The sequence below is a fragment of the Schistocerca nitens genome, chromosome 2 (genome assembly GCF_023898315.1).
Source record: "Schistocerca nitens isolate TAMUIC-IGC-003100 chromosome 2, iqSchNite1.1, whole genome shotgun sequence".
Lineage (NCBI taxonomy): Eukaryota > Metazoa > Arthropoda > Insecta > Orthoptera > Acrididae > Schistocerca > Schistocerca nitens.
Window position 1 is genome coordinate 1033206349 of NC_064615.1, and position 144179 is coordinate 1033350527.

The 144179-nt window shown below is 42.4% G+C and overlaps 1 protein-coding gene across 1 annotated transcript; it reads left to right on the forward strand.

Annotated features, from left to right (window-relative positions):
* The first annotated feature begins 45999 nt into the window (after positions 1 to 45999).
* Positions 46000 to 104267, forward strand: LOC126235512 (uncharacterized). The gene is made up of 11 exons (XM_049944230.1): positions 46000 to 46027; positions 58689 to 58790; positions 64287 to 64415; positions 74969 to 75119; positions 80814 to 80989; positions 81084 to 81210; positions 86161 to 87238; positions 88618 to 90658; positions 95769 to 95916; positions 96007 to 96097; positions 101160 to 104267. Exons 1-11 carry the CDS (start codon positions 46000 to 46002, stop codon positions 101325 to 101327), a joined length of 4239 nt encoding a protein of 1412 aa, XP_049800187.1. The 3' UTR covers positions 101328 to 104267.
* Positions 104268 to 144179: the final 39912 nt, after the last annotated feature.

Here is a 144179-nt window from a genome sequence, read left to right on the forward strand (position 1 = left end):
AGTCTACTTATGAACGATATTAAGCAAGGACAAATGCAAAATAATGGGGCTGAAATGCATTTATTAACCAATATACGGTAAGGGGCTTGAACACAACCACACAATGCGAGCAGTTGCTCATTTCGGTACAGATTCTAAATAGCACGTGGAGCCAAAAATGCCAGAGGGAATAAGGGCAGACGGTTTAGCTCTTTCCATCCACAGGTACTTTAACGGTAAAATTAACCTAACCAAAAAACTACAGCACACACCTCAACCTTTTGACCTTACCAGACAATAAGTTCATGATACTTAGAAGATGTACGCACTGGTAGTGCAGACGGAGCAAATTTTTTCTAGAAAAAGGTAAACTGACAATAAAAAGCTCTAGAGATAAATAAACACAGAAAGTGCACGCACCAGTGATGCGAGTGTAATCAAGTCCTTTCGGATTAAGTTTCACGGAGAATGAGTAAGAGTTTTAAATATATTTACAAGAAAAAACTCATGCAGTAGTAGTGCAGGTAAAGGCAATTTTTTGCACCTTAAAGGAAACTGACAACGACAAATTTTGGAAATACCACACTTAGAAAAGTGCACTCACTAACAGTGCACGTGACGCAAATCCCTTATGATTAGCACTTATAATAGAGTCAGTGCGTCAATTGGGCAGGTTCTTGTTACTGGGATGCTGATCCACGTAAAAGGCATGGGCCAAATAATAGGCAGCAGAATAAACCAGTATAGCTTAGGGCAAGAGCACCAAACCCAACTCAGTACCGCCGGCCGCGGTGGTCTAGCGGTTCTAGGCGCTCAGTCCGGAACGGCGCGACTGCTACGGTCGCAGGTTCGAATCCTGCCTCGGGCATGGATGTGTGTGATGTCCTTAGGTTAGTTAGGTTTAAGTAGTTCTACGTTCTAGGGGACTGATGACCATAGATGTTAAGTCCCATAGTGCTCAGAGCCATTTGAGCCCAACTCAGTACCAGAAGCACACAGGTTGTCGCGAACCTCGGCGAAAAGTTGACTGCATCATGCTCAGTGTTATCTCTGCGTCAGGCCCGGGAGGATCGGGCGCGTCCACCAAGCAAGGCAGCATGAAGAAAGGCTTGTTGAGATCCTGACTGGCTCTCGACCGCACGTACAGAGGTAAGCGGCGGTTCACCTGTGAACGCTCCTCGTAGTAAATACGCGCCATCCAAATTCAGCGAGCGGACATCAACGCCTAGTGACCCCAAGCCGTGATCCACAGAGACCCGTTCCGAGACGACCAAACCCCAGCAAAGAGGCCTCACGTATGAACTGTGCATGTGCTTAAATCCCGCTCGAGACGACGTAATGGCGCCATAACTCGAGATACCAGAGAAGCCGTAGTCTTGACTACGAAACCCAAAGAGGTTCATGTATCGATATGAGCGCTCGCTAATTTAGTGCGGCTGGTATCAAATAACTGAGCAAATTAAAATGAAACTTATTGTCGCCTCAGAGGAGTTACGTGGAATCAATAATTTAATTGAAATAATATGACACGTATATTTACGAGGTGTGATCAAAAATTTGGTGAGTGCAATTTTTTTTTTAGCTTCAACTGCAGCTGTCACAACCATTTGGTGTAATTTGTCCGACGGCCAGATCCACTGAGACAGGCAGCGTGTCCGTCGCGCACCATGGATTTCAAACAACTAGTCCTGTTTCAAGTTGCAAAAAAGTATCAAAGGCACTCATGAAATGTTGAAACTGGTGGAAGGTCATAATTTTGCAAGTGGTATGAGGGATTTAAAAGACGAAATGAGTCGTCAGAAGATGAGCAACTTTCGGAGCGCGTATTAACCTCAAAAACAGGAGGAAACGTGCAAAAAGAGGCAAAAATTGTTGATTCAAAGGGGAACAACGGTAACTACCGAATTTTGAAAGGGCGTACTGCAATGTCTGTGAAATGATGTGCAAAGAAAGAGATCGGAAAACAGGCCATTCGCTTCCTTCGTCATCATATCTGAGTGCAGTGCCACACGTTCGATTTTGATTCGCAATATTTTGGCCTGAGAAAATATTGCCTTCTGTCCGCATCCACCTTACTCGCCAGACGTTGGACTTCTGGCCTTTCCCAAAAATTAAAAGCGTGGTAAAAAGAAACGTTTTCACATTATTTCTGACATTAAGAGGTCCACGACAGAGCACCTGAACGCGCTCCCAAATGAAATCTTCCAGAGATGGAATGGATTAAACGTTAGGATAGACACATTTCCAGCCAAGGAACGTACTTTGATGGAGACTAAATCAAGTTCCGTTTACGCTTATTAACTTATTTTTAATAAAATTATTCACAGGATTTTTTGATCACATCTTGCACGTTATGAGACGAAGATACTCCACTAAACAAGAGTATCTCAGTTACCAATTTCGTGCATAGAACTGATTTATATGCCGGAAAATAAGCAGATGATTGGTATTTGCACAAAATCTTGTTACACGATACGAAAAGTAACAGTCGTGATATGTGTTCTCGCTTTTTTTTTCGTTGAATGTGTTGCTACAGGATTTTAGCAGAGTACTTATCTTTTTTGATACATTCAAAGCTACATTACAACTATACACATTGGCAGTAGTGAACTGAAAATACTTATTGTTTCCTGCAAAGACCAATAAATTTAAAAATCTGAATAGTGTTTGGTTACTGCTGCTCTTGTAATACATGTAAAAAATCTTGGTGTTCCACAGTTTATAACGCAGAAGTTCATTATGCAGTGTTTTAAATTCCCGCTTAAGGTCCCATAAATGATGCACAAGTTCAGTTTGGAGAAGGATAGGGAAGGAAATCGGCAGCACCTTTTTTTAAAGGAACCATCTCAGCGTATGCCTTATGCGATTTAGGGAAACATTGGGAAACCTTGATGTGCGGATGGAGATTTGATTTGGATTGGATTGGTTAGGGGAAGAGACCAAAGAGCGAGGTCGTCGGTCTCATTGGATTAGGGAAGGACAGGGAAGGAAGTCGGCCGTGCCCTTTCAAAGGAACCATCCCGGCATTTGCCTGGAGCGATTTAGGGAAATCACGGAAAACCTAAATCAGGATGGCCGGTCGCGGGATTGAACCGTCGTCCTCCCGAATGCGAGTCCAGTGTGCTAACCACTGCACCACCTGGCTCGGTTGGAGATTTGAATCCTGTGGAATAAACTTGCATTGTGCAAAACCACTAATCGACCTAATTCTGTATTGTATTGATTTCCCCAAGAAAGGAACATTAATAGCGATATGAGAGAATGTGCACGAAGTGGTTTAGAGTGAAACGATTACATAAAAGTAATCGCAAGAAAGGCCGATGACTGAGATTCATTGCAAGAATCCTGAAAAAGTGTATTCCACCCACGACAAAGTTAGGCTGCAAAACCTTTGTTCGACTGGTACTTAGGTACAGCTCGCCGGTATGGGACTCTTAAACAGACATAACTGGTGGATAAAACAGAGAAGATCCAAAGAAGAGCAGCGCGTTTCGTCACAGGTTCCTTTAGTAAGAGCGAAAGCATCACAGGAATGCACATCTCAATTCCAGCGGCAAACGCTACAAAAGAGGCATTGTGCATCACAGAGTATTTTATTTGTAAAGGTCCCTCTTGACTACATAAATTGTACAGTTCAGTATTACAGGTTTTGGCCATTGCCATCTTCCGATATGTTGCAAGAAGAAAATTAGTCGTGTAACAGCCTAAGTTTAATTAGCTGAAGAAGTTTTTGTTTTCCCATGGCTGAACTTGTGGAATAAGGCCCAATGTCCTCGCCGCTGGCGGTCGGCGCACGCGACCGCACGTCAAGCTGCTGGGCGCGCGACTCTGCTCATGCCAGCAGTTTCTGAATACATCAAAATAAGCGTTAAATTTAAACTCATTCTGTTCATTCATCAATGAATTTTGATCCAGCAATGAACGTAATTTTCTATTTCTTCCATAGGTTCAATAATTGTCCTTTCGGCGGCCTATACAACACTTTCGTATTTTCCTCTATATATCCTGGCACATCCTTTTGTCCGCAGCTCGTGGTCGTGCGGTAGCGTTCTCGCTTCCCACGCCCGGGTTCCCGGGTTCGATTCCCGGCGGGGTCAGGGATTTTCTCTGCCTCGTGATGACTGGGTGTTGTGTGATGTCCTTAGGTTGGCTGGCTCTGAGCACTATGGGACTTAACTTCTAAGGTCATCAGTCCCCTAGAACTTAGAACTACTTAAACCGAACTAACCTAAGGACATCACACACATCCATGCCCGAGGCAGGATTCGAACCTGCGACCGTAGCGGCCACGCGGTTCCAGACTGTAGCGCCTTTAACCGCTTGCCCACACTGGCCGGCTCCTTAGGTTAGTTAGGTTTAAGTAGTTCTAAGTTCTAGGTGACTGATGACTATAGATGTTAAGTCCCATAGTGCTCAGAACCTTCACATCTTTTTCTGCATACAAATGTGTACCGAATGTCCTCTTATTTTGGCTATATGTGTGTTCTATAAAACGAGTCTTGAAATTGCTTCCCGTCTGTCTAAGATTCAACTTATCACAGTCTTGGCAGTAGCTGCTGTAGACACCAGATTCTAAATATTTGTTGTTTTTAATGCCAAGTTCGTTGCGTAGTATAGAAGCAACAGAATTTTTTGTGTGACATCCTAATTTTTACCATCGCTTTTCTGAAATCTTGTGCAGTTTTATCAGAAAATGCACCATTCTATGACATAGCAACAAACCTTTTGTCCTCTGGGTGTACTGTCTTCTTCCTGTCACGCATTTTTGTCTTTAGCTTCATTAAATTATTTGTATGTAGACTGAAACGGAGAGTGTAAATTTGTACCAAGGCTGGGAATCAAACGAGTCTCCTGATTCTTAGGCAAGTGCGTTAGCCCACCTTGGGACAGCGTTTTACGCAACTGCATGGATTACCCTGGCACTCCTCCCTGCTCGATCCAAATTCTCATTGCCATCCCAGTCTACTTTAAATCCCCACTTACACACAAACGTAATTGCCAAGCCTCTCAATGTTCTGCAATGGCACCTCTGCAGCGAACGTGCCAACAGCTATGCCAAGGTGCAAAAAATGGTTCAAATGGCTCTGAGCACTATGGGACTCAACTGCTGTGGTCATCAGTCCCCTAGAACTTAGAACTACTTAAACCTAACTAACCTAAGGACATCACACACATCCATGCCCGAGGCAGGATTCGAACCTGCGACCGTAGCAGTCGCACGGTTCCGGACTGCGCGCCTAGAACCGCGAGACCACCGCGGCCGGCTGCCAAGGTGCTTTAGTGGCTAAAGCATCTGGCTAGAGTGCAGGAGACCCGGGTTCGATTCCCGGCCGTGGTACAAATCTTCAATCTAATTTTAGTCTATAAACATAAAAATCGTATCTGTATGAGACCAGTAAAGTTTATGAAACCGTGTTATTTCATTAATTATATACCTAGTTCTTGAGGAAGATTAAATCACTGGAATTTAGTATTGGGTTTGCAACTCGCGAGAAGCCTTGTTTGAGTCCAGATGATCACCCCGATATCCAGGCAGTCACGGGATGTAAACCAACCGTGAGATGTACGAATTATTGACTGAGTCGGATAATACAAATCGTTTCGAACAGAAGTGGCCGTTGTTGACGTTGAAGATTCTGGAGCAACGTACACATTCCAAATTACGAAGGCTATTCAGAAAGTAAGTCCCATCGGTCCTGAAATCACTTGTAGTACATGCACAACTGTACTGAAAGGGTTCACAGTACGATGCGTTTCCCTTAGTCACGACTGTACCTGTTTACTGTAACATTACCGCATGTCTCCGATAATGACCATTGGAGGCCAAGTGCAGTAATATTGTGGTCGGTTCAACAGTCGGCCGGCCGGAGTGGCCGAGCGGTTCTAGGCGCTATAGTCTGGAACCGCGCGACTGCTACGGTCGCGAGTTCGAATCCTGCCTCGGACATGGATGTGTGTGATGTCCTTAGGTTAGTTAGGTTTAAGTAGTTCTAAGTTCTAGGGGACTGATGACCTCAGAAGTTAAGTCGCATAGTGCTCAGAGCCATTTTTTTTTCAACAGTCCGCTGCGGCGTCATAACAAATCCAGAGACTTCACACATCATATGGCCAAACACGACTGCCCCTTTTTGCTACTCTGTCACGTCCTTACATTTACTCACTTTTAAGTTCAAAGTCTGCTTGAAACTGTACCAGAAGGTAATATGGAGTGAGGACTGGGTGTTAGAAAGGCGGACTGATACTTTAAAATTTTCATTATAACTAAACATTCACCAATGATTACAAATTATTAAATCATTGACCACATTCTTGCTTTTTGGGTACACCTTCTGTGGATTATATGTCCGAGTGTATACTGAGTAAAGAACATTCAATTTAATAATTCACGCTAACTCGCAGCTAAATAGAAGTACTTCCTTTTAATATTGTGATTTACTTTAAATTACCTAACCAAATAACCACAAAAGCTTCGTGACCGTTTACAAAATTAAAATTCACTTGAAACTACTTGACCAGAAAGACTTTAAAACCGTAATAAATACTTTCACAATTTGTATAATACAATCAATTTTCGAGTAGCCATTAAATAGTAATTAAATACATTTTTTTTACGATTTATGCCCATTGGTCGTACACCAAGCAATGAAATCATGTCACGTAGTGTCACAGTGAAGTAGCATTAATAACCGTTAATGATAGATCAAGTTACTAACATATTACAGGGATTAGTTCAAATGGCTCTGAGCACTACGGGACTTAACATCTGAGGTCAGCAGTCCCTTAGAATGTAGAACTACTTAAACTTAACTAACCGTAGCGGTCGCGCTGTTCCAGACTGAAGCGCCTAGAACCGCTCGGCCACATCGGCCGGCCAAGGATTAGTTAATTATTTTTGACCGCTACTTGTTTGACAACCTAGGCGCCCCGGTAGCTTCGGCCTCGCTACGTAACCAACCGCCTCGCGACTTACAGCGGTAGTATTGAGAATGAGGGGTCCGAGTGGGCCATCGTTCAATGGGGGATGCCCCGGGGATCAGTGCTGGGGCCACTCCAGTCCCTTATTTATATAAATGATATTCTCTCTTGTATTACAGATGATTCTAAAATATTTATGTTTGCTGATGACACTAACTTGGTAGTAAAAGACGTAGTGTGCAACATTGGCACTGTTACAAATAATACAGTTCAAGACGTAAGTTCATGGTTTGTAGAAAATAAAATAAAGCTAAATCAGAGTAATATTCAATTTTTACAGTGTATAACACACAATTCAGCAAAACCCGACGTTTTACTTTTACAGAATAGGCATATAATTAGTGAACTAAACAGTGCAAATTTGTAGGTGTCCAGATAGATAGTAAACTTTCATGGAAAGCCCACGTTCAGGAGTTCCTGTCAGATATTTCTTTAAGATCTTGATTTGCCGTGTCTATTTAAACTGTAGCAGCCTCAGATGAAGAGTTTTTACGGGTATACTTAGCTAAGGCTACAGTGGATCCCGTTTTTTTATGCCTACACCACTTGCCTGAACGAAGACTGGATTGACTTGTCATCTCTTGATATTTTATGGAAAAACATTGCCCACATGTAGGTTATTTTCTTTGCTTCTTAAGGCTTGACCACAGTATTCTGATAGTTCGTTGTTGGCGTTGTCTTGCAGTCAGACAGAGGTGTCTTCAACATACCTTCTTCCTCCGCTATGCCAACAATATCGGATGCACAACTGTTATGCCAGTGCTACCAACTGATGCAGCAAGATTTCCGCTAGAATTTAAAATTCAGGGGTCTCCAAACTACGGCAAACCGGCCCGCGTTACCTGGCCGGACATCCTCGGTATCCGGCCCGCCAAATATTTGAGGTGGTACCTATACTGCCAACAATTGAGTTTCGAGGCCTATCGCGACCAATACACCGCGACATTGTCGGACACAATCACACAACAGAACTATCTAATATATGCTCTGGCTCTGCTACTCGCTACAAGACTACAAAACTAAACTTATTGTTGCGCCGCTTGAAATAACAATGCGTTGACATTCTCTACCTCTACGTCTTGCAGTAATAGTGTTTCTAACAATGATGTTGAGATTTCGTTAACTTTGCAGGACGCTTTCGTGAAGCATGTGCAGTGACATACTTTTTTGTCGGTGAAATTCGCCAGAATAAAATACGCCAGAATTTCGGTCAGGTACGTCCACCAATCAAAATTATGTAATTAAATAAAAATCGTAGTTCGTTTCAGTGTTAGCTATTCCCACAACCTTAGATTTTTGCGATTTCATTTTTCCTTTAGCCTTACATTACGGTGATCAAGGACTGCTTGGTGCTTTAATCCCACTAGGCAGATCTTGGCCCTTATGACTTCGAGGAGTCAATGTGGCCCGCAGACTAAGAAGTTTGGTGACCCCTGATTTAAATCATACAATAGCCTTTTGGACGTATGGTTCTTGAAATTCTCGTTTTTAAACAAGCAGTGTTTAATGAAATGCTAAGAACGGACTTTGCAGCTAATTGTATTAAATATACTTACAGACAACCAAATTCGTACACCAGTTAAATCAACAAATTTTGAAAAATCTTGCTGCATAAAGAAACAAAAAATTAAAGTTTTTCGACAGGATGGATATTTATACATCCCTTAAACAATGTTGCAGAGTGATTTTATGGACTGTCATCTTCTTCGACAGAACACTCGTATGGTGTAGGTGGGTGAGGTAAGTATAGGAGAGGAACGCGAACAAAGGGGAAGATACAGCAGGAGACGAAGGAAGGCCTTGGCTTCCGTTAGGAAAAAGGAGACGTATGGCAGTACCGGGGCGTCAAGAAGGGAAGCAAATTACAATGTACGTTGACGTGATGACGAGACACTTAATGTATCGGCCTTGTAGAGCGAGCGGCGGTAAAATGGTCACGGGCTGCGCGGTGCTCCGCCCCCCCCGCCCCCCCCCCCCTCCACCGCAGCCCCCAGCACCGTGCAGCAGGACAGCGCAGCACAGCACAACACGGCACGGGACAGGACAGGACAGGAGGGGAGGGCAGCCTAGTTTACGAGGCCGGCGGCGTTCCCAGGGCCCGGGCGTGGGCGACTGCAGTCGTGCCGACCCGGACGCGATCCCTGACCCTCGGCGCGGCGCGCCCACTCCCACGCGGGCCTTATACGGCGCGTGCGCGGCCCACGCGTGCCGGCGCTGCGTGACGCGTCCTCCTCCCGTACGTCCGCTTCTCCTCCCGGGCTGCTGTAAACTGCGGGGCTCGATACTAGTGACCGGGCAGCCAGTAAGGACTGAATGTCAGCCGATACCTTAAACGCGGCACTTTATGATCACTCGTGATCGAGACCGAAAAAGGAAGAACTGGATTTCGAGTCCCTCCGGTGACGTGGTCTTTGGAGACAGAGCACAAGGCCCTCTGCGATGCGTGTCTAGTACAGGGTTATCCAAAAAGATGTATGTAAATTAATTAATTTTTATATAATGAAATTTAAATTTGATATAATAGTCTGTATACACATGGAAGAAGCAGACTTTGTAGCTAAAAACGCAGGTTTCTAATGTTCATTCTGCTCCGTGCTTGACGCATGACATACAACCAAGTAGTAGGTAACCCACACAGTCGATGCTTTGTTAAGTTGTTAGGCGTAAAGTCAAGCATATGCACGCTACTCGGGAACGCGAGAGCAGAGAGGGCTGTGAAGAAGACGTCAGCCAATTGCTATGTAAGAGAACATAAGCGTCCCCTCCCCGCCACCCCCCCCCCCCTCTCATCAGAGGTTCGAGTCCTCCTTGGGGCGTGGGTGTGTGTGTTGTTAGTTCAAGTTAGCTTAAGTTGTGTGTAAGCCTAGGGACCGATGACCTTCGCAGTTTGCTCCCATAGAAACTTACCACAAATTTCCAGAAAATAAGCGCCTCGCCCGAATGGCCGCTGCCCAGTTCTACAACAGCGTTAAGTTTAGCAACTAGGTCAGAAGCGAACAACACTCGCTGCTTTGCTTGTGCATTCTATTTAGCTCAAACTTGGATTTGTTATACTGATGATAATGTTTATTTTGTATGTCGCCCTTTGCTTGAGACACCTCTGTATTTCTCAAGCCGGCCGAGTGGTTCTAGGCGCTACAGTCTGGAACCGTGCGACCGCTACGGTCGCAGGTTCGAATCCTGCCTCGGTCATGGATGTGTGTGATGTCTTTAGATTAGTTAGGTTGAAGTAGTTCTAAGTTCTAGGGGACTGATGACCTAAGAAGTTAAGTCCCATAGTGCTCAGAGCCATGTGAACCATTTTATATTTCTCAAAGTTAAGTATTTTTGTAATAAAACTCATTAATACGAGCCACGCGAGGTAGCCCTGCGGTATGAGGCGCCTCATCACGGTCTGTGCGGCTCCCTCCGTCGGAGGTTCTAGTCCTCCCTCGGGCATGGGTGTGTGTGTGTGTGTGTGTGTGTTTGTGAGTGGGACTGTCCATAGCGTAAGTTAGTTTAAGTTAGATTAAGTAGTCTGTAGGCTTAGGGGCCTATGACCTAAGTAGTTTGGTCTCATTAGACCTTACCATAAATTTCCAAATTTTCATTAATACGATTTTCTTGAATTGTTGTATACCGATCCGAGACAGCAGGTTTCATAGACACTCCATCTTTAGCGACTAGGCAGGATTCAACACAAGTCTACGATGGGAAAGGGAAACCATATACAGCTACTGGACAACCTACGTCCTGTATATCAGTTTATTTTTCTTTTTTTTGTGGGAGGGGGGGGGGAGGTTATCAGTCTTCTGAGTGCTATGATGCGGTCCGAAACGAGTTCCTCTCCTGTGCCAATAGCTTTATCTCAGAGTAATACTTGTAACCTACGTCCTCAATTATTTTCTGGATGTATTCCAATCTCTGTATCCCTCTACAATTTTTGCCCTCTATAGCTCCCTCCAGAACCATGGAAGTCATTCCGTGATGTCGTGACAGGTGTCCATACATATTATAAAAATTAGTGTGTGTGAGTGTGTGTGTGTTCCATATATCTTCCTAAGCCACTGATCCGATTTCAGCGAGATTTGGTACACATATCCCTTACTGTCTGAAAGTATTTCTGTGGTGTTAAGAACAACCTACCTGTCATAGTTCAGGATATATGACATCATAAAAATGACGTGTGAAAAACTGCCGCATCGTGCATGACGTTTAAATTTATTACTTCTTTGCTACTAACTCTATTCGCGACGCATTTTGCAGACAGTATCAACATGTTCCGCTGAATGTACATAGAAAATTAAATCATTGTATGACACTAATATGAGGAGGAATTTTGCCATAAACGCTGAGATGCGTGAAAAATGTACATGGTGCATTAAGTTCCAGTATTATATTTATTCTTTCCTACCAACAACACTCGTACAGTCGAGTCAATTTGAGGATATCCCTGGGCCTAGTAACGCTTTTGACAGCTTTCAATTGCGAAGCGCAAACAGCTGTGGGCGAAAACAATAGCTGTCTTTAGAGCTATGAAGAGGCGTTCTAATAGCGACTTTTACAAAATCACGTAGTACACACGCACGGCAGCTGCGCACAGAGTATCGAAACTGTCGGGATCACCTCTTACCGAGTGGACTGCATCATTTCAAAAGTGTTTCCACGAATACAAGGAAATGACGATTTTTTTCGTTATATCACTACACTATTTTGGTTTTGGTTTTTAATATAAAATTCACAAAATGAATACACGGGCAATTCCGGGTTTGTCGGCTAGTAATGAATAATGAATGGTAGTAAATTCATATTCGTAGAAAACATGAGCTTAATGCGATGAAACAGATCTGACGGTAGTCATTATGAAGCGAAAGTGATAGTCTGACAACAATTGTTCGTGAGCATGACTGGGATTTTAAAAAGACTCAAGATATACTTCCTGGAGTACGCAAAAATGGTTCAAATGGCTCTAAGCACTATGGGACTTAACATCTGAGGTCATCAGTCCCCTACAACTTAGAACTACTTAAACCCATCACACACATCCACGCCCGAGGCGGGATTCGAACCTGCGACCGTAGCAGCAGCGCTGTTCCGGACTGAAGCGCTTTCTATTCGTGTCTATGTAGAAGCTTGTATAACTGTAGAAAGTGCTTAAACCAACAGCTTGTGCTCTTCCTACTTGCTGGTTCAACGCAAAGCCGAACTGGAGGAAAATGCCCTCCGCACTGAAACTGAGTACGTTATCTTACATGGTATCCATCATATCCCGAATTCACACGAACTGGCTATTGGCGCGAGCACTCTAGTGGTGGTAACTAAAATTTTGGGCGATGTTCTTTTTAACAGCCTGTAGATTATTTACGTCCTCTTTATATTTCACGAAATAAAATTCGTTTAATGAGGATCATCGTTTTGAATGAACCTGTAATTTTACCAGTGCACTACCTTGCTAAATAAACCGAAACAGATCTTACACAAGAAGATTCTGGAAAGAGTAAGTGAAGCGTCCTACGTCATCTCAGATCGTGACCTACTCAGTCTCACTACATTGCCCCGATTCTGGGCTACTGGTTTGCGGCAGACGAATCCACGCCCTGGGAAAAGGATCGCATGGTCTCTTCCCCTGAGCGGCTCTGGATCTAAATGCTAGTCCAGCACCACAGAACAGCCATTTAAAAGTAATCTTAATTAGTAACGGTTTTTTAGCTAATAAAACCTGTGAGCGTTACCCACTTGTCAACACAATAAACATCGTTGAATCTTATGCCACATTCCAATAACATTAAGTTTACTGCACACACGGAAACATCGCCACTCTGAAACAACACCTTAGTATATTCCTTATTATACTTACTAAATAATTATCTCCTAACCAAGGGAGAAACAGTAGGAAGTAGGGTTGATAAATGTAAATCGATTTCATAGTTATGAATTATTTATTCAAGTTCAAAACCAACATTGAATCTCGTTGCAATGTGACTGTTGAAATACAAAAATGCAGAAAACTGACATGAAATACTGAGGTTAATTATGTGGGACTTCGGGCTGGCATTGTTAGAAAGACTGAAAGAAGAACAACGTCAGAGTTCCTCATCTGAGCACCTAGCGTTCACAAATTGACAAGAGAAATAACCGTATTAACTCCACATCCAAATGCGCAAGTAACCAGTTAAATGCGAATTACCAGGTACGTACCCTGAAATGTGAAACCAGCACCTCATGCTATAGCAGTAGAGCGAAATTACATGCTCAATCCACCTAGTCAGCACGGGACGACAGCCAGGAAGTGAATGATCGCAATGCCAGGAAGCAAATGATACCAGAATGAGATTTTCAGTCTACAGCGGAGTGTGCCCTGATATGAAACTTCCTGGCAGATTAAAACTTTGTGCCTCAGCGAGACTCGAACTCGGGACATTTGCCTTTCGTGGTCAAGTTCTCTACCTTCTGAGCTATCCAAGCACGCCTAAAGACCTGTCCTCACAGGTTCAATCCTGCCAGTACCTCGTCTCCTACCTTCCAGTCTTCACATAAGCTCTTCTGCGAATCTTGCAGAACTAGCACTCCTGGAAGAAAGGATATTGCGGAGGCATTGCTTAGCCACAGCCTGGGGGATGTTTCCAGAATGAGATTTTTCACTCTGCAGTGGAGTGTGCGCTGATATGAAACTTCCTGGCAAACAAAGGCCCCGAGTTCTAGTCTCGGTCCGGCACACAGTTTTAATCTTCCAGGAAGTTTCATATCAGCGCACACTCCGCTGTAGGGTGAAAATCTCTTTCTGGAAACATGCCCCTGGTTGTGGCTAAGCCATGTCTCTGCAATATCCTTTCTTCAGGAATGCTAGTTCTGCAAGGTGGCAGAAGAAATTTGGAAATTTGTGGTAAGGTCTTGTGGGACCTAACTGCTGAGGTCATCGGTGCCTAAGCTTACACACTACTTAATCTAACTTAAACTAACTTACGCTAAGGACAACACACACACCCATGCCCGAGGAAGGACTCGAACCTCCGATGGGGGGAACTTCGTGAGTCGTGACAAGGCGCCCCAGACCACTCGGCTACGCAGCGCGGCTTCGCGGAAGAGCTTCTGTGAAGTTTGGAAGGTAGGAGACGAGGTACTGGCAGAACTGAAGCTGTGAGGGCGGGTCGTGAGTCGTGCCTGGGTAGCTCAAATGGTAGAGCACTTGCCCACGAAAGGCAAAGGTCACAAGTTCGGGTCTCGGTCCGGCACACTATTTTAATTTGCCACGAAGTTTCAAGCAAATGGTAGTTGACACCGGACGACTTCCAGAGAACGAATTATAGTTGACACGGGGCGATTCCCAGGCTAAGAATGATCAGAATGTCAGGAAGGTGAATGATAAGAATGCAAAGTTATCTGCGCTAAACCCCAAGTCCGTTGGAGTGGCGACAGCAATACTTCTAGCCAATGTGACGGAACGAAATTGCCTCGAAGCATGAACACAGAGAAGTTTCCCCTCATGGCATACAAATGCACGTAAACAATTTACTGGGTGGGTACCGAGTTTGGACGGTGTTTTACTGTTGGTTGACAAAGCATACACCGTGATTAGAACGGCAAGCAGTACACAGGTTCGAACGTTCAGAAATACTGTTAAGACGATACGAAATTTCTCACGTTTCATGGGAATGGAAAGGCAGAATTCTTGTTGACATCCATACCGAATAGATACTTGTTACATCTCAAGTGTGCACTCCGGGGTTAAGGCAACCTTGTGGCTGCACGTGAAGATTTAACCCTCGGTAATCGCAAATTCAGAATACACCGAGTAGACCCTGGGAACCATCGTAGAATACCACGCAACTTCAACAGAGTCTTCTTGCTGCTACTCTGTAGTAGACACTGCATGTTCCAGAAACACCAGCTTCGCATGAGAACCTTTCAGTCACCACCCAACAGTCAGTATAGCCCGCCCGCATTTACCTCTGTATTAAAAGACAATGTTCCGACTGACTGACTGAATCAAATGGCTCATCGTCGCTGAGCTCATATCGCTAATGATAGAAACTTGAAATTTGGAGAGGGTGTTTATCTTATACTATAGGCATTGTTTAAGAAGGCAGTGTTCGAAAGTCCACTCCTAAGCGGGTGAAACAGGGGAGGAAAGGCGCTGTTAAGACAATAACTACGAAAATAGTTGTTTGGTTCCACAGTCACAAATAAAAAGGAATCGTGTTTCAGTACTTTTGGAAATACAATCATTAATGGGGTTAAACAGTGGGTGAAAGTTATTTTTTAAAAATAAATCATTGTTAAAGAACTAGTAGCGCATTTTTAAAGTTACGTCTATGAAATCTGATATTCGGTTTCTCGTTTAGAAATAAAAAAAATACGTGTTTCAGTGTTTTTGGAAATTCTATCCCCTAAGGTAGTGAAATGGGGGGGGGGGGGAGGGATGAAAAATTTTATGGAATTATTTCATTATGAAAGCATTTTTGAAACTAAATCTATGGAAACTAGTATTTCACTTGTCGATAAGATATAAAGGAGTATGCGTTAGGGGGATGGAAGTGTCTCTGGAAATATAAGCGCAAGAACGTAAAAGACATGATTAACAAAAACCTAGGACTCAGAAGTATGTTCAGAATATACCAGTTTAGGTGTTGCAATTTGCGAACGACATAAAAATTCGATTAAAGGATAACAAATAATCTATGCAAACCATAGAGTCTACGCGAGCGAAACAGTAGACGATAAGCTAGATATGAGTCGTTGGTAGCCACTTATACAGCGAAAGTTGTGGTATTAGGAGTCTTTACCTGTTCCTGTAGAACATAACAGGGACGACTGATCATGTGGCTGCCATCTGGAGTTTCCAATCTAAGCTGCCTCGTTCTGGTGAGTGGTATACCATTTCCTCTGCACCAGATGTTATGTTATAGGCTCGACAACTAGGCAGGATACACCATTAGCAGGTGAGATTGTCATTTGTTTGGAGAGACCGTATATTCAAATTACCTCCCTTCACATTAATGATGTGCTACTTAAATACGTACCCGGTAAAATTATCAAAATATTTACAATATTTATAAACATATGTTGGAGAAGTAAATACAACTCTTTCAGTTTATAACATGTGTTTTCTGAACCTTTGATAGAAGTCGTAAAAAATATACATGAAGAGTAACATAATGCAGTGGCTTGCTGAAGTAATCAAAATAGAATCATCCTAGGTTTAAGACAAGATTGTAGTTCATAACATTCGCATTTTAATACCTACATAAACGAAAACCGATGATTTTTTACAACGATCGGGAATTATTTCTAAGCGTGGAAATAATCTACAAAGAGCATCGCTACATAGAATTCGTGCTTCATAAATCTTGCAGACATCTCATAACGAAACAAATGTGCTGACATTCTGTGAGAAAACAAAATTAGGACGAAGCATGCACAGGAAGACGAAATTGATTGTCGACATAAAACAGAGAACCGCTACTTAATGAATGGTACTATCAGACGAACCATACAAAGAAAAGTAAGGAAAGAGATATTTCTGAAATGGGAAGAATGCAGAGAAATAAAAGGAAAATTTGTAATTATCCATAGAACGGAAGAAGTATAATAGTGAGTTCATTAGGGGTTTTAGAAAAAAAAGACAAAAAAACAAAAAAAACTGTATGATGTGGTGATTAAATGGCCAGCCAATTAGGTTAAGGGAATAAGTAATGGGGTAAATACCGAGGAAGGAAAGGGGGAGAGACAGAGAGGAGAGAGAGAGAGAGAGAGAGAGAGAGAGAGAGAGAGAGAGAGAGAGAGAAAGGGAGTGTGAAAGAGAACTAACCGTATTAAGAGCTAAATGAACTTTCGCTTTCCCACTCTTCGTACTCGGAAGGTGTTACTAAACTCTCTTCAAATGAGGCGATCACCTTTGTGCACGCCGGCTCGGAAAACAGCAACGTGCAACGCCCAGTTTGTTCCTTTGTGGTTATTCAGATGCTACAGGAAGCTCGTCCCTCACATAAATTGTGCAGCAGTTGTCCATTTGCGCAGAAACGCTATCCAGTAAATTGTCGGCGGAAATGATTTGATTTTTTGGAAACTGGAGCTTTGCCGGGCCAGGAAGGCTCTGGTGATCAGCCAAGCCATCCAGCTGGAGCAGCTCGCGAATGGAGGGGGCTTACCACGGCGCGGTCGTTGTCTCTTCGTGCATTATGGATCGCGTTAGCCGTGCTGGCCGAGGCGATTACCAGGTCTTGCTCGTATCGTGACTCCGCGAGCACCCGCGTTAGCTCTGTCTCTCTGAATACTGCATCGACTTCATTTACCGAAGAACCTCAACATGTTCGCGTGACCTTTTCTTTCGGCCTGTAATTCACTTTACCGTGAAGGGAAGGAATTTGGAGTTTTCATATTTTCGTCTGTTACGATTTTACGTCTCATCTATTCGTTTGCTGCTATGTTTGTTTTACGAAAAGAGAACCCATATTAGCCTAATTTACTTACTATCTAACTGTTATGAAAGAGTTTCTTATTTGTGCTCGTCTTTTTTAATGAATTAAAAGAAGAGTTTTGTGCTTTCATTTTAATGTAATTTCTCTGGACTTAAGTTATAATTTTTTGTCTTATTACGAATTCTTCTGTTTACTATTGAAATTCTGAAATTCATGTACAGGTACAAGGTGACATATATGTATTGCGTATAGCTTCATCACATCGAAACACATATTATTTTGCTGGTAAGTTTAAATCCGGTAAAACATGGACCATATGAGTGACGAGAATCGCTCTGCGTGACCAAAGTGCAACACTTCCACAAATTTCTGTATATTTCAATTCAGGGCCATCAACAAGGGTCAGCGTACGAAACATCGTCGATATGGGTTTTTGGAGCCGAAGGCCCACTCGGGTACCGTTGATGACTGCACGACACAAATATTTACGCTCGTCTGGGCCAGTCAGTATCGACATTCGACTGTTGATGACTAGAAACATGTTGCGTGTTCGGACGAGTCTCATGCGGATGGACATGTACGGGTATGGAGACAACCTCATGAATCCATAGACCCTGCATGTCAGCAGGGGACTGCTCCATCTGGTGGAGGCTGTGTAGTGGTGTGGGGCGTGTGCAGTTGGAGTGATACGGGACCCCTGAGAAGTCTAGATACGACTCTGACAGGGGACACGTACGGAAGCATCCTGTCTGATCACCGGCATCCATTGATGTCCATATTGGATTCCTAGGGACAATTCCAGCAAGACACTGCAACACCTCACACGTCCAGAATTGCTACAGTGTGGCTCCAGGAACACTCCACTGTGTTTAAACACTTCCGCTGGCCACGAAACTCCCCAGAAATGGGCATTACTGAGCATATCTGGGATGCGTTGCAACGTGTTCTTCAGAAGAGATCTCCACCCCCTCGCCTCTTATGGATTTATGGACAGTTCCCTCCAGCACTACTTCAGACATTTGTTGAGTCCATGCCACGTAGTGTTGCGGCAGTTCTGCGTACTCGCACGGGCACCACGTGATATTCGGCAGGTGTACCAGTTTCTTTGGCTCTTCACTTTAGATTAATAGTAAATAGAAAATAGATGAAAGTCACGAGTACTAACCAAAATAAGATTAGCGTTAAAACATAACAACAAAATCATTAAACATGAAGTGAAGGAATCCTGCCATCTTACAAGCAAAATAGCACATGACAGACAGACCAAGGAGAAAGTAAAAAACCGACTAGCGTACGCAAAAAGGGCTTTCTCAGCCAAAAGAAGTCTGCTAGAATCAAATATAAACCTTAATTTCAGGAATAAAATTCTGCGAACTTAATTTGAAGCACAGGATTATGTGAAAGTGAATCGTGGACTGGTAAAACTGGAAAAGAAGAGGAACGAAGCCTTTGCGATTTGATGACAAGAAATGATTTTTGGAATGAAGTGGTATGACAAGAATTGAAGAGGATCAACGAGGAAAGGAACGTATAGAGAACAATGACAAAAAGGAGAGACAGGATGAAAGGACTTACGTTAAGGGAACAGGGAAGTCATGGTATTTGAGGGAACCGTGGAAGGTGGAAACTATAGGTGAAAACGGAATTTGGTAAATAGTTCTGGACGTTGAATGCAAGCGCTACTAAGGGATGAAGAGCTTGGCATCGGACACGAAGACGTGACGAACTGCATCAAACTAGTCAGAAAACAGAAAATAAAGACAAAGACCTGCTTTAAAATGACTGAGAATAGATATTGGCCAAACAGAGAGGGTAAAAAAATTCAAATGTCTAGGGGAGATAATCCAAGAAAATGCTTTGGCAAAATGCTTTGCGATAGAGGAAAGGTTGCAAAAATGGGGAGAGCGTATTGCATCACCAAAGACCTCTACAATAAAAGTGCCCATACGGAAATGAAAAAATAAGGATTAAAACACTGCAGTGAAGCCAGAATGCTTATATGCAAGCGAATGCCTGGCATTAAACGACAATTTAGATACAAAACAGAAGTACTAGAAAGGCGAATTATAAGAAAGATATTAAGAGCACAAAACATAGCAGAACGTTGGAAGTTACGAAGTAGTGCTGAAATGTACAAAATATAGAAAATATTTCATATGTAATGAGAAAAAGAAGTTCACGTTTCTTAGACATTTATTTAGAATGCAAGACACTAGATTAATTATTAAGATTTTTATTTTTTTGTGGGGTAAGGAGACCACTACAAGTTGTGTCAACGAATTAAAAAAGGGCTGAGAAAGAAACAATATAAAAACAACAGATATAAACAACAGAGAAGACTTTCGGCAAAAGGTTTTGAAAATAGAAGAATTTCAATGCAGGGTAGCTAAAAAGACTGCTTCAGAATGGTCTGAAGACAGAAAGAAGAAACACAGTGAACAGATGAAAGCATAGTGACAGAAAAGAAAAGAAAAAAGAACGAAGAGCTGAAACTGCAACGAGGTCCTCAGAGGGCCTATTCTCAGAAAATAAAAAAAAAGACGAAGAGGGCGACGATACACCAGCTTTCGTTCCGATGACGGCGGACGCACATCGTATGGACTTATGATCAAAAATAAAACAAATAAAAAACAGAATCAAGAATTTTAGCAGATATCGTAATACTTAGAACCTTAAAGACAATGTAAAGAAATATTACTAGCTCAGAAAGTAGGACTGAATCCTCAAAAATACGATTTATTCAGTCCTAAAAAGTGTATGCATATGTTAGTTACTCGAAATCTAAAGATTAAATGTGAAAATTATGAAATATCGCAAGGTCGTAGAGATCTGGAGGACTGATAAGGAATGTAAGACTAACGTCAGGCTGTAAGCGTGGGCATAAGGACTTCGGTACATGGGGAAGACACAGAAGCAAGTAGAAAACTCAGCTGTAAATGATACTCGGAACAGGTTGACGGGCTTTATGCTTGAAGCATTTAACATGAAGTGAGAGTGCAGTCTTGACCTCACCGGCAACCAGGGCCGGTAACATCTGTCGTGCAGCGGTAATGTGTCCCGTGGGATTTTTAGTTATTTGTGGGGTAAGAAGTCCACTACAAGTTGTGTCGACGAATTAAAAAAGGGTTGAGAAAGAAACAATATAAAAACAAAAGACATAAACAACAGAGAAGACTTTTGGGAAAAGGTTTTGAAAGTGGAAGGATTTCAAGGCAGGGTAGCTAAAAAGACTGCTTCAGAATGGTCTGAAGACAGAAAGAAGAAACACAGTGAACAGATGAAAGCGTAGTGGGAGAAAAGAAAAGAACAAAGAACGAAGAACCCTAACGGCAACGAGGTCCTCATAGGGCCTATTCGAAAAATAAAAACGTTCGACGGCGGACGCACCATCGTACGCCCTTATGATCAAAAATAAAACAAATGAAAAACACAATCAAGAATTTTAGCAGATAACGTAATATTTAGAACCTTAAAGGCAATGTAAAGGAAAGTGTTGTTACTAGCTCAGAAAGTAGGACTGAATCCTCAAAAATACGGTTTATTCAGTCCTAACAAGCGTATGCATACGTTAGTCACTCGAAATCTACAGATTAAATGTGACAATTATGAAATATCGCAAGGTCGTAGAGATCTGGAGGACAGATGAGGAATGTACGACCAACGTCAGGCTGCAAGCGTGGGCCTAAGGACTTCGGCACACGGGGAAGACACAGTACCAAGTAGAAAACTCAGCTGTAAATGAAACTCGCAACAGGTTGACGGGCTTTATGCTTGAAGCATTTAATATGCAGTGAGAGTGCAGTCATGACTTCGTTGGCAACACTGCGGCCTCACCGGCAACCAGGGCCGGTAACATCTGTCGTGCAGCGGTAATGTGTCCCGTGGGACGGGGCGGGCGCGGCCGTTCCTCTGGGGGATTCCCCCGTCTGTATGATAATTAAGCAGTCCCAGGGGAGCCGACCGGCCGGCCGCTGAGCTGATCCGGAGCTGCTCTATCGGTCGGCGCAGGCGGTCCGCGCACTTGCCAAAACACACGCACACTTCACGGCGTGACGGAGAGGACCACACGTGCCAACTGCACGGCCGTCGCAACTGAAATAATATTTACTTTGTCGCACAGGCAGCTGTAATCTCGCTCCGCACGACTCGCTCTCCTCTTTCGCTGTAACCAAGGCGTCCCTCGCGTAGCTGTTTTCATTAGGTACACAGCTTTCGTGTCAGTGTAGGTCCCAGTATATAAGATCACATTTTCATTGTCACTGATACGATTGCGCGTTGTGGACGAGCGAGTTAGATTTGTTTGGTTCTGTGAAAGAGAGCAGTAGTACGATGACAGAGTGTGCTTCGGGACTGTGGACTTATTACATATTTTTTGGGTCGTAAGTCTTCCATTTCAACGAGGCCCGCAACCATTTCCTGTACGTCTACATGGAAAATAGAACTATAGTTTTGGATGTACTGTACGTATTTCGTATTGCAAAATAATTTCTGGTTTTACATGGATTATGCTGAATAAAGTGCAAGTTCATTTCCCAAAGACAAGAACGCATAGAATGGACAAAAAAGCGGTAACGGGCCTATTATATAAAGCATAGAATTTTTCAAGAAAAAGACACAACGCCGAAACGAAGGTGAGACAGTTCGTATGAACTGTACATGGCAATGGATAACGACCACTCCAATAAACTTACATAAAATATTCTGGTAAGTTCACCAGAAACAATTTTAAAAGAGCACAGTGGTCGCTTTGGGGCCATGTAAATGATGTAGAACGGGTACCAGGTGGTCATTTGACCCTCGGGCGCTACAGTAAGTCACGGCAGTGAAGTGGTGTGTACATGCCAATCTTTCGTATGGAAATGGCGCAGTAAAATGAGTCGGCGCGCAGACGAGACAGGATAGGAGCTATCGTGTTTGGACGCCGTCACGATCACACCGTGAACGGAATTGCCCAATTCGTTGATGCACCTGTGTGAACTGTCCAAAGTGTATACAAGGAATGGTGATCTATGTGCAGCCGTATATCGCGGAATACGAACAGTGCTCGTAGAAAAGCTTCTAACCGACAGAAACCGGAGATATTTCGCCTTGTCAATGACTGTCGATTTCAAACCTCATGAGAATAGCTGCTGTCAGTGAAGGCCGATTAACCTCAACCAGTTTCTGAGGGAAAGTTGAGAGAGGAATGCATGCAAAGGACATCTGGAGTCGGGTACCTCGGAAAAGGCCAAATCTGACAGCTGCACACAAATCTATACTCTTTAATGGTCCAAACAATTGAGAACCTTGAGAGTTACTGACTGGAGGCCTGTAGTGTGGTCCGACGAGTCGATTCTGTGACGTTTTTCGTACCGCGACTTGGGTCCATTTACTCGGTACCATGAACATAAACCAGGATGTGATCTCTTAGGTTTTCTCGGCATAATTGGTTAACAGTGAGTTCCTGGTTACTCAGCCGAATGGTCGTTTCCACCTCCTGCACAATATTTCGACGACCGATGGCGGCGTCTTCTTCAGGCGCTGAGACTTTTGCTATTGCGTATACTCGTTGCCCGGCCTGCAACCAGGTTACGGCTGCTCTCACGCCGCTCTTTATAGCGAAGTTCAATTCCCGAAGTCCATTGCGCCCTTTTGTTTTACAGAGCTCGAATTCATGCTCTATGAACCGCAAATTTCCTTATTGTGTTTGAACTCTGATGGATGTGATGGTCACCGAGATTTTAAATTCAAATGGCTCTGAGCACTATGGGACTTAACTTCTGAGGTCATCAGTCCCCTAGAACTTACAAGGGAACCTCCCCATCGCACCACCCTCGGATTTAGTTATAAGTTGGCACAGTGGATAGGCCTTGAAAAACTGAACACATATCAATCGAGAAAACAGGAAGAAGTTGTGTGGAACTATGATAAAAATAAGCAAAATATACAAACTGAGTAGTCCATGCGCAAGATAAGCAACATCAAGGAGAATAAGAGGTAGGAGGGCCGTGGTCCCGTGGTTAGTGTGAGTAGCTGCGAAACGAGAGGTCCTTGGTTCAAGTCTTCCCTCGGACTGAAAATTTTACTTTCTTTATTTTCGCAAAGTTATGATTTGTCCGTTCGTTCATTGACGTATCTGTTCACTGAAATAAGTTTAGTGTCTGTGTTTTGCGACCGCACCGCAAAACCGTGCGATTAGTAGACGAAAGGACGTGCCTCTCCAATGGGAACCGAAAACATTTGATCGCAAGGTCATAGGTCAGCCGATTCCTCCACAGGAAAACACGTCTGATATATTCTATACGACACTGGTGACGGCATGAGCGTCACATGTCAGGAATATGTTGTTGACCCACCTAAATTGTACACTTAGCGAATGGGTAAAAAGATTCTTCTACCTTGCCCGATTTACGTTTTCTTGTGGATGTGATAATCACTCCCAAAAAAGTGATGAAAACATAGTTTGTCGCATAAACTGAAAACTAAAAATTAAACTTTTTACTCGAGGGAAGACTTGAACCTAACACCTCTCGTTCCGCAGCTACTCAAGCTAACCACGGGACCACGGACCCCCTCAGCTCATATTCTCCTTGATGTTGCCTATCTTTCGCATGGACTACTCAGTTTGTATATTTTGCTTATTTTTTTCATAGTTCCACACAACTTCTTCCTGTTTTCTCGATTGATCTGTGTTCAGTTTTTCAAGGCCTATCCACTGTGCCAACTTATAACTAAATCTGAGGGGGGTGCGATGGGGAGGTTTCCTTGTTAGAACTACTTAAACCTAACTAACCTAAGGACGTCACACACATCCATGCCCGAGGCAGGATTTGAACCTGCAACCGTAGTGGTCGCGCGGTTCCAGACTGTAGCGCCTAAAACCGTTCGGCCACCCCGGCCGGCGAGATTTTAACAAATGGAGTGTTGGACTTCAGACGCTATCTAAATTGAAACCTTCATCCGTGTTTATTGGGTTTTCTGACCTCTCTGTTTCAACAGACTCCTTACTTACGCTGTCCCAGTAACTTGGCGTTTACACGACGATACTGGTCTCATCATGTTTCATTTCATGATTATATTTGAGGCAGTGCTCGGCTACAGGTGATTGGCTTGGTTTAGTTCAATGTATCGCTGATGCTCCTTGCATCTATCCTCGACTGTTCTGATGTCTGCCCAAAGTAAACACGCCACATTCGCATGGAGTGCGATACTCACCGAGCGTTCGGAGACCTTGATCGTCTTTAACATTACAAGGAATGCTTTTTGTCTTACCTGAAGGAAGCGCAATACACTGGATGCCACGTGTCCCTAGGAGGCTACTGATCTTTCCGGATATTGGGCCAGCATGAAGCAGATAAGCGATTTTTGGCTTCTCTTCCTCAGTCTCAATCTATTTCCTAGGAGTTCTTAATTTTCTCTGCTTCGCCCGTTCAGTTTGACCTCTGTGTACCCATTCTCTCGGAACAGCAGTCGTGCATGTTGCAATTCTCTCCTTGCTTGAAAGGGTTTGAGCTCCTATGGACCCCAGTGTGTAGCACTGAATTTCCTTGTGACTGATGGTGATGGCTTCATGCACAGAGAGATCAAGGTGTATAGGTTTTCTGTACGGGGTGCTTGCGTAAGAGCGTGCAAAGATGTAACAGGTCATAGAGATGCTCCACTGAACAATTTGAGATGGAGAACCTGGGGTCGCAGAAGTCAGATTGTGGAGACAACAGGAATAAAATCACATTACTGTGTTCTTTTTTTTACAGTAGTTACCTTCAAATGCCATCACTGACACAGTGAACCTACCATTTGTACTGTATCTTACAAAATGTGCTGAAACTGACGGCCATCAACATCAAAGCAAGAATGACATCGGCGAAAAAGATTCTGACGCACCCTGACAAATATTTCTGATGTGTTTTGCATCACATCACAGGCAGCTACAATTCTGGCAACTAATTCCATCTCCGTATCCACTAGGATCTCATGCACAAGTGAGTTTAGATATCCACATAGGAGATAATCAAGGATTCAGGTCAGGTGACTTCGCAGGCCATGGAATAGGACCTCACATTCCAATCCAGCGACTGGGAAATACTGTACCGGTACTGCTTCATCGTGTTGTACTGTACGTCTCTGAATAACACTAATGAATGGGTCTGTCGTTGATACATAGCACGTTCTGTCATGGCACAATATAAATACCCTACAACAGAGTCACCTTATGGACAAGTAAAATAAACAAAACCTGCAACATGATTTCCTGGTAATCAGGCTCGTCCTCCTTGTTCCCTTGCAGGAAATAAAAGGATGTGCATGTAAAGAAACAGCACAGTACGTGCAAACTTGTGTGCGTGTTAGTTGTAAAGAAGTTGGAAAACAGTAATGCTACACAAAAGCGGTGATGATGAAGCGTGTGACGAGGGCCTCCCGTCGGGTAGACCGCCCGTCTGGTGCAAGTCTTTTGATTTGACGCCACTTCGGCGACTTGCGCGTCGATGGAGATGAAATGATGATGATTAGGACAACACAACACCCAGTCCCTAAGCGAAGAAAATCTCCGACCCACCCGGGAATCGAACCCGGGCCCTTAGGATTGACAATCTGTTGCACTGACCACTCAGCTACTGGGGCGGACACAAAAGCGGTAGACAAGTTTACTTCCATATCTCTTTAAGTTGGCATCTACGTCCCCGGATTCCCTGCATCAGATTGCTCAGTGAAGCAATCTCTATGTCCTACTACATTTTTCGAAGCTCTTACGGAAACACACCGTTTACACTGTGACCCAGGGAATCGACCAGTCTTCGTGTAACTAGCAGCCTAGTAGTCGTTCTTCCGCACACCAGGCAGACTGTGCGGGCAGCCCAGCCACCAGGAGGACATGAACAAACGGCTATCATAAACACCGAGATATTTTTCTTGTATGGCCTGCGCTGTTTATCGCGGAGTTACACGTCGCCTCCACAGCGTCTGGGCAGCGTGCTTGTCTCAGCGGAGAGCACTGTCGGCAGTGCACTATTTTGCTTCACCAGGTCACGTCACCTCGCTATCCATCTGCTCCTGAATATTTCTGAATATTTAAGCTGCCACTGGACTGTGCAAATTCAGTTACGTCCTTCGTCTCAAGTCGGCAGTACCAGCATTTCATCGTAGCGCTCCACGCCAGCAGCTGAAACCTAGTTCGAAGTCGTCTTCACCAGCAGTACGTCAGCCATCAGACGCGGGCAGCGCCAGCCCTGTAACGCCCCAAGTCTTCACGTCGCTGCCCATCGCGACTCCAGGATGCGTCGTGTAGGCACATCACAGACAATATTTACGTTGTATGTAGTTGTGTGGACATTCATTCAACGCCATTATAATTGACCTTCATTTCCTTAACAAAGCAATTTTTTTACAAGTGTCTTAGACTCCTCCTCAGTACGAAGACAATTCAGTTTCTCTTTTTCAAGTTCCATCATGAATTTCATATTATGATGGACAGAGTTTAAGTTTTCCAGGAACTCTTGAAGATTTTGGTTGGTTGGTTGGTTGGTTTGGGGAAGGAGACCAGACAGCGAGGTCATCGGTTTCATCGTATTAGGGAAGGATGGGGAAGGGAGACGGCCGTGCCCTTTGAAAGGAACCATCCCGGAATTTGCCTGGAGCGATTTAGGGAAATCACGGAAAACCTAAATCAGGATGGCCGGACGCGGGATTGAACCGTCGTCCTCCCGAATGCGAGTCCAGTGTCTAACCACTGCGCCACCTCGCTCGGTCTTGAAGATTTTCTGTTCCATATGACCACACCACAAATGTGCCGTCCACGTACCGATAAAAACACGTAGAGCGCTAGTGCCGTTGCTTTAAAGCTTTCCATGTACAAGCTTTCCAAGACAAACGACAACAGATTACCCATCGTCACGCCATCGGTTTGTTCATAATGTTTTCCATCGAACACCTCGACGCTCACTATTAACGAACTGGGATGGTTATCTCAGCATTGTCGCTGACGAAAGGTTGCCCTTCTTTTGTACATCTCCGTCCTATGATCCCGTATTCCAAGATTGACAACCTTGAATGAGATTTTCACTCTGCAGCGGAGTGTGCGCTGATATGAAACTTCCTGGCAGACGTGAGGCGTGCTTCGGTAGCTCAGTTGGTAGAGCACTTGCCCGCGAAAGGCAAAGGTCCCGAGTTCGAGTCTCGGTCGGGCACACAGTTTTAATCTGCCAGGAAGTTTCATTGACAACCTTGTTCAAAGAGCCGCCCGCGTGCGATAGTGGATCAACAACCTCGTTCACAGGGCTGCATGTGTAAGATCCTGGATCAAAAACCTTTTTCACATGGCTGCACACGTAACATGCTGGGTCAACAACATTGCTCACAGGGCTGCACACATAAGATCCTGGATCAACAACCTCGTTCACAGGGCTGCACATATACCATGTTGGATTAACAGACTTGTTCACAGGGCTGCAGACATAATGTACTGAATCAACAAACTTGTTCACATGGCCGCAAGCATATAATTCTCGATCAACAACCTTGAACAACCTTGTTCACAGGGCTGCACGCATAAGATCGTCAATCGACAACCTTGTTTTAGGACTGCACATATAACATCCTGGACCAACAACCTTTATCACCGAGCTGCACCCGTAAGATAGTGGATCAAGAATCTTGTTAATACGATTGCGTGCATAAGATCCTGGATCAACAATCTTTTCCCCAGGGCTGCATGTGTAAGATCCTGCATCAAAACCTTGCTCACAAGGGTGCAGACATAACATTGTGGATTAGCAACCTTGTTCACAGGACTGCACACTAAGGTTCCATGATGAATAACCTTGTTCACAGGGCTGCACACGTAACAGCACGTGTCAACAACCTCCTTCACAGGGCTGCACACTTTAGGTCCTGGATCAACAGCATTGTTCATAGGGTTGCACACATAAGATCCTGGATCAGTAACATTGTTGACATGGCTGCATTTATAAGATCCTGGATCAACATCATTGTTAACAGGGTTGCACGCATAAGATCCTGGATCAATGACATTGTCCACAGGGTTGCACATGTAAGACCCTGGTTTGACGAACAATCTCAGGCACTGTGTCACACTTCGACTGGTCCACTAAATCACTTGAGCTTTCCCATGGGAAATGTCTGAGTCAATTTGTCAGTGTAGAACATAACAGTCACGTAGCCTTCATATGGTTGCTCTGAAAGACATAACCGCCAAAGAGTTGCTTGAACTGGATGTGGCATTCCTGAAGAAGTTCGCAGACTTCCGTTCTTGCGGAATTTAAGCCATTATGGAAGCTAGAGGCGGTGTAACACGCTGTTAGGATAATGTATCCTTGGGGATGACTAATTTTTTTTGCCCACTCTTACGAAGTCCGTATGAGAATGAAATACAGATGGTACGCAGACTGTTGCTAATAGAATTACGTTTCTGATTTTGTTTACCAACTGGAGGCAGTATCGATTTATTACAACATCAATTCAGTACCATTAGGTTCTCTTGGAGAAGATGACCATCTAGTAACATTTCATTTTTTCCAATAAGTGGTCCTACGAGGCATTTTAGTTTTGTCACTGGCAAGCGGTCGCAGACAGCCGGTGGAAATATACGGCACCTCGGACAAGAATTCATGAGCAGGTGCCCCGTATCTGTTTAGCACTCCTGACTTATTCAAAGCCTGCCAGATGAGTGACTGATTATTCTCTCGTTTCCATTGGCGATAATTACAAACCGCTTAGCGGATGTGTCCTAATAGGGAACGGTTTCCGGCGATTTAACGTTGCAAAATCGGGTTTCCGCGAGTACTGAGAGTAATTAGAGCGGTGCTTGTCCGAAGCGGATGGTTAAACGGAAGTCACTGCTGCCGTGGGCGGCACACTGGCCAGTTTAATTATTACCGGTTTTAATAAACCCGTTCTGCATTAACTTGGCTTCTTTGTGTGAGCCAGTTTTAACTGACACATTCAAATCACATCCTATATCACAGAGTATCGTTAACGGATTCGCTGCGGCGGTCCTGGATACGAGGTAAGACTTAGTGGTTGCTCATGCTGAATTAGCCACATGGCTTTCCTTTACAAGGTAACCGACATCAAATGACGCTCATTTGCTGACACCTGAGGGTGTTTTCCATTTCTGTATGTGTATTGTACATTCAGGCTGTGTTTCTAAGCGAATAGTGGAGGAATTTTTATCTACATCCATCTAAACATACATATACACTACGCAGACCACTGCTAAGTGTGTGGCAGAGAGTACTTAACATTGTTTGCAGTCGAATAACAGCACCAGTTGCACTTTTCTTTTCGATCACTACAAGGAACACACCTCTGCTTCGCGTCTAATCACATGAGGACGCAGTGTTACTAATATTAACAATAACATTTCGATTTCTATAAAATAGAGGAAGATACCCTTATGGAAGTCCTGGAGTAAATAGAAATTCATAACCATGTGTGCCACAATGGGAACAAAATTCGTAACGAACATAAAAACTTAAAAAAAGGAACGTTGCATATCTTGATCCTTTTCAGTATGTGTTCGATAATCTGCAATGTAAACGAATCGAGCGCCATCATTTATCGTTATACAATGTGTTGCCGATCTTGTTCTAAAGAAAATGGCCATGCTCTGTATCTCAAGCAATTATTTACATACAGAAGTGCCATTGCTGATTCCAATTGTTTGGCATCGCTGAGTTTCCAGAATCGGCCCTTATTTCGCCTTAGCTTCTCTGAGCGCCGTCTGTTGCCTTTACTTTTTGTCTTTTTGCTGCTTTCTACATGATTTTCTCTTATGTGATATGTAAATAATTTTAATTATATGCATTTCGTATTTTATTGTTCTTTTAAAACATTATACTTCTGTCCTTTGTTATTATTAGTTATTTTTATAAAACCCTCTCGACCCTCCCTGCCCTCTAAAGGCCCTCCCTGTAACTCACCACATCCCTATTTAACCTCTGCCTCTTCACATGTCTGACCATGATCTGTATGAGCGCCCACAAAGCTAGGCTTACCGGTTCATGCTATTTATATATTTGTTATGCTTAATCTGACGATTTTTGTTGTTACTTTCTTTTCGTACAGCTTATTCCATTATAGCTTGTGTTTCAATAACGGCTAGATAACTACAAAATGGTCACGGTGGTCGAAACCGGTCCAAAAAAGTAGTGATCGAAAATAAAGGTGTAACTGGTGCTGTTATTTGATTAAGAACAGTTACATTTGCGAGCCCTGCTCCATCATGCTGAAAACGCTGCCCAAGAAACTCAACATACTACCACACGTTACGTTTTTTTTCCGCTCGAATCATTTACGAAATGCGGGAAGAATGAATGCTTAAATTCCTGTGTGCGTACGGCAATTAATCTGATCTGCGGGAGCGATATGCAGCGGGATGAAGACTATCTCTAAATTCTTCACTTATTAGTGACTCCCGAAACTTTGCGAATAGGCTTTCACCAGGTAACTGGCGTCTATCTTCCATCTTCGGCCAGTTTAGATTTTTAAACATTTTCGTGAGCCTCTCCCGTGAGTGAAACAAATCTGTGAGCATTTTTGCCACGCTCTCTGTATTGTTCGATTTCCTCCGCCACTCTCTCCCTCCTCGTTAATTCGATTTGGTATATGTTCTAAACTGGAAAGCAGAAGTGATTTACGGGCAGTGCCCTTTGTAAAATCCATTGTCCCAGAACCGCCGCATAACCAAAGTGTGCTACCCGCCTTACCTACGACTGAACCTATAAGATCATTCCATTTCACATCCCTACAAATTGTTACAGTCTAGTGTTTGTACTAGTCGACTGTTGACAATTGTTTTTCATTTATACTTTAGTCTTAGGGTACTAATTTTTTTCATTTTGTGTAATGCCAAGGGTTTACATTTATGAATTTAAAACAAACTGACAGCGTTTACTTGAAATTGTATCAAGGCGTGACTGGATATTTACGCTTCCGTAGCCGACTTGTCAACGCTACCGTCACTCATGCTGGGGGACACGTGTTCGATTTCTAGTCATGCTAGGAAATTTTAATTGGTGGGGTAACTTGACTGGGGTCATTCAGCCTCATGATGCCAACTGAGTATCTACTTGAGTTAGCGGACCCAAGGACGAAACGTTGACAAGTGACACCGGCCGGGAGAACGGTGCGCGCACCCCATGCCCCTCCATACCACATCCGACGATGAATGACTGTGGAAGACACGGCAGTCGGTCGACTATCGCGTGGTTTTCAGAGCCTGGTTGGATATTTGTGAATTTTTTGTCAGTTATTATTTGAAAATAGATACTTACATCTTCTGCAAAAGATTGACGTCCCAGTGAACATTCGTATACAATTCGTATACAATATGAACAAAAAGGATCCCAACACCATTCCTTGGGACATGCCTGTTTTGGTTCTGTCGATGATGCTCAATCCAAGATAACATGTTGCGTCCTCCCTACCACGAAATTCTAAATCCAAACTGTGTGATACTTCGTGGAAACGTACTTTTGTAATGGGCAGGTACAAAAGCACTGCTATGAATTTGAGGAAGACATTGTGATGATTGAGGAAGGGAGTGGAAAAAGAGACAAAAAGCCAGAGTTGCGTGGAAGTGAAAAATGAGAGGACGGTTTGGTTCTAGCAAACAAGAGGTGTGGAACAAGGCAGTTGTCGCCTCTCTTCTACATGGATGAGATAACTAGAGTAGAGAAGATGAAAGCAATGATGTTGCGGATGACTTGACGATCAGGGCAAACAGGGAGGAGGAAATTCAGGAACAACCGGATGCTTGGGAAGATCATGTGAAACAGTACAGAACGAAATTTAATGCAAACGAACGTGAAATCTTGGTTACGACTAGGAAGAAAGATAGACCAGCTACCGGAGTAAGGACTGGAGGTGAACAACTGAAGGAGGTGGAGAGCAAGGAAGTAATATGTAGACGTTACTACATCCTAATAGTGACCTATGCATCTGAAACGCGGGTAATGAAGAAAGGAGGTATAAGCAAATCGCAGTCGCGTGAAATGCAGTTCGCCAGAAGTAGGGTAGGAGTAACAAGACGAGCTAGGATGAGGAACGAAAGGGTAAGGGAAATTTTGAAAAAGAAGCCCCTGCTGAGCAAGATAGAAGCTAAAAGGCTTAGGCGGTATGGGCATTTCAAGGGATAGAAACGAAAAGAGGATTTCCAAGAACATACATGAAATGGAGATGCGAAGGAAATGACCAAGAGGAATACCAAGGGATAGATGGCCGAAAGGTGTGGCGGAGTGAAATGGAAAACAGGCGCGTACTGGAGCAGAGTCAACACAGAAGTTGGTGGGAAAACAGGATCGGAGGGCAAGGTAATGTTCCAAACTGACCCAGCCTGGGGCTGGAAACTGTTTAAGATGATGGTGACGATGATAATTAAATGTACGTTCCGTGAATCATTGTGAAGGGTGTGAGTAAGAGCACGTTTCCTTGAATAGTGTGTTGTGGTGTAGTATGGTATAGTACAGTATAGTGATTTATTCATCCACGGATTATTTTACATTGATGTAGAATTACTTTACAACAGATACAGGATTTGTCAGATTTATAGAAGTCCTAGCTACAGACATATGGACGTGTGCGTATACGGCATCTGGAATTCACATAATATATCTAGAACAGTGTTCGTAAAACTTTATTTCTCAAGAGCCAATACTGACATTATGGGGCGCACCTAGTGCGCCGTATGTAACGATCTTATTAGTAATAACGTAAAGTGGTATGTTATTAGCCCCTAACAGTCTAGCTAGGACGTGAAGCGCTGAACGTAATGATAGGGACACTTCGTGTCGACTGTTGTCTGTTTCAGATTGCTACCAACCTCAAGGTTGTGACGATATAGTCGTGTAATGAACAGTTGTTGATTGTGCTAAGTAGGTGAATGACTTTTATTAATAAATATTTGAACCTTTATTTAAATACACTATTGACTATAAGAATCAATCACAAAAGTTTGATAAATGATTTAAAAGCTAATTTCTTCTACTCATTGCACTGCAGTACGACAGCCTTAATTGATTTAACGTCGCATTTGAAGATGGCCGTCTCTGAAATAAGCATTCACGAATGCATGTTACTTTTGCGTCAGAATTTATACCAGAGCAGCTGATCAGTACTATTCGCACACTCCCATGCGTTCTCAGTACTGGAAGATAAACAAAACACATTCCTCCTCTCACATTCCCAGATCCTTAGTTGCCGTGCTGCTTATCCCTGGGCGCATGAAGTAAGCAGTCGACTTTACTTACATAACGGCCGAATTCATCAACGCAGTTAAAACTAAGCACACGTTAAAACATTGCTGTCCTTGTATTTTTGTTAGGTACTTAACAGGAAAACTACATTTTTGAGAAGCTCTTAATGTCAGTTGACATTTTTGGATTTGAATGTTAGTTGCTAGTTGCATATTAGGTATAATAAAATACAGCTGAGAACCGCGGGCGGCGCGAAAACTTGATTCGGGCCGCCTGTGGCCCGAGAATCCACAAAATTAACGATTACTGATGTACAAAGATCGGAGTAGGCACGTTTTCGCATGATTGCTGCTTCCGGAATAAAAGTTATCATTCATTCTCCACCGGCCGTAGGCCGGCCTGACATGTGACGGTGACCCGAAGAAACCGGTGCAGGTTACTCGGAGGGGAGCGAAAGAGAATCTGGGCACGCACGCTGTATAACACGTCCAGCGCAGACTAAACACTCGGCACTCGCAAGCGAGGCTGTCGGGCGCACGTGCGCGGCACGTGTCCATAGCGCAAGGTGTCCGGTGGTTCTCCAGCGCAGACACCTGCGCGCTCCTGGCGGGACACAAGAGGTCCTTCTGCTCCGGCGCTGGCCGGGATAAACAGCTGCCGCTCGCGAGGGCCCTCCAGCTGTGCACCTGCCTTCACCCAGCCACACCCCCTCTCCCTCCCCGACTCCTCTTCTTTTTTCCCTTCCCGAGAGTTACCGCGCAAACATTTGAATACTTGCCTGGAAATAAGACGAGGGCACTGGCCGCTTGAGCGTCTGCCCATGGATTTGACAGGTGCTTCGTTCGCACTGTCGCCTCTGGAACCCTCCTTAGCCGAGATCGCTAGCGCACTCGTGGACGTCTGAACTTGGCTCGGGATAACCGTTTCGAAACCTGGAAGTAATTTTGATTATTAGTGTTTGATCGTAAGGGGAGGAGATGTGCTAGTGTCACATTTCGGATTAGCAGACTTTCTGTAATGTACTTACCAAGGAGTAAGAGGTCCTATCGTCCGTACGCAGGAACCCATACATAGTTAGAAGTAAGGCATGTCAGCCATGTTAGGTGCCGGATTTTTATTGAGCTAAAGGGTTTCACTAGGAAATAAGGCAAACGAAAGTAAAACACTTCGCATCATCGCCCAAATACAAACATCCTCCCTCAGAAAATGTGTTAGCACTGTTATTGCTGAGTTGGAAATGATTGTTTATGCCACATGCTCCTGAAACGTGTCACTAACATTGCTATCATCCGAATATGCCACATTCCTTCTCCACCTAATGACGTAGAGCGTATTTATAATTCAGTTATGCAGAAGTAAACTGTAACTGCGAAAAACGTAAACAGCTTACAAAAATGTTTGATACAACGCTCAGTGCAGCACTTCTTCAAATTTTATTTACAAATGTTCAATGTGACTACCTTTTGTAAGAAGACTGCCGAACTTGTTGAATTGCTGCGTCAGAGAATAATGGCCGATCCTGACCAGGCATTCTCTGTGATACACAGCCAGTTTCAATGAAACACTTGCACGAATCAATAACAGTTTATCTCTGAAGTGGTGGCTTGCAATATTTTATCCTGAATTGTCTCCGAACTGCAGCAGCGAATTTATATCATGGAACCATAAGTAACACTGTGTACCCTCTGCACAGGTATACAACTCCTTGATGACTGTTGAAATGAATCAATCGCGAATGCCGCCTAGCGAGAACGTTGGGAACTAACAGTGTTAGACAGGAATAAAACTCGAAAATGTACCGCGTTCAGTGCTGTATCAAACATTGCTGTAATCTATTTATCCTTTTACATTTATAGGTTATTTTTGTATAATTAATTTATAAATGCCCTGTACATCACGTGATATTAACTGTTTGTTTGTTTTTCTGCAGATGTCTCGTCTCCACTTCTAAACCTGATTTTTAAAACAATACGTTACCAAGCTCTACACTTTTCGGATGAAGAGCATTTAAGGCAAACTTTAACAGAAAATTTAACGGGGAACGTCGCAGTGTCTGGGATATGGAAACTGGGAGGAACGAAGTCAGTTGCTCACGATAAAATGGTTCAGAACGGGACTTTTGCACTTTCAGCGTGAATTTTTTTTATTTATCAGTGATTCGATAACACTAGCTAACAATACACTTGACATGTGGAACAAGACTTAAAGCAAGAAATCTGACGTTATTAAGAAAAAAAGCGGTGCTAAGAGGAAGAAGTTGATATTTTAACATTAAATAAATTTTTATTAATTAACAGCAAAAATTAAGGTTTTTAAATTGGAAATTGTGTTTTAATTATTGCAGAAGTACGCATTTATCCGGTTTTGACTCGATATTTCCGGTTCATTTTTCCGTGATACCTTAGTGTAATTTGAATAAAGGCTTTCCCCTAGTCTGTGGTTTAGCAGACAGAGGCAAGACTTGACAAACCTTCATTATTTTTTTGCGACTGGTTTAAAATCACAGTATCAACAGTGCTGTAAAACGACAAGTGAAATGTGACTTCAATTTCGGGAACAGTGTCTCTCACCGTCAGAAGGTGTACTTACTTCAAGATACGTGGTGTCTTCGAAGACTGAACAAGACTGATTACAACCACGCGGAAGGCATTTTTTTCTTTTTTGCTAAAAATGAATCAAGGAGACAATTACAGGATTAATTGTAATAAATTATTGAATTGATAAAATAATGGAAAATAAATGTGAAATTGTTCCATCACTAAGACGTAAAATAGATATTCTCCATTATTCTGCAACATGGATACCCCTTAGTGGAAATCATAACACTTAATGATTTCAGGACAAATGTTTTTAAGAAAAGTTCACAAGAGACGACCTGGGATGAATTTTATAATGAGCTAAATGCTGACGTAAAATTTAATCTATTCCATCATAAACTCAATAATTATTTGGAAACATCTTTCTACATGAGATAGTCTGAAAGGACATTCGAGAGCCATGTAAAAAACTGTGGAACTCTGGGGAGATTAAAGAATCTTGTGAAAGGAAAAGGGAAATATATCTCTTGGCGAGAACAAGCAGTACAGAACTTGAACTATACAAAAAGTACTCAAAATTACCAAGAAAGATCATAAAGAAAGCAGTGAACATGAACATAACGAAATACGCTTATACAGGCATCCCAAAGAAGCAACTGCAACTGCGTCCCATCTTCCGTGCATCTCCATATCGAACTTCAGTCATCTCCCACTTCTCAAGAACGTCATCTCTCAGCCTTGAATCTCATAATAATTCTTTACTACATTCCCTAGACGTGAACTTCCCGTACATTTCCAGCGATCCATCACACTAACCATCCTATCACCATACTAGTGAACGAATAGGACTACATTCGTCACTACGTTGTAGTAACGAGGTACTACCTGACTTACGTAGCATCGGTACAGAATGAAGCAGTTTGGGGGAAGAAGGGAACTAGTCCGAGGGGAGTGTGAAATAAGGTGGAAGAGAAAACAAAACCGTCATGACGAAAGATGGAACTGTGTATGACATAATTACTGGATCGCTGAAAGAGGACTGCTGGGATATTCCAAGAAAGAAACAATACCAATGATAACTTGAAAATCTTTAATCTCCTCTTTAACGTAGCGCGGTTTTGTTTCAGACTCAGCTTATGGAGTAGTTGAACAGGTTTCTTTTATAATTAGAGTATAATAATAACGGTATAGCTGAAGAATGGCTGAAAACCGTACAGGCCTACCTCTCTATGAAAGACTACAGTAACAATAAAGAAATCCATTTCGCCCTCTGCTGCCACGATTAAAAGCAATTGACTACTAACTAGTTCCACCGATACAGTTAATCCCACGACACGTGCAACAGTTATTAGTAAGCAATTGTGTGATGGATGGTACCAGTTTATTCATTCATTTACGATTTTCTTCTTGATGATTTTACAAACAGATGTGGTCATAAAATGGTTTTCCAACAGTCGAGAACATGCGCTCATCTTTTATATTCATGAAGCAATTCATTGTATTATCTTCAAAGCGGAAGTAAAAATTAATGTAAATATAATGAGGTACGCATCATCTAAAAATATTTTCAACCCTTAATTTGTGCAGTATATACCGCCGATAAATTGGAATCAAGCCTCTGCTTCTTGTACATTCTCATTCTCACATTTTAGTAGCGGGTAGCTGAAATTTAAAACCTCCACAGTATAAATCGTCATTTGGTACACACCACTTCGTTATGTGAATGAGTCATAATATATGTGTATTATCAAGTCGTTTAATGATAGAGTAAGACAGCATTCACAAAAAAAAAATACTTGAATAGTTTAATTTGCCTTTGCAGTATCACCCAATGGTCTGTCGAATTTTGATGGGTTGGTAATTACAATCTTTAGCATTTACCATCAACAGTTTTGACTCCGCTGAAATCTTTCCAAAACTTTCTTATGGCTGTAGGAAAACGATACCACCAATTTTGTGGCAGAAGAGTGGGAGAGAAACTTCTAAAGAAGGGAGCTGGTGTACTCCTTTGATGCTCTCTTGCCTTGGCTGTACAGCATGAAATTAATTTGCAAGTCATTATCAAATTTATTTACAACCAGGCCGTATGATTTACGTATTAGAGCAATTTCCTTTCGTTCGTTATCCCCCTTCTGGCGTCACTGCTCATAATTCTTTGAAGAGGTAAACAAGAATTTTATCTCGTCTGATCTCTGCCACAGGCGACATCTTCCGGCAACTTTTTCGTTGTGCAAATAAGTAACAGCGGCGATTAATTGAACACAAAATGTCTGTTGTGTAACGACAGAAGCCGAGAATCGGAATGACATGAGCACTATTCAGAAGACAGACGACAGAAGTTATGTCTCCGTTTGAAATAACACTCGTATAACAGACTGTTAATTACATGTGATCGAGGAAACTATGCGTTATAAGGCGTTAGACTAGATCTGTCATTGTGTCATATCATTGTTTTCCCTTGCAGAATATCCATATTTCAGCAGCATCCCTGCAGATGATGTCTTGCATACGAGTGTTAACATTTCAACCAGACGAGATCCAAGCGAGCCAGTTAGTTTTGCTACCACTAGAATGTTAACGCACCTTAAATATCTATAAGCATAAATCTGTTTTGTGGACATTATCAATTGTGTCACGCTTACTGGACTTACACGAGACCCTACTAAAGCTTCTGACGATGTCTTTACATTTAAGACCTAGGTATTGAGTTTTGTGACATAAGAGGTTTCCATTCCAAATGCATACTCACTAAGCATTTGTTTAGTTCATATATGAATCTTTCTGGAAGAAACTTAGCATAAACATCGATTTCACTATCTATATACGATTAATGCTTGCCGCATTCGCGTCTTGATGAGCCAGATGGTAATTTCTTTGTTCGGTATGCCTTACATCTGGAAGCGGATTATTGTATTTACCTTTCTTCAGAAGTGCAGTTGTCGAACTTCGATCATAGAGTAACGAATCGCTCAAATTATACATGATTGTTTCACATATAACTGGTTTATTGCTTTGACTGTTCCAGGTTAGCTTGCAGCAGAAGCACGATGTGTGTATTACTTTATCACATTAACGCAATTCTTTTATGGCACAAAGGAATGTGAAAGATCGCTACTAGGTTGTGTATTGTCCAATATGTGAACTGGTGCAGGTATGAAGTGCCTATCTCGAAATCAGTTCCAAACTTATGTTCTGTACCTCATTGGCAGCCCTGACTGTCATTTATATCTTAGTCCTCCACCATCTTTACCCCACTACTGCATCATTTACCAAATAATGTACATATTTCCGCATGGAACAACTTTCGCCTGTTTCTTTTTTTAAGAGTTTGCTGTTTTCGAACATCAGAAAACTCTTCATAATTTAAGGCGAATTCTTGAAACATACGTCTTCCGTAAAGGTCTGATCGGTCGTGAAATGGAAATCACTGTAAAAATCAAAAATGTTTTATTTGCAACAGTTAGCTACACCTTCCAGCTACTTCTACACATAATCCACCTTCGACTTAGACATTTGTCGTAGCGTTGTACCAACTTTCCAATACCCTCATCATGGAAGCTGCAGCCGCCTGTGCTTTGTGCAGATTCTCTACGCTGATCTACAGCTCGTTGTCTGTGCCAAAATGTTGTCTTCATAGCCAGTGGTTCATGTAAGCCGAGATGAAACTCAGGGGCAGCCAATTACGGGATCACACTTCTGGAGCGTCTTCATTGCCCCTGCAGAGAGTGGCCCAGATTTGTCATGAAGAAGGAACGCATGACATTTATGTTATGTGGGATCCATGACATCAGGCGAAATCTCTCACAGGCCGTCATACCTGGCGGGACACACTATTTATCTAGGTAAGTTTACGCGCTCACTGTGCGCTGAGAAAAGAGCAACATGACTCGATCAACAGGGATACAGTGCTCAAGATGTCTGTACGAAACATTGTCGGATTTTCACTATGGTTTCTATGTCGCTTCCTGGTTTTATAAAATTTCATTTTTATATTTCTCTTTTTCATAGAGACGGTATCAAGATCAGTGTCATGTCACAGTCAGTACACTGAAAAGTGAGACACTTGTTCAGTAGGTCTGTTTTCTGGGGTTATTTCTGTTCGAACAAAATATATGCTTCTGAAAGCCATAGTGTCTTAAGCAGCGTGTTACCAAAATTTATATCTTTTTCTTGATTCGTGTTTTAATTAAATGATGATCCAGGACGGAGGGAGAGTGTCACTCCATTCTCGTTTGTTATCAGTAAGCTGGATTCGCGTTCTGGCGGTCTGAATGTCGGGTCAATAAACTTGCCTCGCTGCAGCTCTATTTCCTGCTGATGCGGTAACTGTTATTAATGGGGTTGTAATGAAGGCGACGGGACAGGCGGTTCGCCGGCGAGGCTTTTACAGTTGCGCCGTTCCTCGAATCCCCCTCTGCCCCCTCTCCCCTCCCCCCCCTTTCCACTCCTGTACACGGCGCGCAACTTCTCTCGCCGGATGCGCCCGTGTAGCGAGCTGCCTGCACGGGTTAGCTGAAACATTCACTAGCTTTTAATTAACAGCCGGCGCGATGAGCTGGTTTCGAGGGCTTGTGGTTTGGGTAACCCGCATCCCCCTATCCCTCTTTTACACATTTCGCCTCCCCTGGCTTTTCAAACCCCCCTCCCGACCGCGGCTTTATCTGCCTATTCCTATCGCGAGGGATGCTAGGAACTCCGCTGAACGCAGACGCCCGGACGCACGACTTCCGTCTGGTAAAGGGGAGAGGCGGGTCCCTTAATTTGGTATTACGTGTCGGCTAATCTACGTGCGACTGCGTTTAATGATCACTTCCTCTGCGTGTAGCACTGCCGATTCACGTATCTCTTATGTGACAGACGGCTAAACCTAACGTTTTCGTCGAATTTTCTACGCAGAGTCCTCGATAATGATATAGGACTTTCACAAAGGGTGGAAACAAGTTCTGATTCAAATGTGTCGCTTATATCGGAGTAATTGCGAACAGAGAATACGCTCTGCTGTATGCGGGAACCATCGCGCAATACGAATGTAAGGGACTCAGAAAAAATACGGAAATCTTGTTAGGGAAAGTTCCTGTTGTAAATTTACGAAACTTTAAGAAGTTTGTGACCAGCAACTACGTTTTACGCAGATATTGCTCGTAAAGCATGTACACCGATCAGCCAGAATATAATGACCACCCACCTACTATAGATATAAACCCATACACCCATACAGGCAATAGCAGCGTCACCTGGCGTTGAATGACTGCTAGTCAGACATACGTACAGTGCATTATCAGTGAGCGTGCTATCCGTGTGTAGCACGGGGAAGGCACACGGTCTGAGTTAGACCGAGGGAACAGTGTGATGGCCTCGAGGCTTTGCGTGTTTATAGCTGGTTTGGGGGCTAATTTTTAGTTTGATTTTGAAAAAGAAATTATTGCCCTCTCTGCTTTAAGACGAGTTTTGGTAATGGGTTCCAGAATTTCGGAAACTGCACGACTTTTGGGGTGTTTGGAGAGTGCCGTGGTGAATGTCTTTAATACGTGGCGAAACCAAGGTGAAATCACGTCCAGATGTCGTGAGGTTAGGACGTCGTAGGCTGGGAGACAGTTAGAACAGGACAGACGGCTAACTGTGGAGGAATTAACATCAGACTAACGCTGAGCAGAGAACAAGCGTGTCTGAACACGAGTTCATTGAACACTCCTAACGATGGGCTTCGCAGCTAAAGGTCCATGCATGTGCTAATGTTGATACAACGACGTCGGCGCGTGACCACAGATAGGGGACTTTGGAGCAGTGGCAGAGCGTTGCATGAGCTGATGAATACTTTATCCATCATGCCGATGGGAGGACGCGAATCCGTCGTCTTCTAGGAGAACAGCTCCTTGACACTTTGTAAGGGATCCGTGATCCCAGAGACATAGATGCTAGTATCCGACACCCAGGTCGATAGCAGGCAGGAGTCGATTGTCGAGCGCTGCAGGAGGCAGTGAGACTAGTCTGTCGAGTGAGGAGTGGTACTGGATACTGGAGAGACGGGCAAGAATGGTGGTCGAGTGAGTAGTAAACGGTAAATTCACTGGAGTATGACAAATGAGCGCGTCCCCCTGATCGTCGTGGGGTTGACCCTCATCGATACCGATTCGCCATTGATATGAAACCTAATGTGACAAGTGCCGATTTACGTGTTTCGCGTCAACCGCGTCGGCCAGCAACAACCATGGAGGAGTGTTGTGAATATTAACCATCATCATTGCGTGTGACGAAGTGCTTGAAATCAGCAACCAATAAAAAGATATAACCGTAATTAAAAGTGTAAGGCGAGGGTAGCAACTGCCTCAGAATTTGTGTGTTAGTAGAAAATACATATCAATTTGTACATCGCAACCTTTATGGTCATTAGTTATAGACAAACTTTCAATCATTAATTATTCCGTCGCAGAACAGCCGCACTCGGTTGAAATACCCCAGAAACCACAGCAGAAAAAAACCGATAGCCTTTCACCCATTAAGCACACGGTCATATAATTATAATAATTAACTGTTTGGTGGCTTTGGTAAATCACGCAAAACCCAATAAAGGAATTCAAACGGGGGTGTTTCAACTTCCACAGCGGGTCGGAGAGAAGATGGCGGCGGCTCCATTAAGCTGTGGGCAACATTGGCGTGGGCATCCACGGGTCCAATCGAGCTCGTCCAAGATACCATGACGGCCGAAGAGTATCGTACCGCGGTTGCCGATCACTTACATCCCCTCATGTTTCCCAATTCCAGTGGCATTTTTCATTAGCTAACGCGCCATGTCAGTAGGTCAGGAGTGTGATGCAGTGGTTCGAGGAAAATAATTGGTGTGGTGGCCCCTCAACTCACCAAATCTGAACCTGATTGAACACATCTGGGATGTGATTGAACGTGGCGTCAGAGCTGACCGCCCACCTCTCCGGGAACTAGGTGACTTGTGTGTGTGTGTGTGTGTGTGTGTGCAGCTGTGGTGCCAACTCCCTCCAGAGACATACTACGCCTCATTGCTTCCATCTCACGACTCATCGGCGCTGTTATCCGTACAAAGGTAGACAAACTGACTGTTAGGTAGGCGGTCATAACATTCTGGCTGATCAGTGTCTGACGCTTCGGTGAACTAGAAGCTGACAAACCCGGTATTACGCGGTTATTCATTTTGCCAATTTTCTGTTGGAAACGAAAACAGAAGTAGGAATTATGTTTTAGTGTACAGTTTCTGTATACTGGGCGCAGCTGCTTCGCCTGTCTACAACACCATTTTGTAAACGTGTATCTGGCAAGGCATTTTGTAGCTCTGTAGACGGCTACGTTTTTCGCCTAAAGCCATTTGCACTTCACAGTCGAAAGCTGTAAAAAGCACTGTCAGATGACAGGGATTACCATAAGATGACTCGACTGTAGGAGTGTCTTAGGTGTAAAAAATAAATGTAATAAAAGTTCATACATGATGCGACATTTCTTCACCCATCTCAGTGTTTATGACGCAGTATCTCTTGAACTAAGTGTCGTACAATGTACATTGAGTGGCATATGTGATACTGTTTGAGAAATATGTTGCGAAGAGCGTTTGTACCAAAGAAGCAGTAAATTTAAACGTCATGCTTGATGCGGCAGTTTTTCACGCATTTCATTGTTATGGCGTTATTTCTCCAGAACTGTGGTAGTCAGGTGGTCTTACTCCCAAGGCGATTGTTGCCTAACACTAAGGGATATATGTACCAAGTTTGGTTGAAATCGGTTCAGTGGGTTAGTAGGAGATGTGGGACATACTTAAATACATAAACAGATGCGTACTTACATTTTTATACTTTTACGAATACTGCGATGAATATGGGGTGTGGAAGATATGGAAATGACTTACTAATGAAATGAGGCATTGATTGGATACGTGATGGGCACTCGCATATCGCACATTTCAGTTGCGTACCTACCAGGCTGCAAACTCGCACAGAAAATGAACAAAAGACATCTGTAAACAAAGGAAACGAAATAACAGCTAGCAAAAATATCTGAAGAATAAAATTATACTGCTTCCAAGCCAAGTTAGTTTTGAACAGTGCTCGCATACACGTAGGCAAAATTAACTAATGAAAACTTGGAATTTTCGCTCCGTTTTGCTGACTTAAGGTTTCTAGCACTGACAGTACCTTTTTTATACTGAAAGTATCACGTACGTTACACTTGCAGCTATTTTAAGCATTAACGTGGTGATATTAAGGGCTCGTGGACCTTGGTGTCTTGAACTATGTACTTACTTCTGTTGTCCTAGTCGTATCCCATGTGGACAAAGTGTAAACTTCGATGAATATAAATTAACTGGTACTCGGTAGGCAGAGGATGCTAGCGTCTTATTAAGTGATTTCAAATTGTATTAGCAAATACTCTAATAACAGATTTATTCTATTACCTCTCATATCCAGGGGGCCCAAGTTCAGCCTGAAAAGCCAGCCCAGTTCACGTGCTCTTTGTGCCTGAAGATTTAAGTACAGACAAGACAAGTATAGTCTCTTTCCAAGTGTAGTGAGTTGACAACCTCTGTTAAACTTATCAGTAGTGTAGTACGTCTAGACATGCAGAACTGAATATGTTATACTTTCTGCAGTGAGAGTGAGACCATTCGCAGAAAAGCACACAATAACACTTTCAAGAACATTATTTACCATTTCTTTTGTCGCTGTAGGTATATTTGGATTGATTACAGTAGTAATGTCGTCTGAGAAAGGGGCTAATCTTACTCGTTGTAGATTAGACGGAAGGTCGTTCACTTATATGAGAAACAATTGTGGACCGAAGATCGAGCCCTTTGGAACCCCTTACGTGATCAGTCCGCAGTCAGAACAGTCTCACCTGCTTACATAGGTTGCACGATCAACTAGAATTTCCTGTGTTCTTTTAGTTAAATATGACTTTATGCATTGATTGGATATACCGTAAATTGCTTGAAACCTCTGTTTATCTAGATGAATATAGTGATTCACACAATCAGATGCCTGAGGTATGTGACAGAAAATACCAACAAGTTTTGTTTTGTTATTTAATGTTTGTAATATTTGGTGAACCCGTAAAGGACAATCTGAGTTAAGCAACTCTTCAGAATTTTACTGAGGATATCATTGTTGCAAATATTCTAGAATAAACCAACTTTTAAAAACTCTTTTAAAATATTGTCAGTAGTGAAATGGAGACTTGACCCTACTCTTATGAAGTCCTATCTTTCATAGGAGCTGACAATCACTTAACAGCGTAGCATTCAAGGCAATTGCAAACGCCTATGTCATTGTCATTATGTACAAAAAAGGCGCATACGGAAATGTTTAAAATCACAGCTAGTCTGTTCCGCGAAAAATCGCCTACACAAAAGCGGAACTGATGTTCTGCCTGTTACTGCTACAGTATTACAGTGACTTCCGCTACATTTCTGCCTAATACTGTAATATTGCACATTATTAGTCCAGACTCAATAACTAGGGAAACACCATTGATTGAAACGGCGCAGATCCGCTGATTTGCATTTCGCAATCCCGGTGCGTGACTGTTCACGTCACGGAACGCTGGCTCGCGATATGCCGGATGCCTGGTGCTGGCTTTTATTTATGCATTTATTTTTTGCAGTACCTCGCGATGCGATTCATATTGCAGGAGCGAGTTGTCGGACTCAGAATCTGCTACCATATATAACTCGCGAGTTCCTTCTCTCTCAGCCTGCCTAACTCTACCCCCTCCCACCTCCTCGCATTACTCTCTCAACCTCCCTCCCCTTCCACACACACACACACACACACACACACACACACACACACACATGCACGAATTTCCGTGTGTGCTCGGCCACTGAAGAGAACCTGGAAGCCTGGATGTGTGTAGCTCTTCTGACACACGTTACGAATTCCGTTTGTAGACAGGTGCTGCGAGATGACACTTTATTATGCTGTCGTCCATGGTAATTGCTCTACAAAAGGATGCAGGACTCTAGCAGAGAGAAAGTGCCTCAGCGACTCCAACATACCACCCCGGCCATGATTGCACTTGGCGAGCTCTCGCAATGCGAACGTAATGTCGTTAAGATTAGCCCCCTCTCTCTCTCTCTCTCTCTCTCTGCAAAGAGCACAGCACCCGTGGTTGGAGCCGTGAGGATTAAACATACATCTTCGCACACGTCGGGAGTTCCATCTCCATCACAGTGAGAACACCTCTAGAAGTCAGCAGACATAAAGGTCACTGTACACTCTGCTTGAAAAAAAAGTAGACGAGAACCGCAGTGACGTCAAACTTCCATCGAGTTTAGTCTCTGCTTGGTTGGTGAGTCATGACCGTGATGCGCCTCCTAGCCCTCACAGTCTGCATTGGAGCCACGATCGTTACGGGTAATGAAATCTGGCTGAAGCCGCAGATAAGGTCGACTGAGTAAATGCGTATGACAGAGTGGGGGCTCTGACGTCGATCTGTTGTAGAATTTTAGAACATGTTTTTTGCTCGAGTATCATGTCGTTTTTGGAAACCCAGAATCTACTATGTAGGAATCAACATGGATTCCGGAAACAGCGATCGTGTGAGACCCAACTCGCGTTATTTGTTCATGAGACCCAGAAAATATTAGATACAGGCTCCCAGGTAGATGCTATTTTTCTTGACTTCCGGAAGGCGTTCGATACAGTTCCGCACTGTCGCCTGATAAACAAAGTAAGAGCCTACGGAATATCAGACCAGCTGTGTGGCTGGATTGAAGAGTTTTTAGCAAACAGAACACAGCATGTTGTTATCAATGGAGAGACGTCTACAGACGTTAAGGTAACCTCTGGCGTGCCACAGGGGAGTGTTATGGGACCATTGCTTTTCACAATATATATAAATGACCTAGTAGATAGTGTCGGAAGTTCCATGCGGCTTTTCGCGGATGATGCTGTAGTATACAGAGAAGTTGCAGCATTAGAAAATTGTAGCGAAATGCAGGAAGATCTGCAGCGGATAGGCACTTGGTGCGGGGAGTGGCAACTGTCCCTTAACATAGACAAATGTAATGTATTGCGAATACATAGAAAGAAGGATCCTTTATTGTATAATTATATGATAGCGGAAGAAACACTGGTAGCAGTTACTTCTGTAAAATATCTGGGAGTATGCGTGCGGAACGATTTGAAGTGGAATTATCATATAAAATTAATTGTTGGTAAGGCGGGTACCAGGTTGAGATTCATTGGGAGAGTGCTTAGAAAATGTAGTCCAGCAACAAAGGAGGTGGCTTACAAAACACTCGTTCGACCTATACTTGAGTATTGCTCATCAGTGTTGACGGAGGAGATAGAGAAGATCCAAAGAAGAGCAGCGCGTTTCGTCACAGGGTTATTTGGTAACCGTGATAGCGTTACGGAGATGTTTAATAAACTCAAGTGGCAGACTCTGCAAGAGAGGCGCTCTGCATCGCGGTGTAGCTTGCTCGCCAGGTTTCGAGAGGGTGCGTTTCTGGATGAGGTATCGAGTATATTGCTTCCCCCTACTTATACCTCCCGAGGAGATCACGAATGTAAAATTAGAGAGATTAGAGCGCGCACGGAGGCTTTCAGACAGTCGTTCTTCCCGCGAACCATACGCGACTGGAACAGGAATGGGAGGTAATGACAGTGGCACGTAAGGTGCCCTCCGCCACACACCGTTGGGTGGCTTGCGGAGTATGAATGTAGATGTAGATGTAGCTACTGCTCAGCCTATGTTATACGCATTACAGAAAATGGTAGACCAATCCATAATTATAGCTGATGGGAGCGATAGGTCATACAGAAAAAAAAATTTATTCGGTAATTAACTCTAATAACAATAATATGCAAGCACTGCGTGAGCAATTAGACCTTAGCAGTAACAGCCCAGAGGCCGATTCTTTAACATACAGAACTCCCACGTATAAAACCTTTGAGAAAAGCTAGTATTTTACGTTGCACCATGTTTACGACGTCGTGTCTCGCGAACTGTGTGTCGTATAATGCTATAATTTTCAAGGTCCATTCAGTGGTACTTTGCAGAATATCTGCAAAATTTATTGCCAATAGAGTTATTGGTAAAGAGGTAACAGATTAAAATATACTGAAGATCTACAGTATGCAAATCAAATTTTACTGTGTTGTGGGGGAGGGAGCGGGGTGTCAACGGGAAAATGTTTCAAAAATGCTTGGAACTGTCAAGCTGAGTGTTCGCATTCTTCAACACTGTTGAGTTAAGATACACAGGGTGCGTTACGAGGAAAGGTACATGCTTTGAGGGGTGATAGTATTAGTGATTCCGAAAAAAAAACAACTTCACATGGACATACAGGGTGTTACAAAAAGGTACGGCCAAACTTTCAGGAAACATTCCTCACACACAAAGAAAGAAAATATGTTATGTGGACATGTGTCAGGAAACGCTTACTTTCCATGTTAGAGCTCATTTTATTACTTCTCTTCAAATCACATTAATCATGGAATGGAAACACACAGCAACAGAACGTACCAGCGTGACTTCAAACACTTTGTTACAGGAAATGTTCAAAATGTCTTCCGTTAGCGAGCATACATGCATCCACCCTCCGTCGCATGGAATCCCTGATGCGCTGATGCAGCCCTGGAGAATGGCGTATTGTATCACAGCCGTCCACGATACGAGCACGAAGAGTCTCTACATTTGGTACCGGGGTTGCGTAGACAAAGGATTGAGGTCAGGAGAGCGTGGAGGCCATGGAATTGGTCCGCCTCTACCAATCCATCGGTCACCGAATCTGTTGTTGGGAAGCGTGCGAACACTTCGACTGAAATGTGCAGGAGCTCCATCGTGCATGAACCACATGTTGTGTCGTACTTGTAAAGGCACATGTTCTAGCAGCACAGGTAGACTATCCCGTATGAAATCATGATAAGGTGCTCCACTGAACGTAGGTGGAAGTACATACTGACGAAACCAAAATGAGCTGTAACATTGCAAGTAAGCGTTTCCGGACACATGTCCACATAACATCTTTTCTTTATTTGTGTGTGAGGAATGTTTCCTGAAAGTTTGGCCGTACCTTTTTGTAACACCTTCTATATCCCATTGCGATTGGTTTCCGAGATATAACACATTTAATATTACTTCTGTAGGTTTTTCTAGAATAACTGTAAATCCGCGTCCTCTGATGGAAACGTGTCGAGGCATAAAATTAAGCTATATTAAATTTCCAACAAAAAAGGTCGAATTTATTTTTTCTCTAGAATTAACAGGTTGAGCAAAGAGAGCGTGAGAATACTGAAATTCTCGCGAGATGCGAGTGCGCTGTAAATCTACAACTTTTGAAGGCCACTTTGAGGTACTTTCCCGACTAGTGTTCTGTATCAAACCGTTCGCTCAACTTCCTCTATACTGCTGCGGTACGTTGTAAACAACGACAATGTTTAATAACCAATGAAAATAAAACTAAACTCCTCCTGAACAGGCCATGAAGGCCCGAGACCGGAGCCGCTACTTCTTAATCAAGTAGCTCCTCAGTTTGCCTCACAAGGGCTGAGTGCACCCCGCATGCCAACAGCGCTCGACAGACCGTATGGTCACCCGTCCAAGTGCTACTCCAGCCCGACAGCGCTTAACTTCGGTAATCTGACGGGAAACGGAGTTACCACTGCGGTAAGGCCGATAGGCCGGTGGCCAATGTTTGAACAGCACTGAAAATAATTAGCAACGTACATTCAATGTGTTCTATCTCAGAATTTATTCGGAATAGGGCATATATCCATGTGAAGTTTTTTCGTTCAGAACCAAATACTATCACCTAAAACGACGTACCTTTCCTCTTGGCTTATTGGGTTTTGCGTGATTTACCAAAGCCACCAAACAGTTAATTATTATAATTATATGACCGTGTGCTTAATAGGTGAAAGGCTTCACTTTAGAACTTGATTTATTTTGTTAAGCCTTTAATGTAAGATTGTGACACTTGATGAGTGGATTATGGCAAGATTTTAAAATTTTCAGTTCGGTAAATAATTTTATGAAATATTTAAAATCAACGTTTTGTTGCTTTGGGAAGCCTTTAGATAGGCAACCTGCAGTTTGGGGCGGGTAACAAAGTTGCTGTTTTGGCCGATTACTAATACAGATTAACAATGAGGTGCAAATTGTTATTGAATGGTAAGATTTTTTTGTGTATATGATCCGAATGGAATGCCCTTGTCATTTGAGATTCGACTCTTTAATCAATGAAGATAGCATTCATTGACAAATGCAAGGGAAAGGAGAATAGTCGATGACGTAACAGCGTGATATCATTGTCATAAAAGTACTTGTTTTTTACGATACTAAACGTTAGAAATTGACGTAAGTAATTGCTGTACAGAGTAACGTTATTATACACACTTCTGCTGCAGTTTTTGTTCTCGCCTGAATGGATAAACTGGAATAATGTGCCATCATAAAATTCATTTGTCACATGGTATATCGCCAGGAGAAGTACATCCAAGGTGTTGAAGGCTTATAAGAAGCGGGCACCTTGTAACTACCCGTCACAGTCGTGTTACTGACAATAATCAGAAAAATAGGTGACGTTTAATTTTAGTGAGTCATATCTATCTTGCAAAATAAAAATAGTCCATTGAGTGGAACTCACATGAAATCTCTATTTTTACTTATCTTTGTTTTCTGCTTTAGTGGCACAAGGCTAAAATTCATATCTCAAAACTTTTCAATGTGGAGGTCTAGGCTTTGCTTCGTAAATGACTGAACACTAATTGTGAGCTGTTGCTTATTTATTTCATCGTTTTTCTTGTATACAGACATATTCCAAGTCATACGCTTTATCACACAGTAATTTTGTGATTCATATAGCTGTTAATTAATATGTTTATCAGATTAATATCTTTATCAGTCACAAAAGACAATGAACATACTGCAAAACTTAACAGAACAGATTCGAAACAAGGCTTAACAGAGAGCGAAACCATAACCACAACAACCTTTCAGCAGAGACTGCCTCACATGCCATCAACATACGACCAAAGATAATTTTCAGAAAAGTTACATTTACCATTACTGTGACATTAATTTTGTACTTAGAAAAGCAGAGATTAAAGCATAATGACAAAATATAATTTCTCTTACCACAAATTTTTACTTTTAACAGATTTTGTTTAAGTTAAATGTAAAAAATACCTGGGTGATTAGTTTTTTTAGAGTGAAGGTATTTTTGTATAAAAAAACGTACCGCATATATTCGTAACTCTCCAGTAGGACAAGCAAATAGAAATAACAGATAAATATAATAAAAAACCAAGCAAAAACCGAGAGTCGAGCTGGTGTCGACGGGAAGTGGTGTCTTTGTTTTTCAGTGTCAATAAAATTCACCAACAGCCGTATACTGTAAGATATTTTATTTTATTCTGAAAGCAACCAGTTTCGGCATTTCATTTTGCCATCTTCAGACCCTATACGCTTCTATCAAAATAAACAAACTTATCGTGTAGCGCCATAAATCACTCGATCTCGTGAATTACAATTGTTATACAATTACTTCAGAGATTAACGTGACAGCAACTCAGGTCTGCGTATGAAGCAATTGTATAACGATTGCAATTCACGACATCCAGTGATTTATGTCAATATACGACAAGTTCATTTATTTGGATAGAAGGCTATGGGGCCTGATGATAGCAAAATGAAATGCCGGAAATGGTTGCTTTCAGAATATAATAAAATATCTTAAAGTACATGGGTGTTGGTGAATTTTATTGACATTGAAAACTACTTACGAGCCGATATCCCCTGGCCATGATGGACCAACAGAGAAAAGTGGTGTCGGATGATTCTTAAACACTGAGACCGCATGGATAGTTAGTTTGGGAAAGGGATAATCACACTTGTGTTGCTTAAAACCTTCGTTTTCAACAGTTATGAAATGGGAGGCTGAATTCAGAAGTCATACATATTTTGAAAAAGATGCATATCAAAGAATTCCTGAAACCTCCAACAGCTGAAAACACGAACGGGGCTTAAAGCTGGTATCATATATTAAAGGTGTATCAAATAGCTGTCATCATGAGCTTGTTACAAAAGCAGTGTGGTACATTTTTTTCATTTAGAATTACCTATGAGAATGTTTGGTGAAAATATGTGCCACATTTGCTTATATTAGACAAAAGTCATAGCGCAAATTAATTTCCAAGTTATAATTTCGTGTGGCTCAGTGATCTCGTCCTAGTCTTTCTACTGAACGCCCCTTCGGTGACTTGTGTTCCCTGATCTACCCTGGTAACCCAACTGGGAGAAGGTATCCTACAGTTTAATCTGGAATCTGAACCACCTGCCAGTTCCCGCGACTCCTCACATCATTGAGAGGTGAAAGCTTCGTAAAGTGTAAAAAAGAGTCCACTGAAATTCCGTTACCTTAAACGACAAGTGCGTCCACCACATCATGGCACAAACAAAATTATGGGTGAAATCAGACGTCCAAGTACCATTAAAGACAATATCGATTTCGTCTGATGGAGCGGTTATTGGCAGCATTTTCTAAGGCGTACCAGGAGTGATAATGATGGTATGACGTTCGGGGACACTATAGGCATTGTGAAGAATAACATAGTGGTTAGCCTGATCCGGCTTCCAGGCCAGAAAAGGGCAGAGACCGCCGAATGCGTGTTTTAAATTTCGATTTTCACGTCAGTTTTTTTTTGTCTTGGTTATGTTGCACTTGTGGCGGCTCCCTGCAAAATTTTGCCTAAATACTACAATATTACAAAAATAAACGCGTGACTCAATGTTGTTGTAATATTAGATTCATATACTGTACTAAGAAGCAGTACGTTCCATATATGTTTATGATTTCCGTCCTTTTTTTATTAATGCTTTAATATATTCTATATATTTCACTCCCACGGTACCGACGCATCATTCTTCCCAAACAACTGACATGGAAAGCAAAAAAGTGCAATCCGAACATCATACATGCAGCTCAAGCTCTTTTGATACTCTTTCATACTAAATTTCCACGTATACTCGCTTTCTTGCCACCACCTATAGCCTTTTCACTTACAAGGGTAGTAATCGTCGCTAAACTGAATGTATTATGTGTACATAAGCATATAAACTGAACTGTAGAAATATATTTAATTTGTATTACTAGTAGTTTAACATTGTTGTTGTTGTTGTTGTGGTCTTCAGTCCTGAGGCTGGTTTTGATGCAGCTCTCCATGCTACTCTATCCTGTGCAAGCTTCTTCATCTCCCAGTACCTACTGCAACCTACATCCTTCTGCATCTGCTTAGTGTATTCATCTCTTGGTGTCCCCCTACGATTTTTACCCTCCACGCTGTCCTCCAATACTAAATTGGTGATCCCTTGATGCCTCAGAACATGCCCTACCAACCGATCCCTTCTTCTGGTCAAGTTGTGCCACAAACTCCTCTTCTCCCCAATCCTATTCAGTACCTCCTCATTAGTTATGTGATTTACCCATCTAATCTTCAGCATTCTTCTGTAGCACCACATTTCGAAAGCTTCTATTCTCTTCTTGTCCAAACTATTTACCGTCCATGTTTCACTTCCATACATGGCTACACTCCATACAAATACTTTCAGAAATCCTGACACTTAAATCTATACTCGATGTTAACAAATTTTTCTTCTTCAGAAACGCTTTCCTTGCCATTGCCAGTCTACATTTTATATCCTCTCTACTTCGACCATCATCAGTTATTTTGCTCCCCAAATAGCAAAACTCCTTTACTACTTTAAGTGTCTCATTTCCTAATCTAATACCCTCAATATCACCCTACTTAATTCGACTACATTCCATTATCCTCGTTTTGCTTTTGTTGATGTTCATCTTATATCCTCCCTTCAAGACACCATCCATTCCGTTCAACTGCTCTTCCAAGTCCTTTGCTGTCTCTGACAGAATTACAATGTCATCGGAAACCTCAAAGTTTTTATTTCTTCTCCATGGATTTTAATACCTACTCCGAATTTTTCTTTTGTTTCCTTTACTGCTTGCTCAATATACAGATTGAATAACATCGGGGAGAGGCTACAACCCTGTCTTACTCCCTTCCCAACCACTGCTTCCCTTTCATGTCCCTCGACTCTTATAGCTGCCATCTGGTTTCTGTACAAATTGTAAATAGCCTTTCGCTCCCTGTATTTTACCCCTGCCACCTTTAGAATTTGAAAGAGAGTATTCCAGTTAACATTGTCAAAAGCTTTCTCTAAGTCTACAAATGCTAGAAACGTAGGTTTGCCTTTCCATAATCTTTCTTCTAAGATAAGTCGTAAGGTCAGTATTGCCTCACGTGTTCCAGTATTTCTACGGAATCCAAACTGATCTTCCCCGAGGTCGGCTTCTACTAGTTTTTCCATTCGTCTGTAAAGAATTCGCGTTAGTATTTTGCAGCCGTGGCTTATTAAACTGATAGTTCGGTAATTTTCACATCTGTCAACACCTGCTTTCTTTGGGATTGGAATTATTATATTCTTCTTGAAGTGTGAGGGTATTTCGCCTGTTTCATACATCTTGCTCACCAGATGGTAGAGTTTTGTCAGGACTGGCTCTCCCAAGGCCGCCAGTAGTTCCAATGGAATGTTGTCTACTCCGGGGGCCTTGTTTCGATTCAGGTCTTTCAGTGCTCTGTCAAACTCTTCACGCAGTATCGTTTAACATTGTGAGGAATAAAATAAAATGGAAAAAAAGGTGATAGCAGTGAGAATGAAACCCATGTGACTCACGGCCAGTAGGTGCTCTTCACCACTGTGGCACGGCACTAATTCATCCAGTGTTGCTCAAAAATCCCTCACACTCTACTCGTAGAGCTTTAGGGAGCGTTCCAACTTTCCCTACAGACCACTCAGGTGAAATATTCTGGGAACAGTGAAAGGACATCGACCTGCTTCTACTCACAAAGTTTAAGATAAACCGATGAGGCTCATCCCACACCCTCCTCTTGTTGGATTTAAATTTCGAATAGCTCTGCCAAACTCTTTAACTCCCACTTTCTCCTCCAAAGATTTACTGCAAATGAGCCTCTTTAGCAGCCCATCTACGAAATGCGATTTGTTGCTTCCTCAACAATTGTCACACACTTTCAACGAAAAATACTGACCTGGTTGTGAGAGCAACGTGGCAACCTTAGTGCCGGCAAAGAGGCGTCACATCAGAGAATGCACAGTCGTAAATAAGCAGCTGCGTCCCTTCTCTGACTAGACTTTTGCACGGTTGACTGTTATTTCAGCGTTCGACACTGGTCTCTGGTTATCTCGGAGACAGCGCTACAAAACATATTTTCGCCGGTTTTATTTGCGTACTGGCATGCATTCGAAGAGAAATGCACAATTTTAGTGCGTTTTCCGTCTCACATTCGAAGAAAAATGGTATAATTTCAACGTGATAATAACAGTGTGGTGTAGTACTTTAGCACATGATTACCGGTTGCCAATACGTCCTCCGATGCAAAACGATCGCTGAATGACATTGATTTTTATTTTAGTTCAGATGCAGTTACCCATCTAATATATACAACGTTCATTTATAGTAAGAGAAAAATTATGTGTGTCATCTGTCTCAGTGTCGTGTAGACTTTTGAAGGTAGGTATTCGTATTTCAAGTGTCTGCGTGTCTTGTTTCTGGGATAAAGTCTGCAAATTAACTCAATTATTGCTACTCATAGACGAACTGCATAAAATCACCTAAAACCACACAGAGGGTAGTCGGTATACAAGGCAAATGGCTGTTAAACAAGTGTGTCGAACTGCGATGCAGTAAAGGACAGTGAAGGAAATAAGGGACGAAAATGAAAACTCGAATACGAGTACAATCCGACGATGACAGATTTGATCCATTGGTGTGATTGACCTCCTTTTGTCGTAAGCGAGTGCACTGACCCTTCAGGTATAAGACTAGATGGCATGATTTAGATTTCGTGCCTTCGAAAACAAACAAGAGGTACCCGTCGACTAATTTCCGTGACCTATCGAAAGATGACAATTGAGTCTATCACACAATTTCGCAAATTGTTGTTTCAGAAATACTTATCTTCTGAAGCTGGTGGGAATGGTTCTTCTTTCTGTGTTATTTTTAGTGAACTGCAGACTGAAATATAAAAGTAAGTAAAGTTGCGAGCAGTGTGGTCGTAGATAATATGACATACGGAAGTTCTGACTGAAGTAGTTAAAGCTAACTCTCACGACGAGCAAGAACTCGACTTTCGAGTCCCAGTCAGGCAGAGTTTTTCATTTGTCACCAATGGCTATATCTTCATATCCAATGCAGCTAATTATGCAACGGCGAATGAATTTCATAGATACAAAGTAAATGTTGCTGTCGAGCCAGTTAGTCACATTTTTTGAAAGCGTTGGATCTCGGTTTCAAATTCAGCAGTGCGGGCGCATCGCGCTCTCAATCTATACCTCTATTGTTTGCGTGCTAAGCTTTGTTTACGCGAATGGTGGCTGGGCACTATGCAATGCATTTAATCCTATCGCCTGGTCACTGAAGCGCTTTCTGGTGTGGTTTACTACTCATTCAGCCATGAGCGGATAATATCGAATTCTGTAACCCCTCCCACAACAACTGCACAAATACGTACATAATATAAGTTACTGTATGTATTTGAAACCTAAACAGTGCTGAGAATGTGTTTTGCTGCAGCGGAAATTATGCACGAAACATTGTTTATGTATGAGAATAATATGAATGTTTCATTAAAATATGTCATTTCCGTCTCTCTCTACATCTTATACTCCCTCTCTACATCTTTCCTCTCTCATTTAAAAACTACATAGATTTAGTGAATTTGCAATTTTAGCATTTTGGAACTTAACTTGCAAGCTTTATGTTAGAAGATGAAGTGAACAGTAGAAGTCTACAAAATAGATGAACAAGAGACGAAATGTATTGAAAGTATGCATTTCTTGTTCTGCTTGGCTTAGATAAAATCAAAATGAGTGTAGAGATAAACACATGTAGAGCAACTTTAGACGTATATTAGTGCTTACAGAATAGAGCATTGGTGAACAAACAACATAAGAAAAATATTAGAAGCACTGGGAACGGGTCTCACTTTCTTACACTTGCACGTATGGTATCTCGTTCGCAAATAATCGGGAATGATGAAGTGAGAAGTCTTATCAATATGAATGAAGCTATAATGATCTACCGATTAAAGCAAAAGTAATTACTGTGTTATGTACATATGATGGAATGGAGGAAGCTCGCTGGCCAGAAGGAAATTTAACGTATGTCCCAATAAGAAGGAGAAAAGAAGACGAGCACTGAAAGGATGAGAAACAAATAATTCCTCGTTGGCAGAAAAAAGAATTAGAGGACACCTATACATGAAGATGTGAAGACTTAAATGTGGAAAGCTCGCTCAGATCCACTCCACGTATGGCGAATCACTGACTATGAACACAACGGCTATCAAAGATCATACATTTTCTCAGTGCGTAGCAGAGACATATACGTTGGAAATTACTACGAAAGACAGAAAATAAGCAAATGGAGCAGCTAACAGACTGGAGTGGAAGAGGTTATTATGACTGTGACGAAAACGGTGTTACGCATGCCAGTAGATGGTAAACGGAAACGAGCAGTAATTGGATGGATTACTGATTAAAAAAATACAAGCGGGCTAAACTCTCGAAGGGAGTACACCAGGGGAATATAGACCCAAGAAACGACGGTATTCTAGCTGTCTTAGGAACGAACCAAATCTCAAAGCGCTCACAGAAAGCCCTAAAGTAGAAAGCTGTATAGGTACTGAAACATCGCTAAGGCCGGAAGTATTTCAGCCGAAGATTTTACCAAAGGCCCAACGGTTTTCAATATGGATAGACTAAATACAGTAGTTAATGACGTTTATCTTGTAGTGAAATTGAAACAGATTGTTGCTTTGAGTTACTATGGGTAGACGGTATACTCATGAGCGGGAATAAATTAACAATTTGTCCTTTTAATGACCTCCTGATACAGAAGATACAGTTGTTGAAAGGTTGAAGGAAAGTTTGGGGCTCATTTCCAATTGGAAATCGTCTCAGTGGTTAGTGGCGACTTCTATCATCCCTCGGATAAATACATTTTTAAGTTCGGTGGTAGGCATAAAACATCGTCCGAAATTGCACTAAATGCTTTCTCCGAAAATTATTTTGACGGGTTAGGTCAGGAGCTTACACGAAAGCAAACGATACATAGTGCAAATGATGCATAGTACAATTGATACATACTAGCTCCCACAGCAATGAACAATCCTGAGCAAATAGTTCATGATATATACAGCAGTTAATGGCCACAAGGTCTTTGTAGCGACACTAAAAATAGTAACATCAAAATACACAGATAATATATACGTATCTTCTCGTGTAGTATCGCTGCGCGGTATGGGATCTTTGCCTGATGAGACTGACGGAGGCCATCCTCTCTAATACGGTGCTGGTGCCTTGAAATATCATGTGCGATCTAATAACACATATATTTCCTCGTCCTTTCAAATCATACGCATACAGATTCCCTACCATTATTTTGTTGTTGCAGCTATGTAACGGGGTTTACAGTAAACTTTAATGGCCACGGCATGCAAAATCCGTGACCTATACAAAACGTAAAATCTCTGTTCTTTTTGTTTCAGACTGCCTGCACCTTCAGCTTTACCGGGACAGCAAAGACCGCTACAAGCAGGGACACACAAAGGCATCGCTCTCTCTGCAACACTTCCTGGCCATCGAAACTGGTGAGTTTTTCAAAGTAAAAATCCTCTACCGTCTGCATTCATGAGAGAAGTCTTATTACAGCTACTTCACTATTGATGTTGAAGAAAAATTCGCGCACACGGACTTCGCAGCGCGATTACTCAATTACTGTTGTTGTTGTTGTTGTGGTCTTCAGTCCTGAGACTGGTTTGATGCAGCTCTCCATGCTACTCTATCCTGTGCAAGCTTCTTCATCTCCCAGTACCTACTGCAACCTACATCCTTCTGAATCTGCTTAGTGTATTCATCTCTTGGTCTCCCCCTACGATTTTTACCCTCCACGCTGCCCTCCAATACTAAATTGGTGATCCCTTGATGCCTCAAAACATGTCCTACCAACCGATCCCTTCTTCTGGTCAAGTTGTGCCACAAACTCCTCTTCTCCCCAATCCTATTCAGTACCTCCTCATTAGTTATGTGATCTACTCATCTAATCTTCAGCATTCTTCTGTAGCACCACATTTCGAAAGCTTCTATTCTCTTCTTGTCCAAACTATTTACCGTCCATGTTTCACTTCCATACATGGCTACACTCCATACAAATACTTTCAGAAATCCTGACACTTAAATCTATACTCGATGTTAACAAATTTTTCTTCTTCAGAAACTCTTTCCTTGCCATTGCCAGTCTACATTTTATATCCTCTCTACTTCTACCATCATCAGTTATTTTGCTCCCCAAATAGCAAAACTCCTTTACTACTTTAAGTGTCTAATTTCCTAATCTAATACCCTCAACATCACCCGACTTAATTCGACTACATTCCATTATCCTCGTTTTGCTTTTGTTGATGTTCATCTTATATCCTTCCTTCAAGACACCATCCATTCCGTTCAACTGCTCTTCCAAGTCCTTTGCTGTCTCTGACAGAATTACAATGTCATCGGCGAACCTCAAGGTTTTTATTTCTTCTCCCTGGATTTTAATACCTATTCCGAGTTTTTATTTTGTTTCCTTTACTGCTTGCTCAATATACAGATTGAATAACGTCGGGGAGAGGCTACAACACTGTCTTACTCCCTTCCCAACCACTGCTTCCCTTTCATGTCCCTCGACTCTTATAACTGCCATCTGGTTTCTGTACAAATTGTAAATAGCCTTTCGCTCCCTGTATTTTACCCCTGCCACCTTTAGAATTTGAAAGAGAGTATTCCAGTCAACATTGTCAAAAGCTTTCTCTAAATCTACAAATGCTAGAAACGTAGGTTTGCCTTTCCTTAATCTTTCTTCTAAGATAAGTCGTAAGGTCAGTATTGCCTCACGTGTTCCAGTATTTCTACGGAATCCAAACTGATCTTCCCCGAGGTCGGCTTCTACTAGTTTTTCCATTCGTCTGTAAAGAATTCGTGTTAGTATTTTGCAGCTGTGGCTTATTAAACTGATAGTTCGGTAATTCGCACATCTATCAACACCTGCTTTCTTTGGGATTGGAATTATTATATTCTTTTTGAAGTCTGAGGGTGTTTCGCCTGTTTCATACATCTTGCTCACCAGATGGTAGAGTTTTGTCAGAACTGGCTCTCCCAAGGCCGTCAGTAGTTCCAATGGAATGTTGTCTACTCCGGGGGCCTTGTTTCGACTCAGGTCTTTCAGTGCTCTGTCAAACTCTTCACGCAGTATCGTATCTCCCATTTCATCTTCATCTACGTCCTCTTCCATTTCCATAATACTGTCCTCAAGTGCATCGCCCTTGTATAGACCCTCTGTATACTCCTTCCACCTTTCTGCTTTCCCTTCTTTGCTTACAACTGGGTTTCCATCTGAGCTCTTGATGTTCATACAAGTGGTTCTCTTATCTCCAAAGGTCTCTTTAATTTTCCTGTAGGCAGTGTCTATCTTACCCCTAGTGAGATAAGCCTGTACATCCTTACATTTGTCCTCTAGCCATCCCTGCTTAGCCATTTTGCACTTCCTGTCGATCTCATTTTTGAGACGTTTGTATTCCTTTTTGCCTGCTTCATTTACTGCATTTTTATATTTTCTCCTTTCATCAATTAAATTCAAAATTTCTTCTGTTACCCAAGGATTTCTACTAGCCCTCGTCTTTTTACCTACTTGATCCTCTGCTGCCTTCACTACTTCATCCCTCAAAGCTACCCATTCATCTTCTACTGTATTTCTTTCCCCCATTCCTGTTAATTGTTCCCTTATACTCTCCCTGAAACTCTGTACAACCTCTGGTTCTTTCAGTTTATCCAGGTCCCATCTCCTTAAATTCCCACCTTTTTGCAGTTTCTTCAGTTTTAATCTACAGCTCATAACCAATAGATTATGGTCAGAGTTCACATCTGCCCCTGGAAATGTCTTACAATTTAAAACCTGGTTCCTAAATCTCTGTCTTACCATTATATAATCTATCTGATACCTTTTAGTATCTCCAGGGTTCTTCCATGTATACAACCTTCTATCATGATTCTTAAACCGTTAGCTATGATTAAGTTGTGCTCTGTGCAAAATTCTACCAGGCGGCTTCCTCTTTCATTTCTTAGCCCCAATCCATATTCACCTACTACGTTTCCTTCTCTCCCTTTTCCTACACTCGAATTCCAGTCACCCATGACTATTAAATTTTCGTCTCCCTTCACTATCTGAATAATTTCTTTTATTTCATCATACATTTCTTCAATTTCTTCGGCATCTGCAGAGCTAGTTGGCATATAAACTTGTACTACTGTAGTAGGTGTGGGCTTCGTATCTATCTTGGCCACAATAATGCGTTCACTAAGCTGTTTGTAGTAGCTTACCCGCGTTCCTATTTTCCTATTCATTATTAAACCTACTCCTGCATTACCCCTATTTGACTTTGTGTTTATAACCCTGTAGTCACCTGACTAGAAGTCGTGTTCCTCCTGCCACCGAACTTCACTAATTCCCACTATATCTAACTTTAACCTATCCATTTCCCTTTTTAAATTTTCTAACCTACCTGCCCGATTAAGGGACCTGACATTCCACGCTCCGATCCGTAGAACGCCAGTTTTCTTTCTCCTGATAACGACATCCTCTTGAGTAGTCCCCGCCCGGAGATCCGAATGGGGGACTATTTTACCTCCGGAATATTTTACCCAAGAGGACGCCATCATCATTTAATCATACAGTAAAGCTGCATGTCCTCGGGAAAAATTACGGCTGTAGTTTCCCCTTGCTTTCAGCCGTTCTCAGTACCAGCACAGCAAGGCCGTTTTGGTTATTGTTACAAGGCCAGATAAGTCAATCATCCAGACTGTTGCCCTTGCAACTACTGAAAAGGCTGCTGCCCCTCTTCAGGAACCACACGTTTGTCTGGCCTCTCAACAGATACTTCTCCGTTGTGGTTGTACCTACGGTACGGCTATCTGTATCACTGAGGCACGCAAGCCTTCCCTCCAACGGCAAGGTCCATGGTTTATGGGGGGGCCCTCAATTACTAGCAATACAAAAATGACTCTCACAAAAGTTCTTCCAGTGCATATTTCGGGCAGTAAATGAACTTTAAATACTGGCAATATGACAACACTGTAATCACGTTTACGGCAACTATCTCTGTCAGAATACAACAGTAGGACTGCGCAGTTGGTGCAGTGGCAGTGTTTTGTGTTAGGATGCAGGCGGTCGAGGGTTCGATTTAGGTCGAGGCTTATTTGTTTTTATTTGCTAAAAGTAATCTGCGTGGAACGATATCTGGTATTTTAATCGTTATACAGCGAATACAATGGGTCTTCTACAAAACATTTGCAGTTACGTGCTACGAACACAGAAATGGAAATACAATCGATTTCATTAGTGGGCGTTTAAAAAAAAAATATTTACACGTCGTGGACGCTAATTGTTTCGCACCACGCATCCACTAGGTTCCAAATTTGTAGTGTGCACGCTCCCCCAATGGTTCCGTTGATTAATAAGAACTGTTATCATTGCCACGTTTAGGTCCGTTACATTTCGTTAGGGCCTTAGGTCACCAGTAGAGCTAGCAATATGCTTCGACGGGACCATTCGAGGACGGTACACAGAAAACAGGTTTGGAATCTAGTAGATGTAGTGGTGCGAAAAATCTCGCTTCTTTAAAAGCTGCCCAATGAAAACGATTGTACTTCCATTTCTGTGTTCGTTGTATGTAACTGCAAACGTTTTGTAGAAGACCCTCTTTAATAGCTATATGACGATTAAGACGCCAGATATCGTACCACGCAGACTACTTTTAGCAAATAAAAGCAATTAAGACTCGATCCAGAGTTGAACCCTCGACTTCTTGCAACCTGACCATGCCAATCTATTAACGTCCATTTACTGTCCGAAATATGTGCAGGACGAAATTTTATGAGACATTTTTGTACTGCCAGTATGTGAGGAATCACGCTGCGAAGACCGAGTGCACGAATTTTTCTTCACCCTGGAGATTACCACCATTGTAGACGAGATAGCATACCAATTAGAGTGATAGCCCATATGCTATGTCACATACCGTTTTCCAAAAGTTGATAGAAGTCTTTCCCATAATTCTAAAAATGTACTTTTGTTACAGATACGAGTTTACTTTTCAATAAAACACTGATTCCTGTGCGAATGAACTACGTTTTTAATTTCAATTTTTACGTGTCAGATTGATGGATGATAACGTGTAATAACTATCACTTTAAACAATTTAGACGTTTAATAGCACTAGTAGTGAAACTTCCTGGCAGATAAAAACTGTGTGCCGGACCGAGACTCGAACTCGAGACCTTTGCCTTTCGCGGGCAAGTGCTGTACCAACTGAGCTACCCAAGCACGACTCACGCCTCATCCTCACAGCTTTTCTTCTGCCAATACCTACCTTCCAAACTTTACTGAAACTCTCCTGCGAACCTTGCGCGCGAAAGGTAAAGGTTCCGAGTTCGAGTCTCGGTCCGGCACACAGTTTTAATCTGCCAGGAAGTTTCATATCAGCGCACACTCCGCTGCAGAGTGAAAATCTCATTCTGGAAACATTCCCCAGGATGTGGCGAAGCCATGTCTCCGCAATATCCTTTCTTTCAGGAGTGCTAGTTGTGCAAGGTCCCGAGTTCGAGTCTCGGTCCGGCACACAGTTTCAATCTGCCAGGAAGTTTCATATCAGCGTACACTCCGCTGCAGAGTGAAAATCTCATTCTGGAAGCACCAGTAATGTTTATACTTCCATTTACATATTTTCGATACCGAATTCTACAGCGTACTGCAGATAGTAAAATGTCTTTCAAGAAATTAAACACCTGTAAAAAGTCACGTCTTCAACACTTACATTAACATCTGCTTCAAATTTTAGGGATACTATTTGCAACAATAGCTCTCAATTTTTTTATTATACGTATAACTTTTTAAAGGGTTTCATATGTTTTCTCAGTAGAACGCACTGTGTACTTCCCTCTCCAATTTTGGCTTGCTAATAAATCTACAGCACTATTAAGTTCTCTAAATTTTGCACAACGTGTTGTAAAAGTGAATTTAATAAAAAACCTTTGTACTACTTTCTCTGTTTCAGGTTTCACTCTTGACAAGGAATCGAACACGATAGCTATAATCTGTCAAGATGTGACAGTCATTCTCGCTTTCGACACCCGAGAGAGACTGATGCAGTGGCAGGTTAAGATTGTCAACAACTTAGGAGAAGGTAAGTCAATGTCGCTCAACTTTCTTACAAACATTGAAATAAGATACAAAGGAAATAAGACATTAACTGCCAGTGGGCACTGATTTGTCTCAACGGGGCAAATTGAAAATTTTTGCCAGACTGGAATTCGAACCCGGGAGTCCTGCTTGCAGATACCACAAATACATCCTAAGAGGTCTTCAGATCAGTAAACCGTTCCTCTCCGTGAAATTTAGTTCACTAGACTCTCGCTAATCCGGCCATTCCTAGCCCATATGGGTGCCGGATTAGCGGAAGTGCCGGATTAGCGGAAGTTCCGGATTATTGAGTGTCTGAAATTTATTTTAATCATTTATTTTGTTTCGTATTTATTTTGAAAACATAGGGGATATAGTGTACGGTACTTTTATTAAACCGAAGGATAAAATTTTAAAACATTGGGGATATACTTTATTAAATCCAAAAATACATTACTTTTCAAAGAAAACTTACTCCTTGAGTGTATACTGTACATAATTATACAGTCGTATCACTCACTATGAAACACGTCTCTAATTTTTAACTGTCGCAATGATGATACGCGACGGTGGCATGCTTTATCGCGCAACCGCTTTGCAAGCATTACATCGGTACTGCATGTATCTGGTTGTTGCATAATGTACTCCAGGAAGACCTCGGCAGCTTCAGCACGAGCAGTGTGAGAAATCTTCGTGCTCTCTCCTCCTGTGTCCTCTTCTTCATCACATTCATCATTACTTTCTTGCACGCTTTTGATTATTTCTTCATCTGTTAAAGTCTGGTCCGTATCACAGTTTTCTTGATTCAGCCACTTAGTAACATCTTCATCATCAATTTCTTCTCCTCCTGAAAGGTTGTGGGACATGTCAGTGTACAAAGTAATTGATAATTCCGAATTGACTGGCTCGTCACTGTCACTCAGTACTGGGTACAACTCGGCGTCAATGGATGGCCATAAGTTTCTGCAGCTCTTCATCATGGTAGCGCTCTCCACTTAATCCCATTCTTCGACAGCTTGGAAAACAACACGATACATGTTAATTGCTTTCCACGCCTTCGGCATAGTCTCGATAGAGTAGTTTTCACTTTCCTTCAGCAAGGAGACGAGTATTTAATGTCGATAATGACGTTTAATTGATTCCAATATTCCCTGGTCCATGGGCTGAATTAGGGCTGTCATATTGGGTGGGAGAAAGAGTGATTGTATACCATCGGCCTTTAGAGAAACGTCTGTAGGAAGACTGGAAGCATTGTCAATTATAAGGATAACTTTCAGTGGAAGCTTTTTCTTCTTTAGCTCTTTTCTCATTGCTGGTACAAATGTTTCGTGGAACTAAAGAGAGAATATTTGTCTGTGCATCCACGCTTCCTTCTGAGCACAATATTGCACTGGTAGCGTATTTATGTCAGTGTGTTGAAAACAACGGGGATGTTGGGATTATCCAATCACCATAAGCGGTAGTTTATGACTCCCATTTTCGTTACAACACGCCATTAATGTTACGCCCGGTTTCTGTTACTTGTAAGCACGAGCTTCCTTCTCGTTCCTGGCAGCTAATGTTTTTGAAGGAAGTATCTTCTGTTTCATCAACATTATACAAGGCATCAGGACTTAAACTTTCTTCCTCTATTACCATCCGTATCTTGCTGACAACCTCAACAGGATTCTTATCGTTAGCTGAGCGAGTTTCCCCGGTGACTGTCAGCTGCCGAATGTCATGTCATTTTTTCCAGTTTGATAACCAATCTTCGCTCGCTGCAAGCAAGTTACTAGTGCCAAGTTATATGTTAAATGCAGCTGTTTTTTCCTTTATAATCGGGCCACTGACTGGAATTCCTTAACTGCGCTGTTGTGTGAACCATCTATAAACAGCTACGCCAGTTCTTCATTCTCACTCTTTCGCATAACCTTCCGTTTTCCCAACTCGCTATCCGTTTGTGCTGAGTACTTTAGAATAACATCATCTTTCTTTTTGATGTCATAAATAGTTGCTCGTCCAACATTGCATTCAGCAGCAATGGCTTTCTTCGGAAAACCTCGATTTAACTTACCTAAAATTTCGAGTTTCTGCTTTAGGGCTAGCGTAACGTGTTTCCTTTTAGAAGACATGATTCCGAACTGTAAAGAAAGCTACAATTTCATATACAGTATATAAAGCGTTGTTTAAATAAGCATTGTTGCACACGACATTTTCATTGTGCACGTGTTTTTGGACGTGCTCCGGATTAATGTGAGGTTGGACAACTGAAGGCAGGATTAGCGAGAGTCTAGTGTACTTCAGTCCTATGCTCACAACTGTTACTTAATTTCGCAAGTTTCCTGTTCCTTCACTGTTCCAGTTTTCACTAAAATTTCAAAATACTGCAGATTTTCCTCCGTCATTGTCCTACTTTTATCCATACATAATTTAGAACACGTTAGTTAAGATGCAGACCCAGTTATCCACAAAAAGCGACGCAGACATAGGAAATTCTTCATTAATATTAGTATAACCGTAAAAGTTTGACTGTTTAGTCTAAAAAATTGAATATTTAATAAACGTGAAAAAAAACTGGATAAATTGATGTCTCGGATATCAAAAACGGATTCCATTCTTGGAATGTAGGGAACTATGTGAGGGGTGTTCATGATGGTTAAAGGCGCAAAGTAGATGTTATAGTTCTGTAAGGCACAGCAGAGAATAATTAGAAGGATATGTATAAATGTTCTGTCAGGGCAGTATTGAGAAAGGAAAACCACGGTTCCGAAGGCTGAGATAAATCTGGGATGAAGTAAGATACTCTAAACATGCTTAAAAAGAAGAGGGAGAGATTTTGAAAAAGTGTTCGATTGTTATGATTGGCTAATACAGGGTGATTCAAAAAGAATACCACAACTTTAGGAATTTAAAACTCTGCAACGACAAAAGGCAGAGCTAAGCACTATCTGTCGGCGAATTAAGGGAGCTATAAAGTTTCATTTAGTTGTACATTTGTTCGCTTGAGGCGCTGTTGACTAGGCGTCAGCGTCAGTTGATGCTACGATGGCGACCGCTCAACAGAAAGCTTTTTGAGTTATTGAGTACGGCAGAAGTGAATCGACGACAGTTGTTCAGCGTGCATTTCGAACGAAGTATGGTGTTAAACCTCCTGATAGGTGGTGTATTAAACGTTGGTATAAACAGTTTACAGAGAATGGGTGTTTGTGCAAAGGGAAAATTTCTGGACAGAGCACTTCATCACTGGCCTCCAAGAAGCCCTGATCTTACCCCCTGCGATTTTTTCTTATGGAGGTATGTTAAGGATATGGTGTTTTGGCCACCTCTCCCAGCCACCATTGATGATTTGAAACGAGAAATAACAGCAGCTATCCAAACTGTTACGCCTGATATGCTACAGAGAGTGTGGAACGAGTTGGAGTATCGGGTTGATATTGCTCGTGTGTCTGGAGGGGGCCATATTGAACATCTCTGAACTTGTTTTTGAGTGAAAAAAAAACCTTTTTAAATACTCTTTGTAATGATGTATAACAGAAGGTTATATTATGTTTCTTTCATTAAATACACATTTTTAAAGTTGTGGTATTCTTTTTGAATCACCCTGTATATTAACCCTGTAAAAATTATTTCCCACTAGCAACTAAGTTTTGTTGTCTTCCTCAGTTCATTGTCAACTGAACAGATGAAGACGTTCTTAGAATATTAAGACTGGAACATACTCTTCAACATGAATACCACATATTAACTAGGAAACAAACAGAAGACAAATTATAGGTATTGTGAATGACTTACTGGAAAAACGCGAAAGGAGTAAGACGTAGTGCATGAGTTATTTGTGCATGTTGTAAAATACACAGAAAGACTTAATACTTAGAGGAACCATAGACTGAAAGAATTGCAAGGTCGGACAAAGAATGAAGTTTATAAAACAGATTATCGAAATTGTTGTTTTTAGTAGGAATGGAGGCATGGGATTGAGACATACAGTTTGATGCACTCACTAGGTAGGTCTGTTATTTGGGGAACTTAATCCAAGAATGTATTGTTACCTGCTTGTACAGTGTAAAAATGGATAATATAAAATATTGAAAAGGAGCAAGAGGGAACAATAAGATTATAAGAACAAGAGCAAAGGGCTCGGATTAAAAAGGGTGTAAGACAGAGATGTAGTCTGTCGCCGCTACTGTTCAACCTATACATCGAAGAAATAATGAAAGGAATAAATTAAAGTTTCCTGAACGAAAATGAAGACGGGTAAAGGGGGCCAGTTGAATGGAAAGAGCAGTCTAATGATTATAGAATATGGACTGAGAGTGAATCGAAGATAGACGAAAGTAATGAGGAGCAGCAGAAATGGGAACAACAAGAAACTGAATATGAGAACTGGCGATCACGAAGTAGAAGAAGTTAAGGAACAGAGCTACCTACGCAACAAAATAACCAATAATGGACGGAGCAGGAAGGATATGAATAGCTGGCTAGCACAGGAAATAGCCTAGAGAAGCCTACTAGTACCTACACCAGCCTTAATTAGAGGAAGAAATTTATGAGAATGTACGTTTGAAGCCCAGCTTTGTATGGTAGTGAAACAGGGCGTGTGGGAAAACATTAACAGAAGAGAATTGAAGCATGGGAATTGTGGTGCTGCAGACGAATTTTGAAAATTAGGTGCACTGATAAGGTAAAGAATGAAGAGGTTCTCCGCAGAATCGGCCAGGAATGGAACATATGGAAAACGATGAGGAAAGAAAGGGCAGGATGATAGGAGATTTCCCAAGACTTCTGGGAATAACATCTGTGGTAGTAGAGCAAGCCGTAGTGGTTTCTAAAGAAAGAGAAAGAGAGAGAGAGAGACAGAGAGAGAGAGGGAGGGTGTAGTAATTCCAGTAAATATTGGAGAAGATGCAAGTGGACGAGAAGGTTGGCACGGGAGAGAAATTCATGACTCAAAAAAAGAGAAAAAAAAGTGAGTGTAACGTGAAGCGCAGTAGCTTACGAGACTGGAAGGTGAAACACCAATCAGCCTGAGTGTGGTTTTTAGGCGGTTTCCCGCGCTCATTTAGGCAAATACTGGGCCTGTCCCCACTTCCCTCTTTAAATACACTCCTGGAAATAGAAAAAAGAACACATTGACACCGGTGTGTCAGACCCACCATACTTGGTCCGGACACTGCGAGAGGGCTGTACAAGCAATGATCACACGCACGGCACAGCGGACACACCAGGAACCGCGGTGTTGGCCGTCGAATGGCGCTAGCTGCGCAGCATTTGTGCACCGCCGCCGTCAGTGTCAGCCAGTTTGCAGTGGCATACGGAGCTCCATCGCAGTCTTTAACACTGGTAGCATGCCGCGACAGCGTGGACGTGAACCGTATGTGCAGTTGACGGACTTTGAGCGAGGGCGTATAGTGGGCATGCGGGAGGCCGGGTGGAAGTACCGCCGAATTGCTCAACACGTGGGGCGTAAGGTCTCCACAGTACATCGATGTTGTCGCCAGTGGTCGGCGGAAGGTGCACGTGCCCGTCGACCTGGGACCGGACCGCAGCGACGCACGGATGCACGCCAAGACCGTAGGATCCTACGCAGTGCCGTAGGGGACCGCACCGCCACTTCCCAGCAAATTAGGGACACTGTTGCTCCTGGGGTATCGGCGAGGACCATTCGCAACCGTCTCCATGAAGCTGGGCTACGGTCCCGCACACCGTTAGGCCGTCTTCCGCTCACGCCCCAACATCGTGCAGCCCGCCTCCAGTGGTGTCGCGACAGGCGTGAATGGAGGGACGAATGGAGACGTGTCGTCTTCAGCGATGAGAGTCGCTTCTGCCTTGGTGCCAATGATGGTCGTATGCGTGTTTGGCGCCGTGCAGGTGAGCGCCACAATCAGGACTGCATACGACCGAGGCACACAGGGCCAACACCCGGCATCATGGTGTGGGGAGCGATCTCCTACACTGGCCGTACACCACTGGTGATCGTCGAGGGGACACTGAATAGTGCACGGTACATCCAAACCGTCATCGAACCCATCGTTCTACCATTCCTAGACCGGCAAGGGAACTTGCTGTTCCAACAGGACAATGCACGTCCGCATGTATCCCGTGCCACCCAACGTGCTCTAGAAGGTGTAAGTCAACTACCCTGGCCAGCAAGATCTCCGGATCTGTCCCCCATTGAGCATGTTTGGGACTGGATGAAGCGTCGTCTCACGCGGTCTGCACGTCCAGCACGAACGCTGGTCCAACTGAGGCGCCAGGTGGAAATGGCATGGCAAGCCGTTCCACAGGACTACATCCAGCATCTCTACGATCGTCTCCATGGGAGAATAGCAGCCTGCATTGCTGCGAAAGGTGTATATACACTGTACTAGTGCCGACATTGTGCATGCTCTGTTGCCTGTGTCTATGTGCCTGTGGTTCTGTCAGTGTGATCATGTGATGTATCTGACCCCAGGAATGTGTCAATAAAGTTTCCCCTTCCTGGGACAATGAATTCACGGTGTTCTTATTTCAATTTCCAGGAGTGTAATTATGGGACGTAAACAGTTAAAATCATACAGAACGAAGCTTGCACTATTAACAGAAAGGAGGTGCACAGGACTTTCCTCCCTTACATAACTGACGCCTGCGGCGACAAGAAGGGCATCCAGTCGCAGAGTTCAATAAAAATAAATTTCACGAAATTCGAGAGCAGCGGAGCCTGAAACCAAGCGGGTAAGTGCTAATGAAAAGAAGGAGAAGAAGAGGAAGAATCCCAGGTTGTACTGTTATCAGTGGAGGCATGAAGTTCAGCAGTGTGAAAGGCAAAGGAGTAAATAAGTGGAACGGACAAGCATCATGTTCTAGTATGAGGGATTGGGTTGCTGTTAAAATGCGATATTGGCTATCTGAATAAACATACAGGAGAAGATGAAAGCTGAAGAAATGAATTAAAATTTGTACTGAGTCGGCTACTTGAACCTGCGTTTGGTTGTTTACTAGACAGGTATGCTACACATTACACCACCACAGTATTACAGCTAAAATAGGTACACGGACTAACTTAGTCCAATGCCCTCCCTAACACAGCCTTCAATTGACATTGTCAACTTATTTTTCCTTCTTAGGTCGTCACTGTTGCTCAGCCTTTCCGGTATAGGAATAGCACCGCACGGTAATGGGGAAATTCGGCCTGTACCATAGTAATAGGTGATCTATAGAACTGGCCGGCCACGGTGGCCGAGCGGTTCTAGGCGCTTCAGTCCGGAACCGCGCGACTGGTACGGTCGCAGGTTCGAATCCTGCTTCGGGCATGGATGTGTGTGATGTCCTTAGGTTTAAGTAGTTCTAAGTTCTGGGGGACTGACGACCTCAGATGTTAAGTCACATAGTGATCACAGCCATCTGAACCATTTGATTTGATCAATAGAGCTGATATAATTAAATTTTCCTCCAGAGATTTGAGTCTTATCTTTATCGTTCCTGCAAGATTTTCCCCATCACATCCAACGCTGGGGTTCTATTCCAATACTGGGGAGCCTTGGCAATAATGAAGATCAAAAAGGGAAAATAGAGACGTGAAGTTAGTGTTGAGGAGGGCCGGCCGAAGTGGCCGTGCGGTTAAAGGCGCTGCAGTCTGGAACCGCAAGACCGCTACGGTCGCAGGTTCGAATCCTGCCTCGGGCATGGATGTTTGTGATGTCCTTAGGTTAGTTAGGTTTAACTAGTTCTAAGTTCTAGGGGACTAATGACCTCAGCAGTTGAGTCCCATAGTGCTCAGAGCCATTTGAACCATTTGTTGAGGAGGGCATTTGACTTGGGTATTCTGTGCAGTTACGTTAGCTATAATGCTGTGGTGGTGTAATGTGTGTAAAAATGCAGTAAATGAAGCAGGCAAAAATGAGATCGACAGGAAGTGCAAAATGGCTAAGCAGGGATGGCTAGAGGACAAATGTAAGGATGTAGAGGCTTATCTCACTAGGGGTAAGATAGATACTGCCTACAGGAAAATTAAAGAGACCTTTGGAGAAAAGAGAACCACTTGTATGAACATCAAGAGCTCAGATGGAATCCCAATTCTAAGCAAAGAAGGGAAAGCAGAAAGGTGGAAGGAGTATATAGAGGGTCTATACAAAGGCGATGTGCTTGAGGACAGTATTATGGAAATGGAAGAGGATGTAGATGAAGATGAAATGGGAGATATGATACTGCGTGAAGAGTTTGACAGAGCACTGAGAGACCTGAGTCGAAACAAGGTCCCCGGAGTAGACAACATTCCATTGGAACTACTGACGGCCTTGGGAGAGCCAGTCCTGACAAAACTCTACCATCTGGTGAGCAAGATGTATGAAACAGGCGAACAGGCGAAATACCCTCAGACTTCAAGAAGAATATAATAATTCCAATCCCAAAGAGGCAGGTGTTGACAGATGTGAGAATTACCGAACAATCAGTATAATAAGCCACAGCTGCAAAATACTAACACGAATTCTTTACAGACGAATGGAAAAACTAGTAGAAGCCGACCTCGGGGGAGATCAGTTTGGATTCCGTAGAAATACTGGAACACATGAGGCAATACTGACCTTACGACTTATCTTAGAAGAAAGATTAAGGAAAGGCAAACCTACGTTTCTAGCATTTGTAGACTTAGAGAAAGCTTTTGACAATGTTGACTGGAATACTCTCTTTCAAATTCTAAAGGTGGCAGGGGTAAAATACAGGGAGCGAAAGGCTATTTACAATTTGTACAGAAATCAGATGGCAGTTATAAGAGTCGAGGGACATGAAAGGGAAGCAGTGGTTGGGAAGGGAGTAAGACAGGGTTGTAGCCTCCCCCGATGTTATTCAATCTGTACATTGAGCAAGCAGTAAAGGAAACAAAAGAAAAATTCGGAGTAGGTATTAAAATCCATGGAGAAGAAATAAAAACTTTGAGGTTCGCCGATGACATTGAAATTCTGTCAGAGACAGCAAAGGACTTGGAAGATCAGTTGAACGGAATGGACAGTGTCTTGAAAGGAGGATATAAGATGAACATCAACAAAAGCAAAACGAGGATAATGGAATGTAGTCGAATTAAGTCGGGTGATGCTGAGGGAATTAGATTAGGAAATGAGACACTTAAAGTAGTAAAGGAGTTTTGCTATTTGGGGAGCAAAATAACTGATGATGGTCGAAGTAGAGAGGATATAAAATGTAGACTGGCAATGGCAAGGAAAGCGTTTCTGAAGAAGAGAAATTTGTTAACATCGAGTATAGATTTAAGTGTCAGGAAGTCATTTCTGAAAGTATTTGTATGAAGTGTAGCCATGTATGGAAGTGAAACATGGACGGTAAATAGTTTGGACAAGAAGAGAATAGAAGCTTTCGAAATGTGGTGCTACAGAAGAATGCCGAAGATTAGATGGGTAGATCCCATAACTAACGAGGAGGTACTGAATAGGACTGGGGACAAGAGGAGTTTGTGGCACAACTTGACCAGAAGAAGGGATCGGTTGGTAGGACATGTTCTGAGGCATCAAGGGATCACCAATTTAGTATTGGAGGGCAGCGTGGAGGGTAAAAATCGTAGAGGGAGACCAAGAGATGAATACACTAAGCAGATTCAGAAGGATGTAGGTTGCAGTAGGTACTGGGAGATGAAGAAGCTTGCACAGGACAGAGTAGCATGGAGAGCTGCATCAAACGAGTCTCAGGACTGAAGACCACAACAACAACAACGTGTAATGTGTAGCGTACCACCCTAGTAAGCAAGGAGATATTGGTTCAAGTTTCGGCCGCAGTACAAGTTTTAAATCATTTCTTCAGCTTCCATCATTATCTAGCTGAAGATGAGACTCAAATGTCTCGAAGAAAATTTAATTATACAAGAGAACATAAATTCACCACCTAAATGAAAGAGTGTCTGTCACGAAGTCAGTATTTTAAGACGGGGCCATATCTTGCTCGTTTCAAGCACTAAATACACGCGGTATTTCAGGCGTGTTTGTGGCACCAATTAACTCTTGGTTTGAAACTTCCTGACAGATTAAAACTGTGTGCCGGACCGAGACTCGAACTCGGGACCTTTGCCTTTCGCGGTCAAGTGCTCTGCCACTCTCGGTCCGGCACACAGTTTTAATCTGTCAGGAAGTTTCATATCAGCGGACACTCCGCTGCAGAGTGAAAATTTCATTCCAGAAACATCCCCTAGGCTGTGGCTAAGCCATGTCTCCGCAAGATCCTTTCTTCCAGGAGTGCTAGTCCTGCAAGTTTCGCGGAAGAGATTCTGTGAAGTTTGGAAGGTAGGAGACGAGGTACTGGCAGAATTGAAGGTGTGAGGACGAGTCTTGATAGCTCAGATGGTAGAGCACTTGCCCGCGAAAGGCAAAGGACCTGAGTTCGAGTCACGCTCTGGCACACAGTTTTAATCTGTCGGGAAGTTTGATATCAGCGCACACTCCGCTGCAGAGTGAAAATCTAATTCTGGAAACTCTTGAGTTGTTACTACAGAATCTGAGAGTTTTCAGTTGGAAGTGACTCCATTTGTTTCATATGTCATTTTTTTGCCACCAACTCTCGTCCTGGTGCCGCCAGCTGAGTGCGCGCTTGGTGTTTCAGACCAGCCGTTCCTGATCCAGATAACGTCGGCGCCGCCGCGAGCCAAGATCTCGCCCGGCCCTGCGCGCCTGCACGTCCAGGAGCAGCGCTTTTGCCTCACGTCCGGAGTGCCGCCGCGACTTCTCGGTTTCTGGGACATCAGCCAGCTGAGGTGAGAGCTGCAGATCACGCTGTATCTGTCTGTCTGTCTGCCTGGACCACACGGCAGCATGATGGCAAGGGAGGAGGTGTTTGCGTGTGTGTGTGTGTGTGTGTGTGTGTGTGTGTGTGTGTGTGTGTGTGTGAGAGAGAGAGAGAGAGAGAGAGACAGAGAGAGAGAGAGGGAGAGAGAGAGAAAAGGGGAGGGAGGGAGAGAGAGAGAGAGGGAGAGTGAGTGAAAGAGAGGGAGAGGTAGGGTGGGAGGGAGGGTGGTGGTGGTGGTGGTTAGTGTTTAACGTCCCGTCGACAACGAGGTCATTAGAGACGGAGCGCAAGCTCGGGTTAGGGAAGGATTGGGAAGGAAATCGGCCGTGCCCTTTCAAAGGAACCATCCCGGCATTTGCCTGAAACGATTTAGGGAAATCACGGAAAACCTAAATCAGGATGGCCGGAGACGGGATTGAACCGTCGTCCTCCCGAATGCAGGGGGGCAGGGAGTGAGAGAGGGGGAGTTAGCTTTAGCTCAGATGGGAGGGTTGGTAGAAACTGACCGTGGCTTGCCGTACTAGAGTTCTTAGGGAATGATCTGGAGAAACCACTTTGCGGGCTATCCCATCAGACAGAGATGGCGTTTTAAAACATGATGAGACGTGTAACGTTGTTGGCTGGGAGTCGTCGAAGGGTAGGTTCAGCCACCTAACTGGAAATGTTTTTCTGTCCTTGGCGCACTGGCGCACCTTTCCTTCGCGAAGTATGGGAGTTGTGAGTTTTAGTGTGTCTGATAGGTGCCGGTCACTCTAATGGTTGCCTGTTGTGTTGGATTATGATGATAATGAGGAAAGTGTGAAAGTGCCGCGACCTAGCCAACGGCTCTGGAATAGCAGGAAGAGGACCGCTGAGCTCAGCGTCAATATCTGTTTAACTGATGACCACCGGCAGTGTCATATGCCAACACTTCATGACATTGCAGAAAGGTTTGGAATTTAATCAGAGACATTGGTGGCAACGTCTGGTTATCAGGAACTTTAAGTCACCACCCCTCTTCCCTTTTGCCTTAATGACAAAGGGAAAGAAGCCAAAATTACACTGCGTAACCAGACGGGTGCCCATCCAAGTACTGGTCATGTCCAACGTTGCTTAACTTCGGCCATCTGACGAGCACCAGTGTATTCAACGGCCCAGTCTGTTGGCAAAAAAATACGGGCAGGGGATATTTATTTAAATAGGTAAACGTGAGAGACGTTACTATTTCTTTGGAGTTACGAATGTAGTTTATTTGGTTATTTTCCAGGAAATTTCACCAACGACTTATTTGAATAGAACATTTTTTTTTCCATCCCGTATCTGATACAGTTAAACAAACTGTCGACAAATAAATTCAAGCAAAATTTCTGCCAATTTTATTCAGGGAGCTAGAAACGTTCAGACTTTCAGGGGCGGATGCCTGTTGTACTTAATGGGCTGTGTTCAGACGGAAACCAAGCATCGTTCATTTGCGCATTCCGACCGGCCTTGTATAAGGCAGTGTACGGGTATATTCTACTGTCTAGCCGAACATGACTTCAAACAGCTCATCGAGGAAGTTTACCGCTCCGTAACACTAGCAGACGGGAGTCTGCAGATCGTTCAGAAGTCGTATTGAGCTGTGCGTTTAGGAAAATGGACACTTGTTTGCACACTTCACTGAAATGAACATTCTGTCACAAGTAAATTCGTCTAAAGCACCATCAATAATATACAGAACGTTGCATTCACACCTAGACCTTTGGACGTTTCTCGTTCCCTAACTAAAATTGATAGAAAATTCATTTAAAATGGTTTGTAGACCATTGTTTCTAACACAACACTTATATGATAGAAAAAATTGCGTTCTATTTAGAAAACTGTAACTTGTTGGTGTAACATCCTGGAAAATAATAAATAATCTATGTTCACAATGCTAGAGGAAGAGTAACATTTCTTACGTTTAGCTGTCTACATAAATATTCTTCTCCGAGGCAAGGTGGCTGGAATAAGCTACTGAGCGACTTACGCTGTCGAGTGAGGCTGTCATCCGTGCCTTCGTCATTACTTACGGCAAGAAAATATACCTACGCTTCTAAGAGTAAACGTAATTCCTCTTGGCCCTACTTTGAACGACAAACACACATTAACTACGTTAAGGAACGCGATTTAAAATGTGTTTACGTACTCAAGTTCAGTAAACCGCTTTCTTGAAAACAAGTGAACAGTCGAAAGGCTTGATAGAATGACGCAAATTGTGGCATGAGTGCCCTACCCAGTGGTTTTTACACTGAAGCAGGCTAGTTGACCCCGGTGACCTTGCCTTTCAATTTCAGTTTATTTTCTGGATATTTCTGCAAAATATTTCAATGCCAACATTTAATACCGTTATGTCAATGTAGTCGTCTTTTTAATAAAGTATATCGCCCCGTTAAAAAATACTTCCTTCACCGCCTCGGTTGATAGAGGTGGTAACTCCATTATACATGCAGCGAAACTACGTGACCGTATGTGTAACATTTTTTTGTCTGAAAACCTATTTGGAGCACATATTAGCTGATAAATTCGTAAGGCGTCAATATTCTGGGACATTACTGGAATGATGATTTGAAGCAAAAATTTCCAATAAACAAGGACTCCAAAACGCATACCGTAAGAGCTATGAGCACTTGTTCAGTAGAAGGAATGTGTTTCACAGTAGCGAAGATAAGCTAGTATTCTCCTGGTCCATTCTACCACAAAACACGGAAAGCAAAGAGTTTACAGTAGAAGAGATTTGTTTCACAGTGTTGAACATGAAGTGCTCATAGCTTTTAAGGTATGCATTTTAGAGCCCATGTTTACTGTTGTTTTTGCATCGAATGATCGTTCCTGTCAGATGCCTGAATACTGATTATTCCTCCTAGGACACCCGGTATATGTCGGTTTACAACCTGTATAAGGTCAGTGGTAACTTCGTATGTGTTTGTATTTTTTATGGCTCGAGGACAGTAGTGGTGGGTAGGAAACTAGTGTTTACTTGGCTTTCATGCTGATCGCATGCAGCCCACACGAAAAGAATATGTGTCTCAAGTCACCTTCTGATGATGGGTAAGGAGAATAAGTTGGTGAGTCTAACGCATTTTCGGAGGAAGTTACGCAACGTGTCCAGATGGAAACGCATCCTTATCAGTCGCGTCAGATATCGCCTATCATATGCCCAATCCGTAGACGACGATCTTCTGTGGATGAGTTGTGCTTTGCACATTGCGGTACTGGCGCCATTCCTGATATGTGCATGTTGACTTGCTAATGTTATGTGGTAGGTGTGTGTGTTTGTGTGTGTGTGTGTGTGTGTGTGTGTTTGTGTATGTGTGTCGACTTCCTCCTTTAATGTGACCGCACGGTCACACAGTGCTATGATCGACATCATCGTCGCAGTGACGTCATAATCAACTGTCTGGCTACTTCCCTCCCTTCCTCAACTTCCCTACATCACTAAGATCCCACTCCACCCCCGCGATCAGACTCGCACCCCCTCTACCTTCCATGCAAAGCGCTTAAGCAGTGTGATACTCGATGCCGTGACCTTTCTGGGGAAAGCCCAAGGTCAAGGGCTACTTTTACATGTGCCATGGATCATAATTTCGATCTCTCGGTATGATGTTGAAAGTGTCAGTTTTATAACAACAGTACTGTTTTCAGCTAAAAATGTGCAACACGCTCGCCAGTTACATGATTTCTTAAGTTATATTTTTCCATGCACACAGTTATTTATGCTTAACTATGTTCAGTGTATCTCTCTCTCTTCTTGTCCGAAACATAAAAAAAATTGCGTGCTCTCTCTCTCTCTCTCTCTCTCTCTCTCTCTCTCTCACACACACACACACACACAAACAACGCAACATCTCCAATTCAGAAAATCTTGTATGGAATAGTTGCTTGAGGAGTTGTTAAACAGATATGATTTTACTTTATGTTTAATATTAATTTAATTATCTGTTAAACTCTTTACAACATTACATAGGACGTCAAAGATTTTTATGGCTGGTTTCCTCACTCCTTTCTGCCCCACACTAAGGACGAGAGATGGATAACGTAAATCAGGTCTCCCTCTAGTATCATGTTTGTGAATGTTATTGTTTTTTATAATTGGTTGACTGTTGACACTAAACATCATACGGGTGTATATGTACGAGGGCAGTTCAATAAGTAATGCAACACATTTTTTTTTCTGAAACAGGGGTTGTTTTATTCAGCATTGAAATACACCAGGTTATTCCCCAATCTTTTAGCTACACAACACTATTTTTCAACGTTATCTCCATTCAATGCTACGGCATTACGCCACCTTGAAATGAGGGCCTGTATGCCTGCACGGTACCATTCCACTGGTCGATGTCGGAGCCAACGTCGTACTGCATCAATAACTTCTTCATCATCCGCGTAGTGCGTCCCACGGATTGCGTCCATCATTGGGCCAAACATATGGAAATCCGACGGTGCGAGATCGGGGCTGTAGGGTGCATGAGGAAGAACAGTCCACTGAAGTTTTGTGAGCTCCTCTCGGGTGCGAAGACTTGTGTGAGGTCTTGCGTTGTCATGAAGAAGGAGAAGTTCATTCAGATTTTTGTGCCTACGAACACGCTGAAGTCGTTTCTTCAATTTCTGAAGAGTAGCACAATACACTTCAGAGTTGATCGTTTGACCATGGGGAAGGACATCGAACAGAATAACCCCTTCAGCGTCCCAGAAGACTGTAACCATGACTTTACCGGCTGAGGGTATGGCTTTAAACTTTTTCTTGGTAGGGGAGTGGGTGTGGCGCCACTCCATTGATTGCCGTTTTGTTTCAGGTTCGAAGTGATGAACCCATGTTTCATCGCCTGTAACAATCTTTGACAAGAAATTGTCACCCTCAGCCACATGACGGGCTAGCAATTCCGCACAGATGGTTCTCCTTTGCTCATTATGGTGTTCGGTTAGACAACGAGGGACCCAGCAGGAACAAACCTTTGAATATCCCAACTGGTGAACAATTGTGACAGCACTACCAACAGAGATGTCAAGTTGAGCACTGAGTTGTTTGATGGTGATCCGTCGATCATCTCGAACGAGTGTGTTCGCACGCTCCGCCATTGCAGGAGTCACAGCTGTGCACGGCCGGCCCGCACGCGGGAGATCAGTCTTGCTTGACCTTGCGGCGATGATGACACACGCTTTGCCCAACGACTCACCGTGCTTTTGTCCACTGCCAGATCACCGTAGACATTCTGCAAGCGCCTATGAATATCTGAGATGCCCTGGTTTTCCGCCAAAAGAAACTCGATCACTGCCCGTTGTTTGCAACGCACATCCGTTACAGACGCCATTTTAACAGCTCCGTACAGCGCTGCCACCTGTCGGAAGTCAATGAAACTATACGAGACGAAGCGGGAATGTTTTAAAATATTCCACAAGAAATTTCCGGTTTTTTCAACCAAAATTGGCCGAGAAAAAAAATGTGTTGCATTACTTATTGAACTGCCCTCGTAGTATAAGACTATTTTCAGTATGACCCAATTCTCTGCAAGTGGTTCTCGGGTGTAGACCATATATTATCCTTACTTCATTTGAGTCACAGATCCTCCTGCTCCCTGTCGTTATGTACATACGCGGTAACTAACGTGCACACTGGAAAGTACATACCTGTCAGGAAATCTGCACGGAGTTCCGGATGTTTCAGGCGCTATGGCGTGGTGGAAGGCCGGTTCGTGTTCGAGGGTGGATCCCGCTGTGGGAAAGGCGAAGGTGTCCACGTGTGCGTCACAGACCAAGCCGAGGAGATCACCAAGGTCTTCCAGATGGCGGCCCAGGGCAAGATCACCAACCGGCGGCGAGCAGTCACCAGGAATATGTCCGGTCAGTACCTCACGCCACACACTTGTTCGTGCACATTCTTATGTTGCCAACTGCAAACAATATATATTGCTCACTGTGCGGTTCTCTTCCTTAGTTATCGACAGTCCGAGGAGACAGGTGCATTCCAGGGCTTCCGACGTGGAGTCCCTCCAGCAGTCTTTCATTCACAACCAGACAATGTCCAGCGACTTCAGCGGCGATGACTTCCCGTGTCCCTGCAGGTAAGTTATTGTGAGACACTTTGGTAAGCTGATGGAAGCGTTCAGACATGAAACACGGCACTAAATAATGTTTCATTGCATGCTGGAATTACGAAAACTAAAATTCTATAGTCAGTCTCGTCAGTATCTAAAAAGGTGACCAGAAGAGAAACGAAAGGAGGACCGCACTTTAACAAAGGCACGTGTAGCGTAGCAGGTCTTTTAAGTGCAATATAAAAAATAGGAATATATGACAAATATAAAAGATGTTCCAAAATTTAAATATATCGATGAATTAATACGGAAGAACGCCAGTGAGTGAAGAAACTAATAAACCCAGTGTAAAGAAGACGGAAATGGTGCCTCAGTGGACGTTGCAGCAGTATGTTACATTAATAAAATCAGAATGCATATTTATAACTTCATTTCTGGACACGAGAAATGAAACACCAAGAGAAGAAAATTCTGAGAAAAACATTGGGTCAATAAAACAAAACGATGAATACAGGAACAGAAGTAATGAAGATCTGTACAAGGAAACTGAACAAGAAAACGATCACAAAACGTAGAATGATGATTCACGGCCGTATGGTTCGATGTAATGAAAAAAAGTTATACAAGAGAATTTTTGAACATGCGAGCCGGAAAAGAATATATTTGCTGGAAGTGACTCCAAGAAAACAGAAGTGATCTGAAAGAGATGAAGACTGAACAACATGAAATTTTGAAGAGAGGGGCGTTTCATAAAAAAGAATTATACATTTCCATATCAAGAAAAAAAATCAAAAAAGAAATCGGGAGCAAAGTGGTCAGGCATTCAGAGAAAAACAGCACTCTTATCGAATGTAAAATTATTGTGAAAACCGAACATAAAACAGAACGAGGCCCAAATTGATAAGAAATTCTGATCTTTTATGATTCGCTTCCACATTTACAGCGTACCTATCCACATTAACTTTGAACACATTCATGCGGAAGCAATTACTCAAATCGTTTCGCTGCCGGTAATTGTACCCCTATGCCAATTGTTACGCAGGTTCCTTGATAAGTTCTGGAAAATCTGGACTGTCTGTTTCCATGAGCATGTACAGGGCTATTACAAATGAGTGAAGCGATTTCATAGATTCACTGTAGCTCCATTCATTGACATATCGGCACGACACACTACAGATACGTAGAAAAACTCATAAAGTTTTGTTCGGCTGAAGCCGCACTTCAGGTTTCTGCGGCCAGAGCGCTCGAGAGCGCAGTGAGACAAAATAGCGACAAGAGCCGAGAAAGCATATGTCGTGCTTGAAATGCACTCACATCAGTCTGTCATAACAGTGCAACGACACTTCAGGACGAAGTTCAACAAAGATCCACCAACTGCTAACTCCATTCGGCGATGGTATGCGCAGTTTAAAGCTTCTGGATGCCTCTGTAAGGGGAAATCAACGGGTCGGCCTGCAGTGAGCGAAGAAACGGTTGAACGCGTGCGGGCAAATTCACGTGTAGCCCGCGGAAGTCGACGAATAAAGCAAGCAGGGAGCTAAACGTACCACAGCCGACGGTTTGGAAAATCTTACGGAAAAGGCTAAAGCAGAAGCCTTACCGTTTACAATTGCTACAAGCCCTGACACCCGATGACAAAGTCAAACGCTTTGAATTTTCGGCGCGGTTGCAACAACTCATGGAAGAGGACGCGTTCAGTGCGAAACTTGTTTTCAGTGATGAAGCAACATTTTTTCTTAATGGTGAAGTGAACAGACACAATGTGTGAATCTGGGCGGTAGAGAATCCTCACGCACTCGTGCAGCAAATTCACAATTCACCAAAAGTTAAAGTGTTTTGTGCAATCTCACGGTTTAAAGTTTACGGCCGCTTTTTCTTCTGCGAAAAAAACTAATCACTAAAGGGGCACATACCGAACATTTGTGAATGCCTAAAAAAACTTTTTGAGTTTTTGTATGTGTGTGCAAAGCATTGTGAAAATATCTCAAATAATAAAGTTATTGTAGAGCTGTGAAATCGCTTCAATCATTTGTAATAACCCTGTACTTTGTAAATGTAGCGTTGGTATTAGAGTACAGATACTCGCCGCTAGTAGAGGTAGTGTAAATTAAGTACAAGTCTTCTGAATTTTATCTGAATAGCAGTCATAGTGTCACATCGTATCCTACTATTTTCGAACCTGGCCTGACTTCACAAAGTTTTGCCTCTGTTGACTATACTAAATAACGCTCAGATCTTGTGTACTGGATAACGATAAATGTTTCATTTATTGCAGGATTTGTTTTTCGGGCTCATTGGGAACAGACTGAAACTAACCATGTGGTTAATGGTCATTTCTGTGGTGCTTCCAGTCAGTCATGAGGCTGCAAATGTATGCAGGGCACGAGATCAGTTGGGAGTGCCCACTGCAGCAGACTATGTGCATTTCCAGCCTCGGAAGTGACTGCAAGCGCCAAAGATGCGACCATTAACAACTGTCCGCTGTAGTGGACGCAATGGGCCATAGGATTAATACTGTAGAGTCAGTATTTCATATCATTTCCTTTCTGGTACATGTTGACGTCACAATTGTTACGCACACTGGTTTAGGAAAGCTGGCTTGTTTGATATACCATGTAATGCTCCATAATAACCGAGACGTTTTACAATCCATCCTTGGCTAATTCCGTGTTCCATGTCCTTTTTGCAACTAAGATGGTTATGAAACAAGTATCTTCTGTACAATACGCACTTGAGTGTCTAAACACTCATCAGATCCAGTTACTACTTAAAGAAATAATCTTGAATTACATTAATAGAGGGTGCGCTCTAGTGAAACTTTGTGATAGAATAAAACTGTATGACTGGAGATTCGAACCTGGATTCTTGCTATTTATGCAAACTTTTCTCACCGACTGTGCTAACTGGCGACTGCTCATGATGCTTCACCTTTACCAGTAACGATTTTCTGATTTCGAAACTACAAAAAGCTTTCTGGCATATCATTGCTAGAACAAAGAATGTCGTGGTAAGTGGCTTAGCAGCAGCCTGTAGTTTATTTGTAAATGAATTTTTCACTTTAAAGCATGCACTGTTATGAAAACAGCTTACTGGATCCGAAAATGGGCACCTTATTAGAAATTGAAATGTTATTAAAAAGGTTCTGGTAGATCTAGAATTGTGTAGGCAGGTTGCAAGTCACGACCTGAATAGGGCCTTCGATAAGGTAACTGCACGTGAGAGGCAAGAATTTGGAGTAGAATCCAGGCTCGGATCCCACTTCTAATTTGTAGGCGTAATTTATTGTTTTACGTATCTTCGAACCCCGCTTTCATGTTCTTCTTCTGTTCTTGTACCATGTATAATCATAAATTATTACTTGATTGCTCCCTATTTGTTTGAATGCAGTAAGGGGCGGAATTGTCAGCTCACTGTATAACATTTCATTTTTTTTTGATCATAGAAGCCAGCGACCTGATTTTTCTGATACGTATTTCTTTCAAGCGTTTATGTCAGCAATTTATTCTGTAGTAACTCAAGTGGAATGCCATCGAGGCTGAGAGGTACTCTTCTTTGAGTTGCCTTTGCCTCTGTCAATTGTCGCTCTTTCTAAAGACAGTGGCCTCTTCGTCGTTCCTATTCATATCTTTTCTGTTGCAAAAGTTTCTGGAAGTAATCTGTACACAAACTTACCATGATAAAAGATAAGTTATATTTTTCTTTCAAGGAAGCAATAATTCTCAGATATGAGCTCGGTAAAAACTGATATGTGAGACACGTAAGCCCTTAAACAGAAATCTGTTAGGCAACGTTTTAATATCGGAAAATGCTCTTCAACAGAAATCGTAATCATGAGAGGTGCAATTTAGCTATGTGTTCACTGCTTTCAACATTTTTGTTTGCAATAACTTCATAGGAACCTTCTGAATTTTTAGTCGACATATGTAGTTCATTTATCAACACTCAAGAGCACTCGAGGAAAGGAATTCAGTGTTTCCCCCCTTGATATATTCTTGTGTGTGTTACTGTCCTCTTAGTTCCTCTCCTGCACAACCTCGTCACCTCAGAGTAACACTTGCACACAGCACCCTCAGTTATTTGTTGGATATATTCAAAATTTCTGCCTTGCCCTGTGGTTTTTACATTCCTCTTTAGCACCACGGAAGTTCTGCATTATGTCTTAATTCGATTCCTATCACGCTGTCCTTATTTTTGTCAGTGTTTTCGGTATGTTCTTTTTCTCACTGGTTCTTTGGAGAAACGCCTAATGTCTTTTATTATTACTCACTCTAATTTTCAGCATCCTTCTATAGCACTACACCTTAAATTCTTCGACGTTCTCCTGTTCCGGTTTCGCCACTGTCAATGATTCACTATCATAAAATGCTGTGCTCGAAAAGTACGTTTTCGGAATGTTCTTCCTCATATTAAAGACTATATTTAATACTAGCTAGGCTCATTCTGATCGGGAATGCCCTCTCCGCATGCGGTAGTCTCCTCTTTATGTTCTCCTTGCTTCGTCCATGGTGTATTATTTCGATTCTTACGTTTGTTTACTTTGTATCACCACTTCTGATGCCACTCTTTGCTGCTGATCTCATTTTTCTCCTTTCCTCATTAGTTTCCTCTCTGTGTGGTTTACCCTCAATACAAAGTCTGCAATCATTCGATTGCTAAGCCCTCAGCTGTTCCCAACTTTCAAAACGAAAGAGTCTTATCGTTATCGTCATTCCACCCTGAACTTAAATCCCAGTTTTGAACTTTTCGTGTATCTTCGATTTATAAATTGATCTCCAGTGTCCATAGATTACATTCCTACCTTACACTCGTTTTAATTCCATCACTTCATTCTTGGTCTTCCATTTACGTTCATGTAAGCATTGCGTGTTACCCGTCTATCCCTATAGCTTCCACCAATTTTTCTGAGACTGTATTTTGTAGCTCGAATAAATGGAGTGTACTCTCTCTGATATGCAGTATTGTGTCCCGTTCCCGCAGCCGGCTGCACCGCGACAGCAGCTCCCCCTTCTGGCTGTCAACGGAGACGTCAGCCACGGGCCTACACAGCGGGGCGGACGTGGACAGCAACTACGGCTGCGGCGACGCCATGTCCATCAGCGACTACCACCAGCAGCACCAGCAGCACCACATGCTGCACCACCACCACCACCAGCACTCGCACCAGCTCGGCGAGGTGTGGCCCAGCCCTATGGTCTCGTCCAGCCCGGTGGGGCGCGGTGCCTCTTCGTCGTCGGCCGCCACCATGGAGCGCTGCTCCAGCTGCATCAGCAAGCTGGGCGCCGCCTCCATGTCGCGCTCCTCCACTTCGACCACCAGCTACCCCAACAGCGGCGCCGTCGGTGGCGTGCCGTTCAACCCCGCGTGGACGATGGACGTGGTGGGCGCGGACGGCGCGGCGGCTGCCGCCTCCTCGTCGCCGTGCCACCCGCATTGCGCGTGCGCGCGCAGCAACGCCAGCAGCGGCTGCGACTGCATGTCGCTGTCCTCGCACGGCAGCTGCGGCGGCGGCGGCGGGGGCGGGGGCGTGCCCTCCGAGTACTGCGTGCCGCGCTCCTGGTACGACCGGCCGCAGTCGCCGCACCTCGCCCACCAGCCGGCGTCGCTCCCGCCGCTGGTGCCGCCCAAGAGCCCCAAGACGCCGCCGATGGCGCACGGCTTCCAGCAGGCGCAGCCCACCACCAACGCCGGCCTGCCGCCCAGCGTGGCCCACCCCGCGCACCCTCCCACCGCCAGGGTGCCACCGTTCGAGGCCTGCCGCTGCCAGTGCTGCCCGCCGTCGAGGCCGCCCAAGCCGCCGCAGCTGTCGCCGACGCCCACGCCACCTCCGCACTCGCCGGTGACGGACTCGCCCAGCAAGAAGAAGATCAAGAAGCCGCCGATGCCTCTGCCGCTGGTGACGGAGCAGCCGACGGCGTCCAGTCCCGCCTGCGCCTGCCCGCACCACCCCAAAGTGGCGCTACTCAAACAGCAGCACAGGTCCGAGGCCTCTGGCCAGCCCGTCCCGTATGAGAACTACGACGTGCCCAAGTCCCTCCTAGGCAGTGTGCAGACGCAGGTGAGGCTCTATACAGAGAGACACGTCACTTGATATACGTATGACATATTAACTGGGGAAGCGATTTGCGGTCGGACTGGGACATGCCTGCCACTCCTCTATACACACAAACGGGTCGCTTGATACAGGCATGGTATACTAACTCGGGAAGAAATATGCTGTCGAAGCAGGACATTCCTACCACTCCTCTACAGTATACAGGGTGAAAAGTATTTAAACCGACAAACTCTGGGAGGTTGTAGGGGACATCAAAACAAGTATTTTTCCCTAATGTCATTTTCTCCTACGAGGAGTATTTAAACGGGTAGAGGGAGATTTCTCTGGCAGCAAATTAATTATACCAAGAAACACTTTATCATTTTTATGACCAAGATACAACACATTAACACAACCCAATTTCAATTACAGTAGATTTTCAAAAATGCTTCCACTGACACGTAAATAAAGGTTACACCGTCGGATCATGATCTGTGGCAAAAACCCCAGGAGTATCCTGAATTACAATTTTGTCATATGATGACATGATTGAGACCGTGGCTGTTGTTTGAAGACAAATGTTGATGGTGTTAGGACAGCAACCAGCCGCAAATTTACTTTTAATTCCTTTATTCAAAGGAAACCATTACCGGTTTCGAATCGTTGTGATTCATCCTCAGACGGTTTACACGCTTTCTTTATGACATTTGGTGTGTTTTTACAGATTAAATGTCCTAAAATATAAATAAAACATAATTATAAACATGCCACAAAAATAGCTCTGAGCACTATGGGACTTAACATCTGTGGTCATCAGTCCACTAGAACTTAGAACTACTTAAACCTAACTAACCTAAGGACATCATACACATCCATGCCCGAGGCAGGATTCGAACCTGCGACCGTAGCAGTCGCGCGGTTCCGAACTGAGCGCCTAGAACCGCGAGAACACCGCGGCCAACACGGCACTCACAGATGGTTGCGTCACAGATTTTCGTTGCATGTGACTTACGTGAAACGTCGGTTTGGAGTGCTTGTTTTCATAACATTCGTCCAACAGATGTAACTGCATTCCCACTGCATCCTCGTTGCACACGTAAATAGTTCTCACTGTACACTTTAGATTTGTCGCTGACACCACCATGATTTAGCACATATGTATCGTTCTTGTATTAGATTTGAAACTAATGTCCTGGTTGCAGACCATTACTTATTCGGATACAGATTAAAATATTAATTATGATACAGCTCAGAACCTAAAAAATGTTTACTCAGTGTTAGTCCTCTGGTCGAAAATATATTATTTTAGTAAACAAAACCATATTGTACCATAATATTTATTATTCTTTATGTATATGCAGGAGTAAGTTTTTAACGTGCTCTGTTTTATCTGCTTTTCCTAGGAGCCGAAAGAAGATACGAGACAAAGTGATACCCTGAACAGATCGTCACTAAGCACAAGTACCACAGAAGAGTATTACGACACTCCGAAGAGCATCAAAGATTCCCTGGCCTCGACGACTGAAATGGAGATCACCACGAACCAGTACGGCAACTATGACGTGCCGCCCAGTGTAAAAACTCTGCGGAAGCCCTGTGGGTGTGTCATCAAGCTGTCCAAGAAGTCTGTCCTGGTCACGTCTTTGGTCGAGACGACCAAACTCGTCATGGAACACGAAGATCCGTCAGAGAGCGCTCCTGCCAACTGCCCTTGCCAGAAAGTGATGTGTTGGGCGGAGAACCTAATGATGTTGCCCTACTGCAGGCGTGGCAACGGCATTGAGAACACTGGTGTTCCTATCCAGAAGGTGAAACTGAGTGGCGAGGGCAAGATGCCAGTTGTCAACACGAGCGGAGAGATAGCTATCTACGCGACTGTGGATAAGTCCAAGAAGAGCAGGAAACACTTACCATCCTGCAGCCAGGGGGCTTGTACATGTCCCCGAGTGACAGCGGAAGACGCAGAACAGAATTCTTCCCAGTCGAACTACGTGAATGTCGATATAGAGGGAGAGAGTTCGAAGTGTTCTACTGCTGGCGAGCAACAGACAGCTCGAGACGAATTCTGCCAAATGGATACGAATTATGAAAATATTGACTTTGCCCAGTCACTAGAGTACTACGAGAATGCCAAAGACGTGCTGATGAGGGCAGGTATGAATCAGGACGCCTCAGATAGTGGAATTGTGAAGAAGTGTGAAGAGCCCTCCTCGGGGGAATTCACGACACACTACGGCACTCACGAGATCATGGTGTGCAGTAAATGTGGCCACGAGTGTCACGCTTTTCTGTCTGGCCCAATGAGTGCGGGAAGTGACGGAGACTGCCGTATTTCAGCACTAACCGAGAGTGCAGAAGCAGCAAGTGCCAACGCGCAAGACGATTACCTGATGATGGAACCTGCAAAGAACGGTTCAGCGGGACCGAGCACCGGATCAGCAGGCAGAAACCATCCAGGTTATCTCCCGATGTCTCCAGTACCTAGCGGGTCCACTGCTGCAAAGAATGATCTGCTCAAGCGCGCTCACCATAGAGGCATGTGCAACTTGTCCAGTGAAAAGTCCGCTAGCATCCCCAGTCTGGCCAGCCCAATAACTCAGTCTGCGGACAAATGCTGTAAGAGGTCGGAGTTGGAGTACCACAGAGTACCTGGCGCAGCCATGATGATGAGCCCGTACCTAAAGCAGCGGCTTGCCGAATCCGACGAGCGGGCACACCAAGTGGTTTGCAGGAAACGATCGAGTTCCGCGGATTCGCGAAACCCAGAGGCCCTGGAAGACGTGAACAGCGTTATTCAGTCAAAGATGTCACCGGCTCCAGTGAGGAGGGTGTGCGCGAACGCTATGTTCCATAAATGCGATCCAAAGACTGAAATGATATCCACTACAGAGAGTGAAATTTCGTCGGCATGTGAAGTTCACAAGGAAACTCCGCAACCTGATGGTGCCTCATCCAGACAAAAGGAAGAGGCAGTTATTGCTGCAAGCCAGCCAGGGAGCTCCGATGAATCCGTGCCCAGCTCTCGCCGACCCAGCATTAACAACTGCGAGCTACCAATATCGGAACAACCCAAGGGGTCTCACACTGCGGTACCAGCTTCAGTCCACATTCGGCGGTCGTCGAGCGTCCCTTGCAAGTCCGGAAATAACCGCGACTCGTCCAGCTCCAATGATTCTGGCGTCTCCACCGGTTCTCTGAAACAAGGAGGAGGTGACTTTTCCGAATTTGAGCTGCCCCTGACGACGTCCGTGTCAGCGAAGAAGCACCAGTACAGCTTAGCTAGGCATCCTGGCTATGTCACCAACTGCTTGCACTCCTCGTTGCCGAGGAGATCCAAGTCAGTGGATCCTCTCAGAGACATCACCTTCCAGTTCCAAAAGATTAAAGTTCCAGCCAAGTCTTCTTCGGCGGAGGCTGAAGTGCCAGTATGTCCGAAAGCTAGAGGTAACTATGCCTTCCGTAGTCATCAAATTAACTGATCCTCGCACAGTAGTTTATCCAAATCCATTGTTTCTATATCACTATAAAACTATACAATTTTTTGTGTTACCACATAGTAAAATCTCTACCAGTTCCATTCAAGGAACGAGCGACCACATGAAACTAGGAAGGTACAACACAGGCTGAATTTCATTGAAATAATACTGAGGAGGAAGTAATTCTTCCCCAGAGGACAGATTACGAATGTTTCGTTCAACCAAGTCACTAGTATTGTTCGTCATTCTGTGATGTTTATCAAATGGAGGAAATGCAGTGTCAGAAATGGAACGTCGTTGTTTTCCAGGAATTGAAAATAGTTACATAATGAAGTACTTTCCAAAATATATCAAACTCCGTATAGCTGTTCATAACTGTTCTTAGATGATTAAACTTTCATTCTGAACTGATGTCCATCATCATCAAAACTAGTATGTCAGACACCTCTGGACGCAATTACATTCTTGTGTTTGTTGTTTGAGATAAACAGCCACCATACGTCACCTTGAGAAATTTTTTGCCATACCTCAACTACATGTTTTACAACATTGCTTGCTGGACGCTAGAAGAAAATATGCGTCTTCCAGTCATATCCGAGACATGCTCTGTGAGTGATAAATCAAGGGACTTATCAGAGTGGTCAAGAACCTGTACTTTCTTCACGCTGTTTCTGGTGAGAACTGCAGTGTGGGGTCTCGCATTCTACTCCTGGAAAATACCATTTTTATCCTGCTCATGAAAGGTATGGTAACAGGAACTACTATTATTGCCACATACTGACAGTCCCCATTCACCAATTAACAAATCAGTCCCTTTGTAATATCTAATAGCTCCTCTCATCATGCCTGCAGAAGTTGGTGGGTCTTCTCTGAATACCAGGAAATGTTATTCAGTGTCTCAATTCACTCTGGTTCTACACCATGCAAGTCTTTGATGTGGTGTCAGTGGTGAACGACGAATGGCAGCTCGAGATCTCAATCCAGTTTCCAGTAATCTGTTGCCGATGGTTCGTGGTGACTGTCTGCCTGTACCGTCTCACCTGAGACAGTCTGACAATGCTACGATTCTCTAGTGCTGTAGGGCTTCTGGTATGATCAGTGCCTATTTTTATTCAAAAATGGTTCAAATGGCTCTGAGCACTATGGGACTCAACTGCTGTGGTCATAAGTCCCCTAGAACGTAGAACTACTTAAACCTAACTAACCTAAGGACAGCACACAACACCCAGCCATCACGAGGCAGAGAAAATCCCTGACCCCTCCGGGAATCGAACCCGGGAACCCGGGCGTGGGAAGCGAGAACGCTACCGCACGACCACGAGATGCGGGCCCTATTTTTATTGCCACACCTGTTGTTCTGAGTCTGTCTCGTCATCACTCGTTCCGTATTCACTCTACGTACTACAGACCACTGTCTGAGAGATCTGTTCCCATATGACACATACCAATGAATAGACGTTTCCAGAAGTCCGAAAGATGACGATAGCCGCACATAGATGTCCTGTGGATATGCTGTGTTGTGATCTCCACTCGAAAAGCTCGAATAACGTTAGATAGATCAATTACCTATTATTTACTCGCATCGTTTATAGCCGTAGGAACAGCTGCATTCCACAGTGGAAATACTGACATTAAGCCAAAGAAACTGGCCATCAGCTGTGCCCACGTCCTTACCTCATAACGCACTTAGGAGAGGTTTGAAATTTGATCCACGTTATTTTAGTCTTATGGTAACTGATTTCCATCCCTGCTACCAAACGTGTTTTATCAGGATCTTCCGCTCATCGTTGAAATCTTTTAGTATCATGAAAATGTCCCCCGAAAAATAAAGATGGTTAAGCTATTGTCGAATAGTGCTTAATTCTTCTTTTCCTCTGCTGAGGATGATAAAGCTTCCTGTAGAATATTTTGATGATACTGAATCTTTGTTCATTTCTAATGTACTGCGCCATTAAGTAAGTTATAGCGTTTTTGCTGGAGAAACGTACGCAAAATGATTTCCTATCTGATTGTTTTGAATATATATGCCTTGTTGTTGCACATTAATGGTGCAGTGAAAGAATGTTAATTTATTGGAAGTTTAAATTAATTCTCACTGTTGACAAGGAGTGGGTATAATCGTTGTAGTTCAGCATAGTGGACAGGGACACGAGACCAATTTTAACACTAGAAAGTTTATACCTTCAGAGTCGCGTGAAAAGTAAATGCCTATTCAGTGCCTCAAACATGTCATGTTTTGTACCTACAAAATAGCGTGTGTGGGAAGTGTTACCCTTCCGCTTTCGTCTCGAGATATCTTCTGCGGAAATACATCGTTTGCTACTGGAAGCTAAGGGACAACATGCTCTGTCGGAAACGACGTGCTGAGATTGTTTTCGATGATTCAAAGACGATAATTCTGAGGTGAGTGGTAAAATCCGACGTAGTCAATGTGGTGTACCGTGAGTTGCTGCAACCGTGAATGCTGAACAGTTCTAAGCACAATTCTTCACTTTCAATAGTGCAGTTAAAGACAAACACCTCCAATGTGCTCAGAGACGTGACAAAGGAGTTCCGTTTCTTGACAATGCAAAACCACATGTCGCAAACCGAGTGAAGAAAACGTTGAAAATACTTCGACTGGATGTCTTACCCCACCCGCGCCATATTCACCAGGCATCGCCCCTTCCAGTTATTTGTTTCGGCCCCTGTAGCATGGCCTTTCTGAACAACACACCTTTTAAGATCTTGAAAACTGACTAAATGAATGGACCTCCCGTTACCGGAAAGTGCGAAAAGGTTGTACCTGCCAAAGGACACTATTTGCAGAAAATTACCTTACACCATTCTATTAAAGTGAACATGTGTTTTCTGTCCAACAAAGAGCGAGAATTAATTAATGTATCCAATATTAGTTTTAACAGTTATGTAGTAATGTAGTTGACGGAGCTGATTCTCCTTGGTATACAAAACGGTTTAGAACACTCTTGCAGAAACAACGAAACAAACATGCCAAATTTAAACAGACGCAAAATCCCTAAGATTGGCGATCTTTTACAGAAGCTCGAAATTAACGCGGACTTCAATGCGAGATGCCTATAACAGTTTCCTCAACGAAACTTTGTCTCGAAACCTGGCAGAAAATCCAAAGAGATTCTGGTCGTATGTGAAGTATGTTAGCGGCAAGAAACAATGGATGCCTTTTCTGCACGATAGCAATGGAGATACTATCGAAGACAGTGGTGCCAAAGCAGAGTTACTAAACACAGCCTTCCGAAATGCCTTCACAAAAGAAGACGAAGTAAATATCCCAGAATTCGAATCGAGAACAGCTGCCAACATGAGTAACGTAGAAGTAAACATCCTCGGAGTAGTGAAGCAACTTAAATCACTTAATAAAAGCAAGTCTTCTGGTCCAGCCTGTATACCAATTAGGTTCCTTTCGGAGTATGCTGATGCATCAGCTCCATACTTAACAACCATATTCAACCGTTCGCTCGAAGAAATATCTGTACCCAAAGACTGGAAGGTTGCACAGGTCACAACAATATTCAAGAAAGGTAGTAGTAGTAGTCCACTAAATTACAGGCCCACATCGTTAACGTCGATATGCAGCAGGGTTTTCCAACATATATTGTGTTCGAACATTATGAATTACCTCGAAGAAAACGGTCTACTGACACACAGTCAACATGGGTTTAGAAAACATCATTCCTGTGAAACACAACTAGCTCTTTATTCACATGAAGTGTTGAGTACTATTGACAATGGATTTCAGATCGATTCCGTGTTTCTGGATTTCCGGAAGGCTTTTGACACTGTACCACACAAGCGGCTCGTAGTGCAATTGCGTGCATATGGAATATCGTCTCAGTTATATGACTGGATTTGTGATTTCCTGTCAGAGAGGTCACAGTTCGTAGTAATTGACGGAAAGTCATCGAGTAAAACAGAAGTGATTTCAGGCGTTCCCCAAGGTAGCGTTATAGGCCCTTTGCTGTTCCTTATCTACACTAACGATTTTTGAGACAATCTAATAAACCGTCTTCGGTTGTTTGCAGATGACGCTTCATTTATCGACTAATAAAGTCTTCAGAAGACCAAAGCAAACTGCAAAACGATTTAGAAAAGATATCTGAATGGTGCGAAAAGTGGCAGTTGACGCTAAATAACGAAAAGTGTGAGGTCATCCACATGAGTGCTAAAAGGAACTCGTTAAACTTCGGTTACACGATAAATCAGTGTAATCTAAAAGTCGTAAATTCAACTAAATACCTAGGTATTACAATTACGAACTACTTAAATTGGAAGGAACACATAGAAAATGTTTTGGGGAAGGCTAACCAAAGAATGCGTTTTATTGGCAGGACACTTAGAAAATGTAACAGATCTACTAAGGAGATTGCATACACTACGCTTGTCCGTCCTCTTTTAGAATATTGCTGCGCGGTGTGAGATCCTTACCAGACAGGACTGACGGAGTACATCGAAAAAGTTCAAAGAAAGGCAACACGTTTTGTATTATCGCGAAATATGGGAGAGAGTGTCACAGAAATGATACTGGATTTGGGCTGGACATCATTAAAAGAAAGGCGTTTTTCGTTGCGACGGACTCTTCTCACGAAATTCCAATCACCAACTTTCTCCTCCGAATGCGAAAATATTTTGTTGACACCGACCTACATACGGAGGAACGATCACCAAGATAAAATAAGGGAAATCAGAGCTTGTACGGAAGGATATAGGTGTTCATTCTTCCGCGCGGTATACGAGATTGGAATAATAAAGAATTGTGAAGGTGGTTCCATGAACCCTCTGCCAGGCACTTAAATGTGATTTGCAGAGTATCCATGCGGATGTAGATGTAGATTAAAAATGTTGTACGAAATTCGGCATAAAATTCGTTTTTGTGCCATTCACTACGCACCAGTGACAGTTTAAATATTTCAGCTCTAGTTTGTGACGAATTAATCTCGAATTTAAGAAATCATATCAGTTACGTAACGACTGTATGGCCCTTACATCACTGTACTGCGTAATAAGTAAATTATACCAGATGTTGTTCAGCAGATGTAATGATGCAACTCTTCTGTGTGCAGGCTTCCAGAGTCCGGGCGGCGAGAGCGCCGTGGTTGCGCCCTACATGGACTCTCGCAGCACCAGTAGCGGCACATCTGACATGTCCGACTACATCGAGACTCTGTCGGTCTCCTCTCACAGCTCCTCTGACGTCCAGGACGCTCTACTGTAAGTATGATGACTTCATTGCTCTCCACTAGCTGCTATTCCGACGTTTTCCAACTGGCAAATCTATGTATTCTTTTGTTATTTGTCTAGATTGGGAAGACAAGCCACAACAACGCTGAGGCCGAGGTCTGGAAAGGAATATCAGCTAATCGACAGGTCGATACTTGACGGCGACATGAAGGTAATGTCCATATGCATTCGTGTGCTACCTATAGTAATATAACCTTCTGAGATTTCGTCGTAGTTCAAACATCCATTTACTTCCCAAAGGCCGTAACCCCCAAAACTTGAGTAATCCTTCTTCACTATTGGTCCGTAGGAAAGGCTGTAAATTTTTCGGGAAACGAATGCAATGCAAATGTAACTTCAGTACTGTCATTTTATGATTGCCCAGTGGTGGGCAGGGGGATGGGGGTGTTTCCTGGGTAGCTCAGTTCTCCCTTACTGTTTTTATAAGATTTACCTCCAAGATCAGTTGAAGGACGATAACTCCTAATCTTCCTTCCTTTCTTCTTCACAAGGTCAGTTACTGTAACAAGGCAGAGTTCTGTGGAACCCTGAAACTATAGGACCAATCTAGTGCTACTGAGGAAAGAATTAGCTTTCCTGCTGTGATTCACATACTCTCTAGAGAAAAATGCAACCAAGAAGGAAAAAATTGGAGAGTTCAATATTGCATATCTTTCCGAAAAAAACGGCGGAATTTTGTGGCAGTCTATTGAATACCATGACACATTTGACTCGAAGGATGCGAGTAAGATTATATCGTAATCACAGGGGTAGCAACTTTGTTGCATGGTAAGGCCATGTATCACTAGGAGGTACAGTGACTCACACGTGTGCTTTAGTGATAGGAGGTTCCGGTCAGTGTTCTACCTTTTAACAGTTACTTAGACTTTCATTAAATTATCTCTGTGTAACGCATTCTGCAGTGACAAAAACTTTGCACTCCAGCAATGATATCTATCAGTAACTACAGTACGTTGTAAAAATGGCTCTGAGCACTATGGGACTCAACTGCTGTGGTCATAAGTCCCCTAGAACTTAGAACTACTTAAACCTAACTAACCTAAGGACAGCACACAACACCCAGCTATCACGAGGCAGAGAAAATCCCTGACCCCGCCGGGAATCGAACCCGGGAACCCGGGCGTGGGAAGCGAGAACGCTACCGCACGACCACGAGATGCGGGCTCAGTACGTTGTATTTTATGGCAAGAGAGTGTAAGCTTAACCCTCCACCTGTATAATTTTAAAATTCTATCAAATACTATGATTTAATGCACAGGTGCTCAAACTACGGAGACGCAAATGCCTTCCATGGAGAGGCGTAGCAGTACAATTCTCGTTAAAATGTAAATAATTAGGTGTGCGCTAAGGTTACTCTAATAACTCAGCTGTTAATAATATATCTGTAAACTGATCGCAAATAATTTCAAGTAAATCAACGAAGGAAACCTCAGTGCAACACTGTGAAAAAATAATATGTAATGAATTTTTATCTTCACACGCTTAGTATTTCGTTATCTGTGGCTCTGAAAACTGTGGGATATGGATTTTTAGTAAAATCTGACAGCAAATATTATAGTTCGTCGACAATATGGAGCTGTGACCTGAAATTTTCACGGAAAGTAACTGGGATACTTCACTGTCTTCAACAGTTAACGGAACAGAATTTCAGTTCAACTGGATAACTGGGGGCAAAGTAAAATTGAAATAAATGTTGGCCAAAAATAATGCACCACAGATACACATGTGAATTTATTAAAATCATGTAAAACAGAGGACAGACTGCGATGACTTTTCATTAGCAAAGAAGAACGTGTGAAGCAAAAAGTTTGAAGAATTGAGGCTATTCACATTTCAGATAATTATTTCTATAAACTTGTTTTCGAAACTTTTCACGTTCACACTCAGATGGGCTTTCAGGAGTTACATTTGTAGAAAAGTGCTTTGTACTGGCTCTTTGACAAGAAGATATGAAACACTTCAGTGTATCGCCTCGAGTGATATTTACGTGATAAGCTGTGTCGGAAATTAATTTCTGTTGGTTGGTTGGTGGTAAGTTCGTATGGGACCAAACTGCTGAGGTCATCGGTCCCTGGGCTTACGCACTACTTAATACAACTTTAACTTACGCTAAGGACAACACACACTCCCATGCCCGAGGGATTACTGGAAGCCGGCCGCTGTGGCCGAGTGTTTCTAGGCGCTCCAATCCAGAACCGCGTGACTGTTACGGTCGCAGATTCAAATCCTGCCTCGGGCATGGATGTGTGTGATGTCCTTGGGGTAGTTAGGTTTAAGTAGTTCTAAGGTCTAGGGAACTGATGACCTCAGATGTTAAGTCCCTTATTGCTCAGAGCCATATGAAACTTTTTTTTTTTTTGGTTACTCGAACCTCCGACTGGAGGGAGCCGCGCGAACTGTGGCAAGGTGCCCAAGACCTCTCGGCTACCCCCGCGGCTAATGAATTTCTGTAGTTATTGCTTCAGTATGGATGGCATTATAGTTAATGTGCATCCACAAGCTTTCATTGCTGCAGTAAGTGAAAAAATTCGTTTTTCGACAAAACGTGACCTAACTGTTACTGATGTGGACACTTCAGAACGTTGCACATCTTCTTGTCAAGGAGCCAGTATCCAGCTTTACGCTACGAAAATAGAGACGTAATTTAGGAACACGCCATCTAACGATGGCTCTGAAATGGTTCTATAGCTAGTTCATGCAAATAAACAAAGTGACAGGCTGCAGTTATCATGAGCTATACGATATCCATAGTGGATAAGCTTACTCCCTTCCAGTACATTTGCAGTGTGGCCAGATTACCCTTTCTCATCGTAGTGAACAGCCAGGGCGTGTGGTAGAATTTGTGTTGATGTACCTACCAGCAACTAAATTGTTGTATTATTGTGAACTTTCATACTTGTATTAGAACAAATAAGCCCTCGGTTACAAATATTAAGTCAAAATTGACCAGGTTTCGACCCTACTGTGAGCGTCGTCTTCAGAATTAGACTAACTGTTCTAAAATATATTAAGTATATAATACATTAATAAAATTAAAGGCCGGCCGCGGTGGTCTAGCGGTTCTAGGCGCGCAGTCCGGAACCGCGCGACTGCTACGGTCGCAGGTTCGAATCCTGCCTCGGGCATGGATGTGTGTGGTGTCCTAAGGTTAGTTAGGTTTAAGTAGTTCTAAGTTCTAGGGGACTGATGACCACAGATGTTAAGTCCCATAGTGCTCAGAACCATTTGAACCATTTTTTTTAAATTAAAGTTTGCACTGACTGGAAAAAGGTGCAGTTCTTACAAGTCACTTATTACAAAAGAAAGGCGACGTCATGAATAGTTGTAAGATGGCGAGCTGCTAAGGGCTGCTCGTACTTGAGTGAAAAAGGGTTGCAACAAGACTGAGGTGCCTACGTTAGAAAGTGTGGGCAAGCAAACATGGTGTTGCTACGAGCGCAGTAGCCGCAGAAACAACTAGGTTACTGTACATTCAAAATTAGACACATGAAATTGTGATGCAGCTGATTCAGGCATAACGTAAGCATTAATAATAACAGGATGAAGTTACATATTTATCTGCTTTTAATAGAGATACATTTTGTAACGTAAGAAAACGTTAGTTATGACATACAAGAAAACAACAAAGATGTGACAGGAAAACAACATTTCGGTAAACTGCATGAGGAAATCTGAATCAAAGATCAAGCAATGGCTTTATACAGTCAAAAAGAGAATGAGGCCATCATGACGAGTGAGATGTTTGAAAATCTCCAATTCCTCTAATACATCTAACCTACGCCCCTTCTTTTCGGTATGCAGAATAATGTTATCGCCTATGGCTTTAGGGACGTGTCCAGTAATTAAAAGATGATCTGCAAAGGATGAATTTAGGGGACTGGTGCCGTTCTTTCTCAAAAGATGTTCTTTATATCTGATGGTGAAAGCACCTCCGGTTTGCCCTATATAATAGGAGGAGCAGGTATCGCAGATGATCTTATAAACGCCAGAACTTTCTGTAGGGGAACGAATGGATTTCAAACTATGAATGAAGTTTCTCTTAAGATTATTATTTGTACAGAAGGCAACATTGCAGTTGTATTTGTTGCGAAGCATGCGCTGAATCTGATAGGAAACGGGTCCTATGAAAGGAATAGAAAAACGTCTTTTTGGGTTAATTTCCGTGCATGAGGTGTTGAGCGTGGTAGTTCTTGCAGTTTTCTTTTTTAGGATATCGTCCACTATGTTAGGCGTATATTCATTATTGACTGCTATGGTTTTAAGTAAATTAATCTCCTCATTAAACTTTTCTGTTGAAAGTGGTATGGAGGTGGCTCGGTGGACGGCAGAGTGAGAAAAGGCCATTTTTTGAGACTCTGGATGAAAAGAGGAAGCAGGCACGATTTGGTCAGTATACGTTTCTTTTCGAAAAATATTAAAAGTGATGTTATTGTCTTCTATTGTAAGCGTCAAGTCTAAATAATTTAATTGGCGGTTTTTTCGAGTTCATTAGTGAAAGAAATTTTTTCATGGAGGTCGTTAAAAAGTTTAAATATATATTCAATTCTATCGGCGGGTCCGTTATAGATGACTAGAATATCATCAACGTATCTTGTGTAAGAGAGCGAAGCGGCGGAGACTCGGTTAAACAGATTTTTTTCCAAGGAATTGATAAAGATGTCGGCGAGGATGCCGGCTAAAGGGGTGCCCATAGCGAGCCCATCTTTTTAAATATGTGACTTGTAAGTACTGCATCTTTTCGAGTCAGTACAAACTTTAATTTTATTAATGTATTATAAACTTAATATGTTTTAGAACAATTAGTCTAATTCAGAAGACGACGCTCATAGTAGCGTCGAAACCTGGTCAATTTTGATTTAATATTTGTGACCGAGGGGTTATTTGTTCTAATATAATTCTGACACGGTCACTGAACCTTAGCAGCTATGTTCAGAGTTTTCATACTTGTCTCGAATGTGTATTTGCATATTGCACTCGAATAAACGTTTTGTGTAACAATAAGTAATAATACATCAACATTTTACCAAACATGACTAAATACCACTGTATTCTCAGTTAGAAATACCACAGCCACCAGCATTTTCATTATCACCACTGCTACTATTACCACCACTTCCACCATCATCATCACCACCCTATTGAAGTTTCTAGTGTCGTCTTGATACGGAAGATGCACTGGTAGTAAGCTTACCCCCTTCGATGTGTGTTTGCAGCAGGGCGATAAAGCTGGCCACCCACTTCGCACCATCGGCGGGCAGTACGCCAACATCACCCCGGTGCCAGAGAAGTCCGAATCGCCATCGCCTGGATACATGAGCGGCTCTCCAGGTCAGGAGCGGGATGACCAGCCTCTCATCTTGCACAACTTCGCTACAAAGTAGAGTACCATCCGCTCCGCATTGTGGTGGACGTGGGCCAGCGACTGCCGATGGAAGCCATTTTCCGGCACCTGTAGGAGTGTGCGTTACTGCAGTGCATCCTCAGCAGCAACTTGGGCTCATTGACTGGAGCTCGTCACATCGCATGATGAAGGCAAGAAGCTCCTCGATCACTGCTGTTGAGAGTTTGAACTGTGTATCAAGGTGTATCGCCTGTCCAACATAAAGACCATTTCAGAATACGTTCTCCTCCTATTGCAAGGGTCCTATCTGTGTATATGTAACAAATTAGTGTCAGAAAGTGTACTGCATTCGAGAGCGTAGGAAGTAACTGTATAAAAGAACGGTCATAGTTCTACAGTGGCCATTCTTGTGGCAAATTTAGTTGAATGGTGTTGGTATCAGGTAGCACCATTTTTGATATGCGTCGACCACGGAATTACGCAACAAAGAGACTACAAAATCACGTACACCTTACTGGATTTACAGAACGCTACCGATTTCATTTCACGAGTTATTTTAATGGGAAACAACTCAGCCTTTAACGTGAAGGCTACTCTGCGTCCTCCTTCCGTCATGACCTGTGACCGACATGGGTTATCTTTCTATTCTAGGTAGTCTCTATTATATCCTAACCGAAAATCTGAATTCACTTCCAACTAATATTTTCACCCATAAAAGAAAAAACATTTCTGTTGTATTAAAGGCATATGAATATTTTAAAATTGCCATTGTATGCTTTACATTCGTTGATTTGCATTTGAGAATGGTAAATACCATTTTAAAAATAACATGGCCAATAAACGAAGTACCAAAAATGAATAAATCTGGGCATATAAAATTCAAAAACTGTTCAAACGTACTGTCACATTAACTCGAAACAGACGGTGTTGCAGCATTTCATATACATTTTGTTTATTTGCAGTTGCTAAGGTTTTGCAGTGAAAAGTTTCCTTTTTTGAAGGTAATGTTACCACAGCTGGCTACAGGTAAACTGATGTTATGAAACATGTAAATGAAATGTAATATAATTTTTTATATGTTCAGCAGGTTTTTTGATATTAGGCACTGAAGAATTATTTTGCAATTTTCACGAAAATTTAATAAGTTTTGTTAATATTTTTGTAGTGGTTTTCAATTGCTGCTAATAATGACATTTATTTCTGAAGATACCTATGAAATTTGCTCACAACAGGAATGTGTATTTGAGCTTAATGCATGATCACAGATATTTCTTAAATTATCTCTTCCCAGTAAATCTTTTATACATATTTTGATATAATTGACTACCTGGTATTTACTAGTGATTTGATATTTCTAATCATACAGTAGAATTTATTTATCATGAAAAATTGTGGAGGAAAATTGTTCTTTCACTTTTTTATTCTTATATACCCCTTTTATAAAGTATAAGTAGAAAAGTGATGAGAAATTGTTTTCACTTTTTAAGGGGACGTACATATATACCCATTGCTAATATTATAGTTGATTGAAATATTTTCTACTATTAAAACTGAAATGATGGCAGTTATTTTGTATGTGTGTGCATGTGCGGTAGATGCGTATAACCCAATAGAAACTAGTCACATGGCAGATTTTCATTTTATTTCATGTGCACCACTGTGACAGAGTTGACGAAGAGAAACAGAATTTTTTCAGACATGTTGGTATGGAGTATTGATGAAACTGATGGGACATACTATCAGAAGAATTCATCCAGTTCCTGTACAGATCCATAATGGTTGTACTTAGTGTATTTAAGAATTTTCTGTGGCTGATGTGGATACAGTGATATAATCATGCCCCTTAACTAACAATGCAACATTTATCTGATAAAGGAGAAGGACTAGTATGTTAGATTTCAATTCAGAATTATTCCACTATGTTGTTCTGTTAATTCCATGCTTATTATTTTACTTTTGTATAATGGATATCAGTGATGGATGCTCCTTTCTATGACTGATTACTACAAGAATAAATTTGTTTAGCTGAGTGTACAGAATGCAACAGTTCCAATTTCACAAAGACCTCATGTTGTAAAATGAAAATAAACGATGTACATAGTCTTTAAAAGTAAAGAAATTTTGAAATTAAAATCATAAATGTGAAGAGTAGATGTAAGCATCACAACATGATGTTAGCTAACCTGTAAGTTTTTGAGATTATACCACTTTCAAACCATATTGCCAGACTCTTTACAGAGACATATGCTTATGAGAGACATTCCTTGCCATATTTTAAAAGATTAATACTTAAGATGAAAACATTATAAGTATGCTGGAATTAATTTTAATCACTTTATCAAAAATCAGTTAGCCCCAGTCCTCATTTACTGATCTGCAAATCTTCATTTGATTAATACTGTTCAAGGTCAAAGTAACAACAGTATAAACAAAAATTGCTGAACATTTCATCTAACATGAAAGTATTATTTTCGACTCTTATTTCAAAAGGAAATAGATTTCTCTTTTTTTTTTTTTTGCAAAATTCTTTTATGCCTGGTACCTGCTTTGGGTATGTAAAAACTACTTTTTTCTTTGTACAGTTATTTTATGCTGAGTAGCTGCATCCAGTACTTAAGAACTAGAAATATAATTTTATTTAATCTAACAATCTACTTCTATGCACAGTAAATTTCTATCCTTCTTGTTAGTAACAGCTGGTTTCATTCTAGCATCCCACATTACAAATTGCTTAATTTTTAGCTGCTTATGTTTATTCTGTCATGGAACAGTATTCAGAGCTAGTCAAAATTATGTTTGCACAAACATGTAAAGATAACTGACTGACTGAAGTATATTTTGAAAAAGTGGTGTTTGTGTTAATAACTGAAGTAAAAATGAAAATTCTGCAGTAGAAGTTGTGTGAAAGTTTGATATATGTAATATGTAAGATTAAGCCATTGACATAAAGTTGTAAGATGAGTCTGTACAAAGCAAGGCAAAAAGGATTTATTAAATTATTGTACTTAGAATTATCTGTATTTATGTGATTTTTTAATTCACCTAAACAACATACCTAAGAGGGTTACTTTATGACACCTACTCCTTTCAGTAATTATTCCTGTTGTCTGGATGAAACAGAAGTGTCAAAAAAATTAATGGCCAAATTAGATCCTCACAGTTGCAATATTAGTTATTGCTCATAATTATGTACTTCCAGATAATGGGTGGTGTAAATTACAACTTTTGATTACATTTATAAATACAGTTAAATTTGCTGTCAAATACTTGAAGTTTGGATTTTTTATCATACCAATTGCTTGGCAGTTTTGTTATGTAATGGATATAAAACAATCAGCAATATGCATAAACAAACGAAACTGTGTAAGAATTTTTTTCTGCTGCAGTAGTAGATCATCCATTTCTCTGTAGCATGGAGTATTTTTAATGTGATACACACACACACACAGTAACTCAAAAGAAAACAAATTTTGCACATTTATATTGGCCATAGAACAGCAGGCAGAACAGAGATCAATAATAATATATGACCATACCCATAGTTTTGAAAACCAATTACCAATGGACAAATCATACATGACTTTGTCTATGAACAAGATATTAAACAAAATAGTATTGCAGTGTGACTGTAAGGAAATCTTACATGTTGTGAAGCCACAGTGCAGTAGTACCTTGATTTCCATGCAGAGTAAGAGTTTACTAGTTGTCCATATATGTGGTCCATTTAACACACTGACAAACTGGTCACCAACAACTGGAAGCATTGTATCATGATAGGTGAAATCTTGTATGTTTGACAATGCACATTTGCTGCTTGTTATTCACTGCACCTAATAGCATATTATTTTTAATAATGCTGTAATGGCATCACTTTATCCTGAAGAATTTGAACAACTGGTCTGTTCTGCACTGTATGGAAAATTGCTACTTAGTAAATCAATGAAAATCTTTACTAAGCAGCTTTCGTAATAGTAAAACATATGCTCCCACTGAGCAGACTTAATGTGTTTGAACACAAGCTTTTCTCCCAGACATCTTTGGCACCTTCAGTTGTACATTTACTTTCTGAGTATATACAGTGAGAGGACACACAGCCATATCCTTATTACCACTCAGATGACCTGAAAGAATGGGATGTAATTTATAGAACAATCACAATTGCAGCTTCCCCATAAATGTACTAAAACAGTGCTAAACAATAGATCTGCTCATTGTGATAGTCCTAAGCTACTTGCATAGAGACACCCATCTGCTCACTGCAGCCTCTCTGAAATATGTGCCTTACCTGAACAAAAGGACAGACTGCTCCATGTAGTAGCACACAGTTAGAGTTATGATGTTCCTAACAGGGAGCAACTGATATTGGACAGTACCAACTGACCAGTTACAAAATATAAGACTAGATGTTACTAGCAGTGGTAAAAGGGGAGTGAGAGAACATATTCTCACTCTAAAACGAATCTTCTCATTTCCTCAGTTAAATGTAAATATTAGGACTGAAACTAATTAATGTTATAGACAGGCCAGCTCACGAGTGGTAGTTGCAGAAACCTTTACAGAAAAGTTGGTGTAACAACAAATAAAGGTGATGTAATATGACAAAAACAACAAAATATTTACACAAGTATCTATAGAATCAGCATTTGAGACAAATTCAGTATAGAAATAGTAATATCATCTAACACTGTAACTGCCAAAAGCTGGAAGGTTGACATGAGCATTAAGTGAAACACAATAACCCACCAAATATGTAAATTCAGAACCATGGACAACAAAAACAACAAACCAACAATATATTACTGTACACAATATTAATGCATATGAAAGTAGAAAAGTACTTTCAATGAAGGTGGACTGTAATGTAGATAAATAATTCCTATTGACATAAGTCAGTCCACAAGAATACATTAGCTAGTTCTTAAGTTAAATTAGTGAGCTAAGATTTGTTTGCTGTTACTAGGAATTTGGAAATGCGTACATTGAGTACTGCCACACAAATAGGGGGAGAACAGATAACTGTTTATCTGCTTACAGAAGGGGCACAGTTTCGTTATATGCCTCTCATTGTGCTCATTAACAGTAAGGTCAATAAGACTCAGACTGTATGCCATGGGAGGAAAGTATGATGCTGGTTTCCATGGGCCAACTCCTTGAAAAGCGACTGACTAGAGCTGTTGTACAAGTTGCCACCTGCCCCACTTGTTTCTGGGAATCCCAGGGACAGGTGGTTCAAGAGGGGCAGAAAGGGGCTGCCTGACGAGAAAAAACCATTGACTGTGAGCAGAGGGGAATCTATGTCATCAGAGGCAGTGCACAATGGCCTTGTATTTAAGCATGTACGTATCTGTCAACGGCTAGTGAGGTGTTTGAGATATGACCTCATTGATTTGACTCCTACTTCCCTCAGTCCATCAAAGTGAAGGGTATGCGTTAGATAACATTCCAACTGGTACTGGAAAAGATCGAAGTGTTCGCCACATTTGGAGCAGTAAAATCCTTACAGAAAAAATGTTGAATTTTATTATATGCATCTATGAAAGCAGTGCAATTCCCACAGTAAATGAGTCGGCTTTCCTTTCTCGCAAGGAATCTCCCGAGGGCAGCCAGTATCGAGTAATTAAGCAACTAACTAACTTCAGGTCCATGACCCTGACAGCCATGAAACCTTATATTCCGCTATGATGTGTAGAAACAAGATCTGCATAGTCCACTTCATGGCACTGGTAAGGACGAGACTGGCTCACGCTAGATTTTGGAATTTGAACTGCAATCTGAAATTAGAACATAAAGCATTACAAACATATTCCATTAGCTCATTTGCCTGTTATACGCCCTTTGTGAATCCGAAATCTCCTCTGGACACATGTAAAGCATCATTTGAAACCTGGTATGTGACACATTTTCATGCTCACAGCTGAGAGTTTTTTAAGTTATACTTACATGGTGTGACAATAGGTTGTCACTCATCTTATGATACGTCATCATTCATTGACATCCTCTTTCTTAAACTGGTATTATGTGGAAAACAAGAATTAGTTTATTGGATTTCTTGTCCACTTGTTGTGTAAACAACTATTCTGTATATAGTTCCAAATGTGTGACAGCACATTTGTGCCATCATCAGTGGGCATTTTCATTCTTTTCTATGAACTGTCAACTCGTTTTAAGTAATTAGCCTAACAAAATAAGGCGTAAAACAGTTTTTGTCTGTTGTCATTACAAAGTAACTTTTCTCTACATTTTTGGGTAGTTTCACTCTCTGTGCATTACTGTGTACTGGTAGTATGTCATGTGCAGTTAAATGATGTTACTGTACTGAAAGCTTGGTTGTCAAGTTAATAATTCAACATGAAAGACTGTCATTGGGATAACTGATCAGTGACCTCTTAGCCAACATATCCACAAACAACCTAGAGAATGAGTTTTTCAGACACACAGTAAAACCAAACATTAAGAGGTGTATGCTGGTACTGTTGTGTCAATGACATAATATGCCCACTTGATGAACCACACATATAAAAATAAACTAAACAACAGACAGAAATAGACAAAACTAAATTTTCTGAATCTCACTATAGAAAGAGTAAACAACACTCATGATCACAATACACAGGAAAGCCACAACCACTAGCACCACCATTCACAATCACTACCCTTTGGCACACGAACAAACAAGCTTCAGATTCATGCTCCACAGATTACAGAACACCCACAAACAAACAGAGCTAAACTCTGGAATCAAATACAATAAAACAAATAGTAGTAGAGAATATTTATGACATTCACACGAAAGAGAAACAAATAGCACGTAATTGAACAGGGAATGAACAGGCCAGTTGCACATAAGACAGTTCTCAGCAACACAGAAGAACTAGCACATATATAATGACTATAGTCAAGACCAACAGATCAAGAACTGACACACGAAACAAAATGTGTGATAGCTAGCTTCCATAAAAAATTTTACAGAATAGGCAACATTCTGAAGAAACAGAGATCTCAAGTAGGATAAAGAATAGACAAAACAACGGAGAAAAACTCAGAACATAGGGAAAACTCAGATAAATTATGTAGAACAGGATATATGGACTTCCATGCAATTCTTATCTGTCAGTATATATAGAGTAAACTTGCAAGAAACCTTAAAACAACATATTCAGAACACAGGGTTCTAGTAAGTAACATCTCCCATAGTATAGTTGCTGACCACCAACACCCAACTAAAATAGATACAGTTTTAAAAATACTAAACTGTAGCCACAGTGTGTAATATAAATTCAAAATAGAAGAGTATTTCCACATACACAAGGCATTTGGAATAGGAAAACAGGTTCTAAATGACTGTGATACACTATCTCATGACACACTATCTAACACATTAAAGGAGCTCTACCAAAAAGACTATACAAACAGATAAACACTCACATATACATGCATATGCACTGGCCCATCCAACCACACACACATACACATGTGCACACATGTGAACTGACCTACCCACCCATCCACCCATTCTCTCTCTCTCTCTCTCTCTCTCTCTCTGTCTCTCTCTCTCTCTCTCACACACACACACACACACACAAACACAAAACACACACAGATGTGATGAGGGACAGAGAACTTAAACAAGGGCAGGACACGTGGTAGCAACATAAACACAGTGTTTTTTAAAGTGAAAAAGTTTAAGTTATGAGTGACGTTCAAGAAAATACATATTATGTTTGTGCATGCATTTAAAAAAAAGATGAGAATGCTGATAAGTACAGATATGTCTATGTACAGATGAGTACAGATATGAGTACGGATATGCCAAAAGTAATCGGGAAATGTAGTTGTAAAATACTGTTGTGTAAAAAAATTACATTTATAAATATAGTGATTTGTTAACATTCTAATCAAACTCACAAGAACAATATTTAATAGCAAATGATAGTGTCTCAGACAATTGTGTTATCATAAGGAAGGTTCCGACAACGTAGAAGAAAATTAAGGGCAGTGTATGCTTTTCAAATGTTCAAATGTGTGTGAAATCTTATGGGACTTAACTGCCAACGTCATCAGTCCCTAAGCTTACACACTGTTGTTGTGGTCTTCAGTCCTGAGACTGGTTTGATGCAGCTCTCCATGCTACTCTATCCTGTGCAAGCTTCTTCTTCTCCCAGTACCTACTGCAACCTACATCATTCTGAATCTGCTTAGTGTATTCATCTCTTGGTCGCCCTCTGCGATTTTTACCCTCCACGCTGCCCTCCAATGCTAAATTTGTGATCCCTTGATGCCTCAAAACATGTCCTACCAACCGAACCCTTCTTCTAGTCAAGTTGTGCCACAAACTTCTCTTCTCCCCAATCCTATTCAATACCTCCTCATTAGTTACGTGATCTACCCACCTTATCTTCAGCATTCTTCTGTAGCACCACATTTCGAAAGCTTCTATTCTCTTCTTGTCCAAACTATTTATCGTCCATGTTTCACTTCCATACATGGCTACACTCCTTACAAATACTTTCAGAAACGACTTCCTGACACTTAAATGTATACTCGATGTTAACAAATTTCTCTTCTTCAGAAACGCTTTCCTTGCCATTGCCAGTCTACATTTTATATCCTCTCTACTTCGACCATCATCAGTTATTTTACTCCCTAAATAGCAAAACTCCTTTACTACTTTAAGTGTCTCATTTCCGAATCTAATCCCCTCAGCATTACACGATTTAAGACAGGCGAAATACCCACAGACTTCAAGAAGAATATAATAATTCCAATCCCAAAGAAAGCAGGTGTTGACAGATGTGAAAATTACCGAACTATCAGTTTAATAAGTCACAGCTGCAAAATACTAACGCGAATTCTTTACAGACGAATGGAAAAACTGGTAGAAGCGGACCTCGGGGAAGATCAGTTTGGATTCCGTAGAAATGTTGAACACGTGAGGCAATACTAACCTTACGACTTATCTTAGAAGAAAGATTAAGAAAAGGCAAACCTACGTTTCTAGCATTTGTAGACTTAGAGAAAGCTTTTGACAATGTTAACTGGAATACTCTCTTTCAAATTCTGAAGGTGGCAGGGGTAAAATACAAGGAGCGAAAGGCTATTTACAATTTGTACAGAAACCAGATGGCAGTTATAAGAGTCGAGGGGCATGAAAGGGAAGCAGTGGTTGGGAAAGGAGTGAGACAGGGTTGTAGCCTCTCCCCGATGTTATTCAATCTGTATATTGAGCAAGCAGTAAAGGAAACAAAATTCGGAGTAGGTATTAAAATTAATGGAGAAGAAGTAAAAACTTTGAGGTTCGCCGATGACATTGTAATTCAGTCAGAGACAGCAAAGGACTTGGAAGAGCAGTTGAACGGAATGGACAGTGTCTTGAAAGGAGGATATAAGATGAACATCAACAAAAGCTTACACACTATTTAACCTAAATTATCCTAAGGACAAACACACACACCCATGCCTGAGGGAGGACTCAAACCTCCACCGGGATTAGCTGGTATGCTTTTTAATGATGGAGAAATACTTACAGCTATCAAATTCTGCATTTAGAATGAAAATTAACTGCTATATAGTCAATTTTAGAGATACTGTCATGTATGCTGCCATGCCACCTTTATTTCATCTATACATTCTGCTAGTATCTAACAAAAGAACTGGAAAAGTTTTCGAAAACTGGTTGTCCTTTGACATGTATTGCTCACATTGGCAAACTGCTGGTGTCTGGAATCTACAAAGGATCATCTTTGCTTACGTTTATTTTAGCTTTGGAGAAGTGTTTTGTTTATATCCTACTGATAGTAGGTTTCCTAAGTGCTAAACATTTTTGTAGCTGTGGATATTTATTCATTGGTGTGCAACAAATAGTAACAATGCCACACATCAAGAAATTTGATGAAAAAAAATTCAGTGATAAGTTTATCAAAAAGGCAGTCAATGCTATTGTATCTGTAGTGGATGTTTCCCCCCCTCCCATTTCCCATTTTGTTGTTCAGTTACTCAAAGGCAGTCTACATCAAAATGTTATTTGCATTTCGCAACTTTTATGTTAAAGAAGGTTCTATAGTCAATAATCGATTTTGAAATTATATCATTATATCCCCTGAATTAACAGTAGAATTTTATTGCTAGGCAGATATAAGTTTTAAGACCATTGTAATTTACACATTTATCTGAAACTTCCTGGCAGATTAAAACTGTGTGCTGGACCGAGACTCGAACTCGGGACCTTTGCCTTTCGCTGACAAGTTCTCTACCAACTGAGCTACCCAAGCTCGACTCACGCCCCGTCTTCACAGCTTTACTTCTGCCAGTATCTGATGTGAGGACGGGGCGTCAGTCGTGCTTGGGTAGCTCAGTTGGTAGAGCACTTGCCCGCGAAGGGCAAAGGTCCCGAGTTCGAGTCTCGGTCCGGCACACAGTTTTAATCTGCAAGGAAGTTTCATATCAGCGCACACTCCGCTGCAGAGTGAAAATCTCATTCTGTACACATTTATGTCCCAAATAACCGCATGGTGAAAAAATGATTTAAATAGTTTTGCTGCGCTATACTGACATAAATATGATTAATATACAAAAAAAAGCGCTAAAAACTTGCTAAAAAGAAACTAACGGATGAAGGAATGAAGCAGTATGAAGACTATAATTCAAAAATGTTCTGAGGCATGATTTAATATGACTCAAATCTCTATTCTCAATTTCTCAGAAGTTGTATTTTTCAGACTTTAGGTAGACACCTCCTTAATTTTACAGCATTGCACTAATTTTATCTGTAACTTCCAACTGTCTATACATATCTAGTAGATAAAAGCATTACTCTAGTTTCAACTAAATTACAAATAAATACAATTTTTAACTATAAAAAGTGCTCTGAAACATAAAGAGTATCTCAGACATCATGTCATACACAGCTGGTAAAAATTTCGTCTCCTTCATATGTGTATTATTGGATGAAATAGTACTTGAAACTGAAGAAGCATTTTAGAAAATCCTAAGCATCAATTTTTAATTGTTGTTGTTATAAACATAAATACATCCTTAATTGTATAAAAAACTTACAAAATATTCAGAAAGGATTCTCCATTCACTCCTAAAAGCAGCAACTGTAAAATATATGCAAAAGGAATAGTGAAGGAAAGAAACAGGTGCTAGTTTCCCAATGTCGATGACACATATGTGCTGAAACATGTTTGTGTTTATATAAGAAACAGTTGTTTGCATAACAGATCGACCTGAAATCCAGTAATTTTGTCAGAAAACAAAGCTACTGCAAGAGCTTATAAACCAAACGCTGAATGAAAGGAACTAGCCTTTAACAAAAAGATCTCACTGCCATACTGACAATGCAATACACTGCCAAAGGTCCTTTACATGTCGTTTTGGCATTATTATGGGATAAGTGGCCCATTTGTTTTGTTTGTTTCACTCCAATGTTTTTATGAGACCTCAGTTCACAGGTCGAAATCCTGTAAGGATGCCGACATACGCCATCTTTCTGGCGCACCTTTTACAGCAAGTGGAGGAAAGTGCTCCAGTCCAAATCGTAGTTACATAACCATGAAGTACTGGGCTACCCTTGATCAAGTGGGCGCAAATATGCTGGGTTAATACCATGAGATAGGTGATCAGAAGGATCATCTTCCGTTTTGGACATGTCACCTGTTAGTAATTGAACTCAGTTCCTGATTTCAGGGACTATTGGCAGGTAAGAAAGTTTTTCCCACAACCTGGAAAACGATAAGAGCCAGCGGAGAACTGCTGTCCGTCTAGTTTAAAATCGTCGTTACACGGACCGTGGATTCAAACACCAATTTTGAGGCTGCCGAGTTCATCGCGCTTCTGAATGCTCTGAAATGCTGCGACTTTTGCGTAATGTACGCGGGTCTCACTGTCGTGTACACGATCGGAACACCCTCCAACGGGGGTTGCCGACTGTATATGGCCTGCAAATCACACAGTTTGTTTATTAAATGGACGCCCGTTAAATTCGTACGTTGGCTTTATTAAAACGCAGATTTCCTCCTTGCTCATATGCTAGTGATGTTGCTCTGTTTACCGTGTACATGGTGGCAATCATTGAACTATATGAAATAAAATCGTCATAACTTCTGAAAGGTTTGCGTTAGGATGTTCAAACTGCATCATTAGGAGGGCCGAGAATCCGCATTTCGCGATGCAGAAGTCTCTTCACCTTCAACGGGTGACTATGTGGTGTCGAATATGCAGTCACGGAATAATCGGTCTGATACTCCTTGATGGCAGGGTGACCATCCAACGGTACGTGACCCTAATTTCGAAAAGATCTGGTTCATGCAATACTGAACTCGATCTCATCGAAGAAGAAGACTGTTTGATGTCCTAGAGGTGTTCTTTGGAGACCGCATTCTGTCTCCGGGGCATCCAGAGGCCACTGGCGTGGGCCTCGATTGTCCGCCATATTCTCCAGATCTGATCATATGCGACTCCTGTTCGTGGAGCTACGCTAAAGACAAGGTGCGCAGCAATAACGCCAAAACCAGTGTTGATCTGAAAGTAGCCATTCAGGAGGTCATCGGCAGCATCGATGTTCAGACACTACAGAGGGTCATGCAGAATTTCGTTATTCGTCAGCGCCACATCATCGCCAATGAAAGCAGGTATATCGAACATGTCGTAACCTAATTCGGAATACCTTTAGTGACGTTTACATGTTGAATAAAGTTGTGCACGCCGTAGCTTGTTACGAATTTACGTTTTTTATTTCATATAGTTCAATGATTGTCACTTTATACATAAATATACACAAACGTGTTATAAGTTAGGAAGAAAAGTTCCATGTACAGCCATTAGGGACATCAGCTTACAAAAGTTCCATCACATATAGTACGATACGAACTTACAACAGTCATCCACCTAACACAAAAATTACACTCCTGGAAATTGAAATAAGAACACCGTGAATTCATTGTCCCAGGAAGGGGAAACTTTATTGACACATTCCTGGGGTCAGATACATCACATGATCACACTGACAGAACCACAGGCACATAGACACAGGCAACAGAGCATGCACAATATTGGCACTAGTACAGTGTATATCCACCTTTCGCAGCAATGCAGGCTGCTATTCTCCCATGGAGACGATCGTAGAGATGCTGGATGTAGTCCTGTGGAACGGCTTGCCATGCCATTTCCACCTGGCGCCTCAGTTGGACCAGCGTTCGTGCTGGACGTGCAGACCGCGTGAGACGACGCTTCATCCAGTCCCAAACATGCTCAATGGGGGACAGATCCGGAGATCTTGCTGGCCAGGGTAGTTGACTTACACCTTCTAGAGCACGTTGGGTGGCACGGGATACATGCGGACGTGCATTGTCCTGTTGGAACAGCAAGTTCCCTTGCCGGTCTAGGAATGGTAGAACGATGGTTTCGATGACGGTTTGGATGTACCGTGCACTATTCAGTATCCCCTCGACGATCACCAGTGGTGTACGGCCAGTGTAGGAGATCGCTCCCCACACCATGATGCCGGGTGTTGGCCCTGTGTGCCTCGGTCGTATGCAGTCCTGATTGTGGCGCTCACCTGCACGGCGCCAAACACGCATACGACCATCATTGGCACCAAGGCAGAAGCGACTCTCATCGCTGAAGACGACACGTCTCCATTCGTCCCTCCATTCACGCCTGTCGCGACACCACTGGAGGCGGGCTACACGATGTTGGGGCGTGAGCGGAAAACGGCCTAACGGTGTGCGGGACCGTAGCCCAGCTTCATGGAGACGGTTGCGAATGGTCCTCGCCGATACCCCAGGAGCAACAGTGTCCCTAATTCGCTGGGAAGTGGCGGTGCGGTCCCCTACGGCACTGCGTAGGATCCTACGGTCTTGGCGTGCATCCGTGCGTCGCTGCGGTCCGGTCCCAGGTCGACGGGCATGTGCACCTTCCGCCGACCACTGGCGACAACATCGATGTACTGTGGAGACCTCACGCCCCACGAGTTGAGCAATTCGGCGGTACGTCCACCCGGCCTCCCGCATGCCCACTATACTCCCTCGCTCAAAGTCCGTCAACTGCACATACGGTTCACGTCCACGCTGTCGCGGCATGCTACCAGTGTTAAAGACTGCGATGGAGCTCCGTATGCCACGGCAAACTGGCTGACACTGACGGCGGCGGTGCACAAATGCTGCGCAGCTAGCGCCATTCGACGGCCAACACCGCGGTTCCTGGTGTGTCCGCTGTGCCGTGAGTGTGATCATTGCTTGTACAGCCCTCTCGCAGTGTCCGGAGCAAGTATGGTGGGTCTGACACACCGGTGTCAATGTGTTCTTTTTTCCATTTCCAGGAGTGTATTTCACCAGTCTCACTTTTTAGTGGGACTCTGAGGTTTATTCTGACTTGATCGCTGTTTGTATTATTAGGAAAATCGTTGGAACATGTGAAATACAAGACTATGCAAGCACATGCAAAACGTCTTTCTGCGAGTATACTGATCAGTCGACACAGTATGACCACTGCACGTAATGAGGTAAGAGCTGTACGTAAGAGGAGCAGACACGGACGAGGGATCCCTGCAAGTGGGGAAATCCATTACGGTAAGCGAGTTTGACAAAGAACAGATCAATGTGACGCAGAGCCTTTGAACGAGTATCTCGTAAAGGGTGGACATGATCGAACTTTCGCGTGCTACTGTCGTGAGCATCTGTGTGAAGCTACCACTAAGCGCTAAATGGTTGGCCGCCCACGACTCTTCACAGAACTTGGGGTTCGAAGGCTCTGGCGAAAGAGCGAAGGAGCACAATGGTGGTTCACGCACAAAAGTTTCGGAGCACACCGTACATCATACATTGTTGAACATGGAGCTCCGCAGCAGACCACCGCTACGTGTGCAGATGTTGACCCAACGCCCCATCGTCAAGTATGATTGCAGTGAGCACGGGACCACCGGGATTCGACTTTCGATCAATGGAAACGGTCGGCTCTTCGGATGAACCATATTTTTGCTACACTAGGTCGGTGGTCTCCACCAACACCGTTGGCTGAAGAGTGCGCAGGCTAGTGGAAGTAGTATTATGTTATAGGAGACATTCTTCTGCGCTTGCATGGGACCTGTGGCAGTAATCGAAGACACGCTGCTAACTACCTGCATCCCTTGATGCTGGATGTCTTGCCCGACGGTGATGTCATCTTTCAGCAGTGTAATTGTCCGTGTTTCGGAGCCATAACCGTGCTACAGTGGTTTGAGGAGTATTATAGTGAACTCACGTTGATGTCTCGGTGACCATATATGCTTGATGTAAATCTTATGGAACCCATCTGGTCGCTGTCGGATGCCATCAACGCAAACACAAATCAGCGGCCCGTAACTTACGCGAATTACATGACCTGTGGGCAGACATCTAATGCCACATACCTCCACAAACCAAAGAACAAACTGTTGGATCCCTGACATGGACAATCAGTGATTTATTTCGCTTCAGAGACGGACAAACAAGCTATTAAGCATGTGGTCACAATGTTTTGGCTCATCAGTGTTGTAAATAAAGCCCGTCCAAAAGCCACATCCTGAGAGAGGCAGAGAGCGCACTTACATGTACATAACGTCGAGTATTATGGAACAAACTTGTATTAAATTGGCAAGAAAGTGCGTAACATCGAATGTTATAGAATAACTGGCTGTAGTGAGACGCGAACCTGCAACACTTCACCTCCATCTTTACGCGTTACGCTATGCTTGCACATCCGACATGCGATCTTGTCCTTTACATTAATACCAACTCAGTGCTTTAATCTCAGAAATGTTCTTAACTGACATTTCACTATAGCAAATCACACCAATAAAAAGTGTTTTTGATGAATCTTCAAAGTGAATTTGCCTTCAGATAGAATATTTTCATAACACGCAAGCTACAATTCAAAAATTCTTGAGCAACAAATACGTCGTTTCCTGCCATTGTATCACAACAAATTGCACTTATATTTCGAGAGATAAATTCGTTCACGCTTCGAAACGTCATATATTCATAGGATGTAAGTTATAGAACCCAGTGAATATAGTCTTCAGCTGAATGTCTACATTGTGTCTCTCAATTCAGTGCTGAAAACAGGTGACGCGCATATGATGGAAAGGTTGGCTTTCTTCCATCTCGTTGGTCTTTTTTCAAACCCACGCTCAGAGTATGACATGCTTCATATAGCTTTGCACGTTAGGAAAGGCACCCAAACGTGTTCTTTTTTCGGTGCTATGACGTCAGAAATTAAGCACGCTCCACGTGGATGTTCGAGTGTGCGGTCTATGTTCTGATGGCTTAGTGAACGTAAGTTACCTTACGAACAAGTCGAGCAAGAAGCGGAGCACCACATCGGTCGAATATGGCCATATTTTGTGTTTGACGTGAGATAAACGAGATTATTCGGCAACGAAGGAAACCGCGCCATTCTTACTAGGAAGAACAAATCCCGATGTACACACAAGTACTATATGCCAGCACTATAAACATGACTTCATGATTTAAACGAAAACGCTGGTTTGCTCGATCGATGTCAGAACTCCTAGTGGCGATATTGTCACAAAGCGCGACGTCTGTCAGCATATTAAAAAGTTCCGGACACTGGTGTTAATACTGCTGTTTCGGATCTCCTGTGCAAGCCGTACAATACTTGGTGGCACTCATAAGTTGGCCCTTGAGAACACGTGCAACCAACGCGTGCCTAGTTTCTTTCGATTCTCGCTGAGTTCCCATATGATGCAACAAACAAACACACGCTCCCATGCAACTATTCTGTGTGTTCGCCGTATCCGGACCGGCGTAAGGAGAAATGTAGTAAACAGCTCACCTGCAGGTCTCTGGCTCCTTCAGTGATACAGTCCGTGAGACGAATGATTGGTATCGGCTACTTTTTTGTTTTTGGTCAAGTGGCCATTTTACCGGATGTAATGATGTACGGCACCCTAGTCGCTAAAGACTCTCGTAATCTTGAGCAAAAACAATGTATGCGGTAACATGCAGGTCTTATCTATAAGCTATACCAAGATCAGAATAACAAAGTGATAGACAGATAACTGTTTACGAGAGAGCGACCGTATCAACAAACAATCAGAGAACGAGATTAGTCGCGCTGCCTATTTTAATCGTTGACATATCGCCCTGGGGATGGCGGTTAACGGTGCTAACGTTAACTTGCGATTGGTGATCCTCACTCGCCTTGCTTCTGCGTGCTGACTTTTCCTTATAATTCGCAAAAAAAAAAAAAAAAAAAATGGCTGCACGCAATGCGAACGTAAGAATGGCAGTGATGACACTATTACGGTCGTGAAAGGCAAAGTCGGCATGCAGTTTGACGAGAAACGTAAGAAAGAATTTAGTGTTGAATTGTGGGTAACGATGAATCGACAACAGCGCGCCTTCCAGTGTCCAGCTGTCAACCACTTTGTTACACTGCTTGTGGTATACTTCTGGTATGTAAACTCGAAAAACTGAAAGGAGCCGGCCGCTGTGGCCGAGTGGTTCTAGGCGCTTCAGTCCGGAATCAAGCTGCTGCTACGGTCGCAGGTTCGAAGCTTGCCTCGGGCATCGATGTGTGTGATGTCCTTATGTTAGTTAGGTTTAAGTACTTCTAAGTCTAGGGGACTGATGACCTCAGACGTTAAGTCCCATGGTGCTTAGAGACACTTTTTGACTGAAAGGAACTGTTCAGTATTTAGCGAGTCAAACTATCTTTCAGTCACTTGTTAACATTTCACAATGGAAATGCAAACTAATTTCGTAATATCGAAAATTATTATTAGTATTTTTTGTTTCCATTGTTAAATATTTTCATTATTTACTGGCAACGCGCGACAGAAGAATCTGTTAGAATATTAACAGCTATAATCTGACAATAGCACGTTATGCTTGTTAGTGAAACCGTTTCATTTAAGTTCCTGAGTTGCATTTATGATGGAAAAACTGCCTTCACGAGGCTGGTGGCATCCAATTGCCAATAATTTTTTTTTTCTTCGGCACTGCCAGAAACATTAGTGCTGCCACCTCGCCTTTAAAAAGATCGTCTTTCTGAAGCGACATGAGCAATTTGTCTCACAACAGCTAAATATAATATGACGAATGACGTGTTTAGGAAATCGTCCAGAGCTGTCAAGCGCTTCCTTGACTACTTTAACCTTTTAAAATTTTTTCCACCTTATTTGTGTCAGCGACATCACACTCTACAGTGTGCTGATCGTTCTCTATCGTTCCCTACCACTACGCAGTCCTTTTGCTGATTTTCAGAGCTGTTGCAACCCTCTTTAAAAAAGTGAGCACCAGAATGCGAGGCGGTTCACCAGTCTTCTTTCTCCCTCACCGAATTCAGAAATTCGTGGGCCTGCCCGCGTAGCACTATTTTCTTTTCCCGCTTCACTTCATGTGTTGGTTCTACATCGGACCTACTTTGACGTGAAATAGCCGTAAATGAACATGAAAAATATCGAACTAGATTTCTATTTAAACAACGTGAAAAGCCAACACCTGTTATACACCTGTTACAAGCGAGCATATATTGTGTAGCGGAGTAACGTTTCTCTAGATACCTACTATTCAAGCGCGTCCGTCACGGAGAGGCTTCTTGCGGTCGCTAGACAACGGAACGAAAGTACAACGCTTTCAATACTCATGAGTCGTCTTCCAGGCTATACATATAGTTTCTGGGCCTATAGTGCGAGAGAACTCTTTGCCCTCCCGTTATCTACACTCAAATTATAACACAGAAAAGAGGGTATTTGATATACACTGATAAATCAAAACATTATGTACTTCCGTCTTTGGAACGAAATACATCGACAGTTTGCTGTAAGGTTTATGGAGGTAAGTGGCATTAGATGTCTACGCATAGATTACGTAACTCGCGTAAATAACAGGTTGCTGATTTCCATACGCGGTGATGGCGTCCGATAGCAACGCAGAGAGATTCAATAGGATTTACACCAAGCGAATGTGGTCGCAGAGACATAAACATAGGTTCAGTGTAATGCTCCTCAAACCACTGTAGCACGGTTCTAACTCAGAGACATGGGCAACTGTACGGCTGAAAGATGACATCGCCATGGGGCAAGACATCAAGCATCAAGGGATGCAGGTTGTTAGCAGCTGCCAGCATGTCTTTGATTACTACTACAGATCCCACGCAAGCGCAGGAGAATGTGTCCCAAAACATAATGCTGTTCAGACCAGACTGCGTCCGTGGCGTGTTGTACGTCTCGAGCCACCGTTCACTTCGATCACAGTGTTTGTTTAGACGACGATCGACCTAGCGTAGCAAAAAGTGATTCACCCGAACAGCCGGCCCGTTTCCAATTATCGACGGTCGAATCCTGATGGTCCAGTCCCCACTGGAACTGACGATGCCGTTGGGTCAACCTGTGAACACGTAGCGACGGTCTGCTGTGGACCTCCATGTTCAACAATGTACGATGGACGTTGTGTTCCAAAACACTTGTGAGTTGTCCTCCTTCGGCAGAGATACCACAGGTCTCCATCTGACCTACTGTACAGAGAAGATCAGCTTCCGAATCCAGTGTTATGCCAGGAGTCGCGAACGTCCAATCATTTAGTGTCTAGTGGTGGTTTCACCGTCCTTCTACCACTTTCCATAGACGCTCACGACAGTGGCGCGTTAACATTAAACCAGCTTCGCAGTTTTCGAGATACTCGTTCACAGGATATGCATAATAATAGTTTGCCCTTTGTCAGAGTCACTTATCTCAATTATTTCCCCATTTTCAGCTAGATCTTCCCTAGAGTGCTCTCCGACCGTGTCTGCTCCACTTAAGTACTGTTATTACTGCGTCACGTGCTCGCAACGTCACTAGGTTCGTTATAGGTACAGAAAGCTGGATAAAGCCTGAAATAAGTTCTGCAGAAATTTTTACGAAGTCTCAGACGGTGTTCAGGAAAGATAGATTAGGCAGAATTGGTGTTGGAGTGTTTGTGTCTGTCAGTAGTGGTTTATCTTGTAGTGAAGTCGAAGTAGATACTCCGTGCGAATTGGTATGGGTGGAGGTTATACTTAACAGCCGAACTAAGTTAATAATTGGCTCCGTCTACCGACCCCCAGACTCCGATGATATAGATGCTGAACAGTTCAGAGAAAATTTGAGTCTCGTAACAAATAAATACCCCACTCATACGGTTATAGTTGGTGGGGACTTCAACCTTCCCTCAATATGTTGGCAAAAATACTTGTTCAAAACCGGTGGTAGGCAGAAAACTTCTTCCGAGATTGTCCTAAATGCTTTCTCCGAAAATTATTTCGTGCAGTTAGTCCACGAACCCACGCGAATTGTAAATGGTTTCGAAAACACACTTGACCTCTTAGCCACAAACAATCCAGAGCTGATAGAGAGCATCATGACTGATACAGGGATTAGTAATCACAAGGTCGTTGTAGCTAGGCTCAATACCATTTCATCCGAATCCACCAGAAACAAACACAAAATAATTTTATTTAAGAAAGCAGATAAAGTGTCACTAGAAGCCTTCCTAAAAGACAATCTCCAATCCTTCCGATCTGACTATGCAAATGTAGACGAGATGTGGCTCAAATTCAAAGGTATAGTAGCATCAGCAATTGAGAGATTCATACCTCATAAATTGGTAAGAGGTGGAACGGATCCCCCATGGTACACAAAACAGGTCCGAAAGCTGTTGCAAAGGCAACGGAAAAAGCATGCGAAGTTCAGAAGAACGCGAAATCTCGAAGATCGGCTAAAATTTACAGAAGCGCGAAATTTGGCACGGACTTCAATGCGAGATGCCTTTAATAGGTTCCACAACGAAACATTGTCTCGAAATTTGGTAGAAAATCCGAAGAAATTCTGGTCGTATGTAAAGTACACAAGCGGCAAGACGCAGTCAATACCTTCGCTGCGCAGTGCCGATGGTGCTGTTACCGACGACTGTGCCGCTATAGCGGAGTTATTGAACGCAGTTTTCCGAAATTCCTTCACCAGGGAAGACGAATGGAATATTCCAGAATATGAAACAGGAACAGCTGATAGCATGAGTTTCTTAGAAGTAGATACCTTAGGGGTTGCGAAGCAACTCAAATCGCTTGATACGGGCAAGTCTTCAGGTCCAGATTATATACCGATTAGGTTCCTTTCAGATTACGCTGATACAATAGCTCACTACTTAGCAATCATATACAACCGCTCGCTCACCGATAGATCTGTACCTACAGATTGGAAAATTGCGCAGGTCGCACCAGTGTTTAAGAAGTGTATTAGGAGTAATCCATCGAACTACAGACCTATACCATTGACGTCGGTTTGCAGCAGGGTTTTGGAACATATACTGTATTCAAACATTATGAATCACCTCGAAGGGAACGATCTATCGATACGTAATGAGCATGGTTTCAGAAAACACCGTTCTTGTGCAACGCAGCTAGCTCTTTATTCGCACGAAGTAATGGCCGCTATCGACAGGGGATCTCAAGTTGATTCCGTATTTTTAGATTTCCGGAAAGCTTTTGACACCGTTCCTCACAAGCGACTTCTAATCAAGCTGCGGGCCTATGGGGTATCGTCTCAGTTGTGCGACTGGATTCGTGATTTCCTGTCAGGAAGGTCGCAGTTCGTAGTAATAGACGGCAAATCATCGAGTAAAACTGAAGTGATATCAGGTGTTCCCCAGGGAAGCGTCCTGGGACCTCTGCTGTTCCTGATCTATATAAATGACATGGGTGACAATCTGAGCAATTCTCTTAGGTTGTTCGCAGATGATGCTGTAATTTACCGTCTAGTAAGGTCATCCGAAGACCAGTATCAGTTGCAAAGCGATTTAGAAAAGATTGCTTTATGGTGTGCCAGGTGGCAGTTGACGATAAATAACGAAAAGTGTGAAGTGATCCACATGAGTTCTAAAAAGAAATCCGTTGGAATTCGATTACTCGGTAAATAGTACAATTCTCAAGGCTGTCAATTCAACTAAGTACCTGGGTGTTAAAATTACGAACAACTTCAGTTGGAAAGACCACATAGATAATATTGTGGGGAAGGCGAGCCAAAGGTTGCGTTTCATTGGCAGGACACTTAGAAGATGCAACAAGCCCACTACAGAGACAGCTTACACTACACTCGTTCGTCCCCTGTTAGAATATTGCTGCGCGATGTGGGATCCTTACAAGGTGGGATTGACGGAGGACATCGAAAGGGTGCAAAAAAGGGCAGCTCTTTTTGTATTATCACGTAATAGGGGAGAGAGTGTGGCAGATATGATACGCGAGTTGGGATGGAAGTCATTAAAGCAAAGACGTTTTTCGTCGCGGCGAGATCTATTTACGAAATTTCATTCGCCAACTTTCTCTTCCGAATGCGAAAATATTTTGTTGAGCCCAACCTACATAGGTAGTATTGATCATCAAAATAAAATAAGAGAAATCAGAGCTCGAACAGAAAGGTTTAGGTGTTCGTTTTTCCCGCGCGCTGTTGGGGAGTGGAATGGTAGAGAGATAGTATGATTGTGGTTCGATGAACCCTCTGCCAAACAATTAAATGTGAATTGCAGAGTAGTCATGTAGATGTAGATGTAGGCGGCGTCCAACGTCTCGGTGGGCAGTGGTCATAATATTTTGGCTTATCAGTGTAATACCACGTTAATTACTTTCTCATAAACGCGTTATAGCACAGCTACTAAGGTCATAAGTTAACTGTGGTGTTCACAAACTACTTGCACGGAGAGACGCGTCCGCTCTCCACAGCTCGCCAAACTAGCTGCCTCCCAAGAACAGAGGAACAAACTCCTCGACACAGGCGACACAAGTACAGTTCATAAGTTCCCGATGAGGTCATTATGTTATACTGGACAGGCTCACCTGCTTAATTACATAATGCAAATTGCTACTTTTGGCACTTCGGCGAGGAGCGCCGGCCGTCGTGGCCGAGCGGTTCTGGGCACTTTAGTCCGAAAGCGCCCTGCTGCTACGGTCGCAGGTTCGAATCCTGCATCGGGCATGGCTGTGTGTGATGTCCTTAGATTAGTTAGGTTTAAGTAGTTCTAAGTCTAGGAGACTGATGACCTCAGATGGTACGTCCCATAGTCTATCTATCTATCTATATCCGAATCCCGCTCCAGCTACTGCCGGGTCTGGGTGCTGATGAGTCCTCTCCATTTGGCTCGGTCCTCCCACCACTTTTCTTCCTCCACTTGCTGCCAGGTCACACCTCTCCTTTCTACACATATTCTCACTCCCATTTTCCACTGTGTTCTTGGGCGCCCTCTAGGTCTTTTCCCATCCATCTTTAGTTCTTCCACAAATTTGGGGAGTCTCTGCCCATGCATCCTCTTAACATGCCCATACCATCTTAATCTCTTTCTTTCAATTTCTTCTCTCATACCTTCTTGTTTGAGGTCCTTTCTAATCTCTACATTCCTTACTCTGTCCATTCTTGTTTTTCCCTTAACTGCTCTGAGAAATTTCATTTTGCCCTGCTTGCAGTCTGCTCCAGTCCCTTTCTGTCATTGTCCTTGTTTCTCCACCATAGGTGACAATAGGGATGTAATAATTCTTATACATAAGGAGTTTTGCTCTTTCTGAAACTCCTTTATTCCAAATCAGGTGTTTTATTGTTTGGTAGAAATTGCCTCCCTTCTGTAACCTCGTATCAATTTCGTTAGTTATTCTTCCATTCCTAGATATTTCACTCCCTAAATAAGTGCAACTTTCTACCACTCTGAGGGGTTCTCCATTCAAGGTAATATTTCTGTTGGTTCCTTTCTCTCTTCCAAATACCATTACTTCACTCTTATCTTTATTTATTTTTAATCCATCCCTTTTCATTATTTCCTTCCCCGCATCAAGCTGTAACTGTACATCTACCTCTTTATCACCCCATATTACCATATCATCTGCAAAAATCATCTTTTTGTCTTTTTCTTTTACTATATCTTTAAGTGCCCTATTCATTCCCTCCATCACAACATTAAAAAGTGCAGGAGATAAATACTTCCTTGCTTAAGTCCTTGCCTTATTTCAAAGTATTTAGAGTTCCCCAATGGTGTTCTAATTCTACAAATGTGTCCTCTCGACATTGTCTTTATAACATTAATGTATCCATCTTCTATATCTATCTTCTTCATTTCTTCCCAGAGTCTTTCCCTGTCAACTGAGTCATATGCCTTTTCTATGTCTATAAAAATCATTATCACCCTTTTGTTATACTCCCAACTTTTTTCCATCAATTGACAGATAGATAATATCAGGTCGATCGTGCTTCTTCCTTTCCTGAACCCATGCTGTTCTTCACTCAGCTCCTTTTCTATCTTTTCACTTGCCCTTCTTGAAGATGGGAACAATGTCTCCTGTTCTCCAGTCGTCAGGTATTGTATTATTTCTCCACACACTTGATAGTACTCCATACAGCCACTGCATTCCCACTGGACCTGCTGCTCTTACCATGTCCACTGATACTTTATCAGGTCCTGGGGCTTTCCCCCCATTCATCTTCTTCACAGCTTTTTCAATTTCTTCCCGTGTAATTTGTCCTAATTCTCCTTCCCATCTTCTCTCAATTTCTCCATTATTTGTTGTTTCCTCGTGTATCTGCTCCTCAGTGTTTAACAGCTTCATAAAATGTTCTTTCCAGAGATCTTTTATATTCCCTGGATCTTCAATAATGTTACCGCCCTCTGCTTCCATCTTTCTGGTACTTCAGAAGCCTTCCTTTTATTTTTAATGATTTTATAGAACATTGTCTTATTGCTCTTCACATCTTCTTCAATTTTTCTTTTTTTTGTAAACTCTTCCCATGCCTTTTTCTTTGCTGTTTCCACTATTTCTTTGCACTTCTTCTTTTCCTCTATAAATCTTTTATGGTCTTCGTCATTTTTAGTTTTACAGCACTTTCTCCATGCTCCATTTTTTCTTCTACCTGCTTGGATTGTGGTATCATCCCACCAACTTGTCTGTCTTATTTTTTCCTTTCCAGATGTTCTGCCTCATAATTTGTTTGCAGCTTCGACTAAAGTGTCTTTGAATAAACTCCATTCTTTTTCTACATCGCAGAAAAATTCTTTTGGAAATTTTTGTGTGATTAATTCTCTGTACTTCTCAGCACATTTACTCTCCTTCAGTTTCCAATCCCCTATCCTCATCACTTTCTTCTGTTTTCTATTTTTCACACACTGATTCATTTCCATTGTCCCACCAGTAATCTATGGTCGCCATCTGTACTCACACTTGGAATTACCTTCACATTTGTTACTTTCTCTCCCCATTCCCTATCTACTAGAATGTAATCAATTACACTCTTGGTTCTTCCATCCCAACTGTATCTGGTGATAACATGACTTTCTCTCTTCATAAACCAGCTGTTTGCTATTTTCATTCCATTCCTCTGGCACAAATCCAGGAGTCTTTCCCGTTCTTCATTTCTGACTCCATATCGAAAACATCCCAATACTCGCTCAAATCCCTTTCTGTCTTTGCCTACCTGTGCATTAAAATCTCCCATCACTATATTAGCACTCTGTAAATGCTTTTCTAACACATTTTCAAAGTCCATCTTCTGTTCTTCGCTACATCCCACTTCAGGTGCATAAATCTGGATTACTTTTAGTGTTTCTTTTTGGAATCTCAGGTTTAAGATTATGATCCTGTCTGATATACGAGGGCCGTTCAGAAAGTACCCTCCGGTTGATTTAAAAAAATACACCAAGTTAAATAAAAATATTTTAATATATACATCTTACAACTACATCTTTGCACTATTTTTCTACATAGTCTCCATAGCGATTGAGGCACTTATCGTATCTCTTCACAAGCTTTGAAATTCCTTCTGCATAAAAATCACCCGCTTGTGCCTGGAGCCAGCCTGTGACCTCATCTTTGAGCTCTTCGTCGTCATCAAACCGCTGTGACCCGAGCCATTTCTTCAAATGTATGAAGAGGTGATAATCACTTGGCGCCAGGTCTGGGCTGTAAGGTGGATGGTTGATAACGTCCCACTTGAAGGACTCAAGAAGGGCCGTTGTTCTGCGAGCAGAGCGAGGACGGGCGATATCGTGCAAAAAAACGATACCGGAAGTCAGCATACCACGGCGTTTGTTCTGTATAGCCCGTCGTAACTTTTTTATTGTTTCACAGTACACGTCTTGATTAATGGTCGTACCACGTTCCATGAATTCAACCAACAACACCCCTTTGGCATCCCAAAACACCGTTGCCATCAGTTTTCTGGCAGAAAAATCTTGCGAGGCTTTTCTTGGTTTGGTAGGCGAATTTGAATGTGCCCACATCTTTGATTGTTCTTTTGTCTCAGGGTTCACGTACTTAATCCAGGTTTCGTCACCGGTCACGATTCTGTTTAACAATGGTTCTCCTTCGTCCTCATAACGTGACAGAAAGTCTAATGCAGAGGCCATTCTTTGAGTTTTGTGGTGGTCGGTAAGAATTTTGGGCACCCATCGTGCACAGAACTTACGGTAACCCAATCTCGCTGTCACTATCTCGTACAAGAGAGTCTTAGAAATCTGTGGAAAACCAGTAGATAACTACGACATTGAGAAACGTCGATTTTCACGAACTTTTGCATCAACTGTCTGAACGAGTTCGTCAGTCACCAATGATGGTCTACCACTCCTCTCTTCATCATGAACGTTTTCTCGTCCACTTTTAAATAAACGTACCCATTCACGGACAACTCCTTCACTCATAACTCTTGGCCCGTACACGGCACAAAGCTCACGATGAATAGCTGCTGCAGAATATCCTTTGGCTGTAAAAAACCTTATGACAGCACGCACTTCACATTTGGCGGGGTTTTCTATTGCAGCACACATTTCAAACTGCCACAAAAACTAAACTAGCGCAGGTACGAAGTTCACTCGACCACGGCTTGATGCCGACTGACCTGTTGAGTGCGTGAACGCACAGATGGCGTCGCTACTCCCCCCACAACCCGTACTGTGACCAATCGGAGGTTACTTTCTGAACCGCCCTCGTATATCTCACATTTTCAATACATCTTTGTACATTCTTAATCACCATCACAACCACACCATTTCTTCCAGACCTGTTATTCCCACTCCAGTACGGTTTTCCTCCTCCTCTCAAATTCTTCTCACCTTTTCCCTTCCACTTTGTTTCGCTTAATCCCAATATATCTAACTTCCTCTCTGTTAGTACATCTGTCATTTCTTCCATTTTTCCATTGAGGGTTAATATATTAAGGGGGCCAATATTTAGGTTATTTTTTAGTCCAGTTGGTTTCATCTTCTTGTACTGATGAATATCATCAGGTCTCCCATCATCTGCACCAGTACTTGAAGAAGCAGTGGGGCCAAATCCTGAGTGGTTCGTTCCAAGGCTTGTCTGTGTTTTGAAAGCAATATATGAAGACTTCCCTACTGGCTTGCTAGGCCTAACACAAGAAAGAATTTTCTGTTGTGGTTGTCTCCCTTAGATTTTGGAGTTTCTCCTCCACCACAAGGCAGTGGTTCCCTTCTCATTTAATCCCCAGAAAGGAGGGTTGACTCATCTGCCAGCTACGACGTTCCGAAGTCTTCCTTCTCCGCCGTCGCTGCCATTAAGGTCTTCACCCGTAACCCTGGGCATGGGTTCGGTGTTATACCCGACGGGATTGGGTCCCTGCCTGAACTCAGCCATCCTAGCACTCCGGCCTACTGAAGTGTAGGATGCCCACCCCCGCGACGTGGACGTGCCAGACAGGAATTACCCAGTGGAGGAATAGGGAAGGGCACCCTACCTACCTGGAGCCGGGTTAATGATTGTGTATGGTGCCACAATCAAAGGGCTACGTCGCATAGTGCTTAGAGCCATTTGAACATCTGCGAGGGGCGATGCTGCGCGGGGTAGCTGCGTGGTCTCAGGCACTTTGTCACGGCCCGCGCAGCTCTCCTCGTCGGAGGTTTAGTCCTCCCTCGGGCATCTGTTTGTGCGTTGCCTTTAGAGTAAGTTAGTTTCAGTTAGATTAAGCAGTGCGTAAGCTTAGGGACCGATGACCTCAGCAGTTTGGTCCCATAAGACCTTACCACAAATTTCAATTTCATTTTTCGAGGAGCGAGTGGTACTTACGTACTCTCCATGTCTGGAAGAAAGGCTTCACACTATTGTTCTCCAGAATTTCGCAAATTTTATGCCATTTGAAATGGCATTTAAACCATCATCCTGTGTATAGCAGTCCTCCGTGTTTCGGTATTTTAGTAGATGATTAGGTCTATGAATTCTTCCACGGCTGCACGAAACGTCATCCTCATGCTCCATGTAGTGTGAGGTAGGTGGTAACTGTAGCTAATTTCTTCCCAAGGTGTGAAAGCCCTTTTACTTCTGGCTGCTCCTTTTGCCGCAGGTGAACAAATCTTGCTCCAGACTTGACGTCTAATTCTAATGTTAGCTGTAAAACAAAAAAAAAAATTCCTGGCTCTAGGGCGACGTGTTGCAAGCGTATAATTGTGCATTAGCTGTTTTGTGTTTTATTAGCTACTTCTTCCGTTCTATTTTTTCATCCTCTCTGCGTCTTACAGGTGGTGTTGCAATGCCGTCCAAGTGGTAGATCTTTGTAACTGGAGTTATTATAAGGCCACTCGTAGCTAAGCGGACTGGCTCATGTAAGGCCACGTCTACATGCTCCCCAGACTGGCTCCAAATTCTCTCACAGTCCCAACGCCAATGACTGGCTCCAAATTCTCTCACAGTCCCAACGCCAATGTCCGGAAAACCTGGGGATTTGCTCCTAACCTAGGACATATCAGATATCTCAAAAAGTTGTTTTCCTGCTGATTTTTCCTTGAAAACCCATAAGGGGTGTACTAGAACATGGGATGCCCTCCAGAGTATTCGTAGTTATTTTGACGTATCCCGATCGCCTCCAGTTAATATTAAGTTTTCTTTTAGTGTTTCTATTTATTAAGTGGAAAGCATAGATAGCAGTTACTTGGATATTTCCTGGATTGGGCTTTCAAGTCGAAATACTCTCTCAAGCACGTCATCCGCATAGATAAATCGCCTTGCACCGGCAAGATATGGCTGATCATTGTAACAGATATAGAAAAAAGGGCACAGCACACTGCCTTTATGCAATCCGTTCTTCTGGTCTTTCCAGTAATGGGATGCCTTGTTAGCACTATGAGCCGGGCGGGCCAAATGTACTTCAGAAGCGTGGCCGTTAGCAGGCCATCAGTGAAGCACTAGGAGTAGCAAATGGACTGACAGAACTCGTATCACAATTCGCCTTTGTACTAGATGCTCTTAAGAAATCTAGCTAAGCGACATCTGTGTAAAAAATTGTCCTCTGTCAACATTAATAGATTTTTATCTATTTCCAAGTTTTGCTTGTCACTAAAAATTACATCAGTGTTTTTTATGACTTTATAATAAGTCAAGGCCAAATAAAGTATTTGTAATAGCCATACAGAATGCACTTCTGCTCTGTAAATGGACCGCAGGTGTAACACTCCGATTTTATGTATCCCGCTCGATCGGGATCTGAATAGCAGCCCAATAAATATTAATTAATGTGACCGTGTACCTAATGGGGCTGGCAATCGGAATGGACTGCCGCGGAGTTGTTACATTCCATTTTTGTCCTTCTAAAATGCTATAATAATGAAATGTCTGGTGACAAGAAGAACGCCAACACAGCTTCACTGATCAAGACCTATATTCGTCTCAAAAACACAAGAAAAAGGAGACAGCCACTGCCTTCGTCATACATGTTTAATTACGGTTAATCACAGCACAGGCTTCTTCGTTATTCATAATCGTCACACGCTAAATACAATCACTGCAATCCAACACTGCAATCCAACACTGCAATCCAAATGATGCCGGTGCGGTAGACGCGAAACCACAAATATCGGCACAGAAATATCACTGATCACTCTCGTTATTATACTTTTTCACCTTCCCGTATTATTCTAACACAAAGGGGTTAACCGCGGCGATGGCCACTCCCTTTGTCGGTCAGTCTTGAATCACAGCAACCGGCCTCCGCACGGCTCGGCCCGCAACCCGGAACTGACTCAACTCACACTCGCTCTCGCAACCCGACACTATCGATTGTTTGCCCTGTCGACCTGTGCCGAGTGCAAACTAACAGTAAGCGCCTATGGACCCCTTACACAGGGAAGACGGAGAGAGGCCAATGAAGGCAATGCAATGATGTCAAAGTAACCTGAGAAATGAAACCCAATTGGTACAGCTTATCAAGAGCAGTTAACGATTTTTAATCGGCTTGTAGAGATAACGGTAGCTTAAATATTTCGTCTACTTATCCAGCAGAGATTGCGAGAATACTATCTAATACCACCTCCAGTCTTGACGATGCCCTAAATCCTGCGCGCAAGGGAGTTTCTTCAGGTAAGGCACATGTAGCCAGAGCCACTCACTCATCATCCTATAGCTATCACACTGCGGATTCGTTGTTGCTTCGTTCCACCAGCTGTTTCAGAGAGTATTAGACGTTCTCTGTGGGATTCGTATCGGATGATTTAGCGACACAGTCGAGGTGTGTTCGGGTGGCTGAGTGGTCGTCAAAACAGGTACGTAGGCTGGCAGACCATGTTGTCACCTTGTCATCCGGGAGTGTCCAAAGCAAACTCATCATGAAGATATAGAAGAAAGGACAATACTTAGCCTTCGACCATGTTGAAATAAGCTTCCTCGTTCATGTTCATAACAACGTGAATGACTGGCGTAAAGTCGTCGTGCGAAAAGCATCCCCAGAACAACACAGTAGCATCTCTGACCTGATCTACACCCTCCACACGCAGCTGTCGTTTGGTTCACTGAAGACGTAAAAGTACATATGACGCTGTGAAACATTTGTGATTTACCCGACTCCTTTGAAATGGACCTCCATTCCTTGACAGCAGCATAGGATACAATCCGACCTTTACCAAAGTCATAAACGTGATGGTACGCATTTCTCCTCCTTACATGAGGCATCACAACAACGTTTCACCAGGCAACGCCGGTCAACTGCTGCTTTTGTATGAGAAATCGATTGGAAACTTTTCTCATGTCAGCACGTTGTAGGTGTCGCCACCGGCGCCAACCTTGTGTGAATGCTCTGAAAAACTGATCATTTTCATATCACAGCATCTGCTTCCTTTCGGTTGAATTTTGCGTCTGTAGCACGTCATCTTCGTGGTGTAACAATTCTAATGTAGTGTAGCTTTGGAAGATTTTAGATGAAATTAGGAGCAGCGAGATGACATTCCTTCAGAATTTTTAAATTCAGTGTGTAAAAGGATACCCAAGTGGTTATTACAGTTAGTTTGTAGTGTCTGTGAGACTGAAGATATATCATCAAGGTCATCAGCAAAATTCCGAATATATCAACAGCAGGTAAGTGCGAAAGTTGTAGCACAAACAGCTTAACAGCTCAAACCTTAAAGTTACCACAATAATAATATAAAGAAGAACAGGAGAAAAAACTGATGGTCTACTGCATGACAGTTAGTTTGGTTTTAGGAAAGGTAAAAGTCACCAAAGACATAGCTCTGACGTTGCCCTCCATATTAGAAGCAAAAGCTTTTTCATAACATCTGTCGAGCTAAGAACGGCGTTCGACAGTGTAAAATGGCGGAACATGTTAGAAATAGGGAAAAATCTATAGGGAAAAATGGTTGTTGTTGTTGTGTTCAATCCAGAGACTGGTTTGATGCAGCTCTCCATGTTACCCTATCTTGTGCAAGCTTCTTCATCTCGAAGGACCCTCTGCAACCTACATCCTACTGAATCTGCTCAGTGTATTCATCTCTTGGTCTCCCTTTACGATTTTTACCCTACATGCTGCCTTCCAATACTAAATTGGTGATCCCATTATGCCTCAGAATATGTCCTGCCAAATGATTCCTTGTTCTAGTCAAGTTGTGACACAAATATCTCTTCTCCCCTATTCTATCCAGTACCTCCTTATTAGTTACGTGATCTATCCATGTGATTTTCAGCATTCTTCTGTAGCACCAAATAACCGAAGTGTCTACTCTCTTCTTGTCTAAACTATTTATCGTCAACGTTTTACTTCCATAGGTGGCTACACTCCATAAAAATCCTTTCAGAAACGACTTACTGACACTTAAATCTACACTCGATGAAAACAACTTTCTCTTCTTCAGAAACGCTTTCCTTGCCATTGCCAGTCTACATTTTATATCCTCTCTACTTCGACCATCATCAGTTATTTTGCTCCCCAAATAGCAAAACTCATTTACTACTTTAAGTGTCCCATTTCCTAAACTAATTCCCTCAGCCCCACCTGATTTAATTCGACTACATTCCATTATCCTCATTTTGCTTTTGTTGATGTTCATCTTATACCCTCATTTCAAGACACCGTCCATTCCGTTCAGTTGCTCTTTTAGGTCCTTTGCTGTCTCTGATAGAATTACAATGTCATCGGCGAACCACAAAGTTTTTATTTCTTGTCTATGAATTTTAATTCCTACTCAGAATTTTTCTTTTGTTTCCTCTACTGCTTGACTAATATACAGATTGAATAACATCGAGTATAGGCTACAACTCTGTCTAACTCCCAAACAACCACTGCTTCTCTTTCGTGCTCCTCGACTCTTATAACTGCCATTTGGTTTCTGTACGAATTGTAAATAGCCTTATGCTGTTTTTACTCTTACTACCTTCAGAATTTTGAAGAGAGTATTCCAGTCAACACTGTCAAAAGGTTTCTCCAATGCACAAATGCTAGAAACGTAGGTTTGCCTTTCCTTAATCTATTTCTAAGATAAGTCGTAGGGTCATTATTGCCTCACGAGTTCCAAAATTTCTACGGAATCCAAACTGGTCCTCCCCAACGTCGGCTTCTATCAGTTTTTCCATTCGTCTGTAAAGAATTCGCGTTAGTATATTGCAGCTGTGACTTATTAAACTGATAGTTCGGTAATTTTCACATCTGTTCAAAATGGTTCAAATGGTTCTGAGCACTATGGGACTTAACATCTGAGGTCATCAGTCCCCTAGAACTTAGAACTGCTTAAACCTAACTAACCTAAGGACATCACACACATCCACGCCCGAGACAGGATTAGAACCTGCGACTGTAGCAGCAGTGCAGTTCCGAACTGTAGCGCCTAGAACCGCTATTTTCACATCTGTCAACACGTGCTTTTTTTGGGATTGGAATTATTATATGCTTCTTGAAGTATGAGGGTATTTCGCCTGTCTCGTAAATCTTGCTCACCAGATGGTAGAGATTTGTCAGGACTGGCTCTCCCAGGGATATCAATAGTTCTGATGGAATGTTGTCTACTCCTGGGACCTTGTTTCGACAAAGATATTTCAATTATCTGTCAAATTCGTCACGCAGTATCATGTCTCCTATTTCACCTTCATCTACGTCCTCTTCCATTTTCACAATATTGCCCTTCAGTACATCGCTCTCGCATAGACCCTCTATCTGCTATCCCTTCTTTGCTTAGAACTGGTTTTCCATCTGAGCTCTTGATATTCATACAAGTGGTTCTCTTTTCTCCAAACGTCTCTTTAATTTTCCTGCACGCAGTATCTATCGTACCCCTAGTGATATCCTTACATTTATCTTCTTCCCATCCCTGCTTAGCCATTTTGCACTTCCTGTCGATATCATTTTTGAGACGATTGTTTTCCTGTCTGCCTGCTTCATTTACTGCATTTTTATATTTCCCCCTTTCATCAGTTAAATTTGTCATAGTCCACCCTTCTGTACCTGCACAGTGAATGTACCAATGTGTGCAAACTTAGCTTACCACTTAGTGCAAAAATGGACAAATCCCAGGGTGTTAAACAGACGCTCTAAATAAATATGAACGTGGCCATGTAAGGCAGCTAATAGCAGGTGCGGATTGTAGCAAAAATCATTAGAAATGCTGCAGTCACTTAACTAGAATGAATTAATTAATAAAGGTGAAAGTTTAGGGTCTATTCTAGAAAGACAACACAGCTATTCCCTCTTTTATTCTACAAATAATTTATCAACTGTGCTTTCAGGGGTCAAGTGATACACAACAATCATGTTCAGTTACTTTTGAAAGCCATAACAAAATATTTAACTCCTTGACATATTGAATTAACGATTAATAAAGTCGTTATCTCTACATATGAAAAGTTTTTATCACAGGAAAAAATGATTTAAAATCTTCATCAGTCATTTCAATCTGCATTGTCATAGCAGGTCAATGCAATGAGTTGGTGGAGAATATAATTTACTCTTTGACCAATGAAAATACTCTCATGTACTCAATGTGAGAGTAGGTTAGTATCCAAGCTTTTGATATTCAATGGTCAAAGTGTATGCAAGTTGGAGTGAGCAAAATCTAGACTCAACATTTACTGTGGCCTCTTGAGCAATGGTACTTTACCAAGCAGCATCTGCAACAGCATTGTCAAAAAATGTTCAAATGTGTGTGAAATCTTACGGGACTTAACTGCTAAGGTCATCAGTCCCTAAGCTTACACACTACTTAACGTAAATAATCCTAAGGACAAACACACACCCATGCCTGAGGGAGGACTCAAACCTCCACCGGGACCAGCCGCACAGCCCATGACTGCAGCGCCTTAGGCCACTCGGCTAAACAGTGTTGTCTCTGAGCTGGATCTGAAAATGCAAATTCCCTACTCTGGCCTTGGCTGAATTCACTCAGTGTCAACTTTCCAGCGTTCTGTAGAACGTTTATCCCTGGTCGAAATAATGGCGGTTAACATTTGCTAAGAGTTGGAGCAATGTGCACAATTTCTTGGCCCGTAAAAATTCCCACAGGAATCTACCTCTTTGCTATCTGTTGCCATGATACGTGAAGCATATCGTCGTCACGTCGCAGAAAGCAAAGCTCTCAATGCCCTACTATTTTCCACACACTTGTCTGGTCCACCTCGAGATGATTGAGAGAGATCTAGAAAATGTTAGTTCTCAAAATGTTTTTATATAATGGGGATCTCCCCACTGTATCGCATCTGTGACACCCAGTATGGCTTCAGCCAATCACCGTCTTGCTAGAGGTGAATTTTATTTTTCTTGCCGGATCACAGGCTAGCCCTGTTAATACCATGTAGCTACTTACTCTCGGTCCCAGGCGTATTTACATTAAAAGGAATAATGTATTATCCTGACCTTATCCATTTCAGCGCTGAAGCTCGCCATTCTCTTGTTAAATGGGATTTTCCAATGTCATTAACCACCTGCTCGGTTTGTCTCCAAAATGCATTTCACTTTAACTTGTTTATCCATACCCCTGTCCATATATTGGTAGATATTGCTTTGTTAGTTTTCGGTAGAAGAGACTAACTGCAATTACTTTTTGCTGATGTAATATAGTTACTACTTTCTGAAGATCTCATAGTGTATTGTACTGTCGTTATGGATCAGGGTTATATAAGGTCCATAAAATACGGATGCCTTACAAATTCAATATCTATGCTGTTACCCAAGGATTTCTATCAGCCCTTGTCTTTTTGCCTACTTGATCCTCTGCTGCCTTCACTATTTCATCATTCTTCTGCTCTATTTCTTTTCCCCATTCTTGTCAATCGTTCCTTAATGCGCTCTCTGAAACTCTCTAAAACATCTGATTCTTTCAGTTTATCGAGGTCCCATCTCCTTAAATTCCTACTTTTTTGCAATTTCTTGTTTTGGTCTACAATTCATAAACAATAAATAGTGTCAGAGTCCACATCTGCCTCTGGAAATGTCTTACAATTTAAAACCTGGTTCCTAAATCTCTGTCTAACCAAATCTGTCTGAAACCTACCAGTGTCTCCAGGCCTCTTGCACGTATACAACCTTATTTCATGATTCTTAAACCAAGGATTAACTATGATTAAGTTATGCTCTGTGCAGAATTTCACCAGGCCGCTTCCTCTTTTATTCCTTACCCCATTCCACATTGACCTACCCCTTTTCCTGCTCTTCTTTTTCCTAATATCGATTTCCAATCCCCCATGTTGATTAAATTTTCGTGTCCCTATTTGAATGACTTCTTTTATCTCATCATAAATTTATTCAATCTCTTCGTCAGCTGCGTAGCTAGTTGGCAAATAAACTTGTACTACTGTGGTAGGCGTGGGCTTTATGTCTATCTCGGCTACAATAATGCGTTATTGATTGGCGACTCCATGTTGTCTTGTGCACTACGACCAGATAACAGGTATACTTGAAAAAAGAGATAGCATTGGTCGTATATTTTTTACTATTGCAAAATCGATTTTCTGTCACTGAGTGACCATCTTCAGTGCTAGAAGTTAAAATTTTCACATTACGATCAGAAAGTACAACATAGAAAATCACAATTACATCTGCATATGAACATAACACTTGTTAGAAACAAACCTATATTGTATAACTTAAATTGGGATGCACTGTTGTCACTAAGCTTACGGCAATCACATAGACTGAGGCCGCTGTTTACCTGCACTTGTTCAGCAGACCTCGGTGTGACGGGGCTTGACACGCCCTCTATATGACATGTGTCATGTGAAGACATAGATACTATGTCTTCACATGACTTTTGTACTTTTGTACTTTGTACTTTTGTGAATGGTGTAGTAATTCAAATTTAAAATGTACGTACAACACATAGCAGACGCAGGAGAATATCTAAAATACATTGGCATATTGTTTTTTATAAACTATAAAACATAAAATAGATCGATGATAAGTTGTTAGAGTGCAGAACATATAAAAAGCAAAAGATAATGCCAAAGAATAATAAATGAACAACATAAAAAGAGGCGCAACACAGGTCTTTCTTAAAAACGTAACACCCACCATCTGGCGTGGGAAGTCAAAAGTACAACGTTCGTAATTTATGTCACAAACGTTAATACCAAGGAGTCAATATATAAAAAATAATAACGTTAATACCAAGGAGTCAAAAATATAAAAAAATAATCACAGTACGAAACTGCCGTTATTTAATAATTAAAATGCCGTACAAATGTAAGGTGCGAACAAGTAGTATACATCAATCATCGAGAAACCATCATGAGGAAGGACAAGTAATAGTGTCACTTATACCAAAATGTACATCGTACTTTAGAGAAATAAAACATAGACTATGCACAATATCCAGCACTTATTCAAATAGTAAAAGAATTGTTAACATACAATAAAAATAATCACGTAAAGTGATAACCGGATTTGTATTACTTTGTGTCAACGCCTACGAGATGTCGACTGTCGTAAAATTATGTTCAGTAGGCGTCCATAAGTTCTGTAAATTACAGAACAAAAAAGAAAGAAGCATCTTTAAAAAACCGAAATTAGTAATGTTATTAAAACAAACTAAAAACATGTGTGTCAATGTGTTGAGATAGTTAAAATAGCGGCCATTATACGTGTTCTCGTAGCGACTATGACTGAGGCGTTGTATATAGGGGATAACAAGCAGCTGACTATGAATTGCAAATTGTGATAAATGACCACAAGTTGACTTTATTTCATAGTAAATCGGAGAAGCATTCCCAAAAATGTGTGCTTCTCGATATCGTTTGCTCGTTAACCCTTTGTTTCCTGACATAAGAAAAAATTTACTTTTTAACATTTTCTTTGCAGAATTTATGCTATTGTGGCCTCAAATGACGGTAGGATTTTTTGTAAAATTTTATTTTATTTTTCACAACTTTTTTCTCTTGTGGTACTCAGAAGTACCGTCAGACTCCATGGACAGAATCACAACATGCGCAGAAAAATGCTACAATTTTTATAACTTGTACTTTATTCCACATAAATATTAAATATTTTTACATTCGAAAATTAATTAACAAAAATATGATAATTCTGATTTTTTTTTTAAATTTCGCATAAATTTATTCTAGAGCAACTTCACAATACATAGTAACTTAGCTATACATTTTTGACAGTATATACATATCACATATTTAGTGATACCCCATGAAATTGTAGGAAACAGTTCTTTTTCTCATTGCAGCACAAATACACTTTACATGTACTACATTGTGAATGTGGTCTCGACTGAATTTTATTTTTCGCACACAATTCGCATCGTCCTCTTTTACAACTGAACACTACAAAATGGTTTCCTCGGTTGCCAAGACGTACATCCTTCGGAACAGAAAAGTTATCCTTCCTTCTCTTTGGGAGAGTTATTTCATCTTTACCAGAGTTTCTCTTTTTGAGATTTGGCACTTGCTGTTCATTCATTAGCCCTAGTGCCACAGCACGCCTGAATTCCAGCAGTGGCAGTGCCCCATGTAGATCACTGAAAATGACGTAAGCATTGACAAAAGCAATTTGTATTGCTCCCCAGAAGAGACGGTGCCACCATTTCTTTGATCGCTTGTCAAGACCATAAGTTGAACGTAATCTGTCTGCATGATCCACACCACCCATGTTTTTATTGTAATCACATACAATAACTGGACATGGCATAGTCATACCAGTTCCATCTTTCTGTTTTCTTGTCACTACGCTCTGTTCAGTGCCATGGAAGTTTGACGCAAAATACACTACATTATTTTCCCACCATTGAAATACTGTTAGGTCTAAAGATGACTCTTTGTGATTTGATTTAGACATTTTTCTTTAGGTAAATTCCCTGGCAAACCTTTCCTGTTTGTTCTAATTGTTCCACAGGCAAATGTGTTTACAGATTTCTGTGTGAGAAAAAGTGGACAGAACAACTAGTGAGAGGTAACGCACTGTTGCTACAATAAAGTGTTCACACAACCTGACGGTACTAATAAGTCCTCCTTATATATTCCACTTTATCTCATTCACTTGTAACGTAATGCTTCAAACTATTATAAAAAAAAACAAAGAAGGTAAGTACGTACAATGGAAAACTCAACGGAAGTTTCAATAAATTGCGCACAAATTCAGGCAACGCCATGGAAACAAGCACACACAACCTTCTGTTTTCACAGCAGCGCGCGATAAACAATTTCAAGCTCTGACCGCCAGAGAGGTCTATGTATTGCACAATAACATCTATGAAACAGTAGAGCAGAGTTACTGTTACGTACCGACAGGCTCTCAGATCACGAAACTGCACCACGAGAAAATAATGAGAGTCAAAACTTACTGGTACTTTTAAGTACCGTCAGGCAACAAAGGGTTAAGCAGCGTGATATCTGGAGCTTTATTATGACAAAAGATCTCCATCTCTTCCATAAGGTCGAGAAGGCGACCTTTTTTACCCTTGTGCAACAATTTCAATTGCGATGTCAAATCTGGAGTTGCATGACCAGTTGCTACCAGATGGGCTGCGAAATTCGATTTTTCAGCGATATCTTTCCTCTCAAGTGCCACGTGCTCACGGAACCTTGTTTCTAATTTTCGTCCTGTTTGCCCTATGTAACCTGCATTACACGTGGCACACATAAGTTTGTAAACCATTTATGAGATGACATCCAAAAAATATAGTAAAGACAATTTAAGGCGGAATGAGACAAGCGAAACTAAAAATCAAAAATTTATCACATTGCCTTTCTATGGTCCCATTAGCAATAAAATTGCCAGTGTATTCAAGAAGAGAAATATTAATCTAGGTTTCTCGACGGCGAACAGACTGGGCGTGCTTTTAAGGAATAACATTCATGAACGCAAAGTCTTACATGAATCAGGTGTTTACAAACTTATGTGTGCCACGTGTAATGCAGGTTATATAGGGCAAACAGGACGAAAATTAGAAACAAGGTTCCATGAGCACGTGGCACTTGAGAGGAAAGATATTGCTGAAAAATCGAATTTCGCAGCCCATCTGGTAGCAACTGGTCATGCAACTCCAGATTTGACATCGCAATTGAAATTGTTGCACATGGGTAAAAAAGGTCGCCTTCTCGACCTTATGGAAGAGATGGAGATCTTTTGTCATAATAAAGCTCCAGATATCACGCTGCTTAACGAGCAAACGATATCGAGAAGCACACATTTTTGGGAATGCTTCTCCGATTTACTATGAAATAAAGTCAACTTGTGGTCATTTATCACAATTTGCAATTCATAGTCAGCTGCTTGTTATCCCCTATATACAACGCCTCAGTCATAGTCGCTACGAGAACACGTACAATGGCCGCTATTTTAACTATCTCAACACATTGACACACATGTTTTCAGTTTGTTTTAATAACATTACTAATTTCGGTTTTTTAAAGATGCTTCTTTCTTTTTTGTTCTGTAATTTACAGAAATTATGGACGCCTACTGAACATAATTTTACGACAGTTGACATCTCGTAGGCGTTGACACAAAGTAATACAAATCCGGTTATCACTTTACGTGATTATTTTTACTGTATGTTAACAATTCTTTTACTATTTGAATAAGTGCTGGATATCGTGCATAGTCTATGTTTTATTTCTCTAAAGTACGATGTACATTTTGGTATAAGTGACACTATTACTTGTCCTTCCTCATGATGGTTTCTCGATGATTGATGTATACTACTTGTTCGCACCTTACATTTGTACGGCATTTTAATTATTAAGTAACGGCAGTTTCGTACTGTGATTATTTTTTTATATTTTTGACTCCTTGGTATTAACGTTATTATTTTTTATATATTGACTCCTTGGTATTAACGTTTGTGACATAAATTACGAACGTTGTACTTTTGACTTCCCACGCCAGATGGTGGGTGTTACGTTTTTAAGAAAGACCTGTGTTGCGCCTCTTTTTATGTTGTTCATTTATTATTCTTTGGCATTATCTTTTGCTTTTTATATGTTCTGCACTCTAACAACTTATCATCGATCTACACTCCTGGAAATTGAAATAAGAACACTGTGAATTCATTGTCCCAGGAAGGGGAAACTTTATTGACACATTCCTGGGGTCAGATACATCACATGATCACGCTGACAGAACCACAGGCACATAGACACAGGCAACAGAGCATGCAAAATGTCGGCACTAGTACAGTGTATATCCACCTTTCGCAGCTATGCAGGCTGCTATTCTCCCATGGAGACGATCGTAGAGATGCTGGATGTAGTCCTGTGGAACGGCTTGCCATGCCATTTCCACCTGGCGCCTCTGTTGGACCAGCGTTCGTGCTGGACGTGCAGACCGCGTGAGACGACGCTTCATCCAGTCCCAAACATGCTCAATGGGGGACAGATCCGGAGATCTTGCTGGCCAGGGTAGTTGACTTACACCTTCTAGAGCACGTTGGGTGGCACGGGATACATGCGGACGTGCATTGTCCTGTTGGAACAGCAAGTTCCCTTGCCGGTCTAGGAATGGTAGAACGATGGGTTCGATGACGGTTTGGATGTACCGTGCACTATGCAGTGTCCCCTCGACGATCACCAGTGGTGTACGGCCAGTGTAGGAGATCGCTCCCCACACCATGATGCCGGGTGTTGGCCCTGTGTGCCTCGGTCGTATGCAGTCCTGATTGTGGCGCTCACCTGCACGGCGCCAAACACGCATACGACCATCATTGGCACCAAGGCAGAAGCGACTCTCATCGCTGAAGACGACACGTCTCCATTCGTCCCTCCATTCACGCCTGTCGCGACACCACTGGAGGCGGGCTGCACGATGTTGGGGCGTGAGCGGAAGACGGCCTAACGGTGTGCGGGACCGTAGCCCAGCTTCATGGAGACGGTTGCGAATGGTCCTCGCCGATACCCAAGGAGCAACAGTGTTCCTAATTTGCTGGGAAGTGGCGGTGCGGTCCCCTACGGCACTGTATAGGATGCTACGGTCTTGGCGTGCATCCGTGCGTCGCTGCTGTCCGGTCCCAGGTCGACGGGCACGTGCACTTTCCGCCGACCACTGGCGACAACATCGATGTACTGTGGAGACCTCACGCCCCACGTGTTGAGCAATTCGGCGGTACGTCCACCCGGCCTCCCGCATGCCCACTATACGCCCTCGCTCAAAGTCCGTCAACTGCACATGCGGTTCACGTCCACGCTGTCGCGGCATGCTACCAGTGTTGAAGACTGCGATGGAGCTCCGTATGCCACGGCAAACTGGCTGACACTGACGGCGGCGGTGCACAAATGCTGCGCAGCTAGCGCCATTCGACGGCCAACACCACGGTTCCTGGTGTGTCCGCTGTGCCGTGCGTGTGATCATTGCTTGTACAGCCCTCTCGCAGTGTCCGGAGCAAGTATGGTGGGTCTGACACACCGGTGTCAATGTGTTCTTTTTTCCATTTCCAGGAGTGTATTTTATGTTTTATAGTTTATAAAAAACAATATGCCAATGTATTTTAGATATTCTCCTGCGTCTGCTATGTGTTGTACGTACATTTTAAATTTGAATTACTACATCATTTACAAAAGTGCAAGAGTTATTTAGTGTTAATAATTCGCAAAACCAATAATACTATGTCTTCACGTGACACATGTCACATAGAGGGCGTGTCAAGCCCCGTCACACCGAGGTCTGCTGAACAAGTGCAGGTAAACAGCGGCCTCAGTCTATGTGATTGCCGTAAGCTTAGTGACAACAGTGCATCCCAATTTAAGTTATACAATATAGGTTTGTTTCTAACAAGTGTTATGTTCATATGCAGATGTAATTGTGATTTTCTATGTTGTACTTTCTGATCGTAATGTGAAAATTTTAACTTCTAGCACTGAAGATGGTCACTCAGTGACAGAAAATCGATTTTGCATTAGTAAAAAATATACGACCAATGCTGTCTCTTATTTCAAGTATAATAATGCGTTAACTATGTTGTTTGTAGTAGCTTACCCGTGCTCCTATTTGTTTAGTCGTTATTATACCCACTCTTGCATTACCCGTATATGATTTCGTATTTATCACCCTGTATCACCTAACCAAAAGTCTTCTCCTCCTGCCACTGAACTTCACTAATTCTCACTACGTCTGACTTTAACCTAACAATTTCGCTTTTTAAATTTTCTAACCTCTCTGTCCAGTTAAGTGATCTGACATTCCATGCTCCGATCCGTAGAACGCCAGTTTTATTTCTCCTGATAACAACGTCCT

Bases quoted from the DNA above. Each gene is read 5' to 3' on its own strand.
- LOC126235512 (XM_049944230.1), top strand. From the start codon at position 46,000: ATGACACTTTATTATGCTGTCGTCCATG. The intron at 46,028-58,688 runs GTAATTGCTCTA...TTTTTGTTTCAG, and splicing joins TTATTATGCTGTCGTCCATG to ACTGCCTGCACCTTCAGCTT. The intron at 95,917-96,006 runs GTAAGTATGATG...TTATTTGTCTAG, and splicing joins GACGTCCAGGACGCTCTACT to ATTGGGAAGACAAGCCACAA.